This window comes from Gracilinanus agilis, chromosome 2 (genome assembly GCF_016433145.1).
Source record: "Gracilinanus agilis isolate LMUSP501 chromosome 2, AgileGrace, whole genome shotgun sequence".
Lineage (NCBI taxonomy): Eukaryota > Metazoa > Chordata > Mammalia > Didelphimorphia > Didelphidae > Gracilinanus > Gracilinanus agilis.
The window spans coordinates 97541125-97673096 of record NC_058131.1 but is presented as its reverse complement, the minus strand read 5'-3'; the positions used below and the strand labels follow the sequence as shown (position 1 = coordinate 97673096).

At 38.3% G+C, this 131972-nt stretch overlaps 1 protein-coding gene across 1 annotated transcript; it reads left to right on the top strand.

Annotated features, from left to right (window-relative positions):
• The first annotated feature begins 47393 nt into the window (after positions 1-47393).
• On the top strand, positions 47394-126370 carry LHCGR (luteinizing hormone/choriogonadotropin receptor). Its single transcript, XM_044660659.1, has 11 exons — positions 47394-47557; positions 77754-77825; positions 80030-80104; positions 84817-84891; positions 87903-87977; positions 88066-88143; positions 105185-105253; positions 110931-111005; positions 114708-114893; positions 122431-122511; positions 125218-126370. Exons 1-11 carry the CDS (start codon positions 47394-47396, stop codon positions 126368-126370), a joined length of 2103 nt encoding a protein of 700 aa, XP_044516594.1.
• Positions 126371-131972: the final 5602 nt, after the last annotated feature.

Genomic DNA, 131972 nt, shown 5'->3' with positions numbered 1-131972 from the left:
GGGGGGGGGGGTGCGGGGGGGAGTTGAAGGGGAAAGGTGGAGCATGAATCATGTAACCATGTCAAAAATGAATATTAATAAATGTTAAAAAAAAATGCCTTGTCTACCTAAGGATGACTCTGCCCTGACGTCTGCTCTCAGGATTGATAAGCCCACAGGGAGATCACCATTTCTTGAGGAGGGCCCAGTCAAGCTGCTCCCTACAAACCAGACTCAATCTCCAAACTGTTACAATGAGGGGATGTGTTGGTAAATATTGGACAATGTTCTCAAAAAGAAAAAATAATCCTGTTCCCATGAAACACTTTTAATCTGCATTATTAACATTTTTCCTATCACTTTTTTTGGAAGATAATTTTCTCCTTTTTTGAGTCTGTTTTAAATAGTCAAATACAATAAATAAACTCTAAGCTTGTAGGGAAAAAAATATTTGTCTGATTCTTCATTCTGAGTCCTTCATCTCTCTTTCGGGAAGTAGGTAATATATTTCATCATGAGTCCCCTAGAATTTTGGCTAGTCACTATTATACTGTGAAAAGTTCCCCACAATATCTATCTATAACAGCCCAAAGTCTATCATATTTATATGCTGTAAGTTGTTCATCCATTCCTTAACTTATGTGTACCCCTTCAGATTGCCATTCTAAGCTACTTCAAAAAGTTTCAAATGTTTCCTACAAGTTTAGAATTTATTTTGCTTAGAATCAATCTTTTCCTTAACCTATCTTTCTAATTCCTCCTCTCACCCTCTCCTCCTTCCCTTCTATTTCTCTGCAGAATGAAATTTATTTCTATACTCATATTCAGTATTTATTCCTCCTTCTTTTGACTAATTCAGATGAGTGAGGTTCAAGTGTCAACCAATCCTCCCCAACCCTCTCCAATCTACTTGTACACCATGATTATGTGAGCTAATTTTCTTTAACCTTCCCTTTTCCTTTCCCCTCAGAATATTCTTCGCTGTCCCCCTTTCCATTCTTTTTTTAAGATCATTAAGACATAATGGAACCACTCTGGAGCCTTGTCTAATTGGACTCCTTCAATGCACCCTGATGATGATAGAGTTCAGAGGGGACTCATGAATCATCTACCTATAATTGAATATAAGCAGTTTATCCTTGTTTAGTCTTTTATCATTGTTCATTCAGGTTTATCTTTTTATGTTTCTCTTCTCTCTTGAGTTTGAACTTCAAAGTTTCTCTTCAACTCTAGTCTTTTCATCAGGAATACTTGGAAGTCCTCTATTTTATCAAAGATCCATTCCCTCCCCCCCCCCCAATAGCATTATATTCAGTTTTGCTTGGTGAATTATTCTTCGCTGTAAGCCCATATATCCTTTGGCTCCTGGAATATATTTCAAGTTCTCTTTTCCTTTATAGTGTGGCTGCTATATCATATGTGATCCTGACTGTAGCTTTTCAGTATTTGAATTCTCTCCTAACTTCTTGAAATTTTTTTTCTTTACCTGGAAGCTCTAAATTTTTGCTATAATTTTATTGGAAGTTTTCATTTAAGGGTTCCTTTCAAGAAGTGATTGCTAGAATTTTTTACTTTGACTTCTGGATTTTATTTTAAGGTTTCTTAAATTACTTCTGATTAGAGAAATGCCAAATGGAACCACTCTGAGATATCACCTCACATCTACCAGACAGGCTAAAATGACAAAAGGGAAAAGTGACAAATGTTAGAGGGTATGTAGAAAAATGAGGATACTAATGCACTGATGGTGGAGCTATGAACTGATCCAACCATTTTGGAGAGCAATTTGGAATTATATCCAGAGAGACCCGGTATTATTGGGCCTGTTTCCCAAGGAGCTTAGGGAAAAAGGAAAAAATCCATATTTTCCAAAATATTTATAGCAGCGCTCTTTGTGGTAGCAAAGAATCTGAAACTGAAGGGATGCATCAATTAGGGAATGGCTAAATTAATTGTGATTGTGATGGAATACTGGTGTGCCATAAGAAACGATGAACAGACTAATTTTTTTAACTTAGAACTATATGAAATAATGAACAGTAAAATGAGTAAAACCAAAAGAACATTATGCTCAACAAAAGAACTAATGCTGGGAAAACAAACTGAGGATTTTACCTTCAGAAAGTGAATAGAAAACTAAAACACGAAATATGTAATTTATATGAACATGTTGGCCTCCCTGCTGATATCCTATGTTATGTAGGGAGGGTTTGGAGGGGTGGAAACACTTGTGGACAGGATCTATTATGTAGATAGGAAGAAAAGTAAAACATATAGGAGATTTGTGATTATATTTGTGCAATATCTTCTTTTTCTCTATATATTAGAAATGCTTGTTTTGTTTGAATTTGTAAACATTTGGAATAATAAGAAAAAAAGAAAAAAGATTTCTTCAAATAGGATGTCTAGGCTCACTTTTTGTTTTGATTATGATGTGCAGATAGTCCAGTGATTCTTGAATTTTTTCTGTGATCTATTTATCAAGTTTGTTGATTTTGCTGTGAGATACCTTATATGTTCTTCTAACTTTTCAGACTTTTGACTTTGTTTTAATATTTCCTGTTGTCTGGTAGAACTATTGCTTCTACTTGGCACATTCAAATTTTGGGGAGGTTTTTGCTTAGGCAAAGTTTCATAGGGCTTATACTAAGCTGTTCGTTCTTTTTCTAATGCTTTTTTCCAAAGCTATCATTTCTCTTCCATTTTTTTCCCTCAAGTTTCTCATTCAATTTATTTTCAAAAGGTTTAACTCTTGCTTCATCTCTTCCAGGAATTCTAATTGAGCTTGTGCCAAGCTGTGTTTTAATCTGAGGCAATGTTTACAGATATTTTAGTCACCATTTTTTCTGTCTTCATATCTTGAACATCCTCATCACCATAATACCTCAATTTCTTCTTGACCATTCTTCTATCCTCCTTCCTGACTTCATGATATTAGAGCTGGGATCTGCCACATTTCTGAAAGGAACAACTTGGCTGGTCATGTTGCTGGTTTCTTGGGGTGTTGAATGTTGTGTTGTTTCCACATCTCAGGGACAGGCTGAAGACCTGCAAGCTTTCAGTGCTTCCAAAGTGGTCTGATTCTGGGCAAAATCTGATTGCTGCCTTAATTGTCTGAGCTCTACAAGTTTCTACCTGGGTTGGGTCTGAGCTAAAGCAGACTACTGCCAGACTCTGTGCCTGTCAGCCAGCTGGAAAGCTCGGTTGGCTCAGAGTTACAGAACTGTAGGCTCGCCTATGGTCTGGGATTCTTGCCTTGGTTATTCCTCTGCACACTGGAGTAGATGCTGATAGTGAGACCCTGCTCTGGGCATAGTGTCTGAGCCACATCTCTGCTGCTGGCTTCTAAACTTCCTCCTTTCTAAGTACATCACCCAGGGACAGGATCCACATGCAACTCTACTGAGCAGGTATTCTTTTCAGACCTTGGATCTGTGACCAAGAACTGAATAATAGGCTTCAATGCTGCTGGTTTTGTACATATTTCCATCATTGTGCTCCAGGATGGATGTAGAGAGGTCCTATTATAGGTCTGGGACCTCCTCCTCCAATGGTACACAAACTCTTCCTGGAACACTGGAGTAATATGTAAGCTCTTGGTCTACATACTTCCCTCTCAGTTTCCTTTTGCCATTCTTCCAAGGTATTTCAAATTAGTCTCATGTAAGTTAAAATTTTAACCATAATAATAATGTTTTTAAAGAATATTGTAACTTAAGAAGAATCCAGTTATAAAAACCTGTTTTCATCCAAATGACTCTTCATTTCACGAAAAGATTCCTCAAAGGATTCCTTTAAATAGTGTCTGGCCTAGAATGTTTAAAATCAGATATAAGTGCCAAAAATTCCATTTACAAGCAATTGTTTTTAGGAAGACACCAAATGCTTTAAGTCCTTCTCCTCAAGGAGTTTACTTTCTAAGTAGAGAGACCAGGCTAACACACATGAAAATCAACAAACCCAAGTTGAGACATAATCAAATGCTAGACCAAATACAATCAAGTCTCAAAGAGTTTAGGGCAGCCAGAACTAAAGGCAATGTGGTTCTCTGGTCAGTACACCAGATTCAGAATTAGAGGACCTTAACTGAAATCTCTACTATTATGTGACCTTATGTAAATTCTCTCAATATTAGATCCTTCTGTAAAAAAGAGGGTCTGGTGGTGAAATGAATTATCTCTAAGGTCTCTTCCAGCTCAAGTCATAGCTCAAGTATTACAGGCATTTAGGCATATGTGCTTGACTTTGCTTACCTAGTCCCACCCTGTAAATGGGGTCTCACTTATTTTGGTGGCTCACACTACATCGTGTAATTAGTAGTCCAGAAGGAGAAAGAAACAGCATCTCCAAAAACTGAATAATTCAATAATATGCCAGGCTCTAAGATCTTATGTTTAGGGGGGAACATAATTTAACAAGTATTTTCATTTCAAAAAAGCAAAATGATAAAGTAATGAAACAGTCAAATATATTTTAATCTATTCTCTTCAAGTCTTTTTAGGTGGAACACAAATCCCCATTACGACAAGGGAAAAAAAAATAGAAAAGAACAGAACAGGAAAGCACATTTTTTGAGAAGTTACAAAGTTGATAAGTGAATCCTCAATCCCCCTGTTCTTATCAAGAAAGTTGAAGATGTAGACAAAAATACCCATCTGTTCTTATTGAAACTTTGCCAACAAGGTAATTGTTTTCATCTTATTTTAGCAGCACAAATGATTTCCTTAAGTATGTGGGACTCCAACTTTCCTTAATTTCAGTTCAATGTTTTCATGTGGACACAACACATTTTTTTTCAAACTCTTTCCTTCCGTCTTAGACTCAATGCTAAGTATTGGTTCTGAGGCAGAATAGTAAGGGCTAAGCAACTGGGCTTAAGCGATTTTCCCAGAGTCACATAGCTAGGAAGTGTCTGAGATCATATTTGAACCCAGGACCTCCCATCTCCAGGCCTGGTTCTCTATCCACTGAGCCACCTAGCTGCTCCCGACACATTATTTTTCATCAATAGCTACAACCAAGCCAAATTAACTTAAATATCAAGTATAATCAACAACTTGCTTACGAATTACAATTTATTTTCCATCTTGGGTTGGATGAGTTGAGAAGGAAGAAGACCCAGATGAAGGAGGCAGAGTAAATGAAGAAATATTAACCAATTAAAAAAGGAGGCTAGATCAACAGCTCAGGGTCTGGCTTATCTTATGCTACTCAACCCTCTGTTTGTCTGCTTGTACATTATTTCTCTATCATTTATTCATTTATTTAAGTCAAAACTTGTGATTTTTAATGAATGTAGTGAACATCTAGTAATCCCATCATCAACGGATCAACAACCTGCCCATGGTCATATAACCAATACATGCATGATGCTGAAATTTAATCTAGCTCTTCCTGATTCCAATACCTGCAAGAATTGAAATTTTTCTGGAAGTGAGGCACAATGAAAAAGGGGAATCCTCAAGGTAAGCTCTATAAGGCAGTGGTAGAAACTGATTAAAGGGAAGAGCCCAAAATGCATCTTTTAGTTTTGATTCCATGAGGCATACATAGAAAATGAGAGTGATTGGATAATTATAATGAACCAGAGACCAAAGGTTGTGAGTAGATAGAAAGAAAAGCAAGATAAAGAAAAGAGTTAGAGAAATCCTCCCTGGAAAGGGGCACAAAACATGAAATTTTGGAAATTAATAAACTAGACTGTTTGAAGGAGAGAAGAAAAGGGAATCTGCTTGACTGAAGGGAAAAGAGAAAGAATTAGATAACCAGATAAACGGGGAAAGTAAAAGGAATAAGTAAAATCCAAGAGAGGAAGCAAATAAGAGAGGGGGAAATCAAGGGGAAGGGGAAGGATCCAGTAGGAATAAGATCAACATTTAAAAGATTTTGCAGGCACAACTGGGTAGCACAGTAGATAAATAGAGTACCAGGCCTGAAATCAGGAGGAACTAGGTTCAAATTTGACCTCAGAAACTTCCAAGGTATGTGAAACTGGGCAAGTCATTTAGCCTCATTCACCTAGCCTATGCTCTTCTGTTTTGGAGTTGTTACTAAGAGAAGAAGTAAGGGTTTAAAAAAAAAACGGAATAAGCTAAATCAACTGAAGAAACATAGTACTGTCTTTACAAGAAAAAATAAACAAAACTTAAAAAAATAAACAAAAAACTATAGAAATTATAAATAAAATTTAAAACTAAATCTTCAAAAAGTCTTGGTCTTTGTCTTCAAAAAGACTAAGAAAATTTGCAAACTTTTAACAAATCTAATTGAAAAGAAGAGAGCAGAAAATCTAATCAACAAAATAGCAAATAAGGAAGGAGAAATCAAAACGAAACCAGAATAAAAAGAATTATTAGAATATATCAAGTCATATACCTGCCAGTATTGTCCTAAAATATAAACCAAAGGATTTGTCTCATGCATATTTCAAAATTCAAGCAAAAATAAAATGTGGTATAAGGATGTGTTTGCCAAGTTTTAATACTGAATCCATACACCACATGTTCCACTTGGTAGCAAAAGCTGCCTGCCAGTGTCCCATGGTGGTAGTGACTCTCTTATGAAAAAGTTTCCCAGGATTTTCTCTCAATTTTTCTCTAAAAGTAGTTTGAAGGTACCTTTTGTGTTTTCAATGGATATGTTTTATAGTTCTAGTCCCTATATGCTATTCATGACTATGTCCAGAAAGATTAACTAACTTGTCCAAGGTCATAGAGATAGTAAGTAGCATAGCTGGAATTAGAATCAGTGTCTTCTGTCTCTAAATGCTGTTTTCCATCTTTTATACTGTGCTGCCTTTTATTCATAGTCACTCTCATGTACTTCTCCTCTCAAGCATTTGAAGTTTCATTAAAAGGATATAGTTACTTAAATCAAATTTATAAGAATACAAGCCATTCCTCAATTGACAAGCAGTTGAAAGATATGAACAAGCAGTTTTCAGATGAAGAAATCAAAGCTATCAATAATCATATGAAAAAATGTTCTAAATCATTCTTGATTGGAGAAATGCAAATTAAAAACAACTCTGAGGTACCACCTCAACCTGTAGATTGACAAATATGAGAGTAAAGGAAAGTGATAAATGACAGAGGGGATGTGGCAAAATTGGAACACTAATGCATTGTTGGGAGAGTTGTGAAATGATCCAACCTTTCTGGAGGGCAATTGGTAAGTATGCCCAAAACTGTGCATACCCTTAGATCCTGTAATACCACTGTTAGATCTGTATCCCAGAGGGGGGAAAAAAGAGGTAAGGACCTACTGTACAAAAATATGTCTGGAAGAAATTTTAAAAGAATTGGAAATTGAAGGGATATCCATCAATTGGGGAATGGCTGAGCAAACTGTAGTATGAGTCTTTGATGGAATATTATTGTACTGTAAGAAATGATGAGCAGTGTGACTTCTGAAAGATCTACATGAACTGAGGCAGAGTGAAATAAGCAGAACCAAAAGAACATTGTACACATTATTAATAATATTATATGATGCTCAACTGTGAAAGACTTAGCTACTCTCAGCAATACAATGATCCAGGACAAGTCTGAAGGACTTAAGAGAAAGTTTATTCGTGATTTTATTTGGAGATTTTGGTTTTATATGTGTATTCGCACAACAATGAACAATAGAGAAGTATGTTTTGCATGATAATATATGTATAACCCAGATAAAGTTGCTTACCATCTCTGGGAGTGCTTTGGTGGGGAGGGAGGGAATTTAAATCTTAAAACTTCAGAAAATGTATATGGGAAATTGTTATTACATGTTATTGGGAAAATAAAATATCTTTTTGTTTTGTTTTTAATTTGGAAATATCTTTTTTTAAAATAAGGATCCAGTTACTAAGATAGTAGGAGAATGCTTGATGGCAAGGTAATTGGCATACAACTCATCTTTTCCTGGACACAAATGCCATCTTGGAGCACTGAACTTATTATACAATGTTATTTCAAGTTCCTTCAGGCCACGTACCATGTTTTCTATGTCTTTGTATCACCCAAGAAACCTGCAGCCAATGCTCAATGAATATTTGTTGATTTGATTCAATTCTCTTTTCATGAACCAGGACTAGAAAGGCAAGTGATCCTACAAGGTATATTACTTTCCATTAAGGCCTATAATTTTTTTTGCCTATAATTTTAAGGACAGACATTTCTGTTCTCTATGCAGGGGTGTACTGGTAAATGTGTAACAATCAGCTCTCCATAAAAAAAAAAGGTAGATCTGAAACACTTTTAAGTTTAATCTGCAGTATTCACATTTTCAACATCTCATTCTTAAGTCTAGACAATCAACAACATAATAAATCAAGCCTTGATTTGTAACATTTGCTGATTTCTGAAGTATAAATGCTCATACTAAAAATTTAACAATTGGCTCTTTAGGCTCCTGCACATTCCTGATCTCAGGGCATTACACAATCAGCCCTTATAATATACTGTTATTCTAAGCTTCTTGAAGACAGGCACCATGTCTTCTACTTCTTTCCACGCAGTAGGACTACATCTAGGCAATGCTCAATGAATATTTATTGATTTGACTTGCTTCTCTTTTCATAAGCCAGGTAGGCAGCCACCAAGGGCACCACATGTCAGTGTTATAACAAGATATGCTTTTCTAATATTACTTTTCATAAAGGCTCATATTTCAAGTGACAGCAAATTCTGCTCCCTGTGGCACATAGCTATTTTGTAATGTCAAGCTACATGTTCTGCCTAGGAGGCTCAAAGCCTTTAATAGATAGCATATGGCACAAGAAGCATAAATTTCCAAACCTTGTCTTGGCCACCCAAATGCCTCGTCCTTTTCCATCTCCTGCTTTCCCGCCTTTGTCCGGGATGCCCTCCCTCCACACCGCCACCTTTCAGAATCACTTCAAAGCTCAGCTCAAACATTTCCTCCTTCAAAAGACCTTTCCTGATCCCTGAAGCTATTCATGCCTCTCCCGCATGAAAATGACCTTCTATAGTTTCCGTATTTGCCCATGATGAGAACAACTGAGTTCCAACTAGAGAATGTCAGGGCAGGGGACAGTTTCCTTTATAACGTGCAACACAGAGCCTGGCATACAGAAGGCACTTAATAAATATGCATCGATTGAATGAGTGAGGGATTGGCTATTCCCACTCTGGGCTAAACTCCCTAATTAAGCTCTTCAAAGGAGACTCCGCATCCAGGACTCCTCTTGTATATTCCATATCCCAAAGTCATTCAGTAAATTTGTAGAATTGTGGGGTTTGAAGGAAACTTGGAGATCAGGTAGTTCAGTTCCCTCGTTGTACAGCGGAAGAAACAGAAAGTTAGGTAATACACCCAAAGTCGCACGGGGAGTAAGAAACAGAGCTTGGAGACAAGTTCGTGTCTTCTGATTATAATTCTTATAGGTCAATGGATTCATGCCATAAAAGCACATTCTTCTCCTAATTTTCACATACACATATAGTCTCCCTATTCTTCCATTTTTTAAATTCAGATCTGGCCTCAGACTCTAGGTAGGTGGCCCTGGGCAAGTCATTTAATCCTGTTTGCCTTAGTTTCCTCATAAGCAAAATAAGCTGGAGAAGGAAATGGCAAACCACTCCAGCATCTTTGCCAAGAAAACCCCCAAACAGGGTCATAAAGAGTCATATATGACTGAAACAACTGAACAACATGTGCCAAACACTCTCTTAAGTGATGGGGACACAAAGAAGGATAAAGTTGGGGTTCCTGCCCCTCTGAAGGGAAGAGAAGAGGGAAGAGATTCAGAAGATGCACAGGTAAGCATACCCACAGTGAGCGATGGCATAGCTTAATGGTAAGAGCTAGCTGTAAAGACAAGAAAATCAGAGGTAGGTCAAGACCCTCCCCTGACAGATATTGGCCATGTGACCTCAGGCAATCCTTCATTCTTCTGAGTCCCCCTTCCTCAACTGTAAAATGAGGATAATAGCTCCCACCTTGCAAGGACTATGTGAAGATCAAGTGAGATGTCATTAAAGTGCTTTGCAAACCTTAAAGAACTAAATAAATATAAAATATTCTATTCTTATGGAGGAGATGAGTCCATCAAAATATTGAAGTTCAGTCAATTCTGCTATAATGCTTGTTTTGAAAACGCAGATTTGTTCCAACACAATTGATATATTAGGGAATAATTTTAGAAAATTTCACATTTACTTATGCATGATTTCATCAACTAGAAAGAGAAAACAGTCCCCAGCTAAACTATGCAAGCACAAAAACTACACACCAACACACACCTCAAACATCTTCCAGTCCCCTCAGTTCACCCCAAGTTTTGTCCTGCAAGGTCTTATCACAATCACTCGCAAAATGAAACCCTTCTCAAGCCCACTGCCATAAGCAAACTTCGGGTCTCTTTCAGGGCAAAGTGCTGTGTCTGTTGTGCAGCTTTTGGCACTGTATACAAGTTGTGCTGAGGGGGATTGGTCTGCCCTCCCACCTTCTACCTTTCACCATTGCTGAAGCCCCCCAGGACTCTGTCCTCTCTCCCTTACAACAAGCTGACTTCACCAGCCTGGAGCATCAGGCCAAGGCTAGTGATACCACCACTATTTCTTTTACACATTTGGGTATTTTTAACTATTCAGCTTGTATAACACTATTTTTATTAGGTTCATATCATTTTAAAGGTGGCATTGATGAAGGTTTTGAATGTCGTGTCCTTACCCCAATTTTCCCTAATAAATCCTGTGATTTTTATTGGGCAGTTTGCAAAGAGAATCGAAGTGATTCTCAGAAACACTTCTCATTCTAGCAGAACTGACTGTATTGGAAATTGATGATTTACTTGGTGATAGCCAATCACACATCTTGGACTTCCAGAGTCTTTACTGAACTCCAGATGAGGTTCAAAGGCTGGCAAGCTATTTAATCTAGGTTATTTTCCAAATAAAATTTTGTTGTTGTTAATTGTTTTTTATAACCTTGTTGGGATCGAAATCTGAAAATGGGGCAAATAATTAAAATCCAAACTACCTTCATCCCCACCTCTCAAATCAAAAACAAAAGGGCCAATGCCAGAGAGGCCTAAGAAATCATGAGTCTGAAAAAGAATCATGGGTCATCCCAGGCAAAGAAATCCCCCACCTGCTCCTAGTCCTTAGTTTATCAAGAGAGTACCAGTTGCAATGACCCCAACCAACTCCTCCTCAGATAAAGACCTCCTGCTTCATAGATGATTCTCAGCCAAACCTCATTGGAATCTGCCCTTGAAATCTGGATAAGTGCAGTTCAAATGTGAAAAAAAATAAAGTCATGAAATGGATCTGGGCAATAATGCATTCATACTGAATTCAAATAGTAGAAAAACTCACCAAGCATATTTATTTTACCTCTTCATTAAAAAGGTTGAGATTGGGTTATGTGCAGCTCAGACATTTCTCTTAAATGTGTCATGAGGGAAGAGGGAGCTCACCAGGAGTTCTGTGGAGGTCCATATGTTCTTGACAAGGACACTGCTACACTGGGTAACTCTCACAATATACCTTGAGACAATTGGTAAGGAAAGGAGTTGTAGAATAAAACTCTTTTCCTGGCACTGGCACTAATTAAATATACCACTGTCCAAGGTCAACCCTTTACAAAATTGTGTTGCCACCATTTTTGTTTGGTGACCACAATTCAAAACAGCAACTATATCATGGCATCATTTCCCACCTCATCCTCAACAACAGGCATTTCCTCCCCCTTCACTCATCCACTATTTTCTGACTTTCTTTCTTCCTCCCTGCTTGGGAAAACCATTCTAAGGAAATTATTTGGTTTCAACCATGTATGTTTCTATGAAAAGTTAGGTCATTCGGTTTCCTTCCCAGAAGTATTTGCATTTTGAGCCTTTCTCTAATTGTAATTTGAAAGGCTTTACACCTTTTGAAAGATATTTCAATTTGCATTAAGTAAAAGAAGTATATATGGGAGGGAAGGGGATCTTCTCTATTACCCTTTAAAAAAAAACCTTAGCTTCTGTCTCAGAATCTATACTAAAAGGAATGGTAAGCACTGGGCAATTGGGGTTAAGTGACTTGCCCAGGGTCACACAGCTAGGAAGTGTCTGAAGCCAGATTTGAACCTAGGGACCTCCTGTCTCCAGACCTGACTCTCTATCCATTGAGCCACCTAATTTCCCCATTGTTAGCCTTAAATCATGTGTAACATCCCCTCTGGCTTCCCTCAGTACTCTGCTCATTTAACACCTTCTGTAAGAAGCCTTTTCCAGTCTTATCAGATTCCCTTCATTTAGCTAGACAGGCAGTACACAGTGTGTCTTCTGGAATGATAGTCAGAAAGAATCCACTTCATATCTGATCTAAGACACCTACTGGTTACACAAGCCTGAGCAAGTACCTCACATTGATGGTCTGAACCTCTTTCCCTCTTCTCTTCCCTTCAGAGGGACAGGAACCCCAACTTTATTTTTCTTTGTGTCCCCATCACTTAATAGAGTGTCTGCCTCAATTTTCTCATCTGGAAAGCAGGTATAATAATAGCACCCACATTCCTCAGTTGTTGGTCAGGATCAAATGAGATGATATTTATAAAACATTTCACAACCCAAAGTGCTCTATAAATACTAGCTATTATTATTATCTTGGGGGCAGCTAGGTAGCATAATGTGCAGAGGACAGGACCTGAAGCCAGGAAGACTCATCTTCCTGAGTTCAAATCTGGCCTCAAACACTTACTAGGCACGTGACCCTGGGCAAATGACTTAACCCATTTTGCCTCAGTTTCTTCATCTGTAAAATGAGCTGGAGAAAACAATGATGAACCACTCCAATATCTTTGCCAAGAAAACCCCAAATGGGATTACAAAAAGTCAGACTTAACTGAAAACAACTTAATCACAACAACATTATTATTATCTACTCTATACTTTTCCCTTAGTTGTTTGCATGCTGCCATCCCCATTAGAATATATGGCTCCATGAACATGGAGTCAACCAATAGTTATTGACTAACTGACCCCTGGGCTGACGCCTCAGTGTGCTCAGACTCACAGGTTGGGTGCCCAGAGGTCTGACTGCCACCTCAGGTCCAAGGTTACCCTGTGAGTGACTTTTCCTAACAGTTGACACACTGTCCTCAATATATTTCCCATTAATAGCCAATAGACTCAATGAGCTCTTAGAATTAAAAGGCATTTACTTTATTTGCATGCAAGAATATCTATGAAGCATTTATTCCCCCCCCAAAAAAAAAAACCTGGACCAACACAAAGCCCAGATAGTATGGTGGAAGTAGAAAGAGGAAAGTGGGCACAGAGTTAAAGTAATGGTTTTTGAGACCACGGGGACAGCCCTAACTGGACCAGGAATACCACTATGTCCTTTTTACATCTGGAGGCTTCCTGAAGCCCACTAAGGAAATGGGGTTCCATGACAGTGATGGACAAGCTGCTCCAGTGCTAGGCTCAGCTGGTTCCTCACTCAGCTGAAGAGTGGCTCAGCCGGGCTTGCTTCTCCCAGAACATGAGATCTGTGGCAGACATATCCATCCGGTGCCAGCCAGCACCAGCCACTGGCCAGGCTTCTCACAAGGCATATCTCTGCTAAAGGACAGATCCTCTGGAATCCCAAGCTTTCTTCCTTGATGTGGCCACAACCAGGAGTTACTAAAATATTTCAGCTAGAGTGTTAGAGTGCTTTTCTAGCTGGAGTGCTATTGTACTGTTGCAAAAAGGGCAAAGACCCTCTAACCTAGGGTGTCTCTCTAGTGCTCTTCTCTAGAGTAGAGCTAGAATTCAGAGCTGGGTTCCCTCAGTGAAACACTTCACCCTAATGTAGAGGGCTCATTAGTGTTTCCCAGATTCCTGTTGGATCTTGTGCAAAACAAGTAACTGAGAGAGTAGGTGCCTTGGAGCAAGTTTATTGTCTCTGTTGGCCTTTTCTTCAAAATCATCATCATAATCATCATGGCTAACATCTAAACAGCACATCTGATGCACCAGGCACTGTGCTAAGAGCTCTACAATTATTATTTCTTTTGATCTTCTCAAGAACCCTGAGAGGTAGAGGTGTTGGAATTTTTCTCATTTTACAGATGAGGAAACTGAGGCAATTAACAGTTAAATGACTTTCCCAAAGTCACACAGATACTACTTGTCTGAAGCCAGATAAGGAGAGCAGTTGACTTAATATGTATGAGGTCAAGTCTCATTTAGACTTCCACAAGGTTGGAAATCATAAAAGGCAAAGATGGAGTCAATGGCTATGGAAATAGCTTATAGATGTTCTCTGTAAGGTATGTTGATCAGCACCTATTATTATTAATTATTAATTTATTATCTTGTGATTATATCATTATTAATATTAATATCTATTAAACATCACATAGGCATTTTCTTCCCAACTTCCATTAAGAAGGAGGACAGTAATTAGACATGGATCCTACAAGGGATGCTCCCATTTCCTCCATCCCCTTGAGCTTTCCGTCTAAGGTAACCTTCCTTCTTCTCTGAAGGGATCTTTTATGCACCTATTTCTCGCATGTTGTCTTTCTCATTTGGATGTATAAACTCCCTGTCCATCCTTGCCTTTTCTTTGTATCTTCAAGACTTGGCACAATGTTGGCTGAACACAGTAAATACTTAATAAATGTTTATTGATTGCTCGTTGATGTGCGGTTCACTTTTTATAATAATGGGTTATTGAAATTATGTGTAATTTGTGCAAGTTAAATTCTTTAATTGTAAAGGAGTTGCTTTTACAGAGAAACTATTGGGAGTCCTTTGGCAAAGTAGAGAATCTTTCTGGAAAGATCAAATGGTATGTTCTGTAAGGACTGAATTATTTTCTGCCTTTTTTGTGTGTCTCCAGCGCTTAGCACAATGCCTTACAAACAGTAGGCATTTAAGAAATACTTATTGACTTGATTTTGTAAAGTGAAAAACACACTGCTATTTATGTATTTGAAGTTTCTAATTTCGTAATTGTCTGCTTAAGTTATTTTACAGATGGAGAAACTAAGGTCTAAAACACAACTTCTGACTAACCCAAGATCATCTGACATTCTCCGTTTTCAACATTTCTCCTTCACTTCAGTCAGGATCCTGCCTCTGATTCCCATGGTTAGCCCACTTCATCATTCCTGCCTCCCTTTCTGATGCACAGACAAAATGGGGGATTCTATTCTCCAAGCTATCTAACTAAATGTAATAGATTTCTTTCATGGCTGCACCAATCTGTTCCTAAGTTTGTGTATCATCAGATTTGTGTGAGCTGGACCAGTTTCTAGCACTACGGAGAAAGGATGGATTTGCCTCCTGCCCAAGAAAAGTACTTTGACATCTTTGGCCATTTGTTGTGCCATATTTCTTGTAATTCCTAGACACCCTTGCTTAATGGATCTTATTGCTTAACAGAAGCATATGCCTCTTTGACAATTGATTTAGACACAGTCTCAGAAATGGTCAAATGGGGCACAGGACAAGAGGAGTATCCAGCAACAACCTGACTTCCACTTCTAGAGGAAATTGCTTTAGCCACCAAAATACACCATCTTTAAAGTCTTGGATTACCCAAGAAAGATGTAAGGCTGATGAAGCTATTATTCCTTCTTTCAGGAGAATCAAGTAGACAAAATCATTCTTATTGGCTGAACTTAAATAAGCCCTGTCACTTTATTATGATAGGTAGTCTAATATAGTAGTATCACACTCAAATAGAAACAGATCCCTTTGGGCCTCATATTGACTTAGAAAATCACAAATTGATATTATTTATGTCGTGTTGCATTTTTATTTATTTTGTAAAACATTGCCCAATTATACTTTGATCTGATTCTGGCTCTACTGAAGAATTCTGAGGCCACATGGAGTCCGAGGACTTGAGTGTGACACCTCTGATTAGATAGGGATTTGGGCTGGGAATAAATAAGAACTGAATATGAATCCCATATTCCAAGGCTTTACAAACTTTAAAGCACTGTATAGGTGGTATTTTTTCCTGTAATATACAAACCCTGAATTCATATTTTGAGTTATCTATACTACTCATTTGACAACTAATCAAAGACCACCTCTAGATATTGCTTCTATAGTTGAGTAAAGAAGAATGGTATAGTGTCACCAGACTGAGATTTGGAAGATTTAATTTAGAGAAATAGCTCTGCCTCTTGCTGTCTGTAGGAACATGGGAAAGACACCTTTACTTGCACACAGATAACCCAGAAAAGTTACCCCAGACTCAAAATATTCTGAAAGGCTAGACCTGATACAAAACCATGGCTCATAAACTCCTTGCAATGTATGAACTTTTACTAGTCAATGAGAGGATGCAATCAGTTCAAAACAAAGGTAATTAATGAAATAGTATGTCAAGAAAAGCACAGATTATTTCCTCCATAAATCAAGAACTCACTCTCTTATAAAATATGTACACTTTCAGAGACAACATGCAAGAGTATCATACATGAGGGGCACACATATAGAGAACACATGTGGACAGGGCATATATTGAGAAGAACAAATCACACCTCTAATTGTTTAAACTACTGATATCTTTTGGTGATAAAATTGCCCTGTTCTCATAGGGTCCAGTTCCCAATAGGTACCAAGCTCTAGTCATCTTCATTGAATATGACATGTATTCTCTTCTGGAAGCATGACATTGTCCTGGGATTCTGTAGCTAATCCCAAAGGTTGGAATGACAACTAGACTCTCATACTCATTCTTCAACATTTAACAGCAAAATGTTCCCTAAATGAATAGTTATATGGCAAGGATTACCTCTAAACCACTAAAAGATTAAAATAAAACCCAAAATAGAACTCACATATATACCAGATATGTTTAGTTTTTGTTGTTGTTTAGTCATTTGAATTGTGTTCTTCTCTTAGTGACCCTATTTAGGGTTTTCTTGGCAAAGATACTGGAGTGCTTAACCATTTCCTTCTCCAGCTCACTTTTACAGATGAAGAAACTTGGGCCAATAGGGTTAAATGACTTGCCCAGTAGCCTATGTCTAGTAACTACTTCCTGAATCAAGGCCTGGCACTTTTTAAAAGCAATTTATTTTCCAAATTACAATAATAATTTTCAACATACATTTTCAAAAATTATAAGATCCTAATTGTCTTCCTCCTCTCCTCTTTCCTGAAGATGGTAATTGTCATATTGGTCATTGTTGTAAGAGAATACTCATATAAAACCAAAACCCAAAATAAAAATGCAAATAAAGCAAAACGAAAATAGTATGTTTTGACCCGCATTCTAACTTCAACAGTTCTTTCTCTGAAGGTAGAGAGCATTCTCTCTCATGAGTCTTGACTTGCCCTGGATCAATGTATTGCTGAGAGTATTCTTTCACATCATAGCATTAAGCATAGTAGACCTACTATTTCTGCATACAGTGTCCTCCTGGTTTTGCATATTTCATTGCATCGGTTCCAGCTTTTTCTGAAATCATCTTGTTCATCATTTCTTACAGCACAATAGTATTCCATCACCATCATTTTTTATCACAATTTGTTCAGCCATTCCCCAATTGATGGACATCCCCTCAATTTCCAATTTTTTGTCACCACAAAAAGAGCTGCTCTAAATATTTTTGTACAAGTAGTTCTTTTCCCCTTTATTTTTTTTTCTCCTTGAGATACAGACCTAGTAGTGCATATATACAGGATTAAAGAGTATGCACAATTCTATAATGCTTTGGGCAAAGTTCCAAATTGCCCTCCAGAATGTTTGAATCAGTTCACAACTCCATCAGCAATGCATTAGTGTCCCAATTTTGCCACATCCCCTCCACAGTTATGATTACTATATATTCCTCTCCATTTTATTTTCCCCTTTTGGTCTTCCTCTTTTTCTCTCCTCTCACTCTTTCCCTCCTCCCAAGTGTTTTGTTTTTGGCCACCAGCTCCCTCACTTCATCTCCCTTCCATTAGCCTCCTGCCCCTCTTCTTATTCCCATCCTATTGCTCTCTAGATTAAGATAAATTCCATACCCAAATGAGTATTGTTGTTATTCCCTCTCTGAGCCAATTCTGATAAGGGTTTACGCACTGCCCATGTTCACCCTCATCCTCCCCTCCGCTATAATCCCTTTAAGGCTTGTGACTATGGTTTTGATAACATTGGCATTCATTTTAGGTAAAAATTCAGTAAAAACAGGCAGGAAGCAGAGATTTTTGCCCTCAAAAATGTTATAATCTAAGAAGTAGATTCCCACATTAAATCTCTTCAGACATATTTTACTGGCATTTTATAAAAATCTACTCTCAGTTGTTCAGTAATTTTCAGTTGTATTTGGCTCTTTGTAACTTCATTTGAGATTTTCTTGGAATCATTTGCCATTTCCTTCTCCAGCTCATTTTACATATGAATAAACTGAGGCAAATGAGGTTGAGTGACTTGCCCATAGCTGATGAGTGTCTAAGCCACATTTGAGCCCAGGAAGATGAGTTTCCTAACTCCAGGCCCTGACACCCTATCCACTCCACCATCTGCCTCTACCTATCTTCAATACATAATGACAAGTCATCATTTTAAATTAATAAATATTTATTTATTACATATGATTAAATAACATACTCTATATGATTTAGATTCTGGATGAAGTCTAAAGATCAATTATTTGGAAAGCATCTACGCAAATTCAGTTTAGATACCCTGAAGTGGCCCCTCACTTCAGAAATCATTTATATATCTCCTTAATCCAGTCACTATCCCACCAACCACAGCAGTTTTCCCCAATTTCTTCATCTTTCCTGTAATCTCCCATGGCATACCCTCTACTACATTCTCATCTGAGGACCTTTCTTCCTATATCACCCAAAAGAGAGGAGCCAATTCACTGAGAACTCTCTCTTCTTCCCTTTAATCTCACAATTTAAATGCTTTCCTCATATATCTTCTCCTTCACTCTCATGTTTCATACAAAGAAGGCTCTTCTCTTCGCAAAGTCAAATTTGTCCACATGTAACTTTGATGCACTTCTCTCTGATCTTCTCCAGCAGATTGCCTTCTTTATCATCTCTACTCCCTTACAAATCTTTGTACTCCATCTGCCCACTAGCTGCTTTTCTGCTACTAATAAATATGTCTATATTTCCTCTATCTTTTAAAAATCCTCATTGATTAAATCTTGGATACAAGCTACTGTCCTGTGTATCTCCTTTCTTTCCTGGCTAAATTCCTTAAGAATACCTTTATAATAATTGTTAGCTTTACTTCTCTCAATTCATTTTTTATCTCTGAAGTCTGCCTTTCATCTTCATATTTTGATTGAAACTGATTTCTCCAAATACCAATGACCAAATCTATTTTTGTCAGTCTTCATCCAGTTTGATCTCTCTGAAGCCTTTGAAACTACCAATCAATCATTTCCCCCCTTAATTTTGCCTCTCTGTTTTCATGACACTGATCTCTCCTGGATCTATGTCTACCTGTTTGATCACTCTTTCTCAATCTCTTTTGTGGATCTTCATTCAAATTACTCCCACAAATAATTGGTGTCCCTCAAGGATCTGTCCTCGGCTCTCTTCTCCCTCAAACCAATCTTGCTTGGTGATCTTGCTCACACCTATACAGACGAGTATCAGATCTGTTTTTCTAGCCTTACATCATCAAAAATGTAAGGGATATTTCAAACTGGAAGTCTGAATTCAGCATATCCAAAAAGAATTATCTTTTCCTCAAAACCCTTCATTCTTGTGACTGTCTCTTTTTGTAGAGAGTAGCAGCATCCTTTTAGTCACCTGTACTTTTAAAATCACTATCATCTCTGATTCCTCAACCTCTCACAAAAAAATAAAAATAAAAAGGCATTTAGTTACATCAAGTCAAATTTCAGCAACTTAATAAGTATAGGGAATACAAAAACTTTTGAAGCCCCCTTATATACTTCCAGATAAGAGGTAAATCCCTCCAGTTCTGCAGAGTTCCTGTTTCTCCATCAGCCCTTTCACACCAGCAACAGGATCATTAAAGGCTGTCTTGTTTTTGCTTATATATATAAAAATTGTTTTGTTCCTTATTAGTAAGGCTCCTCTACCAGTTTTCTTAAAGATTGAAGTGTTCATTGTGCCTCAGCTCATAGACAGTCTTTTTCAAACTCGCAATTGATTAGGCACTTCAGCCTAGGCATACATCCAAGCTCCTCAGTGGCCTTTGATATAAGCATCTGCTGTCTGGGAAAATCCTGTCATGGAACAGCTCTCATAATTAGCCTAAAGATGACCTATAGTCTAGGACATTAAGAAGTGATGGTTATCTCCCAACAGTTATTCTTCTCAGCTTGAGTATTAATCTAGAGAATGGCCTTCACAGAACATATCTGGGGAAGTGGAAGAAGAAGAGATGCAAATCTACATAGTGATTTAAAAAAAAAACTTTCCATTTTTGTCATGCTAACTTCTGAGGCTACAAGGGACTATCCTTGAAAGCAAACTTTATTATCTCAATATGTAAGCAAAAAGGATCACACTAAGCTATATGCAAGGTGATGTTTCTTCTCTTTAGACAAGGATTCTCCCAAAATGGAAACTGTGCTTGCTTTTTAAATAAACAATAAGCAATAACAATAACAACAACAACAATACAGTCTTGTTCATGGCTTCTCCCTCTGTTTTATTAGTAGAAATTCATTCAACCATAGCACCAGACATGAGGTGGACCAGCACCATCACTTAAGACCAAACAAGACCACTCAGGGCAAGTAGAGGATTCACTTAGGGTTGGCTCTATTGAACTGGTTACTCTATGAAAGTAGCCTCTGCAACTACCTGTTTTTATGGTCTTTCCATGGACTTCAGCTGAAATCTTCACCTGACATATAACTTCTTCCTCATAAGAGAAATGGGTCCTGCATCTCTCTTTGAACTTAAAGCCAAGAGTCAAATCCTGAGCTGGTTTTAAAAGGCAGAACCTTCGTACACCCTATTATTGGAACTAAAGAAAATCAGCTTTCTACTGGGAGGAAGAGATCTGTTTGCTCCCAAATTGTTAGCCTTCTTCTTTAGATAAAATCATAACCATTAGAAAAATCCTATAATTTGGAAATATACCCAAATGGCTAAAAAACTGTGCATAGTCTTTGATCTGGTAATGCCACTACTGGGTCTGTATCCCAAAGAGATAATAAAAAAAAGGAAAGGATTTACTTGTACAAAAAAAATTATAGCTGCTCTTTTTGTGGTGGCAAAGAATTGGAAATTAAGGGGATGTCTACCAATTGGGGAATGGCTGAACAAACTGTGGTATATGGTGATGATGGACTACTATTGTGTTACAAGAAATGATAAGCAGGATGATTTTGGAAAAAGTTGGAAGGATCTGTGGGAACTGATGCAGAGTGAAATAAGCAGAACTAGGAGGATATTGCACACAATAACAGCAATATTAGACAATGATCATCTGTGAAAACTTGACTACTCTCCTCAATGCAATGATCTGGGACAATCCTGAAAGATTTATGACAGGGAATGCTATCCACCTCCAGAGAAAGAACTGTTGGAGTCATCTTTTACTTCAGTGTATCTTTGATTTCATTTTGGGGTTTTGGTACTGTATGAGTTTGTTCTTACAACAATGACCAATATAAAAGTGTTTTGCATGACAATAAAAAATAAATAAAACATAAAAGAGGGAAAAAAGAAAGAAAAACCTGAGGTAGGTACAGCTGGATGGCTAAGTAGATTGAGAGTCAGGCGTAGGGATGGGAGGTCCTGGGTTAAAATCTGGCCTCAGAAACTTCCTAGATCTGTGACTCTGGGCAAGTCACTTCACCCCCTTGCCTAGCCTTTACTGCTCTTCTGCCTTAGAACCACTTCACAGTATTGATTCTAAGATGGAAGGTAAGATTTTTTTTAATCTTTGCATTATTTTGGGCAGCTACATGCTGTAATGGATAGACCACTGGGTCTAAAATCAGGAAACTCATCTTCCTAAGTTCAAATCTGGCCTCAAACACTCACTCTGGGACCCTAAGGAAGTCACTTAGTTCTGTTTGCCTCAGTTTTCTCATCCGTTAAATGAACTGGGGAAGGAAATGGTAAAACACTAGCATCTTTGCTCCAAAAAAAACTCCAAAAAATGGTCAAGAAGAGTCAGTAATGACTAAAACAATTCAAATGACAAGGTTTGAGTTATATTACACATTTGTACACACATTCCCTCAGACATAAACATGCACACATCATACTTTAACAAGAGAGCTGAAGGAAAAGTTTTTAATTTTGTGTAGCTTAAAACCCTAGTCTTGGAATGGTCTGTTTTATTGAGGTAGAGCTTTTAAAAATGATGTTTTTGATAGTTTTCTTCCCTAAGAGGAATTTTTAAATCCTCACGAATATTAAATTGTAAAATTAATAATAATAATATTAACTCCTGGTAATACAGTGCTTTTCTCACAACAATCCTGTGAGGAAATGGTCTGGAACTATATAGACAAAACACCCAGTGGATTAATTCTTCATTTTTTAAACCAGTGTGTTTTCTAAATCATACTGAAAAGGCACATTATAAATTGGCAAATTATATCACTTGGCATTTTACTTATTCAATAAATGAACCCATTTTAAACAGGTGCATATGCTGAGAACACCATAGATGCATGAAAACATTCCAGCTCATTGATGTGCACTAAATTGGCAATCTGAGGCTGCTCAGTTTATACCATGTGATTCATTAAAGTCAAATCAAGAGGGTAAAAAATGAAAATAATAGGATTGTACCATTAGAGACATATGTGGATTTATGATCCAACATGCAGAAAATAAGGAATGTGCATTTATAGGGGCTGGGGGAAGCAAATCTGGTTGAAAACAAAGCTTCTAAAGTTGATACAGTGGATACATTTACAATAAAGCCTGTCTAGAGGAAGAAACTGAGCTATAAACTCCTATCATGAGCCAACAATAAAAAAAAATTTATCCATAAACATAGTCAGAGTAGAATTTCAGTGAGAGTCCCAAAAACATCTTGAAATTCATAGGTTTAATCTGAAGAAGCATCATGAGACTTGAAGAGGATCACTGGAATATTGCGGATATTGCTATGGAATAATGACTCTTCAGAAGAGCATCCTATGAGACTCCCATCATGTCCTCAGAGCATTTCCACCACAATAACAGATAACTGTGGCATATCTGGTCAATAGTCCAATAAAGAACTCACATCAGATGCATTTCTGCCTCTTAAAATTTATGATTTATGTTATTGCTAAAAATAATAATAATAGCCTCTAATCAATTGTCTTTCAAAAGGTACTTTAAAGACTAAGCATCTTAGAGGCAATTAGGGAGCACAATGGATAGGGTGTCAAGTCTAGAGTCAAGAATACATCTCCCTGAGTTCAAATCTGGCCTCAGACACTGATTAGCTATGTGATCCTGGGCAAGTCACTTAACCCTACTGGCCTGAGTTTCCTCATTTATAAAATGAGCTAGAGAAGGAAATGGCAAATCACTCCAACATCTTTGCGAAAAACAAAAAACAAATAGGGTCATTAAGAGTAGGATACAACTGAACAACAAAGCCTCAGTTTCCTCTTATGTAAAATGGAGATACTAATAGCCCCTTCCTCCCAGGGTCATTGTGAGGACCAAATGAGATACTATTTGTAAAGCTTTTAACACAGTGCCAAACACATGGTAGGTTCTACATAAATGCTTACTATTCATATTAATTATTTTTACCATTATTATCACGGCTACAAGAAACTCCTCTTTTAGTATAGCATTTTTTTCTCAAGTGCAAGTGATTGAAAGAAAAAATAAGAGATTCAGTCAAGATTCAAAGAAGAATGATTCATACCTTTCTTTTATTAACCTTTGTATGAAAGGATAGTATCATGAATATGAATATGAACTTTTTAAAAACCCAGGGACATGTTAGCCTCAGAAGCATGAAAGAATTGTAGCACCACCAAACAGGATTTAGAGTTATTCCCTCCACTGTTCTAGAGAAGGAATAACTTTACTGCAGGGTGCAAGAATGGAAGAGAAGACAACAAAAGGGACAAGGAACACAATGACCAGGGTAAGTTTATACAGGAGGGCAATTATTTAGTTGTACAATTGAATATGCAATTCCACATGAAGAAAACTATAAATATAATAAGCTACCTCCATAATAATAATAATATGATCATAGCAATAGCTGCAAAAGGGCTTTTGATAAAAATCCAACCTTTCTTTCTCTTTGAAATTCTAAAAATCATAGGAATAAATGGTCTTTTCCTTAACATAGTAAATAGCATTTATCCAACTCCAAGAGAAAATATATGAAATTGAGAAAAGTTAGAGTCCTTTCCAATCAGATCAGAGATAAAGCAAAGATGCATTTAGACACCACAACTATTTAACATGGTACTAGAAGTGCAAGCTATAGCAATAAGACAAGAAAATGAAATTAAAGGAATAAGCACTCGCAAAGAAAAATTCTCATTTTGTGCACATTATTGACAATGTACTGAGAGAATTCTAGAGTCAATTTAGAAATTGATTGAAATAATTAACGACTTCTTCAAGGTTTCAAAATATACTACAAATCCACATAATCATTATTCCCATATAAGCAACAAAATCCAGCAAGAACCAGAAAGAGAAATTCCATTCAAAAGAACTATGGAAGCTTTAAAAAACTTGGCAGTACATTTTCCAAAATTCACCCAAGAACTTTAAACTATTTTTTGCAGAAATAAAGACAAGAAATGAATTGCTTATTAGTAGGTCAAGCCAACATAATAAAATTCATAATATTATCCAAAGTAATTCACTTATTCCCAGCCAGACCAATAAAATTCCCACTAGAATATTTTATAGAGCTAAAATTTTTAACAAAATTCATATAGAAGAACAAAAGATCAAGAATCTGAAGGAGGTGGGAATAGGAAGGAAGGTGAGTTGGTACCAGCTCTCAAACCACAACTGTTACTACAAAGCAATAATCATTAAAACTAGTATTAGATCTCAAACTATACTTCAAAGAAATTATCATTAAAATGATTTGATGCTTTTTTTTTAAAAAAGAGGCTTATCTCTTGAACAAATTAAGTACAAAATATAGAGAAGCAAACAAAACAACAGTGGTATGTATAGTGTCTGATAAATCCAAAGACTCCAGTAACTAGAAGAAAGACTTTATCACAATTGATCAAAAAATTGGACAGTAGTCTGGTAAAAAATAGGTTTAAATCAATACCTCAAACTATAAACAAAGATAAAATCCAAAAAGATACAAAATCTGAATATGAAAATAGTAAACCAATTAGAGAATCAAAGAACAAATGCCAATGAATACTGTAAGAGTTCATGACCAACCAAGTGATGAAAACAATCACAAAAGATAAAATTTGTATAAAATTTAAAAGGTTTCACACAAATATAATATATTGAAAATTAGAAGGGAAATAAATAACTAAGAAAAAAATCCTGTAACCTGCTTCTCTGATAAACCAAGATTTATAAGTAACTAATTCAAATTTATGACTAAGAGATATTCCCCAAAAGATAAATAATAGAAGGATATTAACAGACAAATTTCAAAGCAAGAAATCCAAACTATTACACTCATGAAAAAATGCTCCAAGCAACTAATACTTAGAGCAATTTAAATTAAAGTATTTTTGAGATGCTACTTCACATCAGATGCACAAAGATGATAAAAAAGGAAAATGACTGGAGGTCTGTGGGAAAATAGATACATTAGTACACTCTCAATAGGGCTCTGAATTGGTCTAGCCATTTTAAAAAGCAACACACACCAAAACTTTGGCCATTCAACTCAGCCATACAACCACGAGGCCATATAGTTATGCAAATATTTATAGCAGCTCTTTTTGTGATAGCTAAAAATTGGAAACTGAGAAGTTGTCCTCCTATTGGAGGAATGACTAGAAAAACTGGGGTATACAAATGTAATGGAACATTATTGTGCCATAAGAAATTATAAAAAGGAAGCTCTCAGAAAAAGCTTGGAAGACCTTTACAAATTAATGGAGAGGAGACAGCTGGGTGGTCCAATGGACTGAAAGCCAGGTCTAGAGATGGGAGCTCCTGGGTTCAAATCCAGCCTCAGATATGTCCTAGCTATGTCAATCTGGGCAAGTCACTTAATCCCCATTACCTAGCCCTTACTACTCTTCTACCTTAAAACCAATATTCAGTATTGATTCTACGATGAAAGGTAAGGGTTTGAAAAAATGAATAGAATGTGAAGTGAGCAGAACTAGGTGAACAATCATTCAATGATAATGTTATAGAGAAAAATAGCTTTGAAAGACTTTAGGACTCTGATCAATGCATGATAAGCCACACATTCAAAAGAATGAAAATGACATATGTGCTGAAGGTGATGAATTTAAAATGCAGAAAGAGAAGCACATTTTCAGTGTGACTAATGTGGGAATTGGCTTTGCCAGAATAGGTAGAGATGTATTAAGGGATTTTTAAAAATTTGTTCTATAGAAGTGGGAGAGATTAATTTTTAAAATACTTATCATTTGAATTTTTGAGAGAAAAAATATCAAAGAGTTAGAAAGGATTTTAGCCATTATTTAATCCAATTCCATCATTTTTGAACAAAAGGAAACTAGAACCCCAAAAAATTAGGCAAAACAGTTAGTAATCATGAAAATAGAACCTTCTTATGATCAACTATCTGAGGATTAGGAGACAAACGCCTTAATTTTTAATTATATAATTAACTTTTTTTTAAAGACAAGTGGTCCCCTTAAAGAATGATGGATAGGGACTTTGGCAGGTATGATAGAAAGTAAAAGACTAAGGAGCTACATCTGACTAGGGATTTGAAGGCAAGCTTATTCTGAATTATGAAGATTAACTATTTCCCAACTCAAGTTCGAGAATAAGAAGATTTTGTGGAAAAGTTGTAACTTTGTCCTCTTCCTTAATATGATTTTGGTCAAGTGGATTCCTGTCCCTAATTCTGACTTCTACAACTAAGGAGATTATGGTAAATATCAGAGAAGAAAATGAGATGAGGTTAGGAGACTGGAAATCAAGCTTCTTGAGAAAAGATCTAAAAACCTATGATTGTTTAGCCTCGGAGGTGACTTAACCATAATATATCCTACTTGAACATGCAAAATACTCCCTGAAAGGCACTCCTTCAATGGCATGTATCCCATGTGTACTTGCAAATCATACATGAATCCTTGAATGAATGGATAAAAAAGCATCTATTAAACATTTACTATGTTTGTTGTTCAGTCATTTTCCAGTCACGTACAACTCTTTATATCCCTTTTAGGATTTTCTTGGCCACGATCCTGGAGTGGTTCGCCATTTCCTTCTCCAGCTCATTTTGCAGATGAGGAGACTGAGGCAAACTGAATGGAGTGACTTGCCCAGGGTGCCACAGCTAGTACGTATCTGGGGCCAGATTTGAATTCAAGAAAATGAATCTTCCTGGCTTCAGGCTCAGTGTTCTATCCACTGCACCACCCAGATGCCCATTTACTATATTATGTGCCAAGCACTGTGCTTTGTTCTGGGGGAAAGTTACATAAACGAGATAGTCCGAGACCTCAAGAGTGAGGGGAAACAGCCTTAAGGGGAGTAGTGTCAAGAGAAAGATGATTTAGTTAGGTAAGGCATAGAGAAGACAAAGACAAGAAGTATTCTAGATCCTACAAAATGAGATTTATAGTTGCTCAAAAGAGTTTGACCTTCTATTGTCCAGAGTATAATATGCAGTGAGATAAACAACCCAGAAATCTAGTGTTATCTTGATTGCCTTTTTGATGTTTTTTGCAAATGAACAATGAGCTGGGTCTGGGACTGAACTAGAGGAGTTAAAAATGGATATTTTTATGGATATGGATATTATCATGGATATGTATATTAAATCAAATAGTACTTATTTTGATTCTAAGTTTTTCTCTAAAACTAAAACCTATGTTTATAATAATAATAATAATAAACTGAAGGCAGCCCTGTAGTGTAATAGAGTACTGATCTTAGAGTCAGGAAGATCTGTGTTTAAATTCTTACACAGATATTTACTGGTTGAATGATCCTGGGCAAATCACTTAATCTCTCTCTGTCAGTCCATCAATAAACATTTATTAAGTGCCTGCTATATATCAGACACTGTGCTAAGTGCTGGGGATAAAAATAAGAAAAAAATAAAGACAGTCTCTTCCCTCAAGAAGCTTACAATCTAAAGGAGGAAGATAATAGACCAAAGAAAGGTAAAAAGCTAGGCAGAAAAGGGCCCCCAGAAGATACCCCTTGAAGTTCATAGAGTCTAAACCAAAGCAGCTATAAAAAAGAAAATAATAGTAATAGTCACCTCAAAAAGTTATTATGAAGATTAAGTAAAATAATAAACATCAAACATCTTATAAACCGTAGTCCACTACATAAAGCTAGCTATTGTCGGTATTATTAATATTCTACCAATATGTTGTATGCCTACAAGTCATATAATACCACAGACTCAAGAATAAAAATTGAGTGTGTTCCAAAGGGCCATAGTAATGCATATGGCAGGAATAAGCAGGATAACCTTAACAGCAAAGGATCACATAGAGAAGGTGCTTAAAGAACGTCATCTTGGAGATAGATAACCAGAAGAAGAAAAAATGAGCCAATCACAGAGTGAGAATGAGGGATAGCCAATTTGCACACAACATGTTTTGTTAGAAGATATACATCAGCAGAATTAAAAGAAGGTCCTCGGGATATCAAGCTGTCCTTATTGGTGAATTTATGGGACATTGGGGGCCAGAGTTGTGGGATAGAAGCATCTGAATCAATTGTGATCTTCACTATTGATATGGGAATACCCATATCGGTGTGATCTCACATGGACTAAAATAGTCAGATATCTTCTTGGGATTTTATCCTTTCCAAAAGGTATTCATAAATGACTCCTCAAACAACTTGGATTTTTTTAAAGGATATATACAGAAGTTGGAAGCAAATGAATGAATAACAAATGATGGAGCTAAAAATATAGCATAACCTCATAAAAACCATGGCAGAAGCTTGGAATAAAACTGAAGTTGGCAAGAAAAACCAAGGACAAGACAAAGGATTTTTGTACTTCTATTGAGGGAAAGCAAAGTATCAAAGAAAGTATAGCATAGCAGCTCAGGATAGATTGGATAACTAACAACAGAGCAAGGCAGAATTGGTTAGATTTTATTTGGCTTCTGTTCTTTTCTGCCAAAAAGAACAATCTTTGTACTGGATAGAACAGAATGAAAGTGACTAATAGGGGGCTGATACCTATATGAGTTAAAAGGATGATAAGAATGTCCCTAGAATTCTTGACAAATTTGTCACTGCATCTGTGAAATATATCCTTTTGGATACTGAAAAAAGTGGTGAATATCATTGTTGATCCACTATCAACGATATTTCTAGGACTGCAGAGAACAGAAAAAGTACCACATAATCAAAGAAGGACATGAGTTGTCTCAAAATTTTTAAAAGGGAATAGACAGCAAGGGATAAATGATAAACCAATAATTTGATTAATGAACTTGACTTTAATTCTTGGAAAAACTCTAGAACATATTTTTAAAGAGATGGTTCATTATTTAAATTGCTAGTATCCCTAACTTCCTTTGAAGCTCAGCCCTCAACTGTTGTCTCTCCTTCATGAGGCTTTTCCTGATTCATCCTCTTAAACAGTATCTGACATTCAGCTAAATAACCACTTAGAAGGTCAAAGAAAACATTTCTCTGTCGAAGATGGAATACACTACTGTTTCTAGTCCCTTATAAAACACAAGGTGGTGTTTCATCTTCCTCTTTGTCCACCTAAGCACCTCACATGTCCTCATATTATCTTCAGAATTTCATAAGATGCTTTCATCCTATTTCTCATTGCTATCAACAGACACCCATGAAACTAACAGTCTTCAATGGGGCTCCCATTTTTTGCGCACCAATTTCTCAGTGACTAGACAGCCATGGTTCTTGCTTAGGTTCATCTCAATAGCGATATACCATAACAATTCAACAATGATGAGTCTTGATCACATGTAATCCCAGTAAATTTGACAATATTAAATTCTGGCTACTAAAATAGCACATAAGGTACTATAGGTACCAAATTATCATTTGACATTACACAGGATGAAAGATACAATAAAAAAGCAACAACAAAAGACTTAAATTGCCCTTTACAGTTCAGAGAAAAGGGGGAAACAATCAAAGTGAAGGAAAAAAATTAGTGGATCCTATTTCACACTAACTCATGCATACTTAGCCTTTTTTTGTGGAATGTTTTCCTTTGATGACAGTCTGGTGAAGACTATGGATCCCTTCTCAAGATAATTTTTCTAAATGCATAAAATAAAATACAAGGAATTGGCATGAGACATTGTACCCCAAAATTGTAGAAGTGCTTTAGGTCAAACTGAAAACTGGACAATTCCTTTGTTTCCTTACATTCTTGTGAATACTAACCCTAAAACATCAAAGAACTCCTGATACGAACTTGGACATCAAAGAGAAAGACCCTTGAGAGAATTATCCCCTGTGGATTTTCCCCTAGATTTCAAGATAGACATAGATATACATATTCTGGTTATGCCCCCAAATTATCATTGGGTTGAAATCTAAGATATCTACGTATGCTATACCCTATGTCTTCAGGATATGTCACTACTCTGACCCCCATCAGGTGACCAACCCCCAAACACTCACTTGTGCCTGAGTTCATGCCTTCCTCAAGTCATGTATCACCTGCTGTAAAGAGTATAAAAAACTCAGAATTGATCTCTTCAGAGAGATAGCTTTCCATCAATGCTGTCCTCCCAGCCAAATTCAATATTACCTTCTACATTAATAAATTTCTATTTTTGTTTTAAGCTAAGTTTTGTAGTCTTGCATTCTTACAAATGGTACCCATCTCCAACCTCAGGGGTTATCCTCAAGCCCCCCACAACAGAATTCCAAAAGAAACCAATTATATTTAAATAGAGTATTTAAAATATTTTGACAATAAAGTTATGCGCCCCAGATGCTAAAGACAAGCCTAAAGCCAGAACTTTCTTAGATCAATTTTGGGTTGAAGTGAGCCACTCATAAGTCATTGAACAGTTAACAAAAAGTTCTACTTTGCTCTAATGCTGCAATAATATGCAATAAGGAAATTTAGCCCTGACCCAACTTGGGTAGAATTTTTTTTATAAGTTAAGATAACCAGGAAGTTGCATTAGAGAAACAGAAACCAATCAGGTCCCAATGACCTTTTGTCTAATTTAGAAAAAATTAATCCCTATTTCCTGAGGGAAGGAAGAGGCATGGACCAAACTCATGTTTCTGGGAAATGCTAGTAGAAATTATTCTTATAACACTAGGTTAAGAATATCCAGATCCCAAATTCAAACAGTGACATACACACACACACACACACACACACACACACACACACACACACACACACACACACACACTCCACAAAAAAAAAAGTGAAAATCATTCTAGAAAATCCCACAATCTAATAAGAATTTGCTTCAGATAAAGGGTTGATTTGGGAGTAGGACTAGGAGGGAATAAAAAGGAAGGAGAAGAGTAAGATTTTCATTAAAGTCAGTGAAATGGGCTAGACAAGGGTACTGAATCCTTAAGGTCAAGTTAAAGCCTGAGGAGTCATTGCCAGTTAGAAGTCTTCCCATCTCCTAGTAGCCATTAATGTCTCTCACACCTTTCTTCTCACGTTATAACTGAACATTGGTGCCTCCTCCTCTCTGCTCAACCCAGCCAACAAATCTGGGCCATTTTGGCACCAAAGTCATACTGGAAATGTCCCAGTAATGGCAGTTGCTGGAGAAACATTACTTGGTTCACATTTAAATAATCACTCCCTTCACATATACAAATTACTATGAAATAAGTGTTTCTATAGACTTACAAGTGAAAATCTAGTGAATATTCAGAGGAGAGAGTAACTGTTCCAAGCTGGTGAGTCTAGGAGGGAAGACATCTTAGAGGAGGTAGCACTTGAGCTGTACCTAGAAAATTGGAAAGAATTTTGACAGGCACAGATAGAAAAGGAGAGATACCAGGAGGGAAGAATATAAACAAAATCCCAGAAAGAAGAAAGTGGAGAGTAAGTTTGGGAACTTTTGAATCTTCTTCCACTTTTAAGAGGCATGGCTGAAGTAGAGAGAAATGAGGCTAGAAAAATTCAATGGAACCCATTCACGAAGGACCTTAAAAGTCACTTTTGTAATACTTATAGCTGAGCTTTTGGGGATGGATAAAAATTGGAAAATGAAAGGGTGTCCCTCAATTGTGGAATGGCTGAACAAATTTTGGTATATGATGGTGATGAATACTATTGTGCTATAAGGAATGATGAACTGCCTGATTTCTATAAGAACTGGAAAAATCTCTATGAAGTGATGTGGAATGAAATGAGCAGAACCAGGAGAACATCGTACACAGAAAGTGAAACACTATGGAAGGATCCAATGGAATGGACTTTGCTACTAATAGCAACACAAAGATCCAGGACAATTCTGAAGGACTTATGAGAAAGAATGCTATCCACATCTAGAAAAAGAATTATGGGAGCAAAAACGCAGAAGAAAAACATATGATTTACTACTTGTTTATATGGGTAGAGGATTTGGGGTTTAGGTTTTTAAAGATTACTCTAATACAAAAATGAATAATATGGAAATAGGTTGTGAGTGATAATGCATGTATAACTCAAAGGAATGGCTTGTCAGCTCCAGGAGTGGGGAAGGTACAGAGGAGTGAGAGAACATGAATCATGTAACCATGAAAAAATCTTTTTAAAATAAATAAATAAAAAGAGAAAAAAAGTCACATTTGAGAGTTTGGATTTGACTCTGACATTAGAGAGCCATTAAAGATTTGAGGGTAAAATAGAATCGTATAAACTAGATTCCTAGAGTCTCTGTTGGACAGATTGTTGCTGTGGTACTGGAGAGGAGACATAACTTAGTTGTGCTCCCTGATGGAACGTGTCTTCTACATCTTTATATTCCCTTCCACACCAGCCACAGTTGCTAAACTCATTTTCTCCCCTTAGGGAGGTGAGTAGAGGGAAGAAGAAGGCAAGACCTGTTATCTCATCCCTGTAGAATTCCCAGTGTATAACTCCCTCTACCCATGCAAAGAATTGCTAGGGGCATTGAAAGATCTTTGAAAGATAATGGAAAACAGGAGAGGTGTCCTAGGATGGTGTCTGGTATAAAAAGATAGGGACTGGACCTGTGAATTTATTACTATAGGTGACTCTTGGATATGGAAACTCTCTCTACCCATGCAAGTTGGCACCTTCTCTATAACTTAGAGTTTTAAAAAGTTGCCTTAGGCATGGTGTCAAATTCATATAGAAACAGGAGCCCATGCATGGATCCCTGTGGGCCACATATTGACTTGGTTTTAAAATGTAATATTATTTATGTTTTATTGTCTTCTTATTTATTTTGTTAAATATTTCCCAGCTACATTTTAATCTGACTCAGGTCACACTCAGGAGATTGTGGGTCATAGGCTACCAGCAGCCTCATGTTTGACACCTCTGGCCTAGAGCGCTGAGAAATAGGATGAGTTATTCATAGCTACACAATTAATAATATGTCAGAGGCAAAAGTTAAGCCCAGGTTTTTCTCACTCCAAGGTAATCTCCATCCACTGTAGGTCGCTGCATATAACTGAGCACAGAGTAAAGGAATAAATAAATGAAACAGAGAGACTATGGCAAAAGTCTAATTTAGATGCTCCTAGACTCATAGCTGGGGTAATAATCGGACTCATAGATGGGAGAAGTGAAACTAGAGAAGACTGGCTAGATAAAATCTAAGCTGCATCTCTCGTTATGTCATGAAACATTCTTTGGTTACCTAGGATGCCAGGAAAATCATTCCCTTTGTTCTAAAGCACTGGCCTTCATGCTTATATTGCATGTGTACAGGTTTTAGACTTTGCCTCAGCTAATTTTACAAGGGTCTACAAAGAGTTTGGGCTCAGAAGAGAAACCTAGCTCCAGTCCCATAACCCACTGGTATGTGACTCTCTTTATTGGTGGAGAAGAATGCCATACCCCACAGAAGGGGTGGATCAGAATTATTGAGAATCCAAGAGAAAAGCACTCTTCAGATCTCTTCCAGATTCCAGTCACTTCAGGTCCTGAAGTCTCTTTCAGTACTTCTGGCTTCCAGTTTCAAGACAAAAAACATGCAAAATCAGTTCTTCCTCAGGTTGCTGAAGGAAAAGACTGGGAAGCCATGAAAGGAACTGGCAGTCTTCTTCTTGCCCCAATGCCCAATTTGTTATACTAGAGACTTCAGGGAACTTTCCCTTAGATGAGATCTAGGAATTTCTCTCTGGTTTGAGCTGAGTTATTTCTCTTTCCCAGTGGGAGAGCTCCATTACTCTGTATTATCTAATGTATAGTCTCCTATGTATGTCTTTTCTGACTTCTGTTTTGCTACTGATTTGGATAAATGGGGTTTCTTTGATGAGTGCTACCTGTGGTCATTTTGGGAGTGATATTTGGAAGGAAAAGGGTCGAACCTTGGATATAAAAATTGGGATCATCCTCTCCCCATAGTGAAACAGCAATCAGAACTTAAAAGCTCATCTTCTAGACTAACAATATTTAAAGGAGCAGATGGATTAAATTCTCTCTGAAGAGAGAATGGTGGCCTCTCATCCCAACTTCTTGTTTTACTTCATGGTAGGAATTATAGTCTCCCTTGGAGAAGTGTGAGTTGAGGGGGGAACACGGAGAAGAGGTTAGAAAAAAATCTATTCTTTCTAGTCACACAATGATACTCCCATGCTACAAGATAGGGGGTGGGAGGCAGGGAGAGGGCAATCCTATTAGAATTTCAGGTATCAGTGGAAGATGTTAAAAAAAAAAATTTAATCTGGGAGACAGAGGGAACTTCTCATACCAAATGGGTGGCTACTTGCTCTACTAAGACCAAGTCAATTGGGAATCATTAGCTGCTTTAACTACACCCTTCAATATCTGCCATTCTGTAATAGCTGTCACTTCTAAAAATCTACCTTGAAAGAGACTTGTCCTAAAGATAAGGATCTAGTCACTTGTGTGCCCCGGGGTTATAAATTGTCTCTCTGCTGTCATAAGTCTATGTGTCTACTTGGTGAAGCCTGAAGTCCAGAAGGCATAATTCAATGTGACAGATGTCGGCTGTGGGAGAATAGATTATGCATCTGTAATGGAACCTGATCTGAAAATAAGTGTTCTTGAGTACTGGGCATTGGAATGTGCTAAGAATCCAGTTGAAGTCAATGGAAAACCACATGTTCTCTCTCCATATTCTTTGAATTCAACATGATTCTAATGGAATAAGCCCAAAAGACCTTGGAGGTCATCCCTAATTCTAGGATTCTGTGATCCAGTGAAAAGAAACCATTTCTTCTGAATACAATTAATTGCTATTAGCAGAATTAGCCAAGAACAAAATGTACATACTCTACCTCCCCCTCTCCTTTAGTTCATTTTTCTTTTCCTGTCCTGTACACACCCAGTGCCTTCCTGCTACTAAAGTCCTTTATTCAATTCATCTTATAAACAAAGACACTTGTAACAAATGCTAATGTGTGACCCTGGACCAGTCCTAAGCCTCTCAGTACCTCTAGGCTACTGTCTCAAAGATGATAACTTGCAGAATTGTTGCTGAATAGCATTGAAATGAGGCATTTCCTGGAGTAAAATCACAGAAGCCCAGAACCAAAAAGAAGAAATTCATAACAGGTTATTATTATCAGCTTAGTCTTTGACTCTTGTTCTTTATACCAGACATATGTAGTTTTAGAAGAAAGCACCCAGAGAGAGCAAAACTTACCCAGAAGGAATGGATCTCTATAGGCAAAATACCAAATCACAGAATCAACAGGGCATCAGAGAAATAGGGGGGCAAGGAGATTCCTTCCCAAGTCTCCTGAAATCATACCATATCATTAACTCTGATCAGCCAGTCAGTCAACAAGGATTTATTATATGCCTCTTATATTTCAGGCATTGTGCAAACCCTGGGGATACAGAGGCTCTTGTACACATAAGTCGCCAGAAAGGTAAAGGGATATCTTGACCCAAACAACATGTGTTCCTGAAAAGTGGTGCACAAATCACACTTCTAAAATAAAATCTTGTTCCATATTGACTTATGTCATCATTTCCAAGATTTAATCTCTTCATTTCTGATAATTTTTCACTAGACCATATCCTTTAGCACTTTAATGTTAAGTTCTGCAGTCCCCAGACAACTAACATGGAAAGAGATAAAGTTAAGGATAGAAGAAGGAACCTTAGAAGCTCTGTTTAATCTGACTCTTTTTCACCCACTTACACTTCAGTAAACCAGGGTCCAGATCAGTGACATGAGTTACAGTTAACAAATGACAAAGCCAAGACTCAAACCCTATTTACTTAAGAGCTTCTTAGTTAATTTTTAAAAATGTTTCAGCAAATTATTCAATAAGGTAGAAACTCCTTCTCAGTAGCAATAATTACCATTTTGTTATTCTTCTCTCTGATTTATCTTTATGGATAGTTTGCATGTCCATTGAGTTATGAGATTTATATTGTATGCTATAATAAGAAGCATAATTGGATATCCATATATCTAATTTTCTTAAAGCAATGCCCATCTGCAATTGCAGAAATCCCAGCAGGTGTCTAACAAGGAATAATAATAATAACTTACATTTATAGAGGGCTTTACAGCATGAACATCATCTCATTTAATTATCACAACAACCCTATAAAGTTGGCAGCCTTTATCCCCCCTTTCCATAGGAAAACATCAAGGGTCCTTGTCCAAAATTACAAAACTAAGCAGGTACAGAGTTGGGTCTAGGTCTATGGTCTTATAAATGATGCTACAGGATTTAGGGACGGAAGAGATCTTAGAGACTATCTAGTCCAACACCCTCATTTTCTAAAGAAATTGAGATTTTCTGACTCCAGTTCCATTGTCCTTCACATAATACCATGCTACATTGAAAAGATAGTAAGAGGGATTGGGGTGGGAAGCTTCAAATCTCCCACTGTCTATGGGGTGTATTGAACTAGATATCTTGAAGACATGTTAAATTCAGCATGTCCAAAATTGAATTCATTATCTTCCCTCTCCCCGCCAAAAAAAAAACAACCTCACTCTTTTTCCTAACTTCTGTATTATTATTAAAAGTACCATCATCCTCCCAGGCACCCAGAATTGCAACCTAGGCACCATCCATGACCCCTCACTCTCCACAAACTGTTGTCAAGTTTTGTCTCTTCTACCTTCTCGATATTTATTACATATACCACCTCTCCACTGATGTTGTCACTGTCCTGGTGCAGGCTCTCACCACCTCATACCTGGACTATGGCAATAGCCCACCTGTTAGTCTTCCTGCCTTAAATCTTTCCCTACTCTAGTCCATCCTCCACTTAGTTGCCAAATTAATTGTCTAACCATGTCACCTCCTATTCCATAAACTCCTCTGGCTCCCTCTCCCGAATCAAATACAAAATTCTCTATTTAGTTTTAAAGCCCATACTCTCTTTCTTTCCCATTTTCTTATGACTCACTCCCTTCTATATACTCTTTAATCAAGTGACAATGCCTTCCTTGCTGTTCTTCTCACAAAACATTCTTTCTTCAGGCTCTGGGCATTTTTACTAGTTGTCCCCCTTCCCTGGAATACTCTCCCTCCACATCTCTTCCTTCCAGCTTCCTGCAAATATCAACTAAAGTCTCACCTTCTGTAAGAAGCCTTCTCCAGTCTTCCTTAATCTCAATGCCTTCCTTCTGAGATTATCCCCAATTTATCCTGTATATATCTTGTTTATATATAGTTCTTTGAACTTTGTTTTCTTCCCCATTTATGTTAAGAGCAAGGACTGGTCTTTTGCCTTTCTCTGTGTTCCCAGCACTTAGTATAATACCATACATGTAGTAGGAGCTTAATAAATGTTTTAAGACTGACTGAAAATGAAAAAAGTCCAATATCACTTAATCAGGAGCAACACAAATAATCTACCATGTACCTATTTATCAATGATCAATAAATGCTCCTTTATTAATTATCTATTACATGCCAGACACTGTGTTAGCTACTCAGGAGATTTTTTTTAAGGAAATTAAAGTAATCCCTACCTGCAAAGGTTATGGAAAAGATAAGAATATACATATAAACACACAGGCATATGTATGTATATATACTTATATTATCCATATACACCAAAATATATATGCGTATGAGTGTATACAGGATAAATATAAATAAGTACAAATAAATGCAAAATGGTTAACTGTAAAATAGTTTAGGAGGAAGAGCAGAGCAGTTGGGAGATCAGGAAAGGCTTCATGTTGAGGTTGATTTTTGAGTAGCATTTTTAAGGAAGAAAAGGATTCAATTAGGCAGATGTGAGGAGGGAATGATGAGGAACAGGATGGAGAACACAGAAGCACAGAGGTGAGTGCCTCCATGGACATGGGACATAGAGTATTGTGTGAGGAACAGAGAGAAAAATAGTTCACTTATATTGCAAAGAAGAGAGAGAAGGTAACTACAATTCTGAGATTTGGAAGAAGTTGAGGCTAGATTATGAAAGTATTTAAAAATTAAATAAAGGAGGATTTTATCCTATATGGAACCACTGAAATAAGGGTCATTTACAAAGCTACTGCTTCCCAGTTTTTCCTGGAGGCCTAAAATAGCCCCAGATGTAATGTAGCAAAACTGTGAGTACTTGCAGGTTTCACAGACATGTGAAGAGCTGGATTTGAGTATGAAATTCCTGAGAAAAACTAAAAAGGTTTTATGAAATTTCACAGAGCCTAACTTTCAGAGAGAGCTTTTTTTTTATCCTCCCTTTTGGTTCCAGGAGACAAGCTGGGTAGGGGTAATTAAGTAAGAGCCAAGGGGTATTTTTCATTCCCCCACACTTCTATACTCCAACCTTTTCTTCCAATGAAAATGCAAAAATGATGTGCTGGGAAAGATAGAGTGAACTCAGTGCCAAGTCTACTAGGGCACTACCTGCAAGAACCAAGAATCTCTTTGTCTAGTTCCTCTGAGTTGTTGTGTTTGGTGGTGTTTTTTTTTTAATCTCATTTCTTCCCTCTTCTGAATTCAAGGTCTTGGTGTGATACCAAATATTCTTGAAATTAATTCAGGCCTCATGGAGCATAATGATAAACAAGATCCTTGATCTTCTGAAATTGCTCATGGAACAATGATTTTTCTCTTTTGCAAAAGCTAATAACTAAGGCTCTCAATTAATTTTGTCATCTTGCAGATGAACCCACAAGCACATTAGATTATAACCAGAGTCCTAACAAGTCTTCCTCTGGAGCTCTCTTCCTATAAAGCCAATTTCATTCAAGAGCCTATAAAGTCAAGAATATTCTAAAGCAACGAAAGAGAGGTGTATACTGGGAGATCCTCATTCTATTCTGTTTCATTACTGTCTAGAAATAAACTTGAATCTATAGCAACCTCCTTGCATCTCATTGTCAGGAAAACAGAATGAGCAATTACTTATGTGGTCATAATCCTATGAAGGGGCTGCCAATTTATAGTCATGTCGATTCTAATCAGCAGGCTGGTAGAATTTAAAACATGTACTCCTGCTACTGGTCCTGTAGCAGGGACCAGCGAAGACTGGGAAGAAAAAGAGGGGTAGGGGTAAAAGGAAGACAAGAAAGTGAGTAAGGATTTTACGATAGGTCTCTTTTGAGGAGGTTGATCCATCTAAGGTCAGATATTAAAAAAGCCAGGTTGCAAATAAGAAAGAGTGGATCCCATTATAAATTTTGATATAGGGTATATTTGATGTAGGGTGATTTTGTTATAATGAGCAGTCCACTGGTTAAAACAATGATGTTATAATAAGATATAGCAATGTTATAACAATGATCAAAACAATGGTAGCAATTAGTATCCTGGTTATAATTAGTAACACTGGAAAGAAAAGCATGAAAATCCATTATAATTGTAATCTTTCTTTTAAGACAAGACATTCCTAAGAAAGGATTTTGAGGCTAGTCTGATGGGGACTATAAATAAGGAGTGAGTAAATAGAATTCAAACTCCTGGGGCTAGCAATATAACATTAAAGAACCTGAGAAATGATCTAATCTTATCCCTTCATTTTTCAGAGGAAGAACTGAGGCATAAAGAAATTTGAGAGCAGAGTTGAGTCTCCTTAAATTTTGTGCAATGCATCTTGCTTTAAAGTTGAACAATGGAAAAGAAAAAACCTGATTCCAAACTATTTAAGGGAAATCACTTGCACCCATACAAAAAACATCGCGGTGTACTGAAAAATCCAGACTTGGGTTTCAATCTGGGTTCAGTTATTTACTATTTCTATGACCTTGAACAAGACTCTTAAACTTCTCAAGAGAAGATCCTGGCAAGAATGACAAAAGATTGACAGTGGCAATTTTAATACCCCAAGTAAAAAGGGAAGAGGTAAAATTTTGCAGTGCTCTGTATAAATTATATGATGTTTGTGTTTCTTTTATACCCAAATGACTAATTGCTTTCCATACTCAAAGAACAGACTGGTCTCCCTCCTAGACAGAAGGCAAAAGAGTTCTAGAAATATGCCACTCTGCTCTCCAGGTTATCAGTAGAACAAAGTGTTCCTTTTAAAAATTATAAAAACAAAAGGGCTTTGATGTGAAAACAAAGAAGAAAAGGGATCTGGAAATACAGAAGGAAATACTGACCTGTGTCAGGAAGCTGGAGGGTAAAAGAAGGCCACACAGAGGATAAAGGGGAAAAGAAGGATCTTTGAGTATTGAGAATTAGCAAAAAAAAAAAAGGAGACTCTTCCTAAAGAGGAGGGAGCTGCTTATTCTCCAAGGACTATATTCTTAAGAGCTCTGAAGGTATACATATCATACAATAAGGATCAGAGGAATGAAGAGATCAATAGTGTGGTTTGAATACTCCTTGACCAGAGATTTCAGGGCAGTTATTTGCTGACTTGAGTAGTCACAATGAACGGGCTATTGCATATGTATATATACCAAATCTCATAACTATATGGATGTGTATATGTGTGTGTACAGTTCATAACAGAAAATCTCCTAAGACTTGGCAAATGATATGACTCCTAACTACTTCTGGTTATTTTCTATGGGCATGAATAATACATGTCCAAGATATCTAGGAAATATTATTCAATATGACAGCATTTTGGTCAAGAAGCCAAAGAACTAGAAGCATGAGTGTTCCATTTTTTATCCCTGCTTTCAGTCAAAGGAAAAGTCTTCAGAAGATAAAGTCATATTTGGGAAATTGACAAGATGGTATCTGAGAGCAAGAATTAGATTTCTGGACCAAAGCTTACAATAGTGAACTCCAGAACAGGGATGGAGCATACCTAATAAGGGCTAGTAAGTCTATGTTTGCATTCAGTTTTACAAATCTAATTGTAGCCAGAGAATGACACATGCACCCCTTACCCTTCCTCCTCTCTGACTTGACTCAGTTACCCCCAACCTATAATCACATCAGCGGGTCTGGTGGCTTTCCCTAGGGTGAGAGGGGAGAAGCAACCACTAAACATGAAACATTTACTAAACCATAAAGCAAATGCAAGAAAAGGAATAACATTTATGTAAGGGAAGGTGAAAGTTGTAAGAATTAAAACACCACAATCTATTATCTATTATTATTTGCTAACTTGAGTAAAACAATGAAGGGGCTGTTGTGTATATATGCCACATCTTGTAACTGTATGGATGCGTATGTGTGGGTTTACAATCCATGACAGAGAACCTCCAAAGACCTGGCAAAGGATGACCTATTGATACCTATGTCAATTCTCCTACCAATAAGGGTCCTTGGTGGCAGCTGGAGGGAATTAGCATATATTCACTTAAAACTAGCAGTGAAACAAACACGAGTAAAGAAATTCATGTGCCATAATTCTAAACTTCAGATATTCATGTCCTTAATCCCTTTTAGGAACAGTCTGCAGCACCATTACCAGCTGGGAAAACCAATTCTCTATTAGTTGTTCCCCTTCCAATCCTCTTAGCTCTCCTGCTGGTATTTTGGGGGAGATCAGGAAAGGCTTCATGTAGAAAGTGCATCTTGAAGGAAAAGAGGGATTCTGTAAAGTGGAGGCATGGGGGATGGCCTGCTGGGCAAGGTTGCTTCCCTGATACTCTTGGGCTACTGAAGCAATATCAAACTCTTTTTTCACAGTCACCCTTGGCAGGGCACTGAGAAAATATTAGATTCTCTTAGTAAAAATTGGCTGGCAGAGCTCATGGCAAAGCCTTCCTTTCCCTTGTTACTGCTCCCTCCCAAGCCATAGAAAACAGTTAAAGGGTAAAATAAAAACAAAGGGGTTTCCTCGGTCAAGCATAGATAGTATTAAAGCATCAGCTTTTGATCCAGAAGGACTGTTCTTTCCTCCCAACAGCTTCCAAAAATAATACAAAAAATTCTCCTCCAAACAAATAATCCCTTACACGATCTACAAAATCTGCCCATTAATTGTACATAATTCTTGGAAGCTCCTGAATTCTGTCTTTGGTAAACAGCCTTCTGTGTCTTCTATCTTCATTTTCTCAGATTCTCATCCTCACTTACCTTCTATCTTCATTTGGTCACGACTGTAAGTATCTTCCAGGCTCTGTCTTAGTCCTTCTACTCTCTCTACACTCCCTCACTTGATAACACCATCAGCTCCTGTAGGTTCAATTTGGTCTATATGTAAATGATCCCTTTTATCCAGTCCTACTTTCAAACTAGATATCATGTAGGCATCTCAAACTCAACAGGTCAAAAACAGAACTCATCTTTTTTCCCCAAGCCCTATCCTCTTCTGAACCTCTCTATTATTTATTGTCAAGGCATGACAATCCTTTTAGTCAACCAGGTTCAAAACCTCAGGGTCATCCTATATGCCACCCTTACCACCCATATACAGTTAGTTGCCAAATCTTGAAATTTATTTCTTCATATCTCTCTCAAACTGACCCCTTCTCTTCACTGATATACTTACCCTATTAGTTCCGGTCCTCCCTTACCTATTAGCTAGATTATTGCTTCCTATGTGAAATCCCTGACTCAAGTCTCCAGGCCTTTCTCCTCACTTCTAACAGTGATTTTCTTTAATTGTAGATATGACTGTATCCCTCTTCTCTTCAATATTTTCAAAGGGCTCCCTATTCCTTCTTGAACAAAATATAAAATCCATAGTTTAACCTTTAAAGTCTCCTACAACTAGGCTCCAAACTATCTTTCCAGCTTTGTTGTATGTGATTCTTCCTCCATACATTCTACAAACCAGCCACATGTGCAAACCAGCAAATGCAGCCATTTCTCTCCATGCTCCTACATTGCCTGGAAAATACTTATTCCTCACCTCTACCTTACAGAATCTCTCTCTTCCTTCAAGCATTATCTTCTACATAAAGCCTTTCCTGAAATCTCCTAAAAGATGCCCTCTCTCTCAAAGATGTCCTCTATTAAGATATTAGCTCCTGAAAGATAGAATTATTTCATTCATTACATTTAAATCCTTAGTGCCTAACACAGTGCCTAGCATGTAGCTGGTGGTCAATAAATATTTGTTGATTAATCAACATCTATACATAAATGTGCAGAGTATCAATCAATCAATAAACATTTATTGAACAATTTCCATCTGTCAGATATTATGATAGGAATGCAAAGAAAAAAAAGTCAGAAAAAATGTAATTGCCTGAGTGAAACTGAGTCATAAAAGATCACAGACATAGCCTTTGTGCTAGAACAGTGATGGGCAACCTTTTGAGCTTGGTGTGTCAAAATTCACCAAAAAACGAGCATAACACGGGTGGTGTGTCACTTTGAGAAAAAAAAACATACTTTCGTAATATTTATAGTTTAAATAACAAAAATGTACAATTATAATATATATCTGTATTTAATAAAACAATATAGGTAAATTAATATGGGTAAAATTGTCATCTATAGTGCACAGTGTGTCTACAGTACACTACAGCAAATGTTCCTTCCTTGGCATGCAGCCTCATACTTTTCTGTATGAGGTCGCATGTAATCGAAAATGGCTACGTGTGTCAGTGCTGACACACGTGTCATAGATTTGCCATCACCATGCTAGAAGCAGAAATAAAGAACTTCATCCAGCCTAATATGGAGGAGCAAAGGATCTGGTCTTTAGACCCTATAAGGAAAAGGTATTATTCATATGAGGATATGAAAATTATGTTATCTATTTAGCAGCTCCAATGGGCCCTAAAAGAGAGCCTAAGCCCTCAGAAAGTCTTTGTGTAATTAAAGAGAAGAATCACTAGAGTGCTGGTATTTACCTGTCTTCAATACCTAGTTCATTTTCTTACTATGAAAATACAAAACACAGAGTGACATTAAGTACATTGTGGGAAAATGGGCCTCAGTAGAAAAAGAGCAAAGTTATGGTGATTGCTTATGAGTACAGACCACCTACTCAAAGAGGACATGAGAATAAATCAAAGTGCTCAAACCAGGTACTTTAAAGCCAGTAAAATCTATTCTGTTGAAGGAAAAAAGATAAGCTACAGTTGTACAGGAACCTGGCTTGAACCAAGGCAAAGAGACTATGTCATGATACATATAATAGTGATAAGACAAAGAACAAGTTAGAACAGTGGTTAAGTTTGTTTAGTAACAAGACAGTCTGTCCAGAATCAAAGAGCCTCTTCCTATCAGGGCTTCATGGCCAGGATATAGTTCCTTGTAGGTGCTCAACCTCAGGGACCATCGAGGCTGGTTGATTTGAGTTGATTCAGTGGTTTTAACTGTAAAAGATTGATTGCAGCCAAGTGAACACACAAGGACTGTTGTTATGCCAAGCTTACAGCACATCTTGATTGGGGGGCATATACTTAGCTGGAGGTCTGAGCCTGGAGAACATGACAATTGAAGAAAATGAGAGGCACTGGCAAAGGGTTAATTTTGGGATCCCAACCTGAGCTTTGGTGAATTCTTTTTCATCTACTGCATTTTGGGTGGGGTGAAATAAAAGGTGTACCTAAAATAAAACCTAAAAAATTCATTTGTTACCTCAAATGTCTATAGAGAACCTAGAGGACAGACAATGTGATAGTCTGAAATTACCCAAAGCAAACTTTGAAGAGGAACATTACAAATGAAAGAGAGAATAAAATGTTGATATGGCTTCCAAGATTAAACCCAGAGCCAGGAGGTCCTAGATCATGGTTATACTATTCTTTAATCAATTAATCCACTAGCACTTATGAAGTACTTGCCATGTGTTGGAACCTTGCTCAGCAAAAACTGTCTCTGCCCCCAAAGAGTTTATTTAATGGCAAAGAAAAAAGGGACTTTCAAGAAACACAGTGAGGAGATAGAAAGTAGCCTTAGAAGGTTATTAGTAGAAGCTAAGGGAATCAAGAAATGCATGTTGCAGAAGGTGGTGTTAGAGATGAGTCTTAAGGACAAGAAGAAAAAATGTGTCTTGTTTATTATTCCAGAAAGAGCATTCAGAAATTTTAGTGTTCTAATCCAAGAGTAGACATTTAAAGGTTCAGTGTCAGCTGGGGAAAACAGGTCTCCAATAAAGTTCCCTGGTAACTGTGCTTGACTTTATACCATTACCATTTTTATCAATGACTTGGATTAAGGCATAGAAGTCATGCTTGTCAAATTTGCAGATGACACAAAACAAATTCTTTGGATGACAGTCAGGATTCAAAAAGGTCTGAGCAGAGAGGAACCTCGGGTCAAAAGTAACAAGGTGAAATTGTATAGAGATTAATGTCAAGTCTTACCACTGGGTTCAAAAAAGTCAATTTCACAAATACAAGATGGAGGGGGTGTCATTGGCTAAACATCAATTTCTCTGAAAAGGATCTTGGGACTTTGGCAGACTGAAGCTAAATATGAGTTCACAGTGATGTGGCAGGCAAAAAAAGCTAAGGCAATTTTATGCTAAATTAAGAAAATCATAGAACCTTATCTAAGACATTGATAACAAAGCAAAATAGCATAAACCCAAGCACAGATGCCTGATGCATGGCACTGTAGACATACTTTGAAGTTGACATCAAACCATTTGTGACTATTCTTGGGGTCTGACCATTATGCCAAGTCCAAATCCATCTTATTGTACTTTCATCTAGCCCACACTTCTCCCTGTTTTCCACAAGAAAAATATGTGATGCTTTTATCAAATACTTTGCTAAAATCCTAGCAAATATCTACAGAATTCCTCTAATCTACCAATTAAATAACATGATCAAATGATCGGTTTTTTTAAAAGATTGTATTCCAAGGCCCCAGGCACATAATAGGAAGGAGAGCATACCCACATCCATAAAACTACAGTCAAATGTATGAAGAAGCATTTCTATCCTTACAAGAACTACATGACCCAGCATACACAGTACAAATGATATAAAGCAGAAATCTCTGCATGAAGTAAGAGGTCCTCTGTGGTTTAATATCCAAAGATTTAGGTTAGGAACTAAGAGCTCTGTGGTTCTCTCTTTTACTAGATCCATAATTATGGACTTTTAATCTCTGAGCCTCAAATTCTGCATCTAGAAAATGGGGATACCTATCCTGGTTGCCATTTTTCATGGGAATCAAGTGCTTTAAAAACTATAAAAAGTCAAAGAAATAGAAGACAATGTCAGTATCTCTCTCCTCAAGTTTCTCATAGCAAGGAACCTGACTTTCTTTTGTCTTTTATATAGGTTTCCTTGAATCATCTATTAGACTGTGCCTTGCACAAAGAGAAGTTACTTTAAAACATTTTTAAACACCTCTGCAGTCCCTGGGCTGCAAAGTCTGTCTTTTTCCCAGCTTTCTGGGATTCCCAGGGGTTGAGGATCCCTCACAAATGTGGAAAGAAAGAAATTCTTTTCTTTGAGAAAAGGAAGGGGAAGAGCAGATAAATGAGACTGCTATCTTGTAGTCAGTGAGAGAGCTTGCTCCTATTCAAGGTCCCAAGTGCATTTAAAGGGCTTTCAAATCCATAACTCTCTATATAATCTTGACAACAACAACAACAACAACAACAAAAAGCCTCTGGATTGGAAGGCATGACTATCCCTGTTCCTCAGATGAGAAAACAGGTTCAAAACCAGCTGGTGTCGAGGCAAGGACAAGAAACCAAGCCTCCAGACTTTCTGAGGTTCTAATCCCATCACCCTAAACTGATTCCTATAACTGGGACCACTCTGGGTTGGCCAGGAGAGGTGGAGCGACGGGGGGCGGGGCTGAGAGGGATGAAGCTGGGACAGCGGCCTGGGTCCCAGTCCCAGGCAGAAACTGGTCCTCCCTCGGATTGGAGGGTGGAGGGAGGCCTGACTGAGGACAGACATACAGGCTCACAGGAGGGGAAAGAGGAGGCACCCTGGAACCCAGGAAAGGAGTAGAGGAAGGTCCTAGTTAGAGGCGGTGTTCCCGCAGCCACGATCATGGGTATAAGGCTGTAAGCTGGGCAATGGGGCGGCCGCTGACCGTGACCGCACTGCTGCCGGGGTTGCTCCCAGTGCTTCTGCTGCTGTGGCCACCGCCACAGGCGGGAGCGCGCTGTCCTGAGTTCTGCAGTTGCAGCCCTGACGGCGCCCTGCGCTGCCCCGACGCTGGTCCGGGCTTCACCAGGCTGTGAGTAACTTCAGCGGGCAGCCCGAGGGAGGGGAGAGAAAGGAAAAGGCAGAAAGGGGAGGTGAAACGTGCCTCGTGCTGGGAATGCCAGCACTGTCCTGGTCCTCTGGTCCCCATCTGCTTCCCAGATGCACGGTGAACTAACGGAGAGAACAGACGAATTGGATTTCGGAGGACCTGGCTCTGCCACTTGCTCCCTGGGTGGCCTTTGGGCAAGACAGTTACTGAGCCTCTTTAGCCTCAATTTCCTATTGTGTAAAATGAAGACAAGATTTAGATTAGATGACCTTCTAGCTCCAATCCCTGTTTCACTCTGTACCACAACTTTCTCCTCTTTGGGGGAGCCCAAGCCCAAAGCTAGGGCGCTTCCCAATCTAAGAGATGTGAAACCTCCCCAATTCATCCCATCCCCTTCGCTTGCTCTCTATGTGTGCCGGAATATCAGTCAGTGACGAGTGGCTGTAAGCACAAGCTGGGCTGCACAGGACAGCAGGTTCGACCCATCCTCCTATCTGGGAAAGAAATATTGGCAGGGGGAGAGGGTAAAGGGTAGGGAGTGGTGGGTAGACCGAGGGCGATGTATTTGGATGGAAAAACCTGGAGAAGGAGGGCCACATGTACCACCTACTTTCTCCAAGGCCAGACAGTGGCATAAACTTTGTCCTTCTCAGCTCCCTCATGCTTCAATTCAAGTTCCCCTTAATGCACCCTTTCCCAGTGGGGTCTCTCTCTTCAGCTTCTTAGTGGTTTCTTTTCCCTCTTCCTATGTGAGTCTCCTCTCTGAAAAAGATTTCTATGTCATTTATTCAGCTTCTTAATGTGGATCTAAGTCACTCCCAAACTACAAAGTTTTCCCAGAGATATTTTATAGCTTAACTTAAACTCTCAGCATGGAAAGAAATTCTTTGTTCTTATTGAGGGGATTTTGTGTAGAGGTATTTTTAGAGGAGTGCAAGCACAATTGTATTAAATGCAACACTAGTTCTCTGCCCCATCCCCTTCATCCCCCCCCAAAGTGGGGGAAGGTGTGTGGGTGGGTGTGGGGGTGTGGTGTGGTGTGGGGGTCTTAAGTTTAATTTTTAAGTAATATCCTCCTCAGAGGGAGAAATATTCTACCCACTCATTCCCTTTGGAATAACTCCTCTTATCTCTTTCAGTTCATATATAACCATATATAAATTTAATATAAAGCTTGAAGGGGCCTAAGAACAAGTCAACTTGTTCAAGACAAACCTAAAAAAAATGTCTTCTTCCCCATATCTAATATATGGTCATCCACCTTTGCTCAATGAAGCCACCCCACTCCAGAGGCAAAACATCCCACTTTGAGTAAACTCTAATTGTCCCAAGAAAAAAAAATTTTTCTTCAACTCAAGCCTATATCTGCCTGTTTGCAATTCTCAATCTTTGCTAGTAATTGTGCCCTCTAGGGCCAAACAGAACAAGTCTAATCCCTCTTCCAGGTGACAACCCTTCAAATCCTTGAGGACAGCTAACATTTCTTCCTCTTGAAATTTCTCCAGGCTAAACATCTCTTGTTCTTTCAAGTGATTCNAAAGAAAGAAAAGAAAGAAAGAAAAGAAAGAAAAGAAAGAAAAGGAAGAAAAAAAAGAAAGAAAAGAAAGAAATTCTGCTTTTTAATATCCTGTGGACTCAGTATTCTCTGTGGCATCCCTGGGACCTCTGAATTTCTCATAATGACAAAATGTACTGTTAAGTCTACATACAACATGAATATGTAAACTACTTTTATTGTTATCCAAGTGAACAAAAAAGCAGCAAGGTTCAAGTCTCCTAATTCTCAAACCTAGGCTCATTTCACTATACCAATTACATTATCTGGGCAGAACAATTATTGAGTTGAAGGGTACTGGAGGGAAGGCAGGGGGACTTCCCTAAGGAGGTATATGTAGTAGAGAAACAACAGTCAAATAACAGTATGTCAATAACAATTTTAAGTGTCTTAATCACTTTAGGATTTAGCAGAATCAAGGGTCTTCAAAAGTTAACAAGGATAGATGCCAAAAAAGTATTCAAATCAGAATTGCTCATCATCACTGAGATAAACTTACTGCTTACAAATTTTTTAAATGGCAGCTTTCAAGTTTTTGTCCTCTTTTTCATATTTTATTTAAATTCTAGGTAACTGAAATACAAAAATAGAGTTCAGAGATCCCTCCAGTGTGATACCATGAAATGGCCTCCCACATTCTAGTTCATTTTAATTAGGGGAGGTGGGAAACGAACTTGTAGTTCATAATAGGCTTGATTTTAAATTTCTCCTTTTCTCATTAGTTCCAGGCAACTAGAGGGAAAGAAAAAAACTCTCACCTTGCCCACAGTTATATAAAGATCTTTGTCTCTATGACAACAGAAAGGTTGATCTACTTGATATGGAAACAGCTTCTAAAAATCTGTTAGTAGGCAAATGCTAATAATAATTATGGCACTTTATTCTTTGCATGTTGTGCCTGCTGAAAGAAGATTAAACTCTTGACTTTATTGGAAGACAATATAATGAATTTTTAGAAGGGTAAAAGGTTCCTCATATGCACTGCTCCACAGAAATGGAATGAATGATGTCAGGTTCCTGACGTCATTCCTGAATTTTTTCCTATTCTTTTACCTTCAATTCAATTATATTAACTGAGCACCTTCTTTGTACCTAGTCCTTTGCTGGGTACTATGGATGAAACAGGTGGAGTACATTATGGCCACTATGAATAAAAAAGGAAACATATTTTAGTTTGAGAAACTCAGAAAACAACTGAAGAACTGCTACATAGAATATGTGACGTATTGGGGATCCATCTTAAGCCAGGAAGACCTTACTTCCATTTTGGTCTCTGAAATATATTGGCTATATGATATTGAGCAAATCACTCAACCTTCAGTTTCCCCCAGAAGACTTACTATGACTATAAGTTGCAGAGCAGTTGCTAAATCTGGCAGCTAGTTGGCACAATGGATAGACTTATGTGTCTAGAAACAGAAATATCTGAGTTCAAGTTCAGCCTGAGACACTTACTCCCTGTGTGGCCTTGGTCTAGTCCAGCAGTTCCCAAACTTTTTTGGCCTACTGCCCCTTTTCCAGAAAAAATATTACTTAACGCCCACTGTCACATACTATCACTGTCCCCTTACAGTTATTCACAGCCCCCAAATGCACCTGTGGCCATCACCACTCTCCTGGATCACTGCAGCACCCACCAGGGGGCAGTGGCACCCACTTTGGGAATCACTGGTCTAGTCACTTAAACTCTGTTTGTCTTAGTTTCCTTATCTATAAGGGTGATAGCACCTACCTCCTGGGGTGTTGTGAGGATCAAATGAGATTTTTGTAAAGCACTTAGTACAGCGTCTAGCACATAGTTGGTGCTAGGTAAATGCTAGAAATTGTTATTCATCTGAATCGGTAGAGGTAGTACTCTCTCCTGGAGTCTTTTTCACCAGTAGAAACACAAATCTAGACCCAAAAAAGTAGTACAGAACCAAGGTGGATGGTGCTAACAATAAGAAACAAATTAATTTGGAGAAAGGAAAGCTCATCTTTGGCTAGAGTAATCACAAAAGACTTCAGGGTAGGAAGTCAATCTGAAAAGATGGACACGATCTTGATAGACTAAGGGGATGGAAGAGAGCACATGTGTATCTCTGGCAAGTCATGTAAATTGTCAGCTCCACCAGGTAACTTCCTAGGAAGATCAGTTAAGAAGCAATTGTTGTCTGTATCTGTGAACTAAGTTTTTATGCTGAGAGTTCCCACAGATGCAAACACAGGATAAAAAACTATAAAAGTGCTGCAGAATTTCCCTCTTCTTTATCTCCTACATAAAATCAATCCTATTCTAGCTCTTGAATCTGTTCTCCTCTTTTAAACCATAATGCCACCACTGTACTCTAAGGCTTCATTATATTTAGCATATCATAAAAATCTTCTACCTAACCATTCTCCCTACTTTCTGTGTTTTACTCCTCTAATCAGATCCTATTTCTGGTTGCTATATTAAGCTTTCCATAACACAACTCTTACTATTTCATCCTCTTCATCAAAAACTTTCAATGGCTCCCCATTATTTTCCAGATAAACTCCAAACTCTTTAGCTGAGCATTCAAAGCCCTAGAGGTTTGGCTTTCTAGCCTCCTCTGTCTCCCACCACTCTGTTTTACATTTCCTAGTTACACTCCTGGCAAACTGACAATGGGGCTATCTATCAAAGAGCCCTGGGGTAAGGAAGAGACAGAGGGAAAGAAAAAAACACACCCTGACACTTTTTGTCTAAGAAAAGCAAAACACAGGTCAAGTTGTCCATACACATAGATAGTTAGACCTTTTTATGAGACTTCTCATGGATCTATTTCATATGGAACTTGATAATCCTTTTGGGAGAGGAAAGCAAAAATAGAGTTTATTCTAAGAAGATAAAACTTAATAGGGATAAATATAGTCTTAAACAGGTTCAAAAACAATTTCATAAGCACAAGAGAAGAGAAGAACAGCAAGAAAACATTGTGAAAAGGATCAGAACGTTGTAGTGACTTCCAAGTTGAGTAGGAATCACAGTGTTAGTGGAAAATTTAGATTGTATTAAGAAAAGCATGAGAAAAAGCATGGCAGGTGGATAGAAAGCTGGTCTGAGAGTCAGGAAAACCTAAGTTTAAAGACTGCCTCTACTAGTTTTGTGACTATATCACAACTCAATCTTAATAACCACAAACTACTCCCAGATCCTATATTACAGAGGAGTTCCCAGCTACAGAGGACTCAAGCTATCTATAATAGTGGAGGGAGTCTCTATCATAGGAGTTTTCCATCTGAATAAAATCATAGATCCAGATGAATAACATCACCCATTTTTCTCTCTGACCTCCCCCACCAAAAAAGAAAAGAAAAGAAAAAACAGAGAAAGAGATTAGTGCTCTAATGAAGAGAAATAATAGCTCTGCTACACTTCATTCTGGTCAGAACAATGTCTGATTACATTCGGTGTGGGTCACCACATTTTTGGAAGGTCAGTAATTAAACTAGTGTCCAGAGCCTGGTGACAAGGATAATAAGATCATAGTCTCTACTGGTCCCAAAAGGCAGATCAAGAGCAGTGGGTAATAATTGTTAAAGGGCAAAACTTTGATGGAAGAAAAAAGTTCCTAAAATTTACAGCTGTCCAATGGGGGGCACCTCAAGTGAAAGGAGGAATCTCTCCCACCATATCTCTGTCTCTCTGTCTCTGCCTCTATCTTTGTCTTTGTCTCTGTCTCTTTCTCTCTGTCTCTGTCTCTCTGTCTCTCTCTCTCTGTCTCTCTGTCTCTCTGTCTCTCTCTCTCTGTCTCTCTGTCTCTCTGTCTCTCTGTCTCTCTGTCTCTCTCTCTCTCTCTCTCTCTCTCTCTCTCTCTCTCACACACACACACACACACACACACACACACACACTCACACATGATTGTCCAGGATACTGTAGAAGGGATGGTGGAACATGATGGGCTCTGAAAGCTCCCTTCCTTCTTTAAGATTCTGAGATTCTGTACTGTGAGCCATTATGAGGACATTTTAAAGCCCCAGATAGACACCCAAAATTTTTCATAAAAAATGCAATAACCACAAAAGTCACTTAGTTGCTTCTCAGCTTTAAACACTCTGTCAACCCAGAGAAATGGCAATAATGCTGTGCAGAGTCAGGTCAGAAGATGGAGGCTGTAGGGCCACCTCTGATACTTTTGTGGCTGTGTAACCTTGAAGCAAGTTACTAAACCATTCAGGACTTCAGATCCCCTGTAAAGTGAGGCTTCAGCAATAAAATTAAAGCGTCTGGTTATGTATCATCTCTACGATTCTTTCTGAACTAACATTCTAGTAGTCCCATAGCCACTCTTTCTGATTATTTTTTCCTAAATTGCAAAGTGGAAAAGACAGATTGTTTTAAGTCCTTGCTCCTACCCCCACTTTATCTCTTTAGATTCCATCCCTTCCTTGAAAAGAGACAAATGGTAACCTTCAAAAAACTAATCTACCAAGGTGACTGACTGCACAAGGATTTTTGTTCAATTGTGTTTCGTTCATATCTCAAAATTAAGGTTTCTTCTACAAAGATTCAACAACAAACCAACACAGCCACCTAGACAGCTGCAGAGTCAGTTGACTTTTAGACCTGCAAAGATTAACTGTATTGAGGCACTACATTATTGTTTTGAGTGGGCCTTGGCCATATGTGACTCATATTTAATAACCACTTTGAAAATAATAAATGACATTTTTATAGCACTTAAAGGTTTATCAAGTCCTTTCCTCACCACAGGTCTGTGAGGTGGGTGCAACTATTGTTATGTTCATTTGACAGAGGAGGAAACAGTTTCAGAGAGTTTCAGTGACTTGTTCGATATCATTATAGAGCCAGCAACACCCAGCGTTAACTCTATATTCAGTGATGCCATGCTATTTCTCAAAGGAATATGTGCCAAAGGCCATATGAATGGGACAAATAATAATAATAACTGTTGGTAATTGCATAGTGCTTAAGGATTTACAAAATGTTTTACATACAAAGTGCTGTACAGATTAAGAGAAAGGGGAGATTAGCAGTGGGATAAGAGGGAAGAATAGGGATCTGAAGTGAGCCTTCGAAGATAGTCATACAGTCATATCCTAATATTATAATTTTTGAAAGCCTTATTTTATATCTTGGTATTAATTCTAAATCAGAAAAGTGGCTAGGTAACAGGATTAAGTGACTTGTCCAGGATTACACAATTAGGAAGAAGTATCTGAAGTCACATCTGAACCCAGATCCTTCTGACTTTAAGCTTTATGCTCTATCCATATGCTGCCTAGCTGCCCTGATAATATATAATTAATAGGTAAGATTAGTGTTGGTCTTGGCCATGAAAACAAATTTTCCAGGACTATAAACTCCCTGAGGGTGAGGGCCATGTTTTATTCTTTATAGCTTCATCAGTTCCCACCCCAGTGTCATGGATGCTATAGGAGCTCAGCTCTTTTTCTGGATGAATTAAAATATAAAGTAGGACATAGTAAGACATAGAAGGACATTAGTAAGATTGCTATATATATATATATGTTGGAGGGAGTCAAATGATGCCTTCTCTAATGAGGGAAAGGGAGAGAGGGAGGGAATTAACTGGGTACTTTAATGTAACAAACAAATAAATGTTTTTAAATACCTTTAAATCAAATTTATATTGTATATGGAATATTGAATTACACTCCTTGCAAAGGTCAGAAGCAAACCATCTTCTATCTCCATTGTCCAGTTTTTTTTTACCAGCCAATTAGATAACAGTGACCCGGAAAACATAGACTGAGATATTATGGTATCAAATTTAACTTTTTTAAAAAGGTAATTACCTTTAAGAACTGGATGCATGATGATAATTTCTCTCCAAATTCATCTTCAAACTCATTAATAACTTGTGAAGCACTAAGTTGCAGCTAACTTTCCAAATCCAGCTCTCCAAAAGTTTTAAGTATCTGGAAACAGAGGCATGTAATGAAGGAGCGTCCTGAAGCATATCTGCAGTGTCACTGATGTGACAACATAATGATATTCTCTGCTCCTGAAAAATACTTTTGAGAAATCATTACAGTTGATGCAGATGTTCCCCAGGGAGAATTCAACATATAGGTCTATTTACCAGAGTTATTCTTGTCATGTCATATTATTACTGGAAGAGCTCTGATTTGCAGGAGACTGGGCTTGGAATGGTTGTTTTGTTTCTTTAAAAATTAGGCTTTAAATGGCTCTTTTTGAGTGTGCTTGGATGTATTTACCATTTTCTTCTCAGGCTTTTTTTTTAATTTAGTTTTTGCATAAATGACTTGAGAAAGCTATTATGTAAGAGATCTTGATGGAATGTCTTTGTTCACATTATAGTGTGGAAATTATCTATACTTTCTTAGGTACGCTAGAAAAAAATGTCATGGCTGACAGTCAACCCAATCAACTAAATACAAAAGGGTTTTGATTGGCTGAGTTCTTTTTAAACAAGGAGCTTACATGAGCCCCTGCTGCCTGATTGGCTCCCCAGAGGTGAAGAATCAGCTTTGCTGACTATCCTATTCTCTCCCTTTTAAAGGTGCCAAGGGAGGTCTTTAAGGAGCTGTTCTTTGGTAAATATGAGGAGATGGAGGGCGGAAAGGGGGGAGGCTAACCTCGATATTTTTAGGCAGTGTATGATTAGCCCTGTTGAAGCTACAGTTGAGGAAGCACTTGGGTCTCAGAGAGGTCCAGTGAGTTACTCAAGATTACACAGGCAGAGCTAACACACAAACCAGCATTCTTTCCCACTTGCTCCAAGGTGACTCCCAGCTACTTTCAGGAAAAGCTAAGGGTGGAAAGTTTTCTTTTCTTGACTTTATGTTTCTTCTGTTTCACAGGGATTAGTGAGAGGTTGTTACTTAGCTACCCAGGAAAATCGCAGGAAGGAAGAGGAGAAAGGAGGTCTTCTTCCAACTTTTGACAGCTTTACTAATGACTAAGAGTTTGTGCCTGTCACTGAGAATAGAGTTAGTGGTTAATTATGTGGCCACAACAGCTGTTAGTAGTGCTGTGCCTTCTGTATTGATACAGGGAACTTGCCCAGTGGGAAAATTCATCCCCAGGCAATTGTACTCCTGAAGTAACCTGGTGAAGTTGCCCTTTCATTGGGGAGGGGAAAAATAGGGGAGAGGAAGGAAGTCGGTGGATATAGGGAAGCAGGACAGTCTCAGGGTAAGCTGTCCCACCTCTACTACAATTCAACAAGTTTTCATTTGAGCTCCTTCTCTCTATGCCAGCCCCTCAGACTGAGTGTTAAGGAGAGAAGAAGGTGGGAAAAAATAAAGCTGGTCATTAATTCAATTCAATTTAACAAGCATTTAGTAAGCACCAACTATGTGCTGATAACTGTTTTAAATGCTAAATATACAAAGGCAAACCACAGTCCTTGCCATCTAGGAAATAATATTCTATTGATAGGAAACAAGAAATACAAATTATGTACAAAGTAATTTCCCAGAGGCAGGGCGCAGGTTTAATAAAAAGCAGAAAGGTTTTAATATAGTCTTTCTTTCTAAAGGTCCAAGAATACTAATACACACATTTTGCCAGCTGAGAGATTGGAGGTGTCTCTTCTCTAATGCCATTGGCTCAAACCCGCATTCTAAAGGGCTCTCATCTATGTTAAACACCAGAGATTAGTGCCAGTTTCATTTTAGCCTACTAATTTCAATTATCTTTTACAAAGGGATATTCACTGCAAATATGTAGCAAGAACAGACACCCTCCCCAACATTTAGGGGCACATTTACCCTCATATCACTTCTAGCCATGGGTATAGTCAGTTCAAACTCAAAGTAGTTGCTATAAGACATTAGCCCCACCATGTTCACTTCTAAATGCGACATGACCAATGCATAAATAGCTATTGCTCCCTCTGGGCTGCCTTCAATCTATGCTGTATCAAATAAGTCACTTTAGATATTGTCCCTCTATGTCTCAGATAGACACAAAACCTGGCATAGACTCTGGCTCTCTAGTGACCCACTATTCTGATCTTTCAAAGTTCTCAAGGTCATAGACATCTTCAATATCCTTTCACTTCAAATCAGGAAAGAGAAAATGCAAAGAACAGTGACCCAGATTCATAGGCCATATGTTGGCCTCAGGGGGACCCAAAGCCTCTTCCCATTTAGGGGTGTAATTATTTCTGTGTCTCAGTAGCTCTCTGTGTCTGTCAGTCTGTCTGTCTGTCTCCTCCCCTCCTCTTCTCTCTATATCTCTCTCTCTCTCTGTCTTTTTCTCTGTCCCTCTGTCTCTGTCTCTCTCTCTCTGTATCTGTCTGTCTGTCTCTGTCTCTCTCGTGCTCTATCTCTCTCTGTATCTCTGTATGTCTGTCTCTCTGTCTCTCTCACGCTTTGTCTCTCTGTCTCTCTCTCTGTGTGTTTCTCTCTCACACACTCTCTTTCTAACTCGGTTCTGATTCAGTCTTGGTGAAATTTTTTTTTCCTTTAGAAATGCATCTCAGTCCAGTCAAAGGACTGACTCTTCATCACATGATGAGATGACTGAAATCAGTTATGGAATGTCTGCACATGCTTCAAATGTTACATGCTATAATGCCTTTCTGGGAGGAGATGCCCCAGTGGGTTGGCCAAGTAGATTGATCACATTGCCAGTGCTCTGCAGATCAAGTTGTCATTGGTTAGTCCCCTGATACATTAGTAATAGGATAGAGGATCTAGAAAGAATGATAGAAATATTGAAAAAAATGAGATACCAATACCAGAAGGAAGGGATTGCAATAGAGGGGTAGAAGGGATCAGAGATGGAAGTCAGAGAAAGGACCTTTAAAGCAGGATGCCCCTAACTTAGAATCACAGGATTCTGAATTGAATAATAAGGAAGTAGAAGAAGGTCATGCCCTTCACCATGGCAAAGGAAACATTGATTAGAGTATCAATCCCTGAGAAAAGGGCATAAGAAGGAGGTGGGGTTGGTTAGGAGGCAGTCAGAAGGCACAGAGTCATGAGGATAAAATATGATGATATTTACAGCACTATATAAATATAAATTATCATTTCTAATATTATAACATTATTATTAAGTTATCAACCAACAAATATTTGTTAACAAGTAACAAAGTGCTATGGTTGGGGGACATGAAGCAGTCATTGTAAGTGCTTAACAAATTCTTGTTCATTAATTGATTGATTGATCCATGCCTCATGAATTTTACAATTTTGCTAGGGAAATAGAATATAAATATGCAAAACGTTAAATAATTACACAAGTGATAAATAACAGGTCAATACAGAAAGGGGAGAAATGTTCCCAGAGAATACATGATTAATCACCCAATGGATATGCTTGAAGAATGAATTTGTTGGTACCAAATTCTCTAACCTATCATTATAATTCCTCACTCCCAATATTTATAAATCACTACGAGATTCAGAAAGTGCTTTCCCTCACAATAATCTACAACGCCTATAGCATGTCTTATTGTGCCCATTTCACAAAGAAACTTTCCTAAAATTAAAGTCAAAGGCTCTGACATAAAGAATATGTCACAAACAAACAGGATGAGTTCAGAAAAAAATGGAAAAACTTATATGAACTGATGCAAAGTGAAATGAGCAGAACCAGGAGAACTATATATAGTAACAGAAATATTATATGATGATCAGCTATAAAGGACTAAACTATTTTTTTCTTTTTTTAAAACCTTTAACTTCTGTGTATTGGCTCATAAATGGAAGAGTGGTAAGGGTGGGCAATGGGGGTCAAGCGACTTGCCCAGGGTCACACAGCTGGGAAGTATCTGAGGCCGGATTTGAACCTAGGACCTCCTGTCTCTAGGCCTGACTCTCAGTCCACTGAGCTACCCAGCTGCCCCCAGGACTAAACTATTATTAGAAATACAAGGTTTTAAGATAACCCCAAGGCACTCATAAAGAAAAAGACTCTCCACAAAGAAGGAACTGTTGGAATATGATTGCAGATCAAAGTATTTCCTTTTTTTGCTTTATTTCCATCATGAATTTTTTCTTGTATGTGTCATATGTCTTCTTTCACAGCATGAGGAATGTGGAAAAATGTACTGCATGACAGCGCTAGTAATTATTTACCATGTGGAGGAGAAGAAAGGGGAGAGAGGGAAGGAGAGAATCTGAGCTACAAAATGTCCATTTTGTAACAGATAACAGAAGGAAAAAAATAAGTTAAAAAAAGAGAAAAATTCAAGAGCATGGACACTTACAATGCAAAATGTTAAGGGGAGAGATCACTATGGACCAGTGTAAGCTGATGAAGTTTTTTGAAGAAGGAATAATATGAATTGAATTTTAAAAAATAACACTTGGATGAGGAAGCAAAGCATATCAGGCATTGGGAAAAGCCAATGAAAAGCCTGCAAAAAAATGGTGCCAGTCAGGATTTGAAATTTTGTATTCAAGGGGGGCAGCTGGGTAGCTCAGTGGATCGAGAGCCAGCCCTAGAGACGGGAGGTCCTAGGTTCAAATACGGCCTCAGACACTTCCCAGCTGTGTGACCCTAGGCAAGTCACTTGACCCCCATTGCCTACCCTTAGCACTCTTCTACCTATAAGTCAATACACAGAAGTTAAGGGTTAAAAATAAATAAATAAATAAATAAAGATTTTAAAAAATGAAATATTGTATTCAAGGCAGCCAGATGGCATAGTGGATAGAGCATTGATCTTGGAATCAGGAAAAGTCATCTTCATGGGTTCAAATCCAACCTCAAATACTTACTAAGTTATGTGACCCTAGACAAGTCATTTAATTCTGTTTGCCTCAGTTTCTTCTTCTATAAAATGAGCCAGAGAAGGAAAAGCCAAACCTCTCCAATATCTTAACCAAGAAAACCCTAAACAGTTCATTGAGAGTTGGACATGACTAAACAAAAACAATTCAAGGAACAGTAAATTCTTTCATCTCAGGATGTAGTGGCTGGAAATTGGAATTTGCCAATAAAAGTTGTCTCTTACAGTCATCTATCTGAGATTTCACCTCTCTTTTAGCAATTTTTGTTCTGTCCTCTCTAGTGCAAAGAGAATATATTGGCAGGGGAAAAAATCCAGAACTAAAATGAGAGCAGAGCTGCTCAGGTTTCTCATGAACAAAAGTGATCATTATTCCATTAATCCTGAATAAAAATCAGTCATCTTTCTTTGATTCTCCTCTTTTTCCTAATAAAGAAAAAAATCTTTTTGTGTTTTCTTTTCAGTCTCTATTCGTTTCCAACTTCAGTTCATTCTGAGTTTAAGTGATCTTGACGCTATTCTTAGAGGACCATGTGACTGCTAGGTATTTGTCCTATTCCCTGCTCTTTATATACCTTCCACATGTCTTTTTAAAATCTAAATTCAATGAGCATACACACCAGATTCCCTAAACAATATTTTTTCTCTTCATTGGAATTATTTTTCTATGTTTTTAGGGTCTTATTCTTTTTTAAATTTATTTTTCATCTATGTACTTTTAACATCCTTTTTTTAAAGTCTTAGTTCCAAATTCTCTCCCTCCCATCCACCTCTCCATTGAGAAGGCAAGTGAAGTAACAATTACACATGTGAATTCATGCAAAATGCATTTCCATATTAGCCATATTTTTTTAAAAGAGCAAGAAGCATATAGGAAAAAAAAGGATGTTTCCTTCCATCTGTGCTCAGAACCCATTAGATCTCTCTCTGAAGTAGGGAAGCATTTTTCATCATGGGTCTTGGATCGTTGTCTTGATAAAAGTAGTTAAGTCTTTCATACTTGATCATTGTTACAATTGCTGTTTCTGGGGACAGTGTTCTCCTGGTTCTGTGCCCTTCATTTCCCATGAATTCATATGTCTTCCCTAGCTTTTCTGAAATCATCTTGTATGTCATTTCTTATAGCACAATAGTATTTCATCATAATTGTATACCACAACTTATCTAGCCACTCCCCTATTAATGGATAGCCTCTCAATTTCCAATTCTTTGCCACTACAAAAAGAGATACTATGAATATTTTTGTACATATAGGTCATTTTCCTTTTTCTTTTATCTCTTTGGGAGACAGATCTAGTATTGTTAAGTCAAAGAGTATTCAGTTTCATAGCTCTTTGTGAATAGGCCCAAATTGTTCTCCAGAATTGTTGGACCAGTTTACAACTCCACCAACAGTATATTAATATATTTTTCCATATCCCATCCACACTTATCATTTTCATTTTCTGTCATTTTAGCTAATCTGATAGTTGTGAGGTTGTTCCTAAGAGTTGTTTTAAGAGTTTAAACTTGTATCTTTCTAATTAATCATGATTTAGGGTATTTTTTCATATATTTGATTTGTTCTGAAATCTTCTTGTTCGTATCTTGTGACCTTTTATCGATTGGGGAATGTCTCTTGTCTAATATAAATTTGCCTTAGGTCCCTCTTGGAATCTGATTCTTAAGAGCTTATCTTTCTTCCTGGACTTGCATCCCCTATGGAATTTTATTCCATGAGAATCCTACCCATCCTTGCTCAGAAACTTTTGACATTCATTTTCCCCAAAATATCCAGTGCATAGCAGACCAAACCTTTCTTTTCCTCAATCACACATTCCAAAATAAAGTGGTTTTCTTTTAATAATATTTATTTTTTAGAAAAGTTAACATGGTTACATGATTCATGCTCTTATTTTCCCCTTCACACACACACCCTGACTTCTCCCGCCAATAGCTGATGTGCATTTCCACTGGTTTTAACATGTGTCATTGATCAAGACCTATTTCCAAATTGTTGATAGTTTCTTTGGTGTTAAAGTTTCAAGTCTACATCCCCAATCAATTCCACCTCAACCCATATGTTCAAGCAATTGCGCCACCTAACTGCCTATAGTTCCCATCATTTCTGGAAAAGATGATTTCAGAGAAACCTGGGAAGACTTATATGAACTGATACAAAATTAAGTGAATAGAATCAGAAATATTTATATAAAAACAACAACACTACAAACACTCACACATACTTTGATTAAAGAACTCATATCAAAGCAATAACCAAACATGATTCCAGAGGACTGACAATGAAGCATACTACCTACCTTCTAAGAAAGAGGTAATGGATTTAGAAAACAGAAAGAGACATGGGCAAATGTAAAAAAATAGTTTTGCTTGTCTATACATATTTGTTATAAAGGTTTGGTATTCTTTTTTTCAGGGTAGGGGATGTGATAGAGAGAGAAAATAAATCTTTATTCATCAAAAAAATTTCTTAAAAAAAGGTAAAGTAAAATTAAATATTTGTAACTCCAATTCCTCCTTTTGGTAAAAAGGCTCAGAATAGCAGTTCCTCTCATTACTTCTTTCATCTCTCAAAACAAAAAATTATCATTAAAGAAAACCAGAAAATGATTAGCTTCTTTGCTTTGGGCAAAGAAAATTTTCCAGCAAATGTCCAAATAACTGAAGTTTTCATCATGCTATACTATACCTCTGCAGTAAGCCTGTACTCTGTTTCTCAAACTATTCGACTATTTACTCCTTCCATCCAGGTAGTATATTGTAAGAGTTTAAATTTAGGTTTTATGCTAAATATGACAATCCTAAGGTAATATTGTGGTCGTTGATTTAAAAATATTATAGATTAAGTAAAAATGACTTTTAGCAGCTTTATTCACAAGAGGTGGAAAGAGTGAAAGTGGAAAAATGTAGGTAAAGAGACAGATTCTAATAAGCCTACCAGCCCTTCTCCTGAGAAACCAGGCTCAGCCCCAGCAGGGCTCTACCAAGACTCTGTCTCCATGTGGATTTCCTGGTAATCCTCAGTCAGAAGTCATGGTGGTGTCTTCAGCCAGGGTTCCACCAATGCAGCCTCCTCCAAAGCCAAGGCAGGAATCTCAGTCACTAACCCAGAAAGCTGACACAGGATCCAGGGAAAAGGTTTCCTTCAAGCCAGGAAAAGAATCTCCAGAACCAATCTCTCAAAATGCCAGGAAAGGAATGAATGCTAGTCCATGTTGGTCTCTTTTTATACCCCTTTTTTTATGTCACTTCCAGTCACTTCCTGTCACCCCATCTTCTCAGAAACCAATGGCAGTCTTTCAATTTGCCTAGCACTGCCCAAGGGGGTGGGGGGCAGTGGCCTTTGGAGTTGTCACTTACTCTAGTAAGTGACTTATAAACTCTCATACTTAATGGTAAGCAGGGAGACTTTAAGTTCTTAATTTGATTAGCTAAAAATAGACAAGAGGAGAGTTAATCCTATCTTCACAATATAGTATATTCTGGTAATACCATCTCTTCTCTTTCTACCTTCACAGGACTTTACTCAAATGCTCTGTTCTGTGCTTCCCACTAAGGTTCCTAGATTTTCCCATATACTATTTTTTTATTTTTCTTAATATTCTTATTTCTTAATATTTCTTTATATTCAATGCTATTTCCTCATCTGTTCTCCCCTTTACATGTCCTGTTCCTTTTGCATAAATTATTACCTTGAAGAGTCATACTCCAGTCTCTCCAAATCTTAGTGATTCCTATAAGACCAAATTTGTTTCTTGCATTGGTAACAATAGTTCACATTCCTTTTTACTCATATCTTGTATATTTGTTTTTCCAGGTAGCTAAGGGGTAAAGCAGATAAAGGGCAGTACTTAAAGTCAGGAAGACCTGTGTGACTTCCAAGCAAGTCACTTAACAGCTACCTGCCTTGGTTTCAGCATCAGGAAAATGAAGATAACAAAAGCACTTACTTCCAGGGCTATTGTAAAGACAAAAGGAAATAACACTTGTAAAGTATTTTGAAATAAAATGTTATGTATTTGCTATATATTGTTATTTGTGATTAGGTAAATAGACATTTATATGAAGTCATTATGAGCTTTATTGCTAATTTCCTTCTCAGATTTTTTAATATAAATTTTTTACAATTCTTCCTACAATGTAGCTGTTACTTTCAATAGTATCTTTCTTAGGGGATTCTATGTAAATAACTTTTCCTTTCCCAGTTGCTTCCTTTTTAGTTTAAAATGTTCTTGATTAGATTTATATGACTCTAGGCAAACTATTTTTACTAGTCATTATTAGGTGGTCTCCATTTTTGTCCAAAAGCTCATCATTCCTATTTTTAATGCTATTCTGGAAATCAAAATCAAGCTCTCAGATACCATCTTGATTTGAAGTGAGAAGACCTGGGTTCAAATCCTAGTGCTACTACTTATTAATTGGATAACTCTAGATAAGTCATTTGACCTCTCAAGGCTTCAGTAAAATTAAGTTGAATTTAAAAACCTCTGTGTTTTCTGTCATCTCTATGAGCCTGTGAACTTCCCAACCAGCTGTTCAATTCCCAAATCTGTTTTTCTCTCCTGAAGCCCTAGTCTTTGATCAGCAGCAGTGGTGAAAATAACACCTGTGCCCCTATGGACTTCAGTTTCTTGGCCACAACTTCATAATCCTTAGTTATGTTCAATAGGTTCCTTCTGGCAATATCATATGTGCCCAAGTTAATCAGCAAAAATGAGTAGTAGTTGTCATGTTTGACAAGTCTTGGGAGAATCTATGTTTGTCCTAGATACATATCTTAGGGCAGAGGCTCTGAATCTGAAGTTCACAGGCCTCTATTCCTGCAATAATTTAAAAACATTACTTTGAGGAGTGTATGAGCTTTACCAGACTGATAAAGAGGTCCAGGAAACCTACTCAGAAATGTTAAGAGCCCCTACCCTACGGAAAAGGCAGTTCTTTTACTGTTGATATACAAGTAAGTGCTGCTTCAATACTGAGTCACCAATTAGTACTATTCATTTCTTTTTTTACTGTAACCAGATGATCTTTCACCTGAGAGCATCTGTATTCTCATCCTTCCTCGGAGGATAGGCAAGGTGGTAACCCTTTAGAGATTCTCTGTTCCCCCTCCTCAGGAAGAACTTCAAGAAACTACCTATGAAGGCCCCTGAGGTTGTGATCTGAATTCAAAGGAACTGGTACAAATAAGATTAAAATTGTAGGTAACTGGAGCATTTGAAACTGCTCTCTTCAGTTACCAGTGATCTCTTAATTGCTGAATCAAATGGCCTTTCCTAAATCTCCATCCTTCCTAACTTCTCTGCAGCATTTGGCACTGTCAATCACGCTCTTCTCCTGGAAACTCCCTCCATTTGGGATTTTCATTATATTATACTGCTCTCTCTTGGTTCTCTTCCTCCCTGCCAGAGTACTTTTTTCTTAGGCTACTTTAATAGATCTAAATCCATATTTCCCCACAACTAACCTTAGGTGTCTTTCAAGATTCTGTTTTGGGATCTCTTCTTTTTCTCTCTATACTTTATTGCTTGGTGATGTCATGAGCTCTTATGACTCAATTATCATCTCTGTGGAGATGAGTCATAAATCTATATATTCCCACCTACTCTCTCTGCTGGGCTTCAAATCTGGCAACTCTAACTGCCCATTGGACATTGCAGGCTGAATATCCCATAGGCATCTCAGACTCAACATGTTCAAAAGAAAATTCATTATTCTTTTCTCTTCCAGATTTCTCTGATACTGTTGAAAGAACCATCTTCTTCCCAATCACCTAGGCTCATCTATGTCATCTTCAACTTCTCACTAATACTCTTCTCAAATATCCAATCTGCTGTCAAATCCGGTTATTTCTACTGCCACAATATCTCTCTATTCACAAATCCACCATTGTAGGTCAGGTTTTCATCACCTTAATAATTGCAATAGGCTCTTAATTTTTCTCACTGCTTAAAGTCTCTCCTCACTGCAATATAAGCTCTACATGGCAGCCAAAATGATTTTACTAAATTACAGGTCTGATCAAGTTACTCTCCCACTCAATGAATGCTAGTGGTTCCCTACCACTTATACTACAGTGATCCCTCACCTTCTACAGGAGTTACATTCCAGAGACTCCCACGATAGGTAGAAATCAGCAAAGTAGCAGCATTATATTTATTTTATTGTATGTATATATATATATATATATTAGGCTTTATAAACCCTTCCCACTCTCTTATAAACCTTTTCCACACTCTTTTATTAAACTTTCCCACACTTATAAATACTGAGCCAATCAGTACTCAGGATACAAAACATAGCAGTGTGGTTGGTTGTCTTTCATTCTATCAGCCAATAGTATGTCATGCACTATCTCACTTGAGCAAGCAGCATACTGCACTTCCATTGTGTACAGTACAGTATTCATCCACAAAATCCTGGGATTCAGCAAAAACTCCATGATACAGAATTAGATTTTTTTTAAACCCACAATACACTGAAGCCACGATAAGTGAACCATGATATAGTGAGGGACGATTGTATAGGTTTAGGTAAAATAAAATCTGATTTTATTTTAAAATGTTAAAACCATTCTTAGCTCATGGACTATACAAAAATAGGTAATGGGTTAGATCTGTCTCTCAAACTGTAGTACAGGCTATGAATTAGTTATTCCTGACTTATTGGCTCAAATATAAACTCATCTATTTATCACTTAAAGCTCTTCACAATCCAGTCCTTTGTTTCCCCATATTTTTAGACATTATGCCCCTCCAAACAATCTACACAAACTGCCCTGCTTAGCATTTCTCATGTGCAATATTCTGTCTCCTGTCTCCAGGCTTGTATGTCCCCCATACCTGAAATATTCTCCCCTCTCACCTATAGCTCTTGGAATCCCTGTCTTTTTTTCAAGATTGCACACAAACACCATCTTTGACAGGAGGTCTTTACTGGTGCACCTAGCTAGTTAGAGGCTTCTTATCTCAGGCTCTCACTGATCTATTCTACTATAGATATATAATCAAATGTTCTTTTTTCCTTCTATCAGGTCATCTCCTTGAGAATTGAGATTTTCATTTTTTTACTTTTTCTCTATATCCTCAGTGCTTAGCACAGTGACTGGTATATAGTAAATGTTTTGTGCTTTATAAATACTGTTTGATTAGCACTAATGTCTCCTCTCCTTTACTATAAGTAGCTAAAGGCCAGCAAATAAAGACATTCACCTTGATAGAAGTTGGCATCTCTTTAATGGGTTTTGTCTACTTGAAAGTGTGGAAATTTCATATCATATGAAAAGTGGAAGCCATTTTCTGGCTAAGTTCTAAGACATAAGCAAATTATTACGGAGCAGTTTTGAAAAAAAGAGTACAGAAATCCTTGAGTAGTGTTAAATATATGAAATATGAAAATCTTATTCTTGTGAATTAAAATAAGGGAAGGTTTCCTCCCTGCCATATCACCATATTCATTAAACAAAAATGCTTTGTGCATTTCTGATCCCTTCTCAATTTCTCTTTTTTTCTCATTTTAGGAGCTCTTTTTAAAATTCAGGGTTTGTAACTATAGCAATAAACTAATTGCCTGTGAAAGATAGATGAGTCTTTTTAGCTTCCTTAAATCGATAATATAGATGGTTTTTTTTAAATAATTACAGGATGGCAAATAAAAATACTTTATTGCTACTATGCTTTAGACAGGTCTTTAATGTGTGTCGGAGGGGAGGGAGGGTAAACTTATTGAAATGTCTTCAACTACTACCTTGTTTAGACTCAAGTCATATTGAATGAATTCTAAGTTCTCTTCCAAACTGAAACTTGATGACTTTCTGCTTCTGGAATAGAATCTAAGAACACAATTGGAGCCTAGAAGGTTCCAGCTGGGACTTGATTATCTCTCTCTCTCTACCACTGACTAACAATGATTCATTAAATGCCAAATCCAAAAGCCTTTTCTTGATTCCTCTTCCTTCTTGACTTCTTGGCAATACCTGATACTACTGACTACCTTCCCCTCCTGGATACCCTATACCAGTGATGGCAAAACTTTTAGAGACCTTAGAGACTGAGTGCCCAAACAGCAACCCTCATGCCACATGTGAGTCTCCCTTCTTACCCCAGACAGAGGAGAGAAGAAGTGCTCCCACTGGACTGCTGGGCAGAGGGGCAGGACATGTGAGAAATGTCTTCAGGTGCACATGGAGAGGAGGAAGGGAGCAGCCCCCTCCACTATGCTCTGGCACACATGCCATAGCTGTGCCAACACAGCCCTATACCACCATGGCACTCTCTTTGTTCTCCTCCTACCAGTTTGACTACTCCTCAGTCTCCTTTCCTAGATTAATATCCATACCAAAGTCTCTAACTGCAAGGAAACCCTAAGTCTCCATCCTGTATTTTCTTTTCTCTCTTTATACTCCCTCAATTGGTGATCTTATCTGCTTTCCTAGGTGTAATGGCCATCTGCATACAATTGACCATCCAGTTTTATATATTCTGCCCTAGTCTCTCTCCTGAGTCCTATATCATCGATTACCAAATGAATATTTCTAACTGGATATCCCAGAACCATCTCAAATTCAGTATATTTAAAATAGAATTCCTATCCCCCACCCCCCAAAAAAAAACCTTTTTCTGAATTTCCCCATTTCTATCAAGGGTACTACCATCCTTCCAATCACCCAGGTTTTTACAACCTCAGCATTACCGTGGGGTCCTCACTTTCCTTCAATCCTCACATCTACTCAGTTTCCAAGTTTTCTCATTTTCACCTCCTCAAGGTTTCTCACATCAGTCCCCTTCCTTTATTTACATGGCCACCACCCTACATTGAGAGCTGTTTTCTCCTTCTTGTCTGAATCGTTGCAATAGCCTCTTACTTGGGGCTCCTTGGCATAAGCATCTCTCCTCTGATCCATTGTCCAAGCAGCTGTCAATTTCCTAAAGTATAGATCTGACCATGGCCTTCCTTTATTCAGTAAACTCCAGCTGTTCACCATTATGCCTAAGATCAAATTAAAACTCTTCTGTTTAGTATTTAAAGCCCTTCCAAACTTAGTCCCAACTTGCCTTTCCAGTCTTAAACATCATGTCTCTTTAACCGCTCTGAGGTCCAACTAAAGGTCCTCTTGCATTTCTTCACGTGAGACACTCTAAATCCCATCTCTCTGCTTTTTGCATTGACTATTCTCTCTGCTTGCAATGTCCTCCTTCCTCACCATTGCTTCTTACAATCTCTAGTTTTATTCAAGGTCCTTCTAAAGAGATACCTCCTCTATGGAGGCTTGATCAGTTCCCCAAGTCCAACATTCATTTTTTGGATTCTTAGATATGAACATGTTGTCTACCTCATTAAATATAAATTCCTTCTTGTTGAAGACTTTTATTTTTGTCTGTATCCCCGACACCTGACACAGAGCCTAATGACTTAAAAATAAATGTTTATTGATTGATTGACTAGCTGTGTGACCTTGAACAAATCACCTTAAATAGGTAGGCATCTGTTTCCTCATCTTTAATTATAATGAGAGCTAACATTTTTATAGCTCTTACTGTTTGCCATTGTGCCAAGTGTTTTACAATGACTGTATCATCTGATTCTCAAAATAACCTTGGGAGATAGGTGGTATTATCCTCATTTGTAAATAAGGAAACTGAAGCAAATGGAGGTAAAGTGACATACCCAGAACCACTCAGCTTGTAAGTGTCTGAAGCAAAATTTGAACTCAGGTCTTCCTGACTTCAGGCCCAGAACTCTATCTACCATGCCACCTCAGTACTCCCATAAAATAAGAGAATTGCTAGTTGACTTTTTAGTACCTAAGATCTACAATGTTATTTTTTTCTTCTCAAGTACTGAAGTACTATTATTTTTCTTTACCCAATGATGAGCTGGGCATGATAATTTTTAGCTCTTAACATAACTTAAAATTTTGGTGTTCTACTATCACAAAAGAATATTAAGGCAACATTAAATAATAATAAATTAGCTAGGGGGCAGGTAGGAGGCTCCTAAAGTCAAATCTGGCCTCAGATACTTCCTGACTGTATGGCCTTGGGCAAGTCACTTAATCTCTATTGCCTAGCCTTACCTCTTTTCTGCCTTAGAACCAATATACAGGATTGATTCTAAAACAGATGGTAGGGATTTTAAAAATAATAATAGAAATAATAAATTAGCTAGATGCACAAATTTACAGGCAAACGTCTTTGCAATTCAACTTTGAGTAATTGAGCACCAAGACAATTAGGGAAAACAGTGGGTTCAAAAAAAACCTGTTTCCTAAAGCTTTGATTTATTATGATTACTTCTAAAATGATGGCAAGATGTAACATTCATTTAATAAGCTCATTCTTGCCAGCCTTAAGAAAGAAATGCTGGAAGTCAGCTCTTTAGATGCTGGAAATCTGACCTTTCGATACCCCATATAGATCTAATGCTTTAATAGAATTAAACTGTACAGCTGATAGGTAACAGCCAGAAACTCTATTGCCATATCTCAGGTCAGTTTTTTATAGAAGTAAACGGTTAGCCTTACCTGTCACATTAAGTGGCCTATATCAGGATTTAGATCAAAGATATATACAAGATATGCTAAAAATGCATACCAAGGGAGGGAGCTACATTTAATTTGAAAATGAGGTCAAATCAGTTACAGTTCAACAATTTTAAAAGCACTAATATTTGGCCAATATCAAAGGCAGACTGCCCCACGGACATGTTTTTTTCAAAGAAGGTTTATTCCATCATTAGATTAATATGGGTGAATAAGTCAATAAACATTTATTAAGTATCCACTATGTGCCAAGTATCCACTGTGCTAAGCACTGGGAATACAAATGCAAATACAAAAAAAAATAGTCCTTGCCTTCAAGGGGATTACAATCTAATAGAGGAAGATGATATAGAAAAGAAAAGTGGAGGATTTGGGGGGAGAACACCAAGGAAGGTACCCAATATGGGTCATAATGGAGAAGTCCAAAGTCCAAAAGCAGCGTAGCTGGTGGGAAATGGGGAGAAGACTGTGCACTGGGTCCCCTTCTTAAATAGAGACTTTGGAGCCCATGATTCTGCCTTCAAGGCAGAGGGTTCAATCAATAGGGCAGAAGGTCCTGCTGAGATGTGAATCCTGATTCAAATTTGCAGGATAATGAGATTTGCCAATTTGATGAATATATATCCCAATGATATACACATGAGAGGTTTATTTGCCAGGACAAAATTATACTTTGTAAATACTCAGCAAATTTACACATCTGCTAGCAGTCTATTTAGGAATATTTGCAATGGACAATGAGTGGGTCAAATTCATCATATTCCTGCCTGCTCACCCACATCTGCCAAGTCTAGAAAAAGGATGGCCTGGAAAAGGGCCTAACCCTAATAGATGGGCACAGTGGGGACAGCATCATCTCCAGCTTCCATAACAATACCATTGGTGTAGCCGGACACATACAGATACAATCCAACTTGAAAAGGATGGATGGGGTCTTGACAATCTCAAATATATCTCTTTAATCACTTATGGCAATTTCTTCTATCATTTTTGTATCACCTAAAGTCATTATTCTCATCAGATAACTTAGAACTGAAAAGCAGGAAAGAGAAACCACAAAAAGGGAAGAATGTCCTAAGTCACTGAAAAGTGCTGCCAGCTACCACTGGGTGCGCTGATTCTATCCTCCATCATTCCACTCTGTGTAAGCCTTCTCTTCTCCTCTTACTTTGGATTTGTGGACCACAGGGATGTTTCATCAGTGTGGTAGCCCACAAAGAACACAAATATGAGAGGAAGGAGATATGGGTTTGAACCCCAGCTTGGCCACCTCACTTCTTGGGAGACCTTGGGTTAATAAAAACTCCCTTTCTGAGCCTCCCTTTCCTTGTCTATAAAAATCAAGTGGTTGAACTAACTTCTGCACTAAATTAGGTCGTCTTCTCATTTCTGATGTCATTTGCCGAGAGCCCATGTGAAAGGTAGATTCCTCCAGGAAGGAAGATTCCATATATGGGAAGTTCCAGAGGGGAGGAGGAGGCACATCTCAGCAGTGATAGCCCATCTAAGTCCAGAGAGATTTTCTAGACTACTAGAGAGAAGATTGTTGATGGACTTCAGTTAAAGCAACTAGGAATGTTTACTCCTAAGGAAAAAGGACTTGGAGAGGAATACATTAACTCTCTTCAAGGTTGAAGGACTCTCATGTGTAAGATGAATTGGACTTGTTCTCTTTCGCCTCCAGCAACAGAGCTAAAGCAATGGGTGGACATTTCTGAGAAATATATTTAGGCTTAATGTAGATATAACTTCTTAGCAACTGAAACTATCTGAAGGTAGTCTGACTCTTACAAACTCTAAGGAACTGAGTAAATGGGCAGTCAGTGGATTTTCTGAAACTCTCTGAATATCACCCTATCGTCACCACCAATGGAATTACAAATTCAGAATCCCACTGAAATTACTGACTTTTTACTGAGATTTTATTTATAAAGTAATTAGCAGCATATATAGAACAGAGTAGGTGTTTAATAAATCCCTCTGTCCTTTTTTCCTCATATGAGAAACAAGGAGGCTGGGCTAGATGACCTATAAGGTCCTTGCTAGGTTCTGCATCTGATATCCTATTTCTAAGCTTCCTTCTAGCTGTAAATTCTAGGAAACCTATTTTCTTGATGAGCTATTTGTGTGGTATATCTTTGAGTAGTAGAGAGCAAACACAAGAGGAGAAGCATGCTATATTGTCAAAAGAACTGGATATGGAAGCAGAAAGTTATTGTTTAAATTTCAGGCTCTAACATGAAATTGGGGCAGCAAAGTTGCCTCATGGATAGAGTGCTGGGCCTGAAGTCAGAAAGACTTCATCTTTCTGAGTTCAAATCCAACCTTAAATACTTACTAGTTATGTAACCTGGGCAAGTCACTTAACGCCCTTTGCTTCAGTTCCTCATCTATAAAATGAGCTATTGAAGGAAATGGCAAACCACTCCAGTATCTTTGACAAGAAATCCCCCCAAAAAGGGTCACAGAGTAAGATGCATGATATTGCCAAATTGTTTCACTTCTATGAGCCTCTGTTTCCTCACCTGTAAAAAAGAGGGTATTGGACTCATTGAGGAGAATGCTAAGATCCCTTCTAGCTCCAAACCCATCGTTATAATTTGCATTATTCAATGACCACCTTCCTAAAAAGGTTAATGTAGACAAATTTTGGAAGTTGAGTCATATTTTTTTCTGGTGAAGAACTTGCTATATTTAAAGAAGGCCTGTAATAAATCCTCCTTAATTTCTTGGGTTGGTCTATTGGTGTTTTTCATAGCTTAGGTTTTCTTAGAGAGGAGCAGAGAAGCTTTATCTACTCTGAAGATGTATAGCTATGAGTCTGGTGTGAAACAGTATTTTTTAGAAAGGCAATGAATAGACTTTCTCAAGGATTCTGAGTGTATGTCAGGTAGGGCAGAATAGAAAGCAGGGTTCATCAGGAGAGTGGGCACAAGCTTAAAGTTCAGAGGTGGTGGAGCCCTTATTGAGAAGTCATGTGGTAAAGGGATAACTCATAGCTCCCAGTTACTGGAAATCCTCTGCCATTGTGGATTTTCATGAATTTCTCCTTAGTTAGATATAATTCAGGAGCCTGATAACCTCGTAGAGTCTTAAAGCTGCTTTTCCTTAGTGTATCTAGTTTGGCTTGAGTCTTAATTGGGTGTTCCTAAGTACCCAATATAGAAATTTCCATTAGCCACTGACCTTCAGGGACACTGCAGCCAGTGAGAGATCTCTTATGGCTCTGGTGGATCAACAGAACTCAACCAGATACCTGGGAATAGGGAAAGAAGAACACAAAGATTCTTTCTTCTTCTTCCCCCAAATAATTCCCTATTGCAGGTATGGTTTAAGCTGCTCCATCACTAGACTGGAATGCCAGGTGCTGAATTAGCATGCTGGGTTATATAAGAGCCCAGTGGAGTCTTCCAGTCAATTAAATGGCATTTCTTCTATGGTATTATACATCCTTATCCAGTGACCAAACCACTTCTTTCAAGTTGACTATTGCCTTGTTTGCATCTACTTTACACTTTGGGGTTGATTGGTTCAATCGAGAAGGTTTAACCTTCTGTATTTACATTAATTGAGATGAGACCACCACCACCTCTATTACACCAGAAAGCAGGAGGAAAGAAAAAGGAAAGAAGAATAGGGAAATAAGGAAGTTATGAACCATTAGAAATGGAAAAAATTAGAGAAATGTTAACAATCATCTAGTTCAAACAAGTTATTTTACAGATAAGGAAACTGAGATCTAGAGAAGGAAAATAATTTGCCCAAGGTCACACAGCTAGTTTGAGGCACAATTGGAAGTCAAATCCACATCTACTGACTCCTACTGTACTCTATTACATCCTAAATCACATCCAAGCTTCAGCAATAGAAATTTTGAAACAATTAGAAGAAACTATCCTAAGTGATAAGACAAATGATTTTTTAAATTATCTAAATGATTAAAATGACATTATTTCATCTGAACTAATCAGGTTTACCTAAAGATTGTATTTTTTTATTTGAATTTCCAAACTTAGGGTTTTATTCATAAGCACTTGTCCTTGTGAGGGATTTCTTGTGCCCTAAGGCATGAAATCAAAGAGAAGACCAGGTTTATCTTCCCTTGGCCATTCTTGAAAAACAGATATGTAAAACTTTACAGAGGAAATATGAATCCTCAATAGACAATACTGAATCCAATATTTATATTCTCTTTGGCTTTTGCATCCATCTCAATCCTTTAGTCCCAGAGTTTGAGAACTTTCTGCCCTGTGTGGCCATCTTACTATATGGGCACCAGGTCTGATTCTTTCCTCTGGGTACTAGATGGAATAGAACATTCCCATTTCCTGACCCACAAAACAACCCCTCCAAATTGTTTCTCTTTGTTTTATAGAACTCCCCCCATTGTCTTTCTCTCCTTGGGCAGCTACCCTACTTTTCTTACCTTTCTTTGCTTTATACTCTTTTATTTCAGTCAGTCAATAGATATTTATTAAGCACCTACTTGTCAGGCATTATGCTAAGATACAAAGAAAAGCAAAAGATGGTCCGTGCCTTCTAGGAACTCTCCCTAATGATTTCCTTTCTCTCCTGAATATTCTTAAACAAATGAGCTCTGGCCCAGCTGCACATTTAATTCACAGAAATCTCAAGAATACAAGGTAAGCATAGGATTCGTCTTACAAAAATTCAATTTGTACACAACCTTCTAAGAAATACATTTTCTAAGTCAAGTGGGGGTGTGTGTATTACTATAGTCCTGCCCAGGGATTCTGATACTCAGCTTTCTCCTCCTATATAACCCCAAATTCCTTCTCAATCACAGTCACCTGTCCAGTGTCATCTGCTGTTAGCTCAACTACTCTTCCCTTGAGTCTCTTCATCTTTTCCTCCATTCCTGTTGCCTTTTCTGCCCCTTGGCATCAGTATTACCTGAGGCCAATTTCATTTTGGCACCAGGAAAACTCTGCAGCATAGTTCCTAGTGATCTAGCATTTCTCCCACTTTTTCTGCTCTTTATCCTACCTCCCAGTCTCCTTGGCTTCTATCTATTAACACCTTCCAGCAACCTCCCTGTTCAGATCTGAGCTCTGTAGCTCTCCTGGGAATCAGACCCTACACCCACTGCCATCCTTCTCCCAGGCTGCCTGTGGAGAGACTGGGAATATTTTGCTCCCATTTGCATGAATAAACAGCTCTGAAGGGTTTGGCTGAAGTTTTTATGTAAACTCTCTCCAAAATATGTTCCATTCTGCATTATCCCTTAGTAATAAAGATTCTGGGATCAGAACTTGGCTGTCAATTTTATTGATGTTGCAGGGGGTACAGTAGAATACAGCTTTCTCTTCTGGAAATTTATTGGCTTGGCAGTGCAGAGAGCAATAAAACCATGTTTTTAATCAGTAAGCCAAGCGGACATGATTCAGAAGAAATATAGGAAGCAAACATGCCATAACAAGGGGATTTTTTTCTTCCCCATCATCACTGTTCTTACTATAACCCATGTTAAATATTTCCAAGTGTTGAAAGACATATTTAATGGGGCCATTTTCAGGAATAGAATTAAAGTACAAAGCCTGGTTTGCTTCTTGTTGGGGGGTCCTATTACTTTCAAGGCTATTCAATGGAACCATCCATTTGTCACATGCTCACAGGTTTTTTGTCATTAGAAGCATCTGATAATCTGGCTTTTAACTGTGTCTAATGTGATGTAGTCGGCACTGGACTAGAAAGTCAGGAGACCCCGATTTTTAGTCATGGGTTCTTCCATGAGCTAGATACTATAGATATGTAACCTTGAAAAAGTTATATAGTCTCTCTGAGACTCAGAAAAGGAGAGTATTTATTGTTTATTATGTGCCCATCATTGTGCAATGCAATGAAGAAAACAGAAATATTCCCTGCTCTCAAGGACCTCACATTCCAATTTGGGATGGGGATACCAACACATAAAGGAGGGTTCACTTGTGGGTCAACAAATAGAAAATTAAGATGTTCTCTGCTCTCAAGAAGCTCACATCTAATTGAAAAAACAACATATTGGAGTGTATATGTTTATGTTCTTTTCATGGCAAATGGAAAACCAAGTAGTATCTAAGTAAGGAAAAGTAAGAAAGAAAATAACAAGGTTAGGAGGATCTTGGGGAGTAATGGCAGAGCAAATGGTCTACCAAGAGAATAGTAGTTGCACAGTTTGAATGGAGTGGGGCTCTGCACTATCTCCCAGGAATATGAGGGCCAGTATCCAGCTAATAGTGAGCCTCCTACATTTGTTAGGAATTGCTCATTGGAGCAATAGGGGCTGTTTGTGGAAGGGATCAATCTGCGGTGCCCTTTAGTGACAGCAGATGTAGCTGGTCTGTTTTCCTATAAAATGAAGGACTTGGCAAAATGATATTTAAGGATCCTTTCCATTGTAAAATTCTGTGATTCCTCTCTGAGGTGGTAGGAATAGAAAGTTCTGGATGTTACTCTTAACCAAGAGTCAAAAGAATAAAATACAGCCCTTATCTCCACCTTGTGCTGACTTTTTTTTTCAATGAGAAGCCTGACTTTGAGGATAGGGAGGGTCTGTTCTTTACTAAAGGGTAAAATGATCCTTTTACTATTCCAGGGAGATAGGTGTTTCAGGCATGTTTATCCACAATTGCAAATGAATCAACTGGATCAGAGAGGCTAAACTACTTGCCCAAGGTCACAAAGCTGGCAAATGCCACATGCAGGTGACAAATTCTAGTCTGCTGACTGCAAAGCCAACTTCCTTGCCCCTAGAGCATGCAGCTCCTCATCTCTTTTGCCACTTTAACTCCCCTCCAGAGCACCTACTACAAGTCTCTAAGTCGATTAGTCAATCCATACATGCTTATCCAATGAATAATTGAATATATGAATGAAATAAATGCATATATAGGTTTGTTTCTCTATGATAGTGTTCTAGGGTCAAAATGATCTGGGTGAAGCATCTCTGGTAGATGATGTGGAAATCCCACGGGTAAGAGAAAATTGGTCCAAAGCCTTTGGTTCCTCTGTCATATCACTCCTGTCTGCCTTTCTCCAACTTTCCACCTAAGAATCTGAACACCCCTCCCCCAGCTCCCAATCTCCCTTCCCTGCCTAAGTAACCTGACATCAAAACAGATTCAGCTCTTCAAAAAAGACCAAACTATGCCTATGGCCCTTGACTCTATAGAGAGGAATGTCTAAAGAGCAGCCAAAAGTCCAACTAATGCATTAATCGGGGAAGATCAATTTTGGCATGAGGAACATGAGAAAAAAAGTAGTCTGATGGAGGTTGACAGGCAGTGGGGAGAGGAAGTAAGGGACACAAAGCCACACAATTATGCAAAAATTTAAAAGCACCCAATCTTGAAATTCCTTTTTTTTTTCCTTTTCTAGATCACTTACCTATCTCCCTGTCAAAGTCATCCCTTCACAAGCTTTCAGAGGACTTAGTGATGTCTTAATAATGTAAGTTGGTTCCCATATGCAAAATGACACTTACAACTACAATGATTGTTTCTTTTCTTTTAAAGCAATAAGAGAAAGCATGGCTGAAAGGGGATAATTTTTATGGGGGGGAAATGTGTTTAGGAAAGTAAACCCTATTATTTCTGTCTATATCCATACAGCTAGCATCCAGGGACCTTTGAAGGAAAGGTATGATTTTCAGGAGTCATTAAAATCCAGATAATTAACCTCGCTTCAGAGAACTGAATGCATTTTGATAAGTGATGATAAACTTCCCAAGCGGAAAAGGAGATAGATTCCAATCATAAAAACTCTTCTTCTGCAATAGAACAGCTATTCCCCCATGACACATTTTTAGATAACACCCACATCAGAGAAAATGTGTCTGGTATTTTATTGTGCATCTGAGGATAATCTTTGTATCTAAAATGTAATAAGTTTATGACAAAAACACAATATTTATAGCCATATTGATGAAAGGAATTTATCAAAAGTGTAATATAGCCTGATAATGCCATGCTATCTTGTGTCCTCTCAGATCTGACCTTTCTTCCTTTATCCCCTGTGCCTCATCTTCCCAGGCCCAAGCTTCCATCCATATACATGGGCCCTCTAGGACCAAAGTCTCCTCCAGTAGCAATGGCACAGCAGATGGTTTAGAATTTTGAAAAGAGTCAAACTCCATATTTTCTTCTTTTTAGGGGGCCAGGAGGAAACATTGCAAGAAACACAGAGATGCAAACTGACTAGGCTAATACAAAAGAAAAAGATTCTCCAATTGCTGGGTCTAGGCAGCATTGTACTTTAATATTCACAATAATAATAAACTACATTATGATGAGGGATCTAAGTAGCCACCATAGACAGGGGCTTCTCAAAAAGTAAACTTTTTTTCTTCCCCTCATACTTAGAGTTCTAGCAGCAGCCCAGAATTTCTCTCCAAAGGCATTAAATACCATATGATTACTTTTAATGGAGGAGGCATATCCAAAGATGATAAATCCACATTGGCAGCTTACATGGGAATTTCTAGCTCCCTTTGAGGAGCTGTTTCAAAATATAGAGGCGATTAATAACAATACATGCGTATATTGCTCTTGAACTTTTACAGTATACTTTCCTCACAACAACCACTCTGTTTAATATGTCTAATTATTGCCATTTTACAAATGAAAAAACTGAGGCTTAGAGACAATTAACTTGTCCATGACCATATTTTAAAAGTGTCTAAGGTAGATTCAAACCCAGATCTCCCAACTCAAAGTGTTGTCTTCCTACTATTCCAATGCCACTTTTTTAAAATTTCTCTACAATAAAAGCAAACTATTAGAAATTTAGTGCAAATTAGAAGGAGTCGGTATAGTTATTGTTTGTATTGAGGCAGACAGAGTGTTTACCCCTGATGCTGCCAATGAGGCTTAAACCCTTTTAGTCAATTAATCGATAAATATTTATGAAGAGGTAACTATTTGCCAGGCACCTAGCTAGGTGCTAGGGATGCAAAGGCAAAACCCTTGATTAGGAGAGCAGCCATCAGTTCAATAAACAAGCCATCAAGCTGAGAACCAGCTCAATACAGACTGTTGCTCATAATAGACCTTCTCTGATTCACAAATGGTTTTTGTCAAAGCATAAGCCTTTATCTGAGACATTATTAGCCTTAGGAATACAAGGGTATACAAAAGTACAATTGCATCAGTTTGCTCTTTTTCCCCTGGCTGCAGATTTGGTCCTGCATTTTGGTCTTTAGTCATAAGCCATACCTAGGCACATTTGGAGGCACTTTGCCAATTGCATTGATCTCGGTGTCCAAGAAACAGCCATTGTGGGTTCATCATCTTCTAAATGCATATCAGAACATCAGCCTTAAGTTGTGTCATGATTAATTTGGACAGAATTTTAACACTCATTTATAACGCAGCAAGAAACACAATCACCTATAAAACTGGGCTGTCAACAGCTGCAACGGGAGGGAGCTGAAAAATGTGCATTTCGACTCTACCTGTACCGCAGGCACTCACTCACCCAGACTCCTAAAGGGAGACATTAGGACTTTATGATGCTGTGGATTTTCTGCTCTTTTTCAAAGAAAACACTCCACATTTTTTGCTTCTTTTACCCCAATTGTTCCATGTCATGCACGGCTCATTCTCATGTAGATATGATCATCTGTTTCATGTTGTACTCTTTATTTCTCCCCCCAGTGAAATCTCTCAGAGTGACTCTCTGGAAAGGATGGAAGCTAATGCCTTTGACAGCCTCCTCAATTTGTCTGAAATGTAAGCATCGGCTAACAGATAGTTTATTGCTGTACACTATTACCCTCGCTATGGAGAACCTGCTTCATATTTGTATTCAAGTATCTGCTGAAAGGATCCAAGAGGAAAAAAAAAGACTACCACAATTACTGGATTTGGGCAGGCACTAATTTCTCTCACCACAGTGGCCTAGAGGTTGCTATGGTGACAACTGCTTCTCCCTAGGTGCTGTGTAAACTCTGAAACATCATGACACAAAGTTGGAAATTAAAATTGGCATGTCAGAGTCCAGGCAGCAGCTTCCATCTCTCTCACAGGGATGGAGAGGGAAGTCATAGAATCATAGACAACAGATTTAGAGCCTTAGAGATTTAGAGAAGGGACCTTAGAGACTATCAAGTGCAACACCTTCATTTTACAAATAAAGAAACAGAGGCATATAGACTGAAAATGAATTGCCTAGGGAAATGACTTGCCTGTTTTGAAACAGGATTTGAACCCAGATCTTCCTAACTCCAAGTCCAGTGCTATATCTGGCACACCATGCTGCCTTTCATTCTGTTTCTGGAAAGCAACAGACAATGTGGAAATCTGAGCTAAGGATCCCTCTCTGGTTTCTTCAGTCTTATTGTAAATGTTGAACAAAATCTTATATTCCAAGATTGCAGATTCATATTGAGATTTTGAGTAAAAAGGACCTTGGAGATAATCAGGTTTTACAGTTAAAAACTAGGACGCACAGCTAGTTAATGGAAAATTCAAGATAAGAATTCAACAATCTGGACTCCAGGGATGGTGGTCTTTCTATTATACTGTGCCAGAAGTTTCTGACTCCAGACCTTAAGTAGCATCTTGGCCCTAACTTTTAGAGATACTGTTAAAGTCTTCTCCAACTCTAAAGCTGTGATACTTTTCTGCTAACATTTGCAAAAGAAAATTTGATTTTCATTTTCAAAAAATAATCAATCATCCAATAAGTGTTTATAAATGCCAGTATGTTTCCACTATTGTTGTAAGCACTGAGACTCGGTCAGTCAATGCACAGTGCACAGGTGCTTTAAAAATGCTGGTTGACTGACTGTGAGGCTCAAGGGAGAGGAATAAGTTCCAATCATAGAGTCATAGAATTTCAAGAGTTAGAAGGGAATTCAGTAGCCGACTAGTCCAGCCCATACCAGAAAGTGAATTCCTTCTTTAAAACAAACAAACAAACAACAACAAAAAAAACCTCTTACCTTCCATCTTAGAATCAATTCTGTGTATTGGTTCCAAGGCAGAAGGGTGATAAGGGCTAGAGTCCACAGCTAGGAAGTGTCTGAGACCAGATTGGAACCCAGGGACTCCCATCTTTAGGTCTGGCTCTCTATTTACTGAGCCACCAAGAAAATTTCTCCCATGACACATAACACACTCAAGAAGTCATCCAACACATAGGTATCATAATAGACAAATGTTGGGCTTGGAGTCAGGAAAGTCTAAGTTTGAATTATGCCTTTAAGTATACTTTAGTTATGATGCTGGGTATTTAACTTCTCTTAGCCTCATCTATAAAATGTAGATAATGACAGCATCTACATCCCAGGGTTGATGTGAGGAGTAAATGAGATAATACATGTGAAGTGCTTTGCTAACCTTAAAGCACTATATATAGTGTTTTTTTTTTCATTATGCAGCCTTTCCTTGAAGATTCTCAATGAGTGGCTACTCATCACCCATCGGCTTTGGGATAGCTCTGTTGGGAAGTTTTCCCTGACATCTTTCCTAAATTTGTCCCTTGGCAACTTCTACCCATTGTTCCTACTTCTGTCAGAATAAGTCTATGCATTCCCCTTTCTACATGACAACCCTTCAAATACTTGAGGTCAGCTCTCATTTTCCTCCCCCCATCCCTCTACCTCAAGTCCTCTCTTTTCTGGGATGAATATCTCCGGGGCTTCCAACATGCAGCCACCACTACTTCCCAGGAGTTCACTCATCATTTATTTGAGGAGGGTAGACCTTAACAGATCACACAAAACAGAAGAGATCCAGAACTCTACAGTATGTACAAATGCAAATAAAGTTTTGCCCTATTTGGATTCATTTGTATTGACCAGAGATAGCTTACTTACATAACCACCGATCTAATTCAGCCCTTTTTACAACTCAGCCAAACTACTGTCATTATTTCCTGCCTGATCTTATTGCCTCCTCTCTCTACTTGCCAAACCATCCTGCACTCAAGGGCCAAAGTGATTCTCCTAAAGCACATATCTCACCTTATCATTCCCTTCCTCAATAGTCTCCAAGGGTTCCCTACTAACTCTAAGATCTAATATTATTTCATCTTTATTTCTTCCTTTTAATAGGCCAATTTTGTGTCCATTAATTAATACTTATTAAGCACCGACTATGTGCCAGGCATGATGCTAAGTACTACAGATACAAATACAAAAAAAAAAAGACAGTCCCTGCCCTCAAGGAGTTACAACCTAATGGAGGAAGACAAACACAGAAGGAAGTTGAAAAGAGGAAAATAAGGTCTAGAGTAAAGGAGTGATAGTAGGAAAGCCAATCAGAGAACTTCCAAAGTAATGCAACCTGGTGAAAAATGGGTCTCCTAATGTACATATTTGTTAGTAGAGAAGTATATGTACATATAAACTTTATATACATGTATAATTTATAAATAAGCATATATATTAGGGATGCATGTGCCATTTATTTTTTACTGATAGAGTAGAGAATCAAAAAAGCTTAGAGATTATCACTCTAGAAGATAGTCTAATTTAGGTCCTCAGAAATTAGTAATAGAAGAGTCATCAACAATGATGAGATCACTTGAGTCCTTTAGAAGGTCAAAGTCAGATTAGCTTGGTCAGGGTGGAAATGTAATAAATATTAGAAAGCTTCCCATCAATGGTCACAGCTTATTTTGCCACAGAGGCTCCATAGCTGGAAGCCTTGTAACTGTAATGATTAACGTTCAGCAATGGCTCAAACCTTATCCAATATCAGAGGATTCACACTGATGAGAAGCGATATAATGACTCTATTGGAAAGAAGGCAGAGATAAACAGAAAGGCTTTATTTGATGACTATGACTGTTTTCCACAAGGGAGGGCCACTTTGGGAGTAATCTGATCAAGTGAAGGAAAATAATCCTAACATCCTACACATGAATAATTCTTTTATATTTTCCAAAGTACTTTTTTATAAATATTATAAGAAAAATATTGTTGTTCAGTTGTTTTCCCTCCATTTGGGGTTTTCTTGGGAAAGATCCTGGAGTGGTTTGCCATTTCCTTCTCCGTCTCATTTCATAGTTAAGGAAACTGAGGTAAACAAGGTTAAGTGACTTGCTCAGGCTCACACAGCTAATAAGTGTCTAAAGCCACATTTGAACTCCAATTGCTATGTCTTCCTAACTCCAGGTCCTGCACTCTTCCCACCTAGCTGTCCTAATCAGAGGAATTATACAAATGTATTTTTACAGTGCTTTAAGATTTTCAAAGTATTTTGTATGTATTACAGTTCTACAAATCTGAACTCATTTGATTCTCACAACAATCCTGTGAGGTAGCTACTATTATTATCCTCATTTTACAGATAAGAAAACTGAGGCAAATTTTAACTGACTGGCACGTGGACTCAGGGCTGGAAAGTTTCTGAGGCTACATTTGAACTCAAGTCTTCCTGACTCCTGGTCTGCCCTTTTATCTACCATACCACCTAGCTACCTCTGTAAGACATTTACTTACTCTAGTGCCTGAAACAGAATTCAAACTCAGATTTTCCTAACTCTAAATCCAGAACAATATCCATTATAACATAGCTGCCTTTTACTTTTATAACAACTCTCTGAGACAGGAATGACAGTTTGTATTATCTATAGAAAGGAAAGAAGACTTTGCCCAGAGTCACAAAACTGGTTAATTGTAGGGGAACAACTAAGAGTCCAGCTTTACAAACTATCAGACCAGGCTCTTTTCCCCTACCCCAGTTATTCTCATTTGGACTGAAGACCCCTTTGCACTCTTAAAAATTACTGAGGAACCCCTCACCACCACCACCACCACCAAGAGTTCTAATTTATGGATATTTACTGTATTAGAAATTAAAATGTTTTCATATTATGATGAAAATAGGTTTGATGTGATAGAACTCCTAAAAGGATCTTGGGCACTCCCAGAGATCCCTCACCATCAGTCTTTGAAAACTGCTGCTCTAGTGGACATATTGTTCCACATAAACCACTTAAAGTTTAAGTCATGCCACCACATTGGAAGTATCCTGCCTTTAAAAAGAAACTGGCTCACATATGGGTCTCTCCAGCTCTCAATGAATTTCCCATAACCCTCAGTGTGCACACTCTATACAACATAAATAACATTTGCTCTGTTACAGAGCCTTGGAATTGCCCCAATCTTAACTAATCCCTGTTGTCCTTTGGGCTGGAACTGTTTCCCAACAAACAAATTTCCTGCTGAAATTTTGGGCAACTTCTCCCTCCCCAGCAGAGCAAAACACTGGAGATTCCACCTGGCTTGTAAAGAAAATGGGATGAGTTTACTAGAAATATGTTAATACCTTTTGCCATCCCCAGAATCTCAGTACTTCCCAAACATATAAAAAAAAATGCTAGATTGGTCCCTGCCTCTTTCAGCCAGCTGCCTTGGGTACTCTAGGGTCTCAGGTATTCAAAAGTATATCTATCAGTGAAATGACTGCACATTTTCCCTCTCTCTTTACAGATTGATCCAGAATACCAAAAATCTGGTATATATTGGACCTGGAGCATTTACAAACCTTCCACGGTTAAAATATCTGTAAGGAATTTTCATTTTCTCAGAAATAGGAATTGTTTTCCTTTTTGATAAAGACTAAACCAATTAAAAAGTTGAAAAGAAGCTATTTCATAATGATAATAATTCACTTAGTATTGCTTGCAAGTTTGACCTTATTCATAAGCTCATGTAATCATAGGCTATTGGTGCTAAAGAGATCTGAGAGATTATCAGATCCACTCCATCCCAACCCTATGTTAAAAGTGAAGAAAATGAGGCCGAAGAATTTAAATAATTTACCAAAAGTCACATAGCTAGTTAGTGGCAGAGCCAAGGTGACGAGAAGTTAGGCCATCTGACTTTTTCTCCTACCCCATAACATTAGGCAGATATTCTGTGAGTTATTCATAGGCCTGATTCTAAAAAGCTGGGTGTCAGTTCAAGCCTATCTTCAATTCACTAGAGGAGCCAGCCATACAAAAATAAGAATAGCATTTATATCATACCCATCAACTATGTGCCAAGAACTGTGCTAAGCCCTTTTGTAAATATTTCATTTCATCTATACCACTCTGAGAGGTAGGTGCTATTACCGTGCCCATTTTTCAGTTAAGGAAAAGGAATTAAAAAGTCTTATGTTGAAACCTTTGATTAGGAGAATATTCTTTTTCTGACATGGATAATTGTTCCCTTTTTTGTTAAGTTTAGTTTTTTTATGTTAGATTTTCTCTGTTTCGATTCAGTAAGCATTTACTCAATCTCTACTATGTGCCAGACACCATACCAAATTTTCAGAATGCAAAGGCAAAAATGAATCAATCCTACCTTCAAGGAGCTTACTCCCTTCTGAAGAGATACAGTAGGCATACAAGTAAGTTGATACAAAATATGTACAAACTAAAATCAAAATAATGGGGCATAGGGGGATATGTAAGAACACTAACAGATGAGGGAATCAGAAAATGCCTTGCATGGAGGATAGCACTGGAGCTGTGCTTTGAAAGAAAACAGAGATTCTACACAGGAATAGAAATGCCAGTAGTTCCGAGCACTGAAGAAATGTTTGCTGATTGATGAGGGAGTACATTCTAGACATGGAGGACCACTTAAGCAAAAATGGGACAGGAGAAAAAATAAAAAATAGAGATCACTTCTCCATTTAGATCCCTTTATAACACAGAAGAGGAAAAAAAACTTATGCAAGAATTCATTCACTGTGCAAACATCTTTAAGCATCTGCTCTGTACCAGGCACTGTACTAGGACAGAGGGATACAAAGACAAAGTTCACCCTTGCTCAGAGGAGCTTATATTCTACTGGGGGGAAACAACACCTACACAGAAAAGGAAATCCAAGATATATTCCCCCCCCCAAAAAAGAATGAAGAACAAAAAAAGAAAGTGATGGAATAAATGCTAATAATATAGATTTTTTTAAAAAGAAAGAAAGAAATACCTTGTAGTTCTGTGTGTGATGGATTGGAGAGTTAAGAGCCTAAAGGCAGAGAGATCAATTAGAAGGTTATTGCAACTGTCTGGGTGAGAGATGATAATGACCTGAATTTGGATAGTGGTCACATAGTAAAGAGAAGGAGATGGCTAGAAGAGATGTTGTAAAGTTAGAATCAACAACAATAAAGACGAGGGCAATGGAGAGGAAAGCGTCAACAACTGTGCCAAGGTTGAGAATCTAGATAACCAGAAAGATAGTGGCTATCTCAACAGAAATGGGGAAGTTTGAAGGAGTGGGTTTGAGAGGAAGATGATGAGTATGAGATGACTGTAAGGCAATATGCAATATGGGATCAGAGCTCAGGAGAATGAAAAGGGTTAGACATCTAGATTTGGAAATCAACTGCATAGAGATAATAATTGAACCCAATGAAGTAGAAGATCAGATCCTTGGGAGTGTGAAAAGGGAAGAGGACCTGAGAAAGTCTGTTCTCACAAAAGGAGCAGGATATGGATGACAATCCAGCAAAAGAGACTAAAAAGAAATGCTAAACAGGAAGACAACCAGGAGAAAGATGTGCCCTGAAATCCAAGGGAAGAGGGAATGTCTAGGAGGAGAAAGTAATTAATGCCAAAAGCTTCAGGAGAGTCAAGAAGGATAAAGATTAAGAAACCGTCTTGAATTTAGCAATTAAGAGAGCAAATAAACGAAGAAAAGAGGAGGCATTTGTATAAACAAACACAAAAGCAGATTATGGCTGGAGACAGAAATTTATCTCACTCAGCCGATTTAGGGAAGATTTCTAGTGATTTCCTAGAACCCTCATTTTCCTCATAAATGCTCATGAGCTTGCATGAAATTATTGACAAATATAGTCCCATGGTATCAATGAAACTAAGATAATGACCTTTGGCTCCATGAACAGTAGGGACAAACCAGTTATATAAGTAAACTGAAAAGGAAGAAGGACACCATCATAAAGATAGGTGTGGGGAGTCTGGCTAAACATAAATATGAATTGTGTAGAAGGCCTACAAAATTGCAGTTGACCACAAACTCAGTGTGAACTAAAATCAGCCATAGTACTCATCCTACTAGACAGAGTAGACAGGGAAAAAGTAATCTCTCAGCTCTACTCTGCATTAGGCAAAGTCTTATTTGAATACTATGTAAAGTTTGTGGTCATCACAATTATTTTCTTGTTATTTACAGCAACAAGTCAAACTTATATCACATCTGACAGTTTACAATCTGCTTTCCTCTGAGGTAGGCAGAGCAAATATTATTATCCCCATTTTAAAGATGAAGAAACTAAGCCTCAAACTGCCCAAAGTTTTTTGCCTAGTAAGTGGAAAATCTGGGATTAGATTGAATTTCTGCAGTATCTGTCTGAACTTTACCTTCCCTGGATGCTCAGGTGCTTTTAGGCTCAGAGAATGTGAATCACCGAAAGTGTTATCAAAGTCAAATTCCATAGTTTTAAACTTTTACTTTAATGATTTCCCCTTTTATTTTTAGCAAAGTTGAATCTTTTGCAGGTTTTCTTTTTGTTTTCTCTTTTAGTGCCTTAATCCCCAGTTCTCTTCACCTTTCCCTTGCAGGAGCATCTGTAACACAGGCATACAAAAGCTCCCAGATGTTACGAAGATCTTCTCAGCTGAATTTAATTTCATTTTGTAAGTACTAGGCTAATTGCTATGCATAACAGTTTCACATTTGTCATCAAAATTTGGAAAGTAAATATTTCTCATTTCTTTCCTCCAGGGAAATTTGTGATAACTTACACATAACCACCATCCCAGGAAATGCTTTTCAAGGGATGAATAACGAATCTGCGACACTGTAAGTAAGCTCCAAGACCCAGAGCCTCTTAGCAACAGTACTTTTCTTACCTCCAGCTCAAGGTTTTTCACTGATTGGAAGGTTTTTCTTTCTTAACTAAAATTAACATTGTTCTCTACATGACGCTAAGAGCAAAGAATAGGAATAATGATCTGTTCAAATTGTGCACATGACAAATGATCCCAAGATAATGTGCTGGCTCAGTATGAATTTTAGTCAAAGGAATGATCTGGATAACACATCTAACTAATTGACTCATTTTTTTTCTGTTATATTGGTGAGATGCTTAGGCACTGAATAAACACTCCAGTTTCAACCTTTTTACTTATATTTAGCCATGAAGAAACTGAGGCAAATAGCGATTAAAATATTTTGCCCAAGGTCACTCAGTTAATAAATATCTGGAGCAGAATTTGAACTCGATCTTCCCAATTCCAAGTCTACTATTTTAACAACTATACTACCTTGATAGTATATTATTTGTATAAATTATCTACTCAACTGATGGGCATCCCTTCAATTTCCAGTTATTTGCCACCACAAAGAGAGCTGCTTTAAATATTAAAAAATAAATAAATAAATATTTAAATAAAAATAATTTTAGAACACACAGGTTCTTTTTCTTTTTCCCTGTTCACCTTAGGAAATAAACTTAATAGTTTTGTAGTTTAGTAGTTTAGTAGTATTGCTGGGTCAAAAGGCATACACAGTTTTATAACTCTTTGGACATAATTCCAGATTGCTCTCCAAAATGGTTAGATCAATTCACAGTTCCACCGACAGACAGTGCATTACTTTCTCCATTTTTCCACATCTTCTCCAACATTTGTTATTTTGCCCTTTTATCATTTTAGTCAATTTGATAGTGATGAGATGATGTCTGAGAGTTGTTTTGATTTGCATTTCTCTAATCAATAATGATTTAATATGTGTGATAATTAGATTAAGTCTACACTGCCCATCTTTAGATTTAATCACCAAAAGTGAGAGCACCTCTAATTCTGGGAGGTCCATAACCCACCTATGCTAGAGTGAGGGATGAGTCAGAATCAACTGACCCACCCCTTAGGCAGTCTGTGAGAATTGTCTATTGTAATTGGGCACACAAATTAGGAGGGAGGAACAGGAAATGACGCATAAGTGACCCCTTTAAAAGGAGAAGGTCCTCAGTCAGCAAAGGTCTTTGGTGGAAAAGAGCATCTGGTGAGGACCTCTTCTGGTTCATGGAGGAGTGTTGGAATGCTGAGACTCTGGTGGGACCTCTGACTGCTTCCCTTTGAATTCTCAAGTGGGTAAGTTAGGCTGACTCTGTTTCTCTTCCCTTGGTGTTTCTGGAGGCTCTACCCTCAGGGAGGCCTCTCTTGCCTCTCTAATTGTAAAAGGCCTTGTGGCTAGAAGCCTTGTTTAATTAACCTCTGTGCCACTCTGCTGGGCCTCTAAATTCTTACCTGGTCTGTGTCAGAGTTTCTCTCAATTTCCCTACCTTCAACATTCCTAATTGTAAATAAACTTCCATAAAAGTCAATTTTGATTTGAGATTATTCTTAATTGAGGATTGATAATAGTTCAATCCTCTGGCAACCAACTTTAATATACCGAACCCATAAAACCCCTTTTTCACCCTTACATATGATAGAACCAAAAAAAAAAAAAAAAGGTTAATTTTTTTAAAAACATATAAAGACCTATACAAAGTTATGAAGAATGAAACCAGAACCAAGCAGAACTCAAGGGAATATTATATACAGCAACAGAAATATTGTTTGAAGAATTACTTGTGCATGTCCACCTCCAGAGAAAGAACTGACAAACAGAGATAAGCAATATGTAGTTATATATGTGTGTGTGTGTGTGTGTGTGTGTGTGTGTGTGTATAGCATTCATATATCTTTTTTCAAATGATGTGTTCTGTAATGTGGGGAAGGTGAGAGTTACATGGATATTTTAATGTAACAATTAAATTTAAGCTTTCAAAAATTATCTACTAAATCATAGATTGCTATCTATATTAGCAAAGGGAATTACATCACCTAGTTTCCCCATACTGATAAAATTCCAGATTATTCTCTTATTCTTTGAATACTATTTTTACCTAGGACAGCCAGGTGATGCAACAGATAGAATACCAGGCCTGGAGTCAAGAAGACATCTTCCTGAATTCAAATCTGACTTTAGACTCTTACTAGCTATGTGGCCCTGAGCAAATCACTTAACCTTGTTTGCCTCAGTTTCCTCATCTGCAAAATGAGCTGGAGAAGGAAATGGCATACCACTCCAATTCCTTTGCCAAGAAAACTCCAAATGGGGTGACAAAGAATCAGACATAACTGAACAAATTTTCACCTGAATTCTGCCAATCTTTAGTCCTATTTTTTCATGATTCTCTAAATGGTTCTCTTCTCTATCTGACCTATTGTTCTCAGTCTCCTTTACTAGATCATCATCATTCTCACATTTATGAAATATAAGCATCCCCAAGCCTTTGTCCTGGACCTTCTTCTCTTCTCTCTCTACTCCCTTAGTGAGTTCATATACTTCTAAGCATTCAATAATGATCTCTTTGCAGAAAAGTCACAGATCTCTATATCCATTTCTTATCTAGCCCCTAAACTCCAATCTTATATCACAAATTGTCTATTGGCCATCTCCACCTGCATGCCCTATAAGAATCTTCAACTCGACACATCTAAAACAGAACTCATATTTTTCCCCAAATCCATCATTCCTCCAAATTTCATTGTTCCTCTTGAGTTCAATACCATCATCACAGTAACCCAGCTTCCTAACTTTGTAGTCATCTTTAATATTCCCTTTTCCTTCATCCCTCATATCCATTCAATTAACAAATCTTGCCAATTCAACATTCTTCACACACCTGATTTTCATTCCTTTCTCTCTTCTCACACAGGAGCTATTATAGTTTAGGTCCTTATCACTTCTCTTCTGGACTTTTGTATTAGCTTCTGAATTATCTCCCTGCTTTCAGTCTCTTCCTTTATCCAACCCATTTTCCACAGATTTGCCAAAATGATACTCCTAAAACACAGTTTTAAACATAACATTCCCATTCCCACTCTTACATTCTCATGGGAGAAAACAATTCATAAAGAAGAACTGGAAAGAGGTGGAGAAAGAAGGGGAAATGATATCGAGATGCCTGGGAGGTGGCATAAAGCCCAGACAAAGCTTAGCTTTCAAAGGAAGGGGATCCAGGGGCGAAGTCCAAAGCTGAAGTGATGGAGAAATGAGAATTATGACTAGAGCATAAGCTGCATTGTAAGAGGATGGCCAACAAGTGGCATAAAAGCCTGATTCTGAGCAACATCATAAGGTGAATGCTTTCCTATCAGTAGGAAAACATGTTTTCTCCTTCCTAGAAGGTCCATCTCTTCCAATAGGAGAGACAGACTTAGATGCATGCATCTGGAATGATTTAGAACAGTCTTACTTGGATCAGGATATGATAGGTAGCTTCTCAGCTGAGGATTATGTGATTCTAAATTACTTAGGTAGAACAGGTAGCAGGAATAGATATTATGACATCCCTCCCATAAAGACAAGGGCTATGAGGTTCCAATGAAAAGAGAGAGAAAAATAATTGAGGACAACTTCAGGGAGGAGGTGAATCTTAAAATTATGAAATCCTAGCAGCTCAGGGCTGGGAGAAATCTTAGAGTTCAGCTAATCTAACTCTCACTTTAATGGATAAGGAAACAAATTTAAAGAGGCTGAATGGCAGTAAGCTTCCCATGACGTATGAAGGGGATATTTGAGGAGATTAGTATAAAGGGAAGAGAGAAGTCGTGTGAAATAGAGGTTTGTATAGGTGGGTAGGTTCAGGCCAATTAAATATTGGGATACGCATTTTAAATGAATGACTATGGCTATAGAAGCCTACCATAAGGAGGGGTTTCCATTACATTGACCCTTTGTTCTTTAATATTTCAATATTTCCAATGATGTCTCTGACATGGGAATGTCCCATTATGGTACAATTGAGATAATTCACAATTTCTCATCCTGTGTGGCTCTTGTCTGTCTATATCCCTCCCATAAATCTTCAACAGCAAGTCTGCCAAACCTGCTCCCTAATAGCCTTCTTTTAATCCTACTGACATTATGTAGCTATCAGTGCACCGGGTTATTATCTCTTGATCTCAATGTAGCCATCTCCTTTTTAGTAATTCCTTCTACACTGCTTCTCCTGTACAATTCTTCATTATATTATATGTAACAACCTGTTAATGCCCACCATGTGTCTCTCTGTTGTCCTTGGGTGTCTCATAACTTGCATTCTTTATCAGCTATGGCATTATATATTTTCCAATTATGTCACTTTACTGGAAAAACATTGATGTCCAAATTATGGGTCTTTGTTTTATAGAGAAATTTGGGACAATTAAGAACAAAATATAATTTCCCAAATGCCATGTAACCCAGTCTTCTCCCATTGAATTCTGGCTCCAGCCCATTATGCATCTATAGTGTTCGTCCAAGATATATGTACTAATAACAACTATTATAATAGCTAGCATTTATATAGAGTGCTTTAAGGTTTACAAAGCACTTTATTACATTATCCCACCATTTCACAGATGAGGAAACTGAGGCTGACAGAGGGTAATTTGTGAGGCAGCATCTGAGGCTGTATTTTGGACTTAGGTCTCCTCAACTCCAGGGCCAGCACACTCACTAGCTAGCAATGGGCTATTCAGTCACCAGGTGATCATATTCTGAAAAATAAGCAATCCTCTTTATCCACTTGGCTTTTCTGCGTGACTGTTAAACTAAATTCTTTTGAGCAATTATGGCTCTTATTGAGAAGGCTCTGCAGTACTCCAGGGATTGATGCAGTCAGCACAATGTCATTTGCAAATAGGATCAATTGGAGGATCTCATCATCTGTATACAGGGGATTCCTCTTCAATTTAGATTCTATGTATGATCGTGTCATACTACTCTAGCAAGTTTACATCTCTTTGTTTTATACCTCATTTGATATTTATAACCAGAGAATCAAAATATGTTATCTCTTATATTGGCTTTCAATTAATTTTGACATATGTGAGGATGATGTTGGAAAAGTTGAAACAATTTTTTACAATAATAAGCACAGGGGGATCTTGTATTCTCTGCACATTTCAGTCAATCCAGGGTTTAGCATAGTGCCCAACACATCATAAGCACTTAATGAATGCTTGTTGACTTCACTTGACTCATGGTTGTGAAGATGTATCATTTACAAAATCCTTCCAGTTGCCTTCTCATACATTCATCAAGGATGCTCTCAACATATGCGTAGATTTTTCTCATAGAGATTTTGTGTAATTGTAGATCTATGGGATGGCAGTCTTCCAAATTTTCTCAGTCCTTGTTTTTTAGCAATAATAAAGACAATGATCTTTCTATTATTTCATATTGTCCTCTCTCTCTCATATATCAAAATTTTGTCACCTCCAACATGAACCTCCTCTGGGTATATATGAGATAGTTGATCTGATCTTCCATTTTTGTTCTTCTTAGTACCATTTTTATTTCTCCATGTGACACACTGAGGACTGTTATGTTGGAATGAAAATATGGAAACTTTAATGTCATCAATAGGGAGAATAGTTTGCCAGAAATCTCAAAAGACAGTTTACATTTTTCATTTATTAACCTCCTTCTAGTTTGATTTCTTATTACTCTTAGGATGATCTGGTTTACTTGGATTTTTTGCCAAGCTTCCTATAAATGTGATTTTCCCAACAATATTTCTTGCTATTATTTGAAACTATATTATACATAAACTTCCAGTGTCCTTCTCCATAAGACTTCAAATATGAGCTTATATCCTAAACCAATTAGCATAGAAATCTAGCCTTTTCTGTCTGCAGCAGTTTCTCCTCAGTTTAGTGATGGTTCGTTGATTAAAATTTTCTAGGAAATGATATATCATATCTGTTTTTTCTACCACTTCCTATTTTGTGGTATCAAGAGCTTATTCAAATAATCCAAGTTGCATTTCTGCCCCATATTTTCTTTTAATTTTTAATCATTCTAATTTAGTTCTGATATTTATCTTTGCTCTAATAAGCCAATATATGATTGTATACACATTACTCATTTAGAAATTATTCCTACATTGGTAACTATTAATTTCCTGTCCATTAAGATATGATCAATTCCACTTTTGTGATGTTATTCAGTGATCAAGCAGAGTGTCTTCCAACTCTCTTCTTAAAGAAAATAATTGTGACATATAAGTGTGTGAAGCTTTTATTTTTAAGCCTTTGATCTTTTTGTTACTTAATTTGAACCATATTTCATAATGTTATTTTTCGCTATTCTCCTCCATTCTCATTTTTACATTGAAGTCATTGAAATTTAAAATATAGAGATTTCATTTGGAAGGCCTTACTCACTTGTTCATAGAGTATCTCTACCTCCTCATCATCTACATTAAATGTTGGCACATAAGCTACAATCATCTTCATAGTGGTCTTTTTATAAATGTTCATCACAAGCACTCCAACTAAAATGGTGAAGTATCTTGTGAAATGATGTTTCTTGTTGTCTTTGTACATGTGATTTAATTCCTCCAGCTCTTTATTGGCCTCTCCAAGAAAGACCTATGAGTCATCTTTCCATTAAGCTGCATATTTCCATTATGACTTCTGTTTTCATTTATGTCAAGAATATCAAGATTAATTTGAATAAACATCTTCAGCAGTATGTCTGTTCATTGGTTTCTGAACATGTATCTCATATTTAGGCAGAACCAACAGTTAGGTGAGTGCCTTTAGACAATTTTAAAACTACATAAGTCTAAACAATCTCCATCTCCTTTTCAACCATTCTGCCATTTTTATGGCAGAAGCAAAAAGCAGCTGCAAAGAACTAAGGACTGTCTAGTATTTTTCTTTGTTTCATGGACTGACATAGCCAAAGAATTCATCACCAAATGACTAGCTTACTAATGATGAACCTTTATACTTAATAAGTTGGACCTCAGAAAGTAGACTTAAGCACATGAATGGTTCAGTGGAAATTGCATTGGAGTTGGAGTTGGAGAATTTAGGTTCAAATCCCACCTCAGTTATTTCTTACCTTTACAACTTTGGGCATGACGTTTAACTTCTAGGCACTTTCTCATCTTTAAAGGAGGGGGTTTCGGCTAGATTAGAAAGTTAAGGGACTTTCTAATCCTAAATCTATGATCTTTGTTTCCACTTAGGCCTTTCCAGCTCCAACCTCAAAAATGCCTCCAATCTGTCTTTTATCAAGTCCTATAACCGTGGACTAGGGGTACCTTAAAGCCAAGGTGTTAGAACCAAACACATACATGCCATATGCAACCCACAATACTCCTAAGTGTGACCCAAAACAGATTAAAATGTAATCCATGGAGGCAGTGAGGGGACTCAGTGGATTGAGAGCCAGAGCCTAGAGACAAAAGGTCCTAGGTTCAAATCTGACCTTAAATACTTCCTAGCTGTGTGACCTTGGACAAGTCACTTAATCCTCATTGCCCAGCCCTTACTACTCCTCTGTCTTAGAACCAATACACAGTATTAATCTAAATCAGAAAGTAAGGGTTAGGGTTTTTTATGTAATTGGAATATATCTAACAAAATAAATACAAATAAAATAAAACATGGATAGCGTTCATGTATTTTTTCACAATCAACATGCAACCGACCGAGATCTTTATGTACAGTGTAGTGGCCCCCATTTTTATTTGACTTTAATACCACTGTCCTAAAGAAAAGAGAAAGTCTCAGAGAACATTATTGAGGGCTCAATTGTCACTGACTTTGTAACACACTGTCATCACACATGAGATCTCAGCCCAATATACGAGTTGTTCCCAGGGACACACAGAATACTGGACAGCAGAGGTTTCAACTCTTGCTTTCTCTCTCTTACCCATCAAGTCAACTAGATCTATACTCAGAATATTTGGCTCAGTTTGGGACAGAAGACCAGAAGTTTTGGATCTGTTTGTTTTTAATTAATTGTCTGTAAGCAGCCTCCAAACAGGAAAGAGGTTAATGTTCTCTTTAGTTCTGGAGGAAATGACTATCTTCCTATTCCCCCTGCAAAACTGCTCAGCCCCACTAATTATGTTAGCCCATATGATTTCAAATAAAAACTGAAAAATGAATAGAATATGAAGTAAAGTATATATAGGGCGATATAGTACAACCTAATATAATTCATCCTAAAGGGATTAGTGTTGGATGCAGGGGCTAGAGAAGAGAGGGAAGAAAGGGAAGGAGAAAAAGCAGAAAGGAAAGATATTAAGTACAGTCAATATTATGATTGCCACAGGTTAATTTAATCAGTAAGCATCTGTTAAGTCCCTGTTATGGCCCAGGCAGTGTGCCAGGTGCTGGGACTACAAAACCAAAGAGAAAGAGTCCCTACCTTCAAGGAGCTTACAGTCCCAAGGGCAGACAACAAAGACAGATACAGACATAGACAAAATAGAGCCAAGATAATTTAGGAGGAGAGGGACTAGCACCAGTTCAAGAACCTGGGGAAACCTAAGCAGCTCACAAGAGTGGCCAATCCTACAGAGGTAAGGGGCAAACGGGAAATGCTTTTTTTACTACAAAATGCCATACCTCTGCACAAAAATTGCACAATATTCTTATTGTAGTGCCATTAACTTATCATTGTTATTATTTTAAGGGTAATCAGTATGCCCCAGTGGGATGTAATTGCCCTGCCTCAGAAATTAATGAGGATTCTGCCATTTCCATCATGGCCCACAGTGGCATTGTGATTCCTGTTCTCTTCAGAGGTTAGCAGATCAATTGGAATGGGAGAGATTAGTCATTTACCTAGCTAGTCCTCTTGTTCTAAGCTGAATGAGCCCTTCTGTGAGTGAAGGATCATGCGGAGTACCCTACTGAAGTAATGGTATTACACTTAAGGAGAAAAGCATCGGTTTCTCAGCTCTAAAGTTCAACTCCGTAATTAGAAAATAATAAGAGCAAGCCTTCCCTTTTCATTATTAGTGGTATTTGAGATTCGCACTCTATGTGGCCCCTCTTCCCTCCCCTTCCCCAAATCCATACCAACTCTAAGCTCATTTGCTAAAAACAAAACATTTCACCGGATTCCTGAGTAGCTACATAGGATGGATACCAGGGCGGTGCGAGTCAGTGCTAAAGCGCTATGTAGCCATGTTAGCTTTTCAGTTAGGCGTCTCAGAAAGGATGCCTTTAAATGATGCCCTCCTGATCAGGAGCCCCTGAGCTGCATCATGGCTGAAGCCATCTGCCCTGGTCCTAGCTGTGCCGGACTGGGAGCCAAGAGACAAGGCTGTCTGATTAGCTGTGTAACGTTGGGGAAATCACTTCCTCTCTCTGGACCTCGATTTCTTCTTCTGTAAAATGAGTAGAGTGGGCTAGCTAACCTTCAGAGTTAGCTTCAGAGCTAAACTTCAGAGCTCCAACATTCTAGAAGACTGGGTCAGACAGCATAGGGTCAGCCATGACTGTTCATGCAATATCCCTCACCTCTCTTACAAGTAGAGATCCCAGTGATTCTCGAGGCTTCTCATAGGGTGGCTCTGACCTCTCTTCTTCCTTCTCCCCTTCCCTAAAGCTGGGCACTGACTGACCTACTTTCCCACCTCCTGTCCCATACTGCCACATCCATCCCTCTGGCCCCAGCCCTACTTGACTTTGTGGCTGCAAAGGGGGAGAGGAATAGCTTTGAAATCAAGGAGCTCTAACCCTAGGTACCCCTCCTTGACCTCATACACCCCAGCTAACTCAGCTAGGATCTGCATGAGATCAATGGAGAAGCAGAAGAGACAGGTAGACATGGGGATTCCCTGTCCCAGTAGCAAACTCAGCCGTACCTTGCCCTTCCTAATCCTTCTTTCCCCAGACCATCCCTCCTGGCTGTCCCATTTGGAGTTCCCTTTTATTGTCTCACTTCATCCATTCTCTCCACCTCCTAGTATTCACTGGAACCCAGCTCTCTCCTGAAGTTACTGCATTTCATCTGATGCTCTAGGAGTTTGGATGCCCCTTTTCCCACACAAAGAACTAGGAATGTTCATAATAATGACAATATTTTCATAATACCTTCTAAGTACCAAGCATTGTGTTAAGCACTTTACAAATATCTCAATTGATCTTCACAACAATTTTGGGAGTTATGTGCTCTGTTAGCCCCATTTTATAGATGAGGAAAGTGAAGCAAAGAGAGGTTAAATGATTTGCCCAAGGTCACACATGTCTGAATCCAGATTTGAACTCAGGTCTTCCTGATTCAAGACCCGGCTTTTCATTATCGATATACTTTTTATCTCCTGTTGTCAATTTGAGACATTATCTCCTGTGCCATTGGTGCCTAGCAACTACCTCTTCTCCTTAAGGCTCACTTTATCCTCTCTGGAAATGCATTGCTGTCATCTATGGACTTCCATGTCATTCTTCCTCTTTCCAAACAAGCTCAGAACCTTACTTTGTTTTCTTCTACCCCTCAATCTCTTACTCCCTCAAAGGCCTTGGCCTCCCACTTTCTCAGCCTCCCCATCTTCAAGGACTTCTGACCCCAAACCACTTCAACTGTAGATAAGCCTAACCAGATTTCACTCCTCCTCTCAATTAATTTACCTCACATGTAGGAATCCTTACTTAGGGCTCTGGTTCCAAGTGACTTGATTTGGGGCATCTTGACTAAGAACTTCATAATTCTGATTAAAACTGATTGTTTCACAGCAGTATAGGAATCAAATTAGGCCAGACAAATGGTCAAGAAACCTAGGTTTTAGTCCTGAAACATAGAATCTTGGAGTAGGAATAGATCTCAGAGGCCAACTAGTCCAATCTAACTCTGAACAAGAATCTTCTCTGTGATCATCCACCATTGGCTTGAGACCCTCCAGGGAGAGGGAAACTTCTGCCTTCCAGGGCAGTCCAAGCTAATCTTTGAATAACTCAAATTTTGACAGTTTGTTTTCCTTGCTTCGTGCAAAAGCTTGAAGCTTTCTGACTTTTCTGCTAGCTAATTGTGTAACCTTGGGCAAGCCACAACCAAAATTTGCCCTTGGTTCTCTCAAAGTCATGAGGATCATATGTATGATGTCGACAAAAGGACTTTAGGCTTTAGTACTTAAACAGATAGCAGTATTATCAATGGCCAGAAGTTCAGAAAGGATCGTCTTCCGCATCTCCTTTTTGCTGGCTAAGAACATTCCAGTGGCCCAGGGTGAGGAAGAAAACATCTACCAAAGATGGAGAGCAAGGGAGTGGAGAGAATACTTTGCCATTAAGGGTTTCAAGCAAGGATTATGCCAGAATCCATAGGGTATATCACTTGCACTCAAGTTAATTTGACAAAGATTAGTTTTTCATCTCAATCACCCCAAAATGTGAATAATTGTGAATCACGGAGCTAGTCTTGGCTTTGGTTAGAGGCTTTTCGCCTATCTTCAAAATATACAAATATGCTTCACAGGAAGCAAACCTGATATATGAAAATCTGGATTTGCAAAGTTCAAATGAATTCAACAAACAAATATCAAGCTACTGGGTGCTAGCCCCTGGATCAGTTAGGCAATAAAGACTGTCTTTAAATGATATCATAACAATAATTAATGATAGAAGATATTTCCATAGCACTTTGATGTTTGAAAAATACTCTACATATATAATTTCATTTGATCCTCCCAACAACACTATGAGAAATAAGTGCTATAGGTATTATTTTCCCATTTTACAGATTAGGAAACAGAGTGAGAAAGATTAAGTAACTTACCAAGAATTACATGGTTAAGAAATTTCAAAGCAGAATTCATTTAGGCCTTATAAACGTGAAGACCTGCACTCTATATATTATTGCAGCCTTCTGAAAATATGATCTACTCACAACTTTTTATGCCCACAGATACTGGGAAAAGCAAGGTCCATATATAAACAAATACACTAGTAAATTTTCTTTGTGGGTGCTCTCCAAAAGCCACTGAGAGAGGTGGAATTCAGTAAGACAAAGGTCCTAGAAATGGTTTTGTATAAAGGGAGAAGGGAAAGGAATACATTCTGGAATAAAGGAGAGAGCAAGGGTAGGAGAAATTATCACAAGCCTGCAGGAAATAGTCAGCTTACTCATTTAAGAAGCTGAGTCTCCTAACACAGAAACTAATGTATTAGGAAACTTGAGTAGTGCTTCACATAGACAAGCTATTATTATTAAGAAGGTTTTCCTGACATCAATCCTAAATTTACATCTTTGCACCTTTCATTTCACCCATCCTTTCTGATTCTGTCCTCTGGGGCTACAGAGAACAAACCAAACCCTCTTCCACCTGAAATTCCTTCAAATACTTGAACGTGACTATCATATCTCCCCCTGAATCTTCTCCAAATTGAACATACCTCATTCCTTAAACTAAGTCTCATAGGCCATGGACTTGAGGCCTTTCCCCTCTTCTGAATATTTTATGGCAATATTCTTCCTTAAGGGAGTCACCCAGAATCAAACACAGTACTATGGTTTTGGTCTAATAGGGTCAAGTCTAGCAGGACTGTCACTGATCTACTCCTAAAAGCAATGCTCTTTTTATTTTAAGTGAATTGCCTTTTTTGGTCTCCACATCACACTGCTGATTCATACAAAGAGTACAGTCCACTTAAACCTCTAGATTTTGTTTTCTTTTTTCAGAAAAAAATTGCCATCCAGATATGTCTTTCCCATTTTATATTTATGTTAATATTTTGAACCCCTGAGGAAGCTTATCCTTGTTGAATTTTATCTTGTTGGATTTATCCAAGACAAAATAAACCCACAAAACCAAAAGCATTTTTCCATAATAATAACAAAATACAAAAAGAAATAATGGAAAAGAGAATCTCATTCAAAATAAGTACATAACATATAAAATATTTTGGAGTCCATTTATCAAAGCATACTCAACATTTGTACAGATAAGATTATAAAATATTCTTGTTCAGGGAATAGCAGGAAGACCAAGTGTCACTTGACTGAAAAGTGTGAATGGGTTTGGGGGTGGAAAGTATACGAAGACTGGAACGGTTTATGTGAGGGGAGGGTGAAAGATTTGGAAGACCAAACAGATGACTTTGTATTTGATGTTAGAAATGATAAGGACCCACTAGAGTTGAGGTGGAGTGGGGTTATATGGTCATACCTACACTTTAGGAAAATCACAACTAAATGGAGAATGGACCAGAGTGGGAAGAGACTTTTGGCAGGCAGACCAATGAGCAGGCTATTGAAATAGTACAGATGGAGACCTATATCATGGTGGTGGCCATACCAAAGGAGAGAAGTGAGTGTTCAAGAGACACTGCAAAGGTAAAAGAGATAGGTCTTGGCAACAGACTTGATATGGGGGATGAGAGATAGTGAGTAGTTAAGGATCACATCTAGGTGTAAGACTGGGGGACTGGAAAGATAGTGGTACCCTTGACAGTAGTAGAGAAGTTTGGTGGAGAGGTTTAGGAAGAAATACAAATTAAGTTTTGAGTATATTGAATTTAAGATGTCTCTTGGACATTCAGTTCTAGATATCTGATTGACATTTGGAGATATGGGACTAGAGGTCAGCAGAGATGGTAGAGTTGGATAGTAGATTTGAGAATCATGAGCAGAGAGATGATAACTAAATCTATGGTTGCTGATGAGATCAATAAATAAAATAGTATACAGAAAGAAGAGGGCCAAGGACAGAGTCCTCTGAGACATTTAAGGTTAATGAGCATGACCTTAATGAAGATCCAGCAAAAGAAACTGAGAAGGGAGCAGCTAGGTTGCTCAGTGGATAGAGCACCAGATCTGGAAATGGGAGGTCAGAAATGAGCTCAGACACTTTCTCATTGTGTGACCCTGGACAAGTTGCAACCCCAAGTGCCTAGCCCTAATTGTTCTTCTGCCTTGAGACTCATACTCGGGCACCAATTCTAAAACAGAAGGTAAGGATTATAAGAGGGAGAGGGGAAGAGATGGAAGATACACAGAGACAGAGACAAAGAGAGACAGAGACAGAGAGGGGGGAGAGAGAGAGAAACTGGGAAGGAGAATTAAAATAGGTAGGAGAACCAGGAAAAACTATATCCTAAAAACCTAGAAGGAAGAGAGTATCAAGAACAAGAGGGTTACCAACAATGTCAAGCACTGCAAAGAAATTAAGAAGGGTGAAAATTGAGAAAAAGCTCCTGGATTTAACAATTATAAGATCATTGGGAACTTTGAAGAGAGCAGTTTTGATGGAGTGTCAAGAAAAAAGTTTGAGATGATGAAGTGAAAGAACATTTTGTAAATGGTCTTCTCAAGCAGTTATCCATAGAAAATAAGAAAGATATCAGATGACGGTTAGCAGAGATGAAAAATCAAATAAGGGTGTTTGGTGGATGGAGGAGATACAGTAATATTTGCAGGCAGTAGGGAAGCAGCCAGTAGTCATAGAGAGATTAAACACAAGCGAGAGATTTTTTGCGGTGGCAAAGAATTGGAAATTGAGGGGATGTCCATCAGCTGGGAAATGGTTGAACAAATTGTGGTATATGATGGTGGTAGAATACTATTATGCTACAAGAAATGAGGAGGAGGAGGATTTCAGAAAAAAAGCTGGAAAGATCTGCATGAATTGGTACATAGTGAAATAAGAAGAACCAGGAGAATATTGTACACAGTAACAGCAATATTGTATGATGATCAACTGTGAAAGACAGCTACTCTCAGCAATTCAATGATTCAGGACAATTCTGAGGGATTTGTGACAAAGAATGCTATCCACCACCAGAGAAAAAACTGTTGGAGCCAGATGCAAATCAAAGCATACTATCCTTCATATTGGTCTATTTACAGTTGGGGGTGGCAGTGGCTTTATATGAGTATTCTCTTATAATGACCAATATGGTAGTACATTTTATATGATAATACATCGATAACCCAGACCAAATTACTTACCATCTCTGGTAGGGAGGGAAGAGACAGAGGCAATTTGTAATTTCAGAAAACATATAAAATTATATTTAAAAAAGGTAAGTGAGAGAATAATGATGATAGAAGGGGAAACCTGCTAGAGTAGATGGAAAAGAGTGAGATCACTTATGTAGTTAGAAGGGTTTCCTTCGGCTTCATGTAAGACAGGGGTGAGGGAGGAAAGCATGTATCCTATGAAATAATGAAGAAGGGAGGAGAGAGAGCTCTCATGAAATCCTAACTTACATTTTAAATATGTATATGAGCAGTATGTGTAATGGATACAGGACCAAACTCAAACTTGGGAATACCAGAGTTCAAGGCTTGCCTCTGATCATTTCTGGCTTGTGTAACTCTGTGCAAGTCACTCAAACTCTTAAATCAGTCACCTTTCTAAGATTATAAATTGTACTTGATATGCCTTAGTACAGGGAGTTTCTTCCTCAGAAGTTCCCTATGCAATGAAATCATAAATCTAGTCCTATCATTTTCAACAACAATCTCATCTATTTCCATGGTGCTTTATAGTTTACAGAGTTCTTTCATATACATTATTTCATTTGAGCCTTTATATATCCTATTATTTCACCTCCTTAGGTACCTTAGAAGACTTTCCCTAGCTCTGCATTCTCCCTGTGATATCCCTGTGAGTGCTAGGGTTCTTGAAAACCAGCTACTAAAAAAGCCAGAGATTTTTATGACCTATGTTTCAGTTTTCATATTGATTATTATCTGCCTATGCTGAAACCTAGCTTTTGGAGTCTTTGTCATTGAAGCTTAGACTGGTGTGTGCAAGGAGAATGTTTTGTAAATTCAATCATGTTTTCCGATTGATTTACATAATTCTGGAGAAACCACATCTTCATTTCCAACTAATTCCTAAATATTTTAAATTTATTTCTCCTGCAACCCCTTTACCAAGTAATTAATGAGTCTTAAACAAATGTTACCATATGTCCATACTTAAATGGACCTCTATGATCATATTCTGTGCCATGCATCCATATTCTCCCATAGATCCTCCAAAGGAGATTCACCCAGTCTCCATCCATCAACAAGCATTTATAGCTTCAAGCACCAACTATGTACCAAGCATATATATGTCATAACTACATCTCCTTCTGAAAGAATTATTAAACAAATAAAATTAAATAAAAATATTATTATTTGCTATAATAATTAGCAACTTGTTTCATGACTCCATCTCACAACCATGAATTATTTTTGTGATGCAAATAATCCATCCATAATTTATCTGTTTGGGAAACTTTTTTTTTCAAAAACCTAACTGTGTCACTTCCATTCTCTGGATCTCAATTTCCCAATCTGTAAAATAAGGGAATTGAAGTAAATAATGAATGTAAAGTGTCAAGAAACCTTGGAAGTCACTTAGTCAAACCCTTGGATTTTTTGGCTTGAGTTCTTAACCTTTTTTGTGTTATAGATCACTTTGGCAGCCTGATGAAGTCTATGGACCTCTCCTAAGAATAATGTTTTTAAACACTTGAAGAAAATGCTAAATTTCAAGTAGTTAAAATGAGGATGTATTTTTTCCCCATCTAAGTTCATGAACCTTTTAAATCTATTCATGGATCCCTATTGGGAAATCTTTGTACCATAAGAGCTTAAGAACTGTTGTTTTGTAGAAAACTGAGGCCTAGATTAAGTTACTTTCCCCAAAGTGACAAAGATAAAAAACAACAAAGAAAAGCTTTGACCATTGGTCCTCTGACTCCACAATCACTATTCCTTCTATGGGGGCACCATGTTGATCTCCAAAATCTCTTTTAGCTCAAAAAGCTTATTTGATTCTATTCCATCGAATTGTCTCAAAATGACTCCCATCCATATCCAGATGCCCACAATATTGGACATAGAAACTAAACTAAAACAAAAGATATTCCCTGGCCTCTGGAAGCTGACATTCTCAAAAGATAAACCTGTCAGTGAGACATGCAGCTAGGTATGTGTGAATTATAGTCACTTCCTTAGCATCAAATACCCAAAAGAAGAATCATTTTCCATTTCTTAATCTCATTTCTTTGAGTTTATTCTATCCCTATTCCCCATCTCACCTCCCCCTTTTCTGCAGCAAACTATATGGAAATGGATTTGAAGAAATACAAAGCCACGCGTTCAATGGGACGACACTGATTTCACTGTAAGTATTCTCCTTATTCCCGCAGCTCATGAATAAAAATGAAACATTAATCTGGCGACCAGATCAAATTCAATCTTCAGCAACTAACTCTAGGTAAAAATAAACTTTCAAGTGGTTAGTCATCAGCACTTCACATATGTTACCAAGCAACTGACTGGCTGAAAACCCCAAAGCACCCTACTTTCAAAGACAGAGCAGGCTGCCTCTATACAGAGAGGTTGACAGTTTGCTAAATATTCAGCACTCCACTTCATACCTTCCTCATCTCACAGCTTCCTTCTATAATCCCCTTTTCAGGTAGATGGTATTTCAGAGAAGGCACAATTTTAGGAAAGGGCGGGGGGGGGGGGTGATATTCTTAAGAGTTTTCTTTCTAGGTTCCACTATACAGAAATCAGACAACAGTCAAATCAATAAAAGCAAGCTAGATTTCTGAAGCCTGTTTTCCTGCTGCCCAACAGGTCCTAATATTCTTTTCCAAGTTCCCACCACAGCACTTTGTTCCTAGATCAACCCTTGCTTAGAGAAAGGTCATTCATCTTTAACTCAGTAGGAGAACCATGCCCCCACCATGATTCGTCTTCTTTCACTTTTCTTTGGTCTCTTGGCTTCATGTCAAATGCAATGATAGATCTTATTTGCAGTTGATGATCCAGTGGACCCAGTGATGAAGGGCAGGCTAAACAAAATCGATTTTAAAATAACAGTGCTTTGTAAAATATCAACAGGAAGGTATTTAAAAAAAACATGATCTTGCAACAAGTATATCTATATTTTAAAATGAAATGAAATTATTTTAAAATGAAAATAAAACAAATTAAGGAGAATACCCATATTACTAAAAAATCATACAGATATTGACTCCATGGCAAGTTAAAACTCCATAAAAGAAGCAAGATAGTTTGTTCTCGAAACTGAACCAAATACCTTTTTATGTGATTCTCAGTTATCTCAGATAACTTTTACTTCTTTGTATATATAGATTTATCTACAGACACATGTGCCTTGAATATATAGAGATACACATGTAGCAGTACAGTTACTTGTCATGTCTAATTCATGGTCCACTTGGGTTATTTGAATTTGTTTCTGCCATGAATATGCATAGATACTCATGCCCTGTCTGTTATTTGGTTCAACAAAATTTCAATGAATCAGAATTCAATTTCCACCTGTTTCCCACTGTGAAGAGAAAAAAGGAAAATTAATTGTAAGGAATTTTGCTTAAAAAGAGAAAAATATTTAGAGTTTATGTCCCATACTCAGTGCTCACGCAATTCAATCTCCATCTGTCTAAAAATCAGTGACATTTGGAACCAATGATTCTAAACCCCAGTAAGAGCAGAGGTGAGCCAATATATGCTGTTATGTTTACTAGACTATATTTAAGTCAGGAAAGAAGATTTTAAGAACATTTTCATTGATTTATTCATTTCACAGACTCATTTTCATTGTTTTCATTAAAAATGAAAAAGGGAAAATTGTACATTTTGAAGTGTTGTCATTTCTAGGTCATCATTAGTCAGTCAACAAATATTTAGTAAGTGTTTATTATGAGCCAGGCACTGTACTGTCATTATTTTTAAAGCTGTTGTAGTTCTGATTTGTTCTCAGTTATCTAGAGAATTCAGATAACCAGTATCTACTATTGCTAGAGCATTATGGGCCAATCTGACTTTTTTTTTTCTTTTAGTCTCTCCTATTGAATTCTAAAAGGCAGTCACATGAGTGTGTGCTGGCATGCTGAAGGAACTCACCCCTCCATTCAGAATAGCTCCCCAAAGCAGAAAGCAGGGAAAATGTGGTCGATTTATTTGTTTTTTGACTAGATTACAAAATGTGTAGATAAAAAAGATTATGGTAGATGGAAGAGAACTGGGCTTTAATAAACCATGCAAAGCTCTCTCTTGTGAAAATGTGAACAATTAATTTGAACTGGTTGTCACGGGGATTATTTACTCACATAGCCCAATTTGAAAGATTTACGATCATAACTGAACATAATTAAAACAAACTGAAATCCGAGGAAGAACTGTGGCAGCTTGGGAAAGGAAACTCCATTTGATTTAGATTTCAAATAGCAATTGACTCTGACAATCTGATCTCTTTGAAAGTCGAAATATACTCAAGGGATGGGAATGTGCAAAATGCGTGCGTTCTGAGACACGTATGAAAGGGCTGAGGGTTTCCACAGTAACACACTTAGGAGATGCATTCCAAAAACAGTCCCTGGGGAAGTGGGCTGCCATGTATTGATGATTTTTAGATGACAGGAATGATTTGGAGACCTGCAGAAGGACAGGGAAGAAGACATAAAGTATTCCACTTTGAGACTAATGCCTAGTTAAACAGCCAATCATTGCTTACTTCAAGACTTCTAAAAGCCCGTGGTTGCCTTGGCGTGGGTCCTCGCTTCAGCGTCATGGATCCCCAAACCCCTTCTGCACACTAATAGAAGATTTTCATGGCTTCATTTGACCCAAAAGTCATCATCTTGTCAATAACCCAACCTTTGGGGATTTCACCATATTGGTTCTTTGAGGACAAATACTAGATTCATCATTAGAGTAATCATTGAAAGGCCTCTTTGGTTTCATTCTAGGATCTCCTCATCTCTCTTCCCTGCACCTGCCTTGCTACCATGAGACATCAGAGCAGGGCTTGAGTGGAAGCCTGTTTACCGGGTAGTTATGTAGTCATGGCAAGGCTGAACAATGCATAGGCTCACTAGCAGTTTATCAGTTGCTTTCCTGAATGACCCAGAATTCTATAATCAGGATCCAAAGGCCCCTGTGACCTTTCCTGTTCTGGAAGTATGACGTTAACTAGGAGAAGTAGAATAGCTAGTTAACATTTATATAGAACTTACTAGGGGCCAGGCACTGTGCTAAGTACTTTATTATTATCTCATTTTCATCCTCATAATAACCCTGGGGAAATGGGGTGCTATTATTATCCCCATTTTACAGATAAGGAAACTGAGGCAAATGGTAGTTAAAGTGGCTTGCCCAAGGTCACACCGCTAGTAAGTTTCTGAGGCCATCCTTGAACTCGGGTCTTCCTGACTCTAGGTCTGGCACTCCATCCACTGGGCCACCTAAAAGACTACAAATTGGAACTATGAGGGTAGTCAAATTCCCATTTGCTCATGGAAGAAATGCTTGCTAGGGTGTACACTGACAGCGAGAAGGCCTTTTAGACTCACAAAACCCAGTTAACTGCTCAGAGCTAAACAATTAAGCCTAAGGGTTTCTAGTTTTAAAAAGCAACAATAATCCTCAGGCAACTAACCAAATAGCTACTGCAGTGGACCTCTACTAACTCTTAGCACTCTCGTTTCTGGGGAGTTTAATCCTTCTCTCTCTGCTCCTGATGCTACCCTCTAGACTTCTGGATCCTCAGAACAGATCCTGCTGCCTTGCTTCACTGTGGCTAGCCCAGGCCACCCTGCCCAGAGACTTTGAGCCTGGGTGGTCCTCATCCAGTAGAAATAGCCAAAACTGGCCCAGGAATGACAATGTTATCAGGATAGGTCTCCATCCAGTATATTGCCTCCATTAAAAAAAAAAAAAAAAAAAAAAACACCATTGTGACCTCTAATGTTTTCAGCCAGTATCAGTTATTTTCACTCCAATGTTGATATCTCCTCAATATCATAAATAGGTAATTGATAACCAACTGACTTTAACAAAGACATATTTACTAAGAACCTGTAGGAAGAAGAGAAATCCTTGAATCACACTCTTCCTCTACCACTGGAGAGAATATGCTCAAACAATGTAATGGCTACAGATATTCCTCCCACCAAGGGGCCTTCTTAGTGTGTTCTAGTTGATGGATGAGTTGCTCCCTTGCTTGCAGTGTGATGCCTAGGAAGAGAGGTTGATGCACCCCTTGGCTGTGTCCAACAAATTAGCCTTGCAGATTATGGTATCTAGGAAGAGAGGTTGATTCACTCCTTGGCTGTGTCCAACAAATTAGCCTTGCAGAACACGGTACCTAGGAAGAGAGGTTGATTCACTCCTTGGCTGTGTCCAACAAATTAGCCTTAGGGCTGGCTCCTCACCAGACAGGTCTACAGGGAAACTTAGTTCTTTGGCTTCTGGTGTTTCTTCTGATGTTTCAAAATTCATGAGGTCTTCTCCAACATTCACTTACCTAAGATCGGGGTGGGTACAGGGTGAAATAGAATGCAAAGGAGAAAAAAAGACATAAAACTACTTTGTGCTCAAGGCCACCTGGTAGTCAAAGTAGGGAAAATAAGGGCCACCAAAACAAAGATTGAGTTTCAATTTGTCCATTGGAATCTTTTGTATGCCCTCCTCTTAGTTCCAGTTTGGTGGTCCAAAAAAGGACCCCCCTCAGTAAGCAGGAAAAAAATAGTCAGAGAATGCCTGTGTATATACCCTAAATTGGGGACATGGTGCCCACATTATGTGCCATCATACATTTCCAGAAATGAGCTCCCCAAGCATCCATGTGACTCAGAACCAGGCAGATTTGAAGGCCTGGGACCCAGATGGCCAATCTCCTGTTTTATTGGCATAAAAGGCTAAAAGGGGAGTATCAAGGGAAAAAAACAGTTTCCATTATTCCTTTCTTGGCCTTTCTCTCATCATTACTGGCTTGAAGGTTCTTCCCAGTTAATGATGAAAAGGCAGCTATTTACATAATCAGATTTCAAGGGTTCAGAGAAAATGTCTTGCTTCAGAAATATCCCCTTCATGATGTTTGAAGCCCCTTTAACAGGGGGGCTAAGCTTTTAGGTTCCCAAAGAAAGATCAAGTTTATAATACAAACTTCTTGTCATGAGAAAGGAAAAACAGTAATAAATTTTTAATAAATTTGCACTAAGGCATAAACAAAGAGGGAGGGTAAAAAAGGGAGGAACTCGGAACCTGATATTGAAGGGGGAAAGATGTTTATCTAGGGGATCAGGAACTAAGAAAGACTGGAAAGAGACTAGAAGTATAAGAGATATACCTCAAAGTCTCAGAGAGGTTCAGTGACCTCCCCAAGCTTACTCCAGTGGTCACTGAGAGGGAACTCAAAGTCGAAAGTTTTTCAGATCTTGTGTTCTTTCCACTATACTTTCACTTGATTGATTCTTGGCATGATGAAAAAAGACCCCATCCTGTGCTGTCATCCTATCCCTAGGAGCTGCCAGTTCAAGACAAGTCAAACTGGAGAAGAGAAGAAGAAATGGAGAAGGAGCCAAATAGTCTTCTCTGGTCAAAATAGCATTTAGTATCTCAGGCCAGGCTCTACCCCCTTCTTGATTAACCTGGAATCATCTACTTTCCAGGGGCTCCTGGAGCACAAATTTCCCAGGCATCTGCTAGCTTGTGTTGGACCTTAAATCAAACTGACCCTTGCTGAGGAGAGCAGAGCAGGCAGAGGAAGAGAGTTATTGGCCTGCAATATCTTTCCTTCATCTGGCAAATAACTTTGCCTAATTTTTTTTCTTTCTTTCTTTTCCCCCTATTCTCTTTATGCAGTGATAAATATTGCCACCTTTGCAGAAGCAAGCATAATTTGGGGTATGAGTGCATCCATCCACATTCCAATGTACAACATACACCTAGCATTTCTCAGGAATATCACACACACGCACACGCACACGCACACGCACGCACACACAAAATAAGTCCTAAGGAAACACCATTCTCTTCCATAGGGACTTGAAGGAGAATAAGAACCTGAGGAAAATGCACAACGATGCCTTGAGAGGGGCCACAGGACCCAATGTTTTGTGAGTATGATAGAGTATCCTCTCCTGAACACTCCCTATCAGGGCTCAGTGGCTCCCATGATAAGAGAGATGCTGCCAAATGCCTCCTCCACCCTACACCTGCCACTTTGCCCTGGAGCTATTGAAACCATTCTCAGAATTCTCAACTAGTCCTCCATTCTTTGTACCTGAAGATGCCTCTGTTAACAACCTGGACCCTATAAGGAACGTGATCTGTAAGCTTAAGTATGTCATTCAGTATACTGCATCAGAGTAGGCAGAGAAGATTTGAGAAAGATCAAGAAGGCCTCCCTGCCCAAAATCATCCACTAAGACAACACCTGGTATAGGCTGCTCATAATATCTAGAACATTCTATAATCATGTCACCCTCTCCCTTCTCTCTGTCTCTCTCTGTCTCTCTCTCCCTTCCTCCCTCCCTCCCTCCTTCCCCTCTCTCTTTCCTTCTCCTCTACTCTCTCCTTCCCTCACTCTCTCCCTCCTCTCTCTCTCTGTTTCTCTCTGTCTCTCTCTCCCTCCCTCCCTCCCTCTCTCCCCCTCTCTCCTCCTCTCTCTCTTTACTATCTCTCCCTCTTTCTCTCTCTCCATCTCTCTCTTTCTCTCTTTCTCACTCTCTCTCTTTACTCTCTCTCCCTCTCTCTTTCCCTCTCCTCCACTCTCTCCTTCCCTCCCTCTCTCTTCCTCCTCTCTCTCTGTCTCTCTCTGCCTCTCTCCCTCCCTCCCTCTCTCTCCTCCTCTCCCTCTCTCCCTTTACTCTTTACTCTCTCTCCCTCTCTCTTTCTCTCTCTTTCCTTCTCTCTCTCTTTCTTTCTCTCTCTCCCTCTCTCTCTCTCTTTCCTTCTCTCTCTCTCTTTCCTTCTCTCTCTCTCTTTCTCTCTTTCTCTCTCTCCCTCTCTCTTAGAGAATAAAAGTCTCCTTGTGATTCTTCAAATTGAGGGGCTCTATCATTATGGATTAGCATTGAGGAATAGTGGCCAGAAGGAAAACACTCCAGAAGGCAAAAGGTGAAAGTGGTAAAATCTCTCAGTAAAATTATCAGGTTGGAAAATTTGGTCTTTGGTGTCTTTCTCTTCCCTAAAACTGTTTTTTCATCCTTTTCATGTTCTGTTAAGTCCCCCAAATCCATTAAGTCCCCCAAACTTCACTAGATCCTTCAATCTAAGATTATCTTTCCAACAACTCTGTATGTGTGTGTGTGTGTGTGTGTGTGTGTATATATATATATATATATATATATATATATATATATATATATATATATATATGTAGCTGTCTAAACATTGTCTCTCCCATTAGAATATAAGCTTCTGGGGGCACCTTTGTGGCTCAGTAGATAGAAAACCAGGACTGGAGATAGAGTTCTGAGTTCAAATTTGAACTCAGCTACTTATTAGCTGTGTGACCCTGGGCAAGTCACTTAAACTCCACTGCCTAGCCCTTTAGTTCTTCTGCCTTAGAATTGGTTCTAAGACTGAAGCTAAGGGTTTTAAACAAACAAACCTTTAAGCTCCTTGAGGTCAAAGACAAACCTTTTATCTTTCTCTATGACTCCAGCTCTCCAAAGCCTGGCACATAGTGCCTTGATAAATACTTATTAACTGATTCCAAGTACCGGAGGGTCTCTGGTTGCCCAGGAAACACTGAGCCTCCCTCTCGTCTGTCACTTTGTTAATATCTTCTCCCTCCTTGCAACCTTCACCCTGCAAATCTGTATTACCTAAGAGATGTGGAGACCAGGTGCTCACCTGCCCAGCCCTGGCTTCTCAGTGACCGAGTGAGTCTCAGGAGCCGGCACATTCTTAAACTCTGCATCTCCCACACACATGGAGAATAAGTCAGGGACGAAATGTAACCAGGTTGCAGGAAAGTAAGGAAAAAAATCATACTGACCTACTCCTGGGGCTGTCTCCTCTATGTTTATTCTTAATTGGGACTGGTGAAAAACTAGTGAAAAAAACTGTGACGGGGAAACATTATCTCCTTTAAAACAAAAACAGTTAACTGGATCCCCTAAAACTTAACAAAGACATCTGCGTTAAGATCCTAGAATTGCCTTCGATAATCAGTCTAGAACACTAAATGCAGACTTTTACTAGTAACTCATGAAGCTTGTGAAAAGTGAGGACTTGTGTGAGATTTGTTATTTTTGTAAAAACCACAATTGTTTTTAAAGATTTCTGCTGCCAACAATTGAGCACCTTCTCTCACACTTAACCTGCATGTTTTCCCCAAACTGGATCAGTCAAATTCCTTATATTTGAAAGTATAGGACCCCCTTCTTTCATGGTACAAGGAAAATAACACTTGTTCTACAGTCAAGAAAAACTAGGTTCAAACCTCACCCCCTGCCCTGTACTACCTGCATGGGCCTGAGCAAGTCATTTAACCTCTCTAGACCTCAGTTTCTTCCTCTGTAAAATTAAGGAGTTGACCTAGATGGGCTCTCAAATTCTCTTAGTCATGCCCATTATACTGGAAAGGGTATAATGGGAGAATATAAATTTCAGTAGTAATATTGATATTTATAGAACATTTTAAGGTTTATGAAGTTTTGCACACATTATTTCAAGCAAGTATACTGCCCGCAAGCAATTTATTACCTAGTTGGACCTGCGAAGAAAAAGGGAAACAGTAATTAAGCACCTACTGGGTCAGACACTGTGCTGAGAATTGTCAGATACAGGAATTACCTTATTTGATCCTCACAACTACTTTGGCAGCAACTACCTTCCCCATTTTACAGTTAAGGAAACTGAGGCAAGCAGGGTCATATAATCTACTCATTCCCTGCTGCTAGATTTGAACTCTGGTCTTCCTGTCTCTATCCACTATACCAATGACCTGCTTTTATTTATACACAAAGCATTTATAAACAACAAAATGGAGTCACTGGAGACTGGTACAGACACAAGTGTATGGAGCTCAGAAGAGAGAGAGAGATCCTTCTGGCCTAGGGTGGTGAAGATAGAAGGCTGTCAATATAGGAAATGGGATTTCAATTGGGTTTTGAAGGATGGAGAGAATTTTGAAATCCCATGGCCTTGAATGCCTGAAATTTATCTTGGTATTTTCACAAATCTGGCAACTTTTGAAAATTCAGAACCTGCTTCTACAGCCTTTTTTTTTTCCTCCTATTTGGGAACTTTTCACATAGCTCTGCTGGGAGAGAAGCATTGGTGCAAAGAGAGTTTAGGGGAGCCGTTGCTTTGGAGACTGCATCTTGCTTCCTAGGTAGAAGATGGCTAATGCCACACAATGGTTCTTAATAGAATAACAAACCTGTACTTCATGAAAGCCTACCCCACTGAGCTTTATCAATCTGGGAACAAGGCATTAGAAGCCTTGAATGCTTTCCCCTGGGGCAGCATACAAAAGATGATGTCATTGCATGAGCCTGCCATCTCGGAATACAAGTAATTTCACTCCTCCTAAATGCCAAATGTTATGTACAGACACAGGTATAGGCAGGTGCTGAGACAAAAGCGTAAAGGATGGACTCCTGGCTCTTAACGACAATTAAAAATCAGATATCTCTGCTTTAAGCCCGCAGCCAGTGAGATTGATAGAGACAATATGGAGGTCAAACAAACGAAAAGGCAAACTTCAAGAAAAGAATCACAATCATTTCATTGTCCTGGGAAGGTGTGAGGTGTAAGAAAATGTAATGAAATAAAACAAACACTTTCTCTTTTTTTCTCTACAGGGATATTTCTTCTACCAAGCTGGAGGCACTGCCTAGCTATGGGCTGGAATCCATTCAGGTGTTAATTGCCGAGTCGTCCTATTCCCTAAAGAAATTACCACCCAGGGAAAAATTTGTCAATCTTCTGGAAGCCACCTTAACTTACCCCAGCCACTGCTGTGCATTTAGAAACCTGCCAACAAAGGAGTAAGTATTTTTTAAAGAATAAAAGAAAACCAACTGCACAGTTGTTCCAAAAATTCAGATTTTCAGACTGGCCAGTGTCAACCCCCTAGAGTATGTGGGAGCCAGCTGTACGGGAGTGGGGTGTCTCTCCAAAGAGAGAGCAAATGGAAAGAAAAGAACTTTTTCTCTAGGGGAATGCTATTGCCAAATGGTTAATTCACCCTACATCTGCAACGCTTCTGTCACCATTCTAGGCTAATTGAATTATGGCCTAATTTAGTCATTGCAAAATTGAGGATATAACTTGGCTCCTCAAAGTCTAATCAGCCCCAAGCCTCCTCAGAGTTCACCATCTCCTTGGGGTATGTGGGGGGCGGAGGGAGAGGTTTAAATTAACACAGTGTCTTAATCTTCTAAGTAATATGGACACAAAATACTGCAAGGGGATTTCCTCAGTTATTCCTCTCCCAGGCATGCTGATGAGTGCCTTCCTTTTTTTTTCCCTTTAAACCTCAGGACAGGAGCCCAGAGAAGCTCACTCATGATTAATTCTCTTAATAAGTAACAAAATTGATAAGAGCCACAGACTTACTTTGCTCACATTTTTCGACCCTTTACTGCCTAGCCTCACCAGTCTTCTTTGTGAAAGGAAGCTTTTTGTATGTCTTTTCCCATTCCAAAGGACCAAGCCTCGGACTCAAAATAGCCAAAAGAAAATGGTCCGGGTTAGGGGAAGGGAGTGGAAAAGGACAGGAGAATGAAACATCTTTCCCAGAAATGCAGAAATTCACCTTCATCATCATCAACTCTACCTCTCTCTCTCTGTCTCTGTCTCTATCTCTGTCTCTCTCTTTTTGTCTCTATCTCTGTCTCTCTGGCTGTCTCTCTCATCTCTCTCTCTGTTTCTATCTCTGACTCTCCTTCTGCTTCTCTGGCTATCTCTGGATCTCTCTCTCTCTCTGTCTCTCTGTCTGTCTCTGTCTCTGTCTCCTCTCTTTCTCTCCTCTCTCTGTCTCCCTCTGTCTCTCTCTTCTCTCTCTCTCTTCTCTCTCTTTCTTTCTCTTTGTCTCTAACTCTGTCTATCTCTGTCTCTCCTATCTCTCTGGCTGCCACTGTCTCTCTCTTTCTGACTCTCTGTCTCTGTCTCTCTCTCTCTGTCTGTCTCTCTCTATCTCCTCTCTTTCTCTCCTCTCTCTGTCTCTCTCTGTCTCTCTTTCTCTTCCCTCTCTCTCTTCTGTCTCTCTCTTTGTCTCTAACTCTGTCTTTCTCTCCTTCTGTCTCTCTGCTGTCTCTGTCTCTCCCCTCTCTCTCTTTCTCTCCCTCTATCTCTCTCTCTTCTCTCTCTCTCTTTCTCTCTCTCTCTTTTTCTCTCTGTCTCTGACTCTGTCTCTATCAATGTCTCTCTCTCCTTCTATCTCTGGCTGTCTCTGTCTCTCTCCTCTCTCTTTTTCTCTCCCCTGTCTCTGTCTGTCTTTGTCTGTCTGTCTGTCTGTCTCTCTCTCTCCCCCTCTTTTCTCTCTCTGTCTCTGTCTTTCTCTGTTTCTCTTTTCATAGCACAAAAAAAAAAAAATGTGTTCACAGGCTCTGGAATGAATCGTATTGTTCTGTCGCTGCTGTCCTGTGTGTGACACTCTGAGAAAGAAATTCTCCACTCTCTGAGGGTGTTAATTACCTAGACATAGGACCTGCTCCTTCGCAATCTTGCAAGTGCTCTGGGCCAAATGGGGAAGGAGTCAGCAACTATACAGAGAAAGAAACAGATTTGAGTGAATTCAAAACAACAAATATCTGTTAAGCACCTACTGGAAATAAGGTACAGTGCCTAGGCACTGGAAATACAAGTATAAAAACAAAATTGCCCAGGACCTAAAGGATTTTTATTTTATTGGAAGGATACAATATGTTCCCTAAAAATACTAAAATTGGGGGGTATAAGAAGGCTCCCCTGTGGAGGCGATGCCTGCACCAGATCTTGAAGGAAGCTAAGATTTCTTAGAGGCCAAAATGAGGAGGAAGTCTATTCCCAAATATTGGACAACACGGAGGTAGGAGATGAGATGCTGCATTCAGGGAACAGCAAGTAAGCTAGTCTGACTGGAATAAAAAAAAGTATTTAAGATCACAGCGGTGTGAAAATGGTATAGAAATGTGAAGTGGAACCCACCTTCAAAAGGTTTTAAATACTAGGCTAAAGGGTTTGTACTTTGTGCTAGAAACCATAAGGAGACAGAAAAAGGTCTTGAGTGAGGAATGGCATGATAGAATCAGTACCTTAGGAAGATGATTTGGGGATTTATGTAGTGGATGAATTGATGAGGGAAGAAGTTATAGACAAAAGGTGATGAGGGCCTGAACTAAGATAGTGACTGTGAACTGACAGAAGGGGGAGGATACAAGAGATGTTGCAAAAAAAATTAGCCACACAACAATTGATTGGATGGATGCAGGCAATGAAATGACTTTTCAGTCAAGGATGATTCTTTCATGTCATCCAAAGCAACTGGAAAGATGGTTGCTTTCTGAAAGAGACAAGTTTGGAGAGGGAATAGGTTTAGAATGAAAGATATAGTTTTCCATTGGTTGGTTATGTAGTGCTAGAACTAGAGAAGTTAGAGACGGATATATAGATTTAGGACTCATCTTCATAGAGACAATCAAACAGGTGAGATTATCATTGAGAATATATAAATAGGTCAGAAAAAATTTTAGCCAAATTGAGGGAAAGAAGACAATTAAAGAGGGAAAGGACCATTGGAAAGGGCAAAGGTAACAATATAGACAGAAGGCATAGCTGATCAGTTTTCATTTTGGTTCTATTTTCTCTAATAAGAAAGATCTCTGACTAAAAAGGACCCAACAAAAATGGTCAATACACAGTTTTATGGTGAAGATAATTATGGGGATACTGACAGCACTTAGCTGCCCTTGATGAGTTCAGGCTACCCTGGTCCAGATAACTATATTCCACTTATTGAACCATCTGATAAAGGGTGCTTAATGAACCAGTGTCAATGATCTTGGAAAGACATTGGGAAATAGGAAAGGCAAGTAGAATTGGACAAGGGCAGATTTTGCCTTGATCTTTAAAAAAAGGAAAAATAATGGAGTTGGAAAACTATAAGCCATTGAGAATTACTGATTGCTGGCAAGAATGTAGAACATAGTATTAAAGGGAAGACTAATGAACATCTGGAAAAGGAAATGGGTGATATCAAAGAGCCAGCATGACTTCACCAATAAGAAGACTTTCTTTTCTTTTTTTGATAGGGTCATTAAACTGGTAGATTGGGGGATGCTGCTTTACTAGGTCCACTTACCTAGTAAAACATTTAATAATCTGTTGTGCTCTCTTGTGGAAAGTTGGAGAAATGTGTGTGGATTGTATATGAAGTGTTTGCACATTTAGACATAGATAAAAGTTCCATATCATCTTGGAAAGAGATCTTTAGGGGACTGTCCCTGGATTTTATGCTTGGCCTTGTGTTGTTTCATATGTGGATCAATGATCTGATGACACAAAATTAGGAGGGATCGCTAACCTGTTAGACAGCAGGGGAATAATTTTTAAATGTCTGAACTGGCTAGAACAATGGGCCAAATAAAATTATTTGATAAATATAAATGGAAAATCTTATACTTTGTTCAAAAAAGCAATTTTTTTCAACTTTTGACAAGTTTGCATTGTCAAATCGCTTGTTTGTACAACTGTACATAGATCACAAACAAATCACTTGCTTGTATATAACTGTTTACATGTCATCTGCTCCATTAGTCTGTGAGCTCTTTGAGAGCAAGGACTGTCTTTTGCCTTTCTTTGTAGGCTTAGTGTTTAGTGAAGAACCTGACATGGCACATGGCAGGTACTTAAGAAATGCTTGTTGATTAATTGACAAGAATCAGGTGAAAGAAAGGTATTTAAACAGAAGTTCATCTAAAAATGATCTAGGTGCAAAAAAGAGAAGAAACAAGGGATTAAATTAGTTGACCTTAAGCTCAACAATGTGTTATGGCAGCAAGAAAATTAACACACTTTTAGAATGAAGAGGTAAAGTACTCAGAACTAGATAGATGGCAGTGCTACTATACTGTGTCCTGGTCAGATCAGATAAGATTATATCCAGTTCTGAGTGTCACATTTTTAAAAGGATATTAATAAGAGCAGAATAGGGCAACCAGGGCAGTGAAGAGTCTTGGGGCCATGAGGACTAGTCAAAGAAAATGAGAACATTGAAAGTAGAGAAGACTAACTGGGAAGGTGGAGCATTATAACTATCTTCAAATATAGGAAGTGATGTCATGTGGAAGAAGGATTAGACTTGCTCTTCTGAGTCCTACAGGGGAAGGGGGGAACAAAGGAACAAATATTTATTTAGGGTCTACTATGTTCCAGGCACTGAACTAAGGGCTTTACAAATACCTCATACTTGGCAGAATGGGTAGCAATGGATAGAAGGTACAAAGAAAACAATTTATGTATGTTACAAGAAAAAAATTCCTAACAAGCATACTTATCTAGAAGTGGAATGGGCTGCATTAGTGAATAATGGATTCCTTACCTGAGGTCTTCAAAGAAAAGCTGGATGAACATGAGCCAGATTTGTGGAAAGGGGACTTTTGACGTACTGACAGAACTTTTGCCTTTTGGAAGCTGGGAGAAGAGAAGACAGCCATAATTTTTAATATAAGACCAGATATAATTAGGTAGGCACTTTAAAAATGTTTTATTACGATGATGATTCCTATAATCTTACACTTCCAAGCCCAAAATTCTGTGGAAGGGATGCAGCCAACCTGCTGAGAGTCTGGAAGACGAAAATTCATTTCCATTGCTTTGGGTTCCATTTGTAAGGAGAGAAAAGCTACCTCTGAGAGAAATGGATTACGTGATACAAGTAAGCAAGAGTTCACTTAGAGGTAGCTAGATGGTGGATAGAGCGCCAGACTGGGAGTCAAGAAGACCTGAATTCAAGTAATGTATCAGGCATTTATGGGCTATGTGATATGAGCTATGTGATGTGAGATATGGGCTATGTAAGGAAACCTGTATGCCCTGATTTCCTCATCTATAAAATGGAGACAAAAATAGAACCTACTTCCCAGGGGGGGTTATAAAGATCAAATGAAATAATATATGTACTGCTCTTTGCAAAACTTAAAGCACTATAAAATAATATTGTTATTATTAATGTCAGGTGAGAAAGGAAATAGCTCCAAACTGAAAGGTTTTTTAGCTTAGGATTCCAACCTAAAGCAAAGAGACTCTTCCTTGAAGCTTCAAACTTTAGATGCTGCTGGATATCGAGAGACTAAAGTTGGACACCAAAGGAATGTTTGTGCAATTCAGTGTCACAACCCTGACCCACTGCTGCTCTGTACTAGATAATATGCAGCTGTATTGAGCAGATAGTCTGAAAAGCCTCAGTATCTTTTATTAAGGTTTTCATGGAGATAAAAAGGGTGATGCCAAGTGATAGCCAAGAACATTCACATTTCTCTCAACAGCAGATTCGTCTCCAGAGAACACAAATACCTGCATGATACAGTATCAGGAATGGAGGGCTCAAAAAACATTTGATCCAAGGTTTGAGGAAGCAGCTTTGATTGGAGGAGAAAGATCAGAATGGGACTCCGAAGACCTGTGTTCAGGTCTTCATTGTGACTCGTTAGCTCTATAATCTCTGACAAGTTGGTGCCCTCCTCTCCAACTAGTCAGTCGAAATCATTTTTTAAATGCCCCAAGCCCTGTGCCAAGTGTTGGGGATACAAAGGAAGCTAGCACAGTCCCTGTCCTCAAGGAGTTTACTTCCTAACGGAAGGAATAACATACAATTATATACAAAAAAAGATATATACAGGGTAAATTGGGATTTTTTATGAAATTATTGTCAGAAGAGGCAGGACTAGTACTAGGGGGAAACCAGAAAAAAAAGCTTCTTGTGGAAGGTGGGATTTTACCTGAAATTTGAAGGATGCCAAGAAAATCAGGAGACAGAGTTTGTAAAGAGGGAGAGTATTTCCAAGCATGGGGGCTGAAAGTGAAAAGACATAGGAAGGGGAATTGCATGTCAGAATCCTGGGAAGGTAGGAAGGGGCCTGCTTATGAAGGGTTTTAAAAGCCAAACAGAAGAACGTATATTTGCTTCTGGGGGTAACAGGGAGCCCCTGGAGTGTGAGTAGAGAGTGATGTGGTCAGATCACTGCAACAGCAACGTGGAAGGCACTAAAGAAAAAAGAGACTTGGGGAAGGGAGGCCAACCAGAAGGGGAATGCACTAGACCCTGCCTGCCCCCCGAGTGATGGTAGTGTCAGAGGAGAGAAGGAGGCTTATGCTAAAGATATGAAGGTAGAATCAACACCAGCTGGCAACAAATTGGATATAAGGAATGGGAGAAGTCAAGGGTAACCCTTAGGTTGAGAGCCGAGGTGACTGGAAGGATGCTTGTACCCTCCACAGTGACAGAGAAGTTGAGGGACTGAGGATGGAGTGGATGAATCCTGTGTGGACACACTGGGAGTATCCCACAATGCCCTGGAGGAACTTCTACCCTGAGCCTCCAATCTCTTGCTTCATGGTTGCCTCTCCATTATTCTATTTCTAGAAAGTGGGGAGGGGGGAACAATCCATTCATTTCATTCCTTTTTTTTCTGGATTTCAGTGTCCCCAGTCACAAAATGAGACAGTTGGACTGGCTGATTTTTCAAGTCTCTTCCAATGCTAACATTTTATGATTTCTGCCATCTGTGAAGTGTAATCTTACAAGCAGACATGGAAAGGGGCCCACCCATAGTTTTATAAAGGATAGGCTGTTCCTAACTCTGACATTTAACCCACCTTCCCACTTTTGTGGAAGGGGGTTTGTAAAAAGAACTTCTCTAGTCAAACTGGCTGAAGATATAAAAGGGTCCCATGCTTCTCTGTGAAATATTGATATTCTCACATCTACCTCTTTTATTTTTGTATTTAGCCTAGCTTGTTCTTAGGTGTTCAGATCCTGATATTCTTTTATGTTCTTGCTATTTCTCTAGATGGCTAATCCATTTAGTGGCTTGGGAGATGGAGGGGTGGGAAGAAAAGATCTCAGTCCATCAATGTAAAAAGCACAACATCCAAACTAGACTATAGGGGCCGGAATCTTCAACTTTTGTTCAGTTTTTAGAAAATAGATTTCAAGATATGATTCAAAGCCATAAACTTTTGCTGGTTACCTCCTTACCAAGGCCAAAGTAGAGAGGAGAATGGTGAACAGCAAGCCTTAACACACTACAAAGGAAGCTTTTAATGAGCATATAGAGAGCCGTGCTTCATTGTGACAAATATAAGATTTTTTTTCTCTCTAGAGCCCACACAAAATACTTAGCATTCAGGAATGTTTTATCTAAGCTGAGAACACTATAATGACAATTCAGAAGCCTTTAGTCTCCCACCAGGAAGCACTTCAGTTAGGACAATGGTGCAGATGCTGGTGTAATACGTAAAGAATTTGGAGGAACAAAGCCTAGACATGATCAGATTTCATTTAAAGACCAAAAGCTTAACTCCTTTTTTCTTTTATTTTAGCCAGAATGTTTCACTTTTCATTTTTGAAAACTTTTCCAAACAATGTGAAAGCACAGCAAGGAAACCAAATAATGAAACATTGTAAGTATTTGCATGCAAAGAAATACAATTTTGAATGCACTTTGTACAAAGGTGTTTTTTAAAATATTAGATCAATCTTGGAGGGGAAGAGTGTCAAAGAGGATGTTTTAATCGTTTTAAAACAGGAATTTCTTTTTTCTAGTGTCACATGGTCTGTTAAGTGTCACTTCTCTTGTAGCTAGACAAGACACTCGAAAAATGGTACATTGTGTCTAATTAATCACTGCTTAGTTTTTTATTTAATATATTTCAAAAATTAATGGATTTATTCCAACCTATTTTGAAGTCACTAATGGCCAAATGATGGTTTAATTTGTAGTAATTTAACTCCTTTCTCCATTTGGTGTATGCAGCAGATAACTTTTAAGTTGGCTTTGATGAATTCTAGACTGTTTCCAAAGTCATTGATGCAGCATCCTTTCTGAATAGGGATTTAGGTCATCTTAATCACCAACCTCATTAGTTTAAAGCTGTCTCTGTGCCTTATGCTGGGGTCTTAATATTTTAAAGCAGAGGAAAACAAGCAGAAGAAACAAACAACGTTTTCCCTGTGTCAGTTCATGAAGAGAGTAAAACAAAGGGCCCAATTCCCCCCGAAATTCACTGTTAGTAATGAATGTGGATCAAGTGAGTGTCTAAGAGCTATATATGAAGAGATTTAGGAAGAAGGGAAGACCAAGGGGTATATCTGCATGTGGAAGAAATATCCTCAAGTAGATGGCAAGTAGCCCATTGTTTTATAAAGTGTGCCCTTTATCGACCTATAGCCTCCAATTTTATATAGTAAATACATGTCTGTTCTATAGACAGCTCAATAATTTTTTTTCTTACCTTCTAATATAGTTATTATAGATGTTACTGCCTCAGAAAATCATCACTGCTCCATTCTCACGTTTCCTGAGCTTAAGAATTACCATTACAGTGGGGCAGCTGGGTAGCTCAGTGGATTGAGAGTCAGGCCTAGAAATGGGAGGTCCTGGGTTCAGATCTGGCCTCAGAAACTTCCCAGCTGTGTGACCCTGGGCAAGTCACTTAACCCCCATCACCTAGTCCAGTGATTCCCAAAGTGGATGCTATCGCCCCCTGGTGGGTGCTGTAGCGATCCAGGGAGCGGTGATGGCCACACTTTTTTTGTATTACATTCTATTCTGAGTTCAATAAATAGTTTCATAATTTCCAGGGGGCACTAAGTAATATTTTTTCTGGAAAGGGGGTGGTAGGCCAAAAAAGTTTGGGAACCACTGGTCTAACCCTTACTACTCTTCTGCCTTAGAACCAATGCACAGTATTGATTCCAAGATGGAAGGTAAGGGTTTAAAAAAAAATTACCATTACATGCAAAACCAAGTGCCCCCAAGATAATTACTGTTTGTTCTTCCATATCATTAATTTTCTTCTCTTTTCTTGCAGTTTACCTTTTCTATGCCTTTTTAAAAATTTCTCTTTTTATCCCAGTCTCACATCTTTAAAGGCAGAAAACTTATTAAAAATTGAAATGCATGAGATGGAAGCTTGATACATCACACAGTTAATAAAGAGGCAAAGATTCCCATGTCAAGTTATTTTCATCTCTATAACTGCACTTAGAGAGTAGTATCCCTTTGGTGGGTATCTCCCTTGTCTCATGTGTTAACATCTGTTTTCCAAACTGCTCTCTATATTTTTATTCACATCAAACACCTCTTTGAAGGCCCACTTCTTAAACTTTTTCCCCACCTCTCTCATTTTCTTATTTCATAAAGCAGATTATTGAGTTGGGGCAGAGGAAAGAAGAAAAGCATAAGTGATCAACCTTAATTTAAAATATTTGCAAGGATCTTGACAGGAAAATAATATCAGCTTCTATAGCCCCTGGTATTTTAATAATAATCTATCCCTCCCCAATATAAGGAATATTTATTGAGCTTTTGTGTGTCACAATATTACAAGCTTGCCCAAACACTAAATGTTCTATTAACTCCTTTCAGAGTTAGAACCATCTTTTTACCTGATCCGGATGAGAAATTTCTTTCCATTTAAACATGTAACCCTTAGGTAATAGAACCATTTTAGTATTCTCTCTTTTCTTAACATTCACTCTTCCACATGCCTTTTATTGATCTCTCACCATCCTCCATGGCTTTACCCCGACTCTCAAACGCCAAGCCTCCTCTATCTCCCAATCTATCACTGACCCTACTTCTACATACTGAACTATCGTTGGTTTGAGATTGAAGTCTTGAAGGAAGACAAGTCTACCAGAAGCTGTTGCAGGTTTTCCATGTAAGCCTTGCAATGAGGCTTGTACTCTACTATAGAATAACAGCTTGATAGTAGTTTGGCTGGCAAATAAATGAGATAAATAGCTAAGAAAATGCCAAGAAAGGATTCTTTCGAGTTTAGCAAGCATATATTGTGTCTCTAAATTTGTTTTCCAAAGAAAATCACCCTCTGTAAACAGCTTCATTATGTCTTTGCATCAATGTGCACAATCTATAAAAAAAAAGTCTAAATGGTGTTTTATTTCTTTCTTAAAGAACTCCTACATCAATTCAGAGTTCTGAGATAATTTAACAAATAAATGTGAGACCAGGGTTTGTTTTGGTTTTGCTTCCTTTTCTTTTTTGGCTTAAAAAACAGTGCTAAAGATAATTCTTGCATTTCTTTGTACTCAGAACCAAAGAAAATTTCTTAGGTTTACAACCAATTAAGATATTCTTCTTACAGCTATTCTGCCATCTTTGCGGAGAGTGAACTAAGTATCTGGGATTATGACTATGGCTTCTGCTCACCTAAAATACTTCGATGTGCTCCCGAACCAGATGCCTTTAATCCTTGTGAAGATATCATGGGCTATGACTTCCTTAGAGTCCTGATTTGGCTCATAAATCTCCTGGCAATCATGGGAAACTTCACTGTCCTCTTTGTCCTCCTGACCAGTCATTATAAAATGACAGTCCCCCGCTTTCTCATGTGCAATCTCTCCTTTGCCGATTTTTGCATGGGGCTCTATCTGCTGCTCATCGCCTCGGTCGATTCTAAAACCAAAGGTCAGTATCATAATCATGCCATTGATTGGCAGACGGGAAGTGGCTGCAGAGCCGCTGGTTTTTTCACCGTGTTTGCAAGTGAACTTTCTGTCTACACACTCACCGTGATCACTCTAGAAAGGTGGCACACCATAACGTACGCCATGCAACTAGATCGAAAGCTGCAGTTGAGACACGCCGTGCTGATTATGCTTGGAGGGTGGCTATTTTCCACGATATTTGCGGTGTTGCCCCTTGTGGGTATTAGCAATTACATGAAGGTGAGCATTTGTCTCCCCATGGACATTGAGACCACTCTCTCCCAAGCATATATACTGATCATCTTGGTAATCAATGTGGCTGCCTTCATCATCATTTGTGCTTGTTATATTAAAATTTACTTTGCAGTCCAGAATCCGGAGCTCGTAGCAGCCAACAAGGACACAAAGATTGCCAAGAAAATGGCAATACTAATATTCACTGATTTTACCTGCATGGCCCCTATCTCATTTTTTGCCATCTCAGCCGCATTCAAAGTACCCCTCATCACTGTGACCAATTCCAAAATTTTACTGGTACTATTTTATCCGGTTAACTCCTGTGCAAATCCGTTTCTGTATGCAATTTTCACAAAGGCATTCCGGAGAGATTTTTTCCTTTTACTGAGCAAGTTTGGCTACTGTAAAAACCGAGCAGAACTTTACAGAATGGAGAATTTCTCAGCTTACACCTCCAACTGCAAAAATGGCTCTACTGGAGCAAATAAGGCCCCCCAAAACACGATGAAGTTATCCACTTTCAAATGTCAGTACACCACTGTCCTGAAAGAGACTTGCAGCAAAGGATGCTAACTGTAATGGAACTGTCTCACTGCAGGATCACAGCTGTATAAATACTACTGAAATTAAAGTGTGCTCCTTCAATTTTATTTGTTAGCTATCAGTAATGTTTACATGAAGTATTTGTTTTGTACAATCATTTGCTCTTAAGAGTGGCTATGTGGAATAATGCATAGGAATCTGGTCTTACAGCCAGGAAGACCTGGGTGTAAATCCAGCCTCTGATGCACACTGGCAAGGCAAATCTTTAACCTCTGAATGCAATGGATGCTCTCTAAGACTACAAGATACAAAGAGGTTGTCAACCTATATTGGTGAAGAGGATTTCCTCGCCTGAGAGATCCCTATACCAGTAAAATCACAGATCTAGTCCCTGTCCCTGTCTTATTGGTTCTTAGATTCACAGGGCTGAATTAGACCTCTAGACCATTACATCCATTCTCCTTCCAAAGGGCGCTAAGATGTTCATAAACAATGAAAGCACCTAATATCCTTATTTGCTCTGTGCAGCTTTTAAGCATCCTGAGAATATCAGAATGTTTTCTTTGTTGTTTGGTAAATGAAATGTATTAAAGAAAATAGAGCTTCTTTAGAGGCACCATCTTTTTACTTTCAATAGAAGAAAACTTTGACATACTATAATTTTTTTTGGTGGTAGACAAATGCAAAGGTTAACTATCTGGTAGGTATCTTTACTATCAGTCACAGTGGTTTTTCATTTGAAGTGTTTTGTGGGAGGGAGTATTTGTAGACTCAACTTTTCATTTAAAGTTTGCTTGTTTCTTAGCACATCTATTCTATCCCAATCCTTTTTTGATGGCACAACAAAAAACTGGCTCTAAATGCATTATATACTTATTAAAATCTTGCTTCTTAATATGAGTAGACTCTCTCTCCCCAAAATCTTTGTAAAGTTGGGGTCCACAGGTGTGCAACATCACATAGAATTTCGAACTTGTTTGATGTATTGATTACTTTTGTTGAATGTTTTCTTCCTTTTTTTGTTCTTTGTAAATAGGGAGTGACCCTCTGGGTAGAGAGACACAATGGGAAATTTAATGATACCAAAACACAATAAATATTATTTTAATGATAAATGTGACAAATTCTGAGAAATTCAGGAAGGCTTGCAGGAACAGAGAGAATGAAGTGAGAAGAACCAGAATAATTTGTATGATGACCACAATAACATAAAGGAAAATAACACTGAGCAACATCAAAGCTCGTGAAACAACTGGTGCTCCTCAGCTAGAGGTGAGGGACATGTAAAAGATTTGTTTTACTTAACTACAGTTCTTTCTTATATTAGAAATCTTTATTGGGAAGGGGAAAGGAGGAGTCAATAGCACTGTAAAAAAACTAACAACCACATCAATAAAGAGATTTTAAAAATCTATTTTCTGTGATTATTTTTCCCTATCTTCACACAGTCTGCTTCTTCACCAGTTTATTGCTTTTATCCAAATATATTCCTTAGTTTGTCTGCCTCCCTCATGGACTGGCATTCATGAGTTTCTCCCTGAAATAATATGAAAATAAAATGCTAATTTCTCAGGCTTCTATAAGCATATACTATAAATTTTTTGGTTCATATATAAATTCGAGGACCAAAGCAACAAAGTAAGCAAGAAAGTAGAAAGCATAAAAACATCTATTCTTCTGTAGGTATTTCACCTGAAAAAAGTCTCAGTTCACTCTAAATTGAATATATATAGATTTAGGCAAAAGTCTGCATGCCTACTCCAAAAATTATTTTGATGATGTTTGACACATTAATATTTTGCTATATTATAACAAATCTAAGAAACATACCATCATTTTCTCCAACACAGGTTTGAAAAGTTATCTATGATTCATCACCCCATGTGTCTGTCTGTCTGTCTCTCTCCTCCCATCAAATCAAGTCTTATTATCCTTTCTTGGTGCTGTTTGGAATTCCTTCCTTCCTTTCCTACTGATTCCACCCTCCTTCAGTCTATCACCTGACACTTGTACTTTCATTGTCAAAAACTTCCCAAGTAGTCTCTTTACCCTCATTCTCTACCTTTAGCCTATCCCATATATATCTGTTACCAGCATCTTAGTAAAATCCCACTTTCAATTAAACTCTGCGGGCATGCAATATTCTGAGCTAGGTACCAAAGAGAATATAAAGATGTATAAGACTTGTTTTCTGAAAGGGACTCTTGGTGTGTACTAGAGAAAAGCCAAGACATATACAAATATACTTTCCTATTTTAATTTGTGTATATCATAAAGATAAGAAAAAGTACACTATCAAAGGAGGAAGAAAATTTCTGGCCAGGAGTACAAGGAAGGCTTTATGGAGGAAGCTGCATTTAAGTTGAGTATTGAAGCATCCTTTGAGATTGGTGCTATTATTCTGCCTGTTTTATAGTTGAGGAAACTAAGGTTGATAGAGCTTAAGTGGCTTGTTCAGAAGCATACTGCTTGTAAGTTTCTGAAGCAGAATTTGAACTCAGATCTTACTGCCTGATGGTCCAGGGTTCTATCCACTGAATTACTCAGATGCCACAAAAACAGAAACATTTTCAAGTCAAGTTAACCAGCTTTTGTCAAGTGTTTACTATGTGCCATGTGCCGTTACGTAGAGAAGTATAAACACAAGCAGAAAAAGAGGCAGTCAGTACTTGCCTTCAAGAAGCTTACATTCTAATGGAAGAAGACAACACATAAAAGGAAGAGGAATAAGACCAAGGGAGAAAAGAGAAAACCTCCTCACAGGGCACAGGACTAAAGATGAGAAAGTCAGGAATAGAGTCTGGAGAGGAATAGACATGGGGAAACTTGGGGTATGTTTAGGGAAGAATTTTCCCATCTGGCTCATATGTGTTATGGGTGAAAGAAAATACTCTAGAATAAAGATTGATCAGAAGATTAGAACTAGCATGTCTAGCATGCAAAGCTGGGACTTCACTGGGGAGGCAGTGTGCAACCATGGGAAAAGACTAATAAAATAAAATCTGTGTATTGCAAAGAGGAACCCAACAGGACTAGGTTGGATCACGGGGTGGTACTATGGGATGAGTACCAGCTCTGGGATCAGAGAATTACAATTCAAACCCTAAGTCTGCCACTCACCGTGTGTGTCCTTGGTCAAGACTATCATCTCTCTAGGCCTCAGTTTACTCAAAAATGAAAAAGTTGGACTAGGTGGCCTCTGAGGTCTCACATCGCTCTACACCTATGATCCTATGATCTTTTGATTGGAAGAGAAATTGCTTGGGAATGATTGCAAAAGGCAATTAGGGGTTCCGGGTTAAGATGGCGGCAGAGTAAGAATCAGCTCTTAACCTCTCCTGACCGAAACACACAAAACTCCTCAAGGGGACATAAAAACAAGTCCAGACGAACGGAGGAACCCCACAACAGGGTGCAGCGTGGAAGGTACGTGGAATCGGGACATTTCCATGCTATAAAGGGGTGAAACAGCTCTCACTAAATCGCGGGCTGAGCAACCACCCCATCCCCATCCCCTCCACACACACCACCTATAGCGCCGAAGCCAGCTAAAAAGAAATAGAGCAAGTTTGGGGCACCCATCGAGTCATTGGCAGCTCCGGGGCCTGCTCCTGAGAGCAGCAAGATTTGGGACCCCAATAAGCCAAAGAACGCATGCGAAATCTGAGCGTGGGAGCAGAGCGCAGGAGCGATGGAGGCGTGGGTGGAGGCAGACACAGCCACTAGCTAAAGCTCTGAAACCCTGAGTGGGGAACCAGTGCAGACAGGTGTACGACTGTGGAAGCAGCGCCCTGAGACTTGTAAAGGAACCTCCTGCAGAGGATCAAGCAAGGGAGTCTACCAGGGGGCTTGACCTTGGAAAAAACCAGAACTCAGACCTCAGGAGCCAAAAGACCGCGGAAAGACCCCAAGCACGAGGATAAATCTGAGAAGCTGCTGGGCTAATGATGGCTACCCAGACTCAGGAAGTTCAGAAGAGAAAGATTAACAACAAGAAAAAGAAGTCTTTAACACTCGACACCCTTTACACAGAGAAAATCCAGACAACCGAGCAAACAGAGGAGGAGAACAAACAAGCATCCGGACCCTCCTCAAATAAGGAAAACGGGTCACAAGCTATGGAAGAGTTCAAAACTGAGATTCTGAGGAAGATGGAAGAGATCTGGCAAGAAAATAACAGTTTAAAAGGTAGAATCTTGCAATTGTAAAGTGAGGCTCAGAAATCAAATGAACTGATAAGCAAAGTGAACCAGATTGAAAAAGAAAACCAAAAGATCATAGCTGAAAACAAAAAGTTTAGAGCTGAAAACAAAAAGTTTAGAGCCGAAAACCAGTCCCTAAAGGCTAGAATTGAGCAATTAGAAGGTAATGATCTCTCAAGACAACAAGAACAAATCAAACAAAGTCAAAAGACTGAAAAAATAGAAGGAAACATGAAATATCTCAATGAGAGAGTGACAGACCAAGAAAACTGGTCTAGAAGAGACAATTTGAGAATAATTGGTCTTCCAGAAAAAACAGAAATTAATAGAAACCTGGACTCCATACTAAAAGAAATTATTCAGCAAAATTGCCCTGAAGTCCTACAACAAGAGGGCAATATGGACATCAAAAGGATTCATAGAACACCCACTACATTTGATCCAGAAAAGAAAACGGCCAGAAATATAATTGCGAAATTCAAGAGCTTTCAAGCAAAAGTAAAAATCTTACAAGAAGCCAGAAAGAGACAATTCAAATATCAAGGAGCACCAATTAGGATCACACAGGATCTGGCAGCCTCCACGCTAAAAGATCGCAAGGCTTGGAATACAATATTCAGAAAGGCAAGAGAGCTGGGCCTGCAACCACGGATCAACTACCCATCAAAATTGACTATATATTTCCAGGGGAAAGTATGGGCATTCAACAAAATTGAAGAATTCCAAGTATTTGCACAGAAAAGACCAGGGCTAAATGGAAAGTTTGATATCCAACCACAAAAATCGAGAGAAACATGAAAAGGTAAATAAGAAACAGAGGGGAAAGAAAGAAAACTTATAATTTTTAAATTTGCCTTTTTGAGGGCCTCAGTAAGATCTAATTATATGTATTCCTTTGTAGAGAAATGTTAAGTATAATTCTCTGTAGTGAACTCTATTCACTATTATAGTATCCATTATTATAGTAATCAGAAGAATAATTCACAGGGTGAGGGGGGAACACTAAATAATCTAAGATGACATGGGGGATGGGAAAGAGGGGGTGAATAGCAGGGGACACCAAGAGAAACTTGAGTGAATAAGAAAAATAGGATATTCTAATACACACAAAGAGGGTATGGGAAGGAGAGGGGACAAATACTATTATAAGGAGAGGAAGAGAGCATTAAGAGGTAATAATCAAACCTGACTCTCAATGTAATCAACCCAGAGAGGGAAGAGTAGCTATACTATCCATTGGGACATAAAACTCTTATCTAACCCTTCTGAGAAAGTCAGAAGGGATAAATCAAGGGAAACAGGGGAGTGGGGAGGTCAAAAAAAGGGAGGGGAGAAAGGGGAGGGAATTCATAAGGCCATTAAAAACAAAAAGTGGGGGGGGGCAAATAAGGAAGGGGGTAGAAAGGGAAGTTAGTCAAGGGAGGGGATAA

Coding starts and splice junctions, on each gene's coding strand:
- LHCGR (XM_044660659.1), top strand. CDS start 47,394: ATGGGGCGGCCGCTGACCGTGACCGCACTGCTGCCGGGGTTGCTCCCA. Junction 80,105..84,816: donor CTCCTCAATTTGTCTGAAAT/GTAAGCATCGGC, acceptor CTCTCTTTACAG/ATTGATCCAGAATACCAAAA. Junction 87,978..88,065: donor GCTGAATTTAATTTCATTTT/GTAAGTACTAGG, acceptor TCTTTCCTCCAG/GGAAATTTGTGATAACTTAC.